This window comes from Ctenopharyngodon idella, chromosome 14 (genome assembly GCF_019924925.1).
Source record: "Ctenopharyngodon idella isolate HZGC_01 chromosome 14, HZGC01, whole genome shotgun sequence".
Classification (NCBI taxonomy): domain Eukaryota; kingdom Metazoa; phylum Chordata; class Actinopteri; order Cypriniformes; family Xenocyprididae; genus Ctenopharyngodon; species Ctenopharyngodon idella.
The window spans coordinates 27,897,607-28,041,785 of NC_067233.1; the positions used below are offsets into that span (position 1 = coordinate 27,897,607).

The 144,179-nt window shown below is 37.8% G+C and overlaps 6 protein-coding genes and 1 long non-coding RNA gene across 15 annotated transcripts; 3 read left to right on the plus strand and 4 right to left on the minus strand.

Moving 5' to 3' along the window:
- Positions 1–1,958: 1,958 nt before the first annotated feature.
- Positions 1,959–5,384, minus strand: LOC127494065 (uncharacterized). Its single transcript, XM_051859647.1, has 3 exons — positions 3,551–5,384; positions 3,248–3,440; positions 1,959–3,119 (listed from the first exon to the last, which is right to left on the minus strand). The coding sequence occupies exons 1-3, from the start codon at positions 5,179–5,181 to the stop codon at positions 2,865–2,867; spliced, it is 2,079 nt and encodes a 692-aa protein (XP_051715607.1). The 5' UTR covers positions 5,182–5,384; the 3' UTR covers positions 1,959–2,864.
- Positions 5,385–17,662: 12,278 nt separating this feature from the next.
- Positions 17,663–28,067, minus strand: maea (macrophage erythroblast attacher, E3 ubiquitin ligase). 3 transcript variants are annotated; one of them, XM_051859661.1, is made up of 9 exons: positions 27,903–28,067; positions 24,189–24,371; positions 23,895–24,098; positions 23,696–23,818; positions 23,401–23,477; positions 23,191–23,299; positions 22,909–23,042; positions 21,513–21,708; positions 17,663–19,275 (listed from the first exon to the last, which is right to left on the minus strand). In XM_051859661.1, the coding sequence occupies exons 1-9, from the start codon at positions 27,969–27,971 to the stop codon at positions 19,180–19,182; spliced, it is 1,191 nt and encodes a 396-aa protein (XP_051715621.1). In that variant the 5' UTR covers positions 27,972–28,067; the 3' UTR covers positions 17,663–19,179. The 3 variants fall into 3 exon arrangements, with proteins under 3 accessions (XP_051715621.1, XP_051715620.1, XP_051715623.1); XM_051859660.1 differs by having other exon boundaries at positions 22,909–23,090; XM_051859663.1 differs by lacking the exon at positions 27,903–28,067 and adding an exon at positions 27,297–27,487 and having other exon boundaries at positions 22,909–23,090.
- A 3,248-nt stretch (positions 28,068–31,315) lies between these two features.
- On the plus strand, positions 31,316–60,982 carry LOC127494069 (C-terminal binding protein 1). 3 transcript variants are annotated; one of them, XM_051859659.1, is made up of 10 exons: positions 41,088–41,464; positions 45,264–45,418; positions 51,597–51,741; positions 51,850–52,056; positions 54,483–54,697; positions 54,785–54,915; positions 56,532–56,659; positions 56,824–56,938; positions 58,786–58,847; positions 59,759–60,982. In XM_051859659.1, exons 1-10 carry the CDS (start codon positions 41,425–41,427, stop codon positions 59,773–59,775), a joined length of 1,215 nt encoding a protein of 404 aa, XP_051715619.1. In that variant the 5' UTR covers positions 41,088–41,424; the 3' UTR covers positions 59,776–60,982. The 3 variants fall into 3 exon arrangements, with proteins under 3 accessions (XP_051715618.1, XP_051715619.1, XP_051715617.1); XM_051859658.1 differs by lacking the exons at positions 41,088–41,464; positions 58,786–58,847 and adding an exon at positions 31,316–31,409; XM_051859657.1 differs by lacking the exon at positions 58,786–58,847.
- A 2,754-nt stretch (positions 60,983–63,736) lies between these two features.
- ppp2r2cb (protein phosphatase 2, regulatory subunit B, gamma b) lies at positions 63,737–81,175 on the minus strand. 4 transcript variants are annotated; one of them, XM_051859655.1, is made up of 12 exons: positions 80,849–81,175; positions 79,937–79,982; positions 76,863–77,205; positions 76,302–76,400; positions 73,768–73,865; positions 71,945–72,086; positions 71,743–71,855; positions 71,492–71,669; positions 68,296–68,460; positions 67,665–67,834; positions 64,941–65,032; positions 63,737–64,828 (listed from the first exon to the last, which is right to left on the minus strand). In XM_051859655.1, exons 4-12 carry the CDS (start codon positions 76,357–76,359, stop codon positions 64,501–64,503), a joined length of 1,344 nt encoding a protein of 447 aa, XP_051715615.1. In that variant the 5' UTR covers positions 76,360–76,400; positions 76,863–77,205; positions 79,937–79,982; positions 80,849–81,175; the 3' UTR covers positions 63,737–64,500. The 4 variants fall into 4 exon arrangements, with proteins under 4 accessions (XP_051715615.1, XP_051715614.1, XP_051715616.1 ...); XM_051859654.1 differs by lacking the exon at positions 79,937–79,982; XM_051859656.1 differs by having other exon boundaries at positions 79,937–81,175.
- On the plus strand, positions 78,721–85,897 carry LOC127494079 (uncharacterized). Of its 2 annotated transcripts, none has more exons than XR_007924801.1 (8): positions 78,721–79,471; positions 82,500–82,595; positions 82,916–82,999; positions 83,078–83,134; positions 83,245–83,325; positions 83,560–83,658; positions 83,751–84,050; positions 85,632–85,897. It is a non-coding gene; the product is annotated as an uncharacterized LOC127494079 (long non-coding RNA). The 2 variants fall into 2 exon arrangements; XR_007924800.1 differs by having other exon boundaries at positions 78,723–79,475.
- Positions 85,898–86,570: 673 nt separating this feature from the next.
- On the minus strand, positions 86,571–89,593 carry si:ch211-175m2.5 (uncharacterized protein LOC568697 homolog). The gene is made up of 5 exons (XM_051859665.1): positions 89,282–89,593; positions 88,901–89,056; positions 88,634–88,733; positions 88,099–88,229; positions 86,571–87,925 (listed from the first exon to the last, which is right to left on the minus strand). Exons 1-5 carry the CDS (start codon positions 89,333–89,335, stop codon positions 87,632–87,634), a joined length of 735 nt encoding a protein of 244 aa, XP_051715625.1. The 5' UTR covers positions 89,336–89,593; the 3' UTR covers positions 86,571–87,631.
- Positions 89,594–89,799: 206 nt separating this feature from the next.
- Positions 89,800–92,333, plus strand: smim19 (small integral membrane protein 19). The gene is made up of 3 exons (XM_051859673.1): positions 89,800–90,046; positions 90,246–90,370; positions 91,667–92,333. The coding sequence occupies exons 1-3, from the start codon at positions 89,916–89,918 to the stop codon at positions 91,723–91,725; spliced, it is 315 nt and encodes a 104-aa protein (XP_051715633.1). The 5' UTR covers positions 89,800–89,915; the 3' UTR covers positions 91,726–92,333.
- Positions 92,334–144,179: the final 51,846 nt, after the last annotated feature.

A 144,179-nucleotide genomic window follows, 5' to 3' on the forward strand; every position in this document is an offset into this window, starting at 1 on the left:
ATATTTTTGAAATGTTAACGAAAAGAGGCAGGGTTGTTTATGTCGTTTTGTTATAAATACTATGCAGTGAAGATAATCAATGAACGCGTTGCCTGAACCACATTTGTGAGGCTATTAATGTTTTTTTTTGTTGTTGTTGTTGTTTAAATAAAACGAAAATAGGTAGAGTGGTGTTTTATTACACATTTCGTTTTATTGTTGCCTAAAATACAATAAAATATATTTGTCCTCATTTTAAATTCAATTATGCTGTTCGCAGTGTTTCATTGGGACCAGTCAGGGGGCCTATATGTGAAATCAGAAAATTCTATCTGAAATAAATGCTGGCTTCTGCCTTTAAATTGTGGAAAAATCATCATCAGTATTACCATAGTGTAACCACTAGATGGCTGTATAGTCCCCAACTCATGCTATAAACTGACGGATCTTGAGAGGAACGCTGTCAATGTAGTCAGTGGATAATAAACTGGGCTAAGAGAACGCATTTGAGATTGACATTAAGAAGAAGAAAAAAGAAAAACACCACTTTTAAGGCAGTCAGAGTTTGTTCATGTTGCGTGTGCTGCTTCAGTCAGTTATGGCGTTTTCATTTTTTTTAGCCTCACAAACTCACAATGGAGTCCAACTAACATGCTTTGGTGTAGGCTAACACTTTTTTTCTTCGTATAAATTAATTTACCAATAATTGACCAATAAACTTGCTTTGTTCGTTTTTATTGGTTCGACAACATTAGCCACAAGATAATTAATTTACCAATAATTGACCAATAAACTTGCTTTGTTCGTTTTTATTGGTTCGACAACATTAGCCACAAGATAATTAATTTACCAATAATTGACCAATAAACTTGCTTTGTTCGTTTTTATTGGTTCGACAACATTAGCCACAAGATGCAAGTTCTGCGAATTGCCAACTAAAAGTTTTTTTTATGCATACGTTAAAACACATCAACAAAGGGCAAATTTTCAGCAGCGGTGGTGCCATTACATCACTCAGTGTGTTCTTTTTTAACTTAAGCAAAAGAGGTGATTCAAGAAGACATTAAAATAATTCTCCCAGAATTGGCCTTTGTTTTGTGGTGGGTGTTGAGCATAGAATGTATTAAAAAAAAAAAAAAAAAACCTTTCCCTAGAAGAGGTGACAGATCTACAGGACTTCTTTTTCCAAAATGTGAAAACTAATGATGGAATTTAAACAAAGAGGTAAGACAAAATGTTAAAACCTAAACTACATTTTTTTGCTCATTATTTTCACAATCATATTGTTTCAATTATAAAAAATTCAAGTATGATTTTTTTGTATATATTTTTAAAGTATATTTACCATAAAAGTTATTATGAAAGTGCCAAAAATCTTTAGAAACAATGTAAGTTTATTTAGAGTGTAAAATGTCCGCTTTTCACTTTATATAAAACCAATAAAACAAATTTTAAGGAGAACGGAGATTACTCCATCTCATGAGTTATCGCTGAGTAAACCTTTTCAAAGCAAAATAGGATTGGATCACCCTGATCCAGATATACACTTTTTCAGATTACCAAATCTGGATTACCAGTGCTCCACATGTGAAAAAAAAATATGAAATTTGAGAAAAATTATATGGATATTGTAATGCTTTTGAGCAAACGTTTTCCCCCAATCATCACTTGAGATATTCAAATTTTCCTCCATCTTCCATTTGTTTTTAACATATAATGTGTTATCAGGTACAGCTTGGAGAAATCCATCATGTAACCTTGAAATAATCTTATTACATCATCAACAACAACAACAACAACACGTTTTCATTGACCAAAGGGCTCAATCTTTCATCTCAGAGCTGTACAAATTTAACCAAGATCAATTCCTGTACCTAATACCAGCAAATTAAAGATTTTCTGATATTTACTCTGAAAGCAAAGAATTTGCGAGCAAATTTGTGTGGTGTTTTATTAGTTTTATTTCACATCTGATTTTTGTAAATTAATTTTATATATATATATATATATATATATTTTATAAAAATGGAATACGGGTAAGGGATAGGGATCGGTTGGTGGTATGGGTAGGTTTAAGAGTGGGTTAAGAGGTAAGCAGTGTTGCCAAGCCCACGGTGGACTTGCTCTACCCCACCCCCACCCCCCCTCAGGTTAAAGGTGCTGATAGCATGTGTGTAGTAGCACCTGGGGGTAAGGACAGACGAGGCGAGAGAAAAGGAGACGGAAGCATGAGGAGGTACAGAGGGGAGAGAGGAAAACATTCTTGGTCCAGTTCCCGGACACACTGGCTCTCGGTCCTCAACCAGCCGAGAGGCTCTCGCTTGCAGTGCCATGCGATGGAGGACGGCCCGACACTCCTCCACCTCCATGGGGCCGACAATGGCTCCTCCGCTATGGTGGCCCGGCAGCAAGCTCCCCGTTCCATCGGTCTGCCTGCTCCTCCCCATCATGGCGGACGGCAGTGGGCCTGGCGGACACCAGCGGGCAGCCACTGACGGTCACCCCTCCTTCGTGCTGCTCGACCTCCTCAGCACTGCATTCCCTCTCGGCAGTGAGGACTCTCCGACAGCGTGTCCCTCCTTCCTCCCGGGTTTCGCCACTAATGTAGCAAGGTTAGTAGATTAGGGAAGAAGGAGGCGGGAACTGGTCCTCTCTCGTCCTTCACTGTCGTCGTTCCCCCTTTTATGCTTCCGAGCTCCTCCGTAAGATACGAGACCGGTGCGGCGCGCAGGTGATGCTCATTAGCAATCATGCCACCGGCCTCGTCTTACGGCCCTCAGCCTCGTCCTCCTTCCCACACTGCTCTTGGGTTCTTTTACACATGAGATGTTCCAGATGCGAGTAACTGGCCATTATCCTTCACATACACAGGTTCATGTTGGCCATCAATAACGGACGTGACTGATCTTCAAGAAACTGCCTGATATATTCCTGGTCGCATCTGTGCTGTGAAGCACTCTCAGGTTGTTTCGAGGAAGACGAGCTGGACTGGCTTTGCTGGGAGCAGTTTGCGGCCGCTGAGGAGGAGATGGGCATAGATGTGTGCTAAACCTCACAGGTGTCACAGTCAGCAGAGACACTGGTACGTGCCTCTGGACACATGATATGCCTGTCAGATGTAGGCCATGGATCGAATTCATCTGTTGGTAGGATAAAAATAGAAAATGATTCAATTATTGACATGTTTTTCCTTCATAAATATTTTTTACATCATTACCAAAAAACTAGTCTAAACTTATATTATTAGATTTTATCTAATCTTACTGACCTGCTGGTATAAATGGGCTGTCCGTGCGATGCACCATCTGCGTGTCTCGTCCGTGGAAGCTTGCTTGGCGTCCCAGACTTTTCTCACACTCTTTTGGAAATGGTCGAATTTACAGAGCTGAGAATGAACTTTTTTGAATGCCAGTCCATCCTTTAAATTTTTGGTCAGCTTGAAATTTTCATCGAGCGTCTTCCTGAATAACAGAAAACATTCAGAAATGCATGAGTTTTTTTTGTTTTGGCACATTGTAAAGATGATTTATCAAAACACAAAATTGTCATCATTGCTAGTCTTTTTTCTTACCTTAATTGCTTCAACTGGACGTGTTTGATGTATCTCCGTAAAAGACATCCAAGTCGCAGATCAACACTTTGAAGTGTTTGATTGATGTTTCCTCTGCACAGGTTGTACATTTCAGAGGAGATGTTGTTGTTTTGAAAAGCTCGATCCAGATGTTTGAGGTTGCTTTCTTGAGCTTCGATGTCAATTACGAACGTTTGACCTTTCATCCTTTCATGAAGCAGTTTGTCATCATCCTCTTCACTGTTACCTAAGACTCCTGAAACATATTTGTTAGTCTCTGGCTTGTCAGGTTTCTGAAGTGATGGCTTTACTTCAGTCTGAATTTGGGGCCGTTTCATGATTGAGGAAGGATGGCTGTGGACAGGAGACGGACTCTGGAGATCTTTCACTGGCACCACATCAACTTTTGTCTCCTCTACAGACTGCAGAAGGTCTTTCTGAGCCATCTCTTCAAATGATGTCCCTCTTATCAACAATGACCCTACATAAACTTTTGTCTCCTCTACAGACTGCGGGATCTGAGGGAGATCAAAAGATTTGACAGGGGAAGGACGATGGAGGTTACGAGTAGATGGACTCTGGAGGTCTTTCTGAGCCATCCCTTCAAATGATGTCCCTGTTCTCAACATTGACCCTACATAAACTTTTGTATCCTCTACAGACTGCGGGATCTGTGGGAGATCAAAAGATTTGACAGGGGAAGGACGATGGAGGTTACGAGTAGATGGACTCTGGAGGTCTTTCTGAGCCATCCCTTCAAATGATGTCCCTGTTCTCAACATTGACCCTACATAAACTTTTGTATCCTCTACAGACTGCGGGATCTGTGGGAGATCAAAAGATTTGACAGGGGAAGGACGATGGAGGTTATGAGTAGATGGACTCTGGAGGTCTTTCTGAGCCATCCCTTCAAATGATGTCCCTGTTCTCAACATTGACCCTACATAAACTTTTGTCTCCTCTACAGACTGCGAGATCTGAGGGAGATCAAAAGATTTGACAGGGGAAGGATGATGGATGCTAAGAGGAGCCGGGCTCTGCGGTTCTTCTTGAGCCATCTTGTTAAATGATGTGACATTTCTTGTTTCTTCCTTTGACTCCATGCTAACTTTTGTCTTCTCTACAGATCGTGTAATGTTGGAGAGAGCAAAAGATCTGACAGGGGCCGGAGGAAACATGTCATCAGCAGATGGACTCTGGAGGTCTTTTGGAGTCTTCTGTAATGCTGTTACTGGTCTTTCCAGCGGCAACACTTTATTTTTTGCCCCCTGCACAGGCTTCCTGACCTGAGTAAACGGCTTGCTTGCAGCATCAGTCTTTGGCCTCTCAGGATTGGCAAGCAATTTTGGCATCTGCTGCTGTACTATAGAGCCATATTCCTGCAAAGATGAACCGTAGATGTCTCTGTCCACTTCTTCAGCCACCTTTCTCTGTTTCTGTGGACTCGCCTTGAGAGCCTTTACCTCTTTGCAGTGATCTTGAAAAGCCTTGTTGAGGTTTCCAATGGTCGCTGTTGCTATTGTTAAGGCCCTGCTCGTGGCTGGACTGCAGGTGTTTGATTTGGCGATGTTATTCAACACACTGATCAGGTTTGATGAATACTCTGATACAGCGTTTGAATTCGCCTTCATTTCTGGTACTGTGGGACAGGACTTCAGAGACTGGATGCTTTGAACCACTTTGGGATCCAGATCATCTTTCCTTTTATCTAAAAAACAAACACATTTTACACTGTAAGCTACCCTGATACAAAATTTTAGATTATCCTAAATCACATTGCAAATAAAGTGATTCAAATATGCTTTTTAATGGATGATGGTGTGTACATTAACTTACCTTGTGCCTTCATGTTCGCACGCTGTTTAGCAGCGACACCTCGCATTTTCTCAAAGTTGTCCTGCAAGCGGCTCACATTGTGCTTCATTTCAGCCTGGAACTCGTCAAAAGTCTTCTGCAAGTTCTCCAGCTGCTCCATGCTGACCATAGAGTTTTGCACTTTCTCTATTTCCCATTCTAGCGATTTCTCTGTAAGGAGTTAAACATATGAATCGTTAACGTATGTTCAATAAAATTAAATGAAAAATCACATCAGTATATGGGTCAGGGCGGCATGATTAATTGAAATGGCTTAGTGCGATTAACAAATCTCAAAGGCTGCTATTTAATTAAATAAATATATGCGCTGCATGTTTCAGAATAAAGCGCAGCACTGTTTTTCTAGTTCTTTTATACGTGAGCAGCTCTTTTTATACATTTATACATATTATATACATTTTATTATTATTATTTTATAACCATATTGATATAATCACAACATTTTGACCAAATTGTGCAGCCCTACAAACAAGCATAGAAAACATGGATTATTTTTTCCATTGCATTTTAAATTGCAATTGCAATTTTGTGAGAAAAATCACATTAGGCTCTATATGGGTGCGTCCCATTTAATCAGAATGCCCTACATTTAAATGATTAAATACCACTAAATGGTTATAACGTGTCTGTATAATTTTTACTCTTTTATTAATCTTAAGTGCTGGTTTTCAGAGGCTTTTCAGTGTGACTTTCGAACTAGTGGGCTACTTGAGACGCACCTTATGCTGTTTCTTAACATTAAGTAAAAAAATTCATAAATTAATCCATAAATACAGACTACTAACGTATATTGGTGAATCGCTCCAGCAGTGATTTACACTCCTCCTGGCGCTCTCGGGCTCTGTTCTCAAGGTCCGAGATTTTGTTGAGCAGCAGTTCGCGCTTCAAAAACCATTTTAATTTAGAGGTGAAATCTTCCTCAAATGATTCCGGAGAAGGACTGTCTACGCTACAGGTGATTTCCTCCATTTTGGATGATGATGATAATGATGATGATGATGATGATGATGATGAAGAAGATGTGTTCTTGTCAAAAGACATCTCTGATCGTTTATGAGAACTATTCGGATTCAACAAAGTACTAAGACTTTTCTGCAAAAGTTCTGAGAGTGTTTACAGATCTCTCGTGAGCTGTTTGGTTGTGTCAAACTTAATTTCTGGTCTTTTATGAGAACTATGATTCAACCGAATTGTCGTACCCGTTCAGACAGAAATTCACTCACTGTTCACTGATATTTTCTCGCAGTTAACTCTTGCCTTGAACGCACTTAGTCCTAGCAAACGATAATGAAATTTTCCTCGAAAGCTCTGGTCTTATATAGCGTCCACCGTGACGTCATAATCGAACGTTCCATAGCCTACTGTCAGCGTCTCATTAATATTAAATAGCGCCGAGGCAGAGTTGCCATAGCAACCGGGGAAGAGTACACATTCCTCAACCAGTCTGCGTTTTATATCTAACTTTTCCGTTACAATGCAAACTTCATGAGCATGTAAATATTCCTTGCTTAATTAAAATAGTGAGCGGATTATCTTTAGAGTAGCGAGCATCATCGGCGGACGGACAACGTGCCACCTCTCAACATACTGCAAATGTCAAAGCGCTCATTTTTAAATCTGAGTAAAGTTAGTAGGCCTAACTTACCTCAAAGTAAACCCCGACAGGCTGATCATCAGGGTATAAATTGTATAACCCTGAATGGCTCTGTTTTGAGATATCAACCGACTGTATACATTATCCCGATTATTGCACGGCTATATAACTAGACAAAATATTTTATTAACGTTAGCTCATTAAACACAACGCTTCCGCGAAGGAAAACAGTTCCTAGCAAACAGCTTTAAGATAGACGAACAAGTTAAAACAAGACTGAGATTTAATGGATATCGTAGTCATATCACTATATTACACTTTCACCACATAGGCTACATGACGGGACATGAAATAGTGATTTAAAAATCTTACCTGTTTATTATCTTATAATCCATTACAGAGTACAAAGCAATCATTATAGCAACAAGATGAGCTCTTCAACAATATTACCAAAGGCCTACTTTTAATTCTGATGTCCGGTTATATTTTACTGTCGATAACTGAGGCGCAAGATGGCGCCAAATGCGTTTGTTTGAATGAGAGAAGCAATCGACGGCCAGAGATCGTATTATTATAGGGAGATAGGAGGGTCTGTATCTCTTACCATTGGAGAAAGCGTAACGGCTAACTTAATCACGTGCAGCACCTCTCAGCCTATCGTGTAATGGCAGTGACATCAGTCGCAACATTCCCTCAGTGGCGCAAAAATGGGGTACGCAGTATATGCAGTGCATAGGGGCGCCACTGTGCCAAAACGTCTTTGAAAATCTTTTTGAATAAAACGTTTAAAATAAATTTAAAAATGATGGTTGTTGAAAAATAATGTTTGTTTAGCATTTTAAATTCAAGTGATATCAACTGCTCACCATTTCGACAAGAGCCGTTGCTCTGTTACGGAAAGTCACATGTCCAAAATGGACAGAGGAGGGAAGCGTTTCTGGGGCGCAGAACAGAAAACGCAAAAAAGAAAATGACAATGAAAAACAGTGTCTTAAAATGAGGACATCGATGTCCATGTGGATAACAAGAAATTGGTAAGCGTAACCTATATCACTGTAAGTCTTTGGTGTCATACACCGGTCGGTCTGCGTGTAGCGCCGCTTCAAGTCTTTTATGAATGGTCCGCTGAATCACTTTTGTTACATTCAAAACGCAGATTCAGAAATGAAACACTGCTGTGTGTTGCGTGGAGACGAACAGTTCTGCTTTGTCTTTATAGTTTCATTTGCAAAATTGAACAAACCAGACAATATTTTGTCTAAAATAACACAATATAAACTTATTTTAAACTTACGTATAAAATAAGTATTGCATGTTGCACTCATTTTATTTGGGACAAAAACAGCACTCGTGTAATATTGAAATCCGTTACTTTTGTGATACTGCTTAACTCATATGATAAATATGCGACAAAAACTCAATAAGGGGCATTTTTGCTCCAGTATCTTGAGTTTTATGGCCATTCTAACTGCATTCTGTAAGCTCTATCCATCGCATAGTGAGTTGTTGCCCTGCATTACAGGTGCTGGTCATATAATTAGAATATCATCAAAAAGTTGATTTATTTCACTAATTCCATTCAAAAAGTGAAACTTGTATATTATATTCATTCATTACACACAGACTGATATATTTCAAATGTTTATTTCTTTTAATTTTGATGATTATAACTGACAACTAAGGAAAATCCCAAATTCAGTATCTCAGAAAATTAGAATATTGTGAAAAGGTTCAATATTGAAGACACCTGGTGCCACACTCTAATCAGCTAATTAACTCAAAACACCTGCAAAGGCCTTTAAATGGTCTCTCAGTCTAGTTCTGTAGGCTACACAATCATGGGGAAGACTGCTGACTTGACAGTTGTCCAAAAGACGACCATTGACACCTTGCACAAGGAGGGCAAGACACAAAAGGTCATTGCAAAAGAGGCTGGCTGTTCACAGAGCTCTGCGTCCAAGCACATTAATAGAGAGGCGAAGGGAAGGAAAAGATGTGGTAGAAAAAAGTGTACAAGCAATAGGGATAACCGCACCCTGGAGAGGATTGTGAAACAAAACCTATTCAAAAATGTGGGGGAGATTCACAAAGAGTGGACTGCAGCTGGAGTCAGTGCTTCAAGAACCACTACGCACAGACGTATGCAAGACATAGGTTTCAGCTGTCGCATTCCTTGTGTCAAGCCACTCTTGAACAACAGACAGCGTCAGAAGCGTCTCGCCTGGGCTAAAGACAAAAAGGACTGGACTGCTGCTGAGTGGTCCAAAGTTATGTTCTCTGATGAAAGTAAATTTTGCATTTCCTTTGGAAATCAGGGTCCCAGAGTCCGGAGGAAGAGAGGAGAGGCACACAATCCACGTTGCTTGAGGTCCAGTGTAAAGTTTCCACAGTCAGTGATGGTTTGGGGTGCCATGTCATCTGCTGGTGTTGGTCCACTGTGTTTTCTGAGGTCCAAGGTCAACGCAGCCGTATACCAGGAAGTTTTAGAGCACTTAATGCTTCCTGCTGCTGACCAACTTTATGGAGATGCAGATTTCATTTTCCAACAGGACTTGGCTCTTGCACACAGTGCCAAAGCTACCAGTACCTGGTTTAAGGACCATGGTATCCCTGTTCTTAATTGGCCAGCAAACTCGCCTGACCTTAATCCCATAGAAAATCTATGGGGTATTGTGAAGAGGAAGATGCTATATGCCAGACCCAACAATGCAGAAGAGCTGAAGGCCACTATCAGAGCAACCTGGGCTCTTATAACACCTGAGCAGTGCCACAGACTGATCGACTCCATGCCACGCCGCATTGCTGCAGTAATTCAGGCAAAAGGAGCCCCAACTAAGTATTGAGTGCTGTACATGCTCATACTTTTCATGTTCATACTTTTCAGTTGGCCAAGATTTCTAAAAATCCTTTCTTTGTATTGGTCTTAAGTAATATTCTAATTTTCTGAGATACTGAATTTGGGATTTTCCTTAGTTGTCAGTTATAATCATCAAAATTAAAAGAAATAAACATTTGAAATATATCTATCTGTGTGTAATGAATGAATATAATATACAAGTTTCACTTTTTGAATGGAATTAGTGAAATAAATCAACTTTTTGATGATATTCTAATTATATGACCAGCACCTGTATATTCCTCATCAGATGACCTACATAGGTTTGGGGCGGGGCAAGTGCATTAAAAAATTTAAAGTTTTTTTTATTTTTTATTTTTTTATCGTAATTAATCTAATTAACGTGTTAAATCAACAGTAAAATGCAGGAAGTTTTCTGTGTGTGAGGGTTAGGGGATATAGAGTAGCAAGAAAATTGAAAAATGTGAGAAAATGTGAATCCTTTGGATTTTCTGGATTAATTGATCATATCAATTGCTCCATGTCATATTCATTAAAGTCACACGTAGACAAAACACAATGTAGGCTGGGGGGGGGGATCTTGCATACCCCTCAGCAAATGTGCAGTTGCGCCCCTGCATTCCCTAGTCTGCCTTCTCTCAAAAAAATACATTTTTATCAAGCCAAAATCTACATATAGTTCCCAACGAAAGTATTGTTTAGTGTAAAACATGCTGAAGATTAGCAAACAGGCTGTAGATTAATTAAATTATTAGCTATTTCCCCACAAAAGCTGTTTAATCAGCATAGTGAAGCCTCTCATCCATTGACATCCATTCAAAAACAGCCTCTGGTCTCATTCCCTGCGTACCGCCGGGGGCGGGGCGTTAGCATTAGCCGTTATGCTTTTTTGGCTAAAGGTTGCAGGCTTGCCTTCCAGTGGCTTTGTCGACGGCCTCAAATACCCGGATGCGCGGTTGTTACACAGCGTTGATATTGACGACGGTCATTATCGGGGTCATGACTGCCCAAACAGAATCAAGAGAGCTCTGTAATAAGTGTTAGATAATAATTGTGTTTTATTAGTACATAGTTAGCAGCTGGAAGCAGTTAAGAAAATTAAAAGTTAAAGTCACTATCAAAATGGACAATTCTTGGCTTGTTTGTTTGTTTGTTTTGTGGAATATTGTTCCATTGATTATAAATGGTTTATCTGTGCACATTAGGGTTGCCAACTTCAGCAAAAGAAAATAAGGGACAGTTATTTATAGGAAAGTAAGGGACACTGAAAATTTTTGTACCACATAGACATGTAATTTCAATGTCTGCAGTTAAGTATCTTTTTTTCCAGAATTAAATGCTAAAATGGCACTTTAAAATTAGAGCGAAATGTTGCAATATTTTTCATATCACAGAGAGAATTAGTATGGGCTGATCATGGTGCTTGAGACTTTATTGCTTATTATGTGTTTCTGTGAGGTTCAAGGTTAAGAATACTTTAAAAGTTAAATGTAAAATGTTTTTTCTCTATTTAACAACATTAACTTACAATTGCGAAAAGACATAATTGAATTGAAAATGGAGAAATATAAAAAATATTAATGTAATGTTATCTATAGAAACAGCATATATATGTTTACCCAAAAATGAAAATTCTGTCATTAATTACTCACTCTCATGTCGTTCTACACCCATAAGACCTTCGTTCATCTTCGGAACACAAATTATGATATTTTTGATGAAATCCGAGAGGTATTTGACTCGTCCATAGACAGCAATTACAACTGTCAAGGTCCAGAAAGGTACTAAAGACATTGTTAAAAAAGTCGACGTGACTGCAGTGGTTCAACCTTAATGTTATGAAGTGACAAGAATACTTTTTGTGCGCAATAACAAAAAAAAAATAAATAACGACTTTATTCAACAATCCCCCAGTTTCACAAACAAGGCTTAAGCTAGTCCTAGACTAAAATGCATGTTTGAGCCGTTTTAACTGAAAGCAACTTGCACTGACATATGTTAAAATGTTTGTTTCAAGATGCACACCAGTAATGTATTTTTCTAGTGTACGTTTATAAAAGCTACTTAAATATTGTAATTCAACTAAAGACCTAATCCTGGTTTAGGCTAAGCCCTGTCTGTGAAACCGGGCCTATATCTTCTCTTCTGTGTCATTCTCGTACGCTGTTTACGTTCAGCCCTTCCAGGTTCTACATCAGAACGGCGGCTCAGTATTGGCCGACGCTGTTCATGTGAGCAGCACGACGCATGTGTTTAATGCTGACGCTGGAGCCGGCCAATAATGAGTCTGCGTTCTGACGTAGAACCTGGAAGTGCTGAACATTACGCTGAATGGATCCAAAAATTATAGTATAATCCCAGCAATGCTATGTTGCTGCTTTGAAGATGTCTAATGAATTTTAGTGATTGAATACTGCTGTGATTAACCTGTCTCCATGTTTTAACACAATTATTCTCACTGGTTCTGATGGGTATTGAATGCACCTCCCCTAAGCTGCAGAAAATACCTGATACCTGAAAAAAATACCTGAATCTGTTGAAGAAAACTGTCAAAGATTTTGTAATGGGAAAGAGCAGTAAACAGTGTGCATGAGTCGATTCTCAATGATGGGTAAGATACTTTTTTGGCCAAGTGGAGGGCAACCTAAGACAGGGGGTCACCGCCACATCACCACCCAAGCAGGGAGGTGATATGTGAGATGAGTATAAGAGTTGAGCGGATGCTTGTTTGGCCAAAAGCATTGTTGATGGGGGAATTTACAGAAGTAAGAAGTTAAAGAAGTTACAGCAATCTGCCTCAAAAATGTGAGCTCCTCTATACCCGATCACCAGCAACCTCATTACTTGGTTGACTTGATTTCATTGTGACACAATGAAACAACTTAATGCAACTATGCCAGGGGAGGAAAAGATTATTTATAAGAGCTAATGGAAATGTGCTTTCAAGAACCATCTAAGACCATGAAGTGATTGTATATAAAAAAAGACTATAAAAAAACTTCATAATTTATACCAGGAACATGACATTGGTTGCCTATCAGGCAAGAACTGTATAAAGGTTTTGGATTCAGTATTACTCTGTATCCATGAGGCTGTGCTGATATTGGACTAATTTATCTCTATCATAGTTTTCACTCATGCAGGTCCTCAGACATGGCATAGGATCATTTCAAGACACGGTGGTGGCTAAAGACGAAGACTGCTTTTGCTGATTAAAGAAAAGGTCTGTTTTAGTCATTTAACTGGTTAAGGTTAAAGTCATTTCAGGTAAAAACTAGGTAAAACCCACAGAAAAATGTTTAAATCTTTTTGATTTGACATTTTTGATCTGTTTCATATTCATGTGTCTAGTATGCATGTTTGTGATGGTGACTATACACAATCCCCCGGTTTCACAGACAAGGCTTAAGCTAATCCTAGACTAAAATGCATGTTAGAGCTGTTTTAACTGAAAGCAGCTTGCACTGACAGATCTTAAAATATGTCAGTGCAATTGTTTTGTCTCAAGATGCACATCAGTAATGCTACTTAAATATCCTAATTGAACTAAGGCCTAATCCTGGCTTAGGCTAAGCCCTGTCTGTGAAACCTGGCCTCTATGTTTTGGATTTGTTGTTTTGGGGTACTATGCTGTCCCCGTCCCCGTGTGTATATTGTGTCACTAACCCATGGAGTGTTTCATCATTACAGATGGATTCAAAAACTACAAACCATACAGAAGCTGATAATTCAGAGTGAATCTGACATAAAGAGGATAGAGAACATGGGAAGAGCTTTTGGTTATCCAGCTCTGTCTGCTATTGGTAATCATGACAACTTTTGTCATTTATGATGTTGATTTGAATTACTCTCTGTATTAGTAGCCTTTGTTTAAGTGTATTTATGTAAATTGGAATTGTGAAATTGAAGATTGCTGTCCAACATGATTCGAAACAAAAGATTCGTAAAGCTTCGAAGCTTCATGAAGCAGTGTTTTGAAATCACCCATCACTAGATATTGTTGAATAAAGTCGCTATTTTGTTATTTTTGGCGCACAAAAAGTATTCTCATCGCTTTATAATATTAAGGTTGAACCACTGTACTCACATGAACTGTTTTAAATATGTTTTTAGTAGCTTTCTGGGCATTGAAAAGGGAGTGTTATTGCTGTCTATGGAGGCCTCACTGAGCCATCGGATTTTATCAAAAAGATCTTAATTTGTGTTCCGAAGAGGAACGAAGGTCTTACGGGTGTGGAACGACATGAGGGTGAGTAATAAATGGCATAATTTTCATTTTTGGGTGAACTAACACTTTAAGTGATTAAATGTAACTGTAACAAAGTTCAAGTTCAGGGAAGATAGAGGCGGACGTTAAACGTAATTTTAATCTTAAAAGAAACAAACAACAAAATGAAAGGAGCAGCAGCGGCCGAATGCGGCATATAAGCATTCAACTTTGACACATGTCTGACACAATAAAGTCACTCCCCCAGCTCTCTCTTGCTCCAAATTAAAGGTCACTACATAGTAACAGATTTTTAAAGACTACATGTGAGCTTACATATTCAAACTTCTGTATAGGCCTAACTTCACAACTTTCACTTGCACTGATATGGCAAGATATTTTCTTCCTGCTGTGTAAATGCATTTATATTTTTCTTATTCTACAATCTCTTAATCTTCGGCAGAAGAGAGAATTGAATCGCACTGACTCTCTCGCAAGAAGTGAATCGCAGTTTTGCATGTCTCAAGGTATGTGATTGTCTTTTCGCCACTGATGTCACACTTTTATGTGCATGCATGCCATGAACTCAGGATCAAAGCCTGAGAAAGTTGATGATCTGTGCCATGGTACCAACAAAGCCTGATTGGTTTGTTTTTGTCAACTCAAATCTAATCCTGTGACCCTGAGTTTGTTCAGCTACCATCATGGTACAGGTGCCCCAGGTTCAGCAGGTTCAGAACACTCTTAGAATTTGTGATTAACTCTGAAGCTTGGAGACAGGGATAGCTGCAGGTCGGAGTAATAGGCGTACCGAAAAGTGAATCGCTACAACAGAAACTAACCCCTAACTCTACCCCACACCCTGACAGACAGCTCTCACGACCAATGACAAAGACCTTTCTCCATGCCCCTACCTTTTGTCACGCCAATACTCCAACCTGCAGATACCCACACTTGGAAGTGTGCACCTGAAAGTGTGTCATGTGCTGCAAACAGCCAATCACACGGAACACAGAGAGCATCAGCAGAGATGTGGTGCTTCTCATTTCTTATTTTTGCATCCTCGTTTCCTTTCCTTGCTTCCTTTCCTCCCATCTTAGCTCCACCCTTTAGGATGTGAGGGAAGGATACACCTGTGTATTCTCGTTCATGACTCCTCAGGAAGCTTCCTTGCTGCGTGACTCATTCCTCGCCTCCCCGTGGTGCAATTAGAGAATTGAGATGCCCTTCAGGATGGCTGAGTTCGATCGGTTTCCTGGTCACAGGCTGGAGGATGGAGGAAACGAGGAGACATCAATTTGAGTATTGAGAAGCACCCATGGTCTGCTTATTGATAGATTCAGGAGTCCATGGCTCTTCCTTTGGAGAAAGCATAAAGTCCGGAACACACCAAGCCGACGCTAACAATATAGTGGCGACGAAAGTAGACTGCGGGGTTGGCTCATGTCAGCAGCGTCTGGGTCCAAAGTTGTCCTGACAAACCAAACTGATGCTCGACACCCGACGGCCAAGTAGCACTTCCGTTCTGCACCTGTGTAAGAAGAAATGCCTTTCCGTACCAGCAGGTGGCAGTGGCTGAACAGCCAATCAGAATGGCCCGACTGGCTCCGACGCCGATTCAACATGTCGAATCGGCCAAAAAAAAGCAGATGAGGACCAACTTCAGCTGACGGTGAGGAACACACTGAGAAAACTTAGTCGGCCGATGAACAAAAACTGCTTGACGGCCGACCGTCGGCTTGGTGTGTTCCGGGCTTAACAGTGTAACTAAGCGTAACCAATCACATTACAGCCTTGACGTCATTGCATTTTGTTCAGATTGTAAACGAATGTTTAAGAGCAAACATAGCTGATGGGCTGTCGATTCATTACATGATAAGCATCCTTTGACATCCATAAAAAAAACAAAAAAAAACAGCCTCGTCTCCTTCCCCACATACAGCAGCGTTAATAGGCGTTATACTTTTTTTCGGCTAAGGTCACAGGCTTGCCTTCAAGTGGCTTTGACATCAGTTATCACGCTTCACTGCCATTCACAAATCCTTCCCTTGGCCTCATGGGATAATAAAGTGTCCATTGTATTCACACTTCAGAATCTCGCCGGAAGTAGTAGGTCATCCGGGTACTTTTTTTCTAGTCCTGTGAATTTGGACATATTTCTTTTCGACTTGACATACTTCGTCGCCTCACAGCTGCTGTTAGAAGCTCAAACAGCCTTAGAAACAGTCCAATCACATGACGAAAGTGACAGACAGCAAAAAAAAAAAAGTTGCATTTTCCATACTTTTCCAGACTCAAATTTCCAAACCTCTCTAGATTTTTAGACCATATTTAACATAAATGGTTCATACATCATTATTTTCAGCTTTATATTTGGAATATAGTAATCATCTGTAAATATTTTTATTTTCTCAGTGTTTTTTTTCATTGATTTTCTCGAAGTGACAGCATACAGATTCCCTAAAATAAAAAAATAAAATAAAAAATATAGACTTTTTCATGCCCTTGAGAAACTATACACATGCGCACTGGAATTTTTTGCATGCTTACACTATTTCTAGTTTTATATACACTAGGCCTAACCTATTTGTGTGTCACTGCCATCTTACTATGAAGAAAACTAGAGTGTGGATGCAAAATTTGGCTTTCCTCAGGGTAGTACCTCTAATATCAAGGCCTAATGTCCAATTTAGCGCATCCTCTGTGGCGGCGGAGAAACCATGACACGAAATGGGCTGATGGCACAATACGGCTGTGTGGATTGTCCTGTTTGCCAAGTTCAAGGGTCTATAAAAAAAGACTGGTACTGTAAAAAAGTGTTTAAAATTTGGCTTTCGTTAGGGCAGTACGTCATATTTCAAGGCCTTAGGTCTGCTTTAACTCATAATCTGTGGCAGCCAAGAAACCACACCGTGAAATGGGCTGATGGCACAATAAGTGGCTCAGTGTGCATTGTCCTATATGCTTAGTTTAATGGTTTCTCGTGCTCACAGGAAAGTCTATTTATTTTTTATTTCTGCAAAGGTCCTTTTAGAGGCTCTGTAATACGGTGCTAAGAATATCGTGAGAAGAAAACAAAAACGCTTATAACCTGCATTTTTGCATAGTGAAAAAGTACACCTTGAATTCATTCAGTCATGTTTGACAATAACTAAACAGCTGCCATGAAAACAAATTTGATAAATGATAAGTTTATTTTCATTAATTAATTTTCTATTATAGAAAATAGGGGCAATAGTTTGGAAATGCAAATATTCTTCCATACTCTGTTTGCTTTTTTCCATACTTTTCCAGACCTGGAATTTACTCGAATCAAATTCCATACTTTTCCAAACTGTGTAGGAACATTTTTTCCCCCACGTAGTTTCTTTAAAAAAAGATCAGACTAGTTATACAACATATCTGCTTACAATTTAGAAGCTAAAAAGTATATTTTACTCTATATATTTTTATATTACCTATTTCTCATATGTGACAAGTAATAGCTGTGCTACTCTTTGACTTTATTGTGAACTTAAAGGAAATCTTTGTTTTCCCCATTGGGAGTTCAACCTTGTTTTTAGGTAGACAATGACAATATATAATCAAATCAATCTTTATTGGCAATTCGACACGAACAACCCATCTATCCTACCAAAATACACATGCATGCGCAGTTTCTAAGCAAGTCTTTCCACAATTACAGTTAAACACACGGAGAATCATTTCCAACAGGAAGGGATGTTGGTGCACATTAAAGTGAAACTAAAATACCAGAGGGCCTTTCATTGACGGCCCCCTGCTCATCCCTCCATTGGTTACCTGCTGTTGATCCTGTGAAACCTGAGACTTTCTTGGGTTGTGTGCATGAAGAACATTATCAAAACCTTCTTTTACCAATAACCTGCTTTGGAAATTGTGCTCAAGACGACTGTACACACACTATACTTACAATGAATTTGAAATTCTACTGTAAGACAAATGTAAAACTAGCCTACATACTTGAAAAGATCCATATTAATAAGTTTTGCAGCAGAAGAAACCTCACACAAGACATTTACATCACAAAATGAGGGTATCAAGGCTGGATAGACTGTAAATATTGATGATGGGGAAAAAAAAAAAAAAAAAAAAAAAATTCAGTCCATGTAATAAACTGTGCAAGATTTGAATCTACCCTGAGATCCAAAACACCAAAAACTGCTTTACTATTTTACAATTGAAGTTTTAGTCACAAAACAGCACTAAATGCAGCATGAAGTTAACAACATATGATATTGTTTTGTATAAACACAACATACCATTAGTTATTAAATAAAATAAAAAAAATCCTCCAAATGTAGGCATATCCATCAGAATTCAATCTTGCATACTTGTCCTGAAAGGACTTTGGTCAAACAGAAAGTTTTATTTGATGAATGAGGATGATATAAGAGGTTCATAAGTCTATATAGTATGTACTGTTAAAGTATAAACTAATGTGATTCTTTAACAAAAGCCTGACACAAAAGAACACTGTCATGTCTTTGTAGTCTGTACATCAGAGCAGAGCAGTATTGCTATAAATGCTACAGCGTTTTTAACATGAACGCTGACATCCTCATAAACTGAGGACGTCAGTCAAAATATCATATTAACAAATGCATGTTGTCACAGATTTCACAGGTGCAAAAGCAAGGCATCGGAGACTGTTCTCTACAACTACCTACTCACAATCTATCTAAAAATAATGACCTAAATAGGTGCCCTTGTTCAAAAACCAACAATGAATAATTCATTTTGTTAACACACTACAAGGCAGATGTTCCTTTGTGATAAATTGACATGGAGTCGTGTTGGTTTGTTTTACACTACTGAAAAGAAAACAGTTGAACGGCAAACTATCAACCCTTTTAAAAACACCAACAAAAAAAACTCCCTCGTCAAAATAGTCCGTTTCACGGAGAACTACTGTTCAGTTCAGTGAAGGTCTTGTAGGCCGGTTGAGGGCAAGGGCATATTGTCAATGAATTTCACTTGCATGGAACAAGAGCTGAAGGATTGACCCCCTTGGACAAATGAGATTCACCCAGCCTATGATGGCGCCGCAAAGTTCCAGAAGTTTTGTGGAGCTCGCATCACATAATATAAACCTTCTCGGCCTGGGAAAAGTTGAAAACCTCTTTGGTCCTGGGGCATACCACCTTGTCATCTTGACGAATGGACAAGAGAGACTGAAAACCAGAGGCAAGGAAATGTTAATCGCTATTAATACAGAAATATACAGCATTGCTAACGGCATAGAATTGGGCTGCACAATCTAATTGCGATTTTTCTAAAAAACAAAAACAGGTGCTTGTTTGTATGGCTGCAAAATTGGCATATATATATGGCTATTTTTATTACTACAAAAAAAACTAAAATGTAAACATAATAAATGTATAATATTAATATTTAAGTATAAAATACAAAATTATATAAATAATTTAATTTTACATTACAACTGTAAAATTACAATACTAATATTTATGGTTGTCTTTATTTCTTCATTTTGAAACGTTAAACCAACAAAATTTTATTTGACGGAAAACCGCAGAAAGGCCTTTAAGCTTCTCTTCTGCTGTTGAGTGCTTCTCATTTCAAGTATGAGAAGATGACTGACACAGTGGCCCTCATTTATCAAACGATCGTACGCCAGAAAACTGTGGCTACGATAAAATCTCTCGTCAGGTCTCAGCTCGCGTACGCACGTTTTTGAGTCAGCGGGAACTTGCGTGTGCAGCATAGTAGATCTGGTGGAGAACCGTTATGAGAACATTTAGATTATTTTCCTGACTGACAATCACTCACTAACCGATCATTAACCAATAAACGACACGATTAAAAGGTCAAATTAAAATTAAATTAGAATAGATGTGTGTCTTAAAACACCACAAATGTTTTTTTTTTCTTTCCAGGGATTTCGCTTTGGATGCGCAAATGGCAATTATCAACAGAACATTAGGATTCACACATCATACACCTGCAACGCAGAGAAAAACAGAATAATATAGCCTACAAGGAATAAAAAAAAATAGGACTACACGAAATAAATTTCACTGAAATAATTAACAAAACAAAAGAGAAAAACTGTGCATCAAGTAGGGCTAGTACAGGCTACGCTTATTTGACGTGTTGTATTCGTTTTCTTTATTTTATTAAAATATTTATCTTTATTTTATTAAATCCAATTGATCGCGCGGGCGCCTCACTCACACACGCAGGCGCTACTTATCAGTTCTAGCATTGCTAACTTTACATTTCAGACATTTATCGGCAAACTAAATGCAGAGAAAGTTAACATTGCTCAGTTTAAACGGTCCGTTATCCATCTGTACCAGTTGGTGCGCGCAACGCCCATCCAAACACATGTGAAGGATGATGTTTTACATGGATATTGAAACGAGTGAAATAGAAAGCCTTGCTTACATAATGAACAGTAGTTCAGCAACCAATAAATGTTGTATCGCGAATATGGAAACGTTTGGATTCTTCCCGAATGAGAGAGGTAGGCTAGGCTATGTGAGCCCAATTCAGTTTTGCTTTAAATAAATTCATTTCTGCTTTATAATGAATGACACTATAGCCTAATTTGTGTTTCAATATATAGCTACTTATTTTTCATTCTTGTTCTGTTCTGAATAAAATAAATTTAAAGGATTTTCTGTGGAGTGAGGTACTAAAATAACCAAGTTTATATATATTAATAATGTTTGTAAGTATTTAGTTTTATTTACTGGTATTTTTATTTAAATTAATTTTATTGTTTGAAATTATGAGGTTGAGGGGTGATTTTAGAATAAGATAAATTTCTTTTTCATGCGATTACTTCCTCTTCATGGCCGGGTTACGTTTCTCTGTGTCGTAAACTATAGGGCGAGGCTTCTAAAATTTGGGGCGTGATATTTAAATGACGATTGTTTTCAGCCGCCACATTTATCAACACCCGTTCATTCGTCTCACGGAATTGGCCGCATACGAAAGTTTAATGAATCACACGTGAGCGTTGTCGTAAGCTGATTTTTTCGTTCGGATGTACGCTGGTTTCTACGCTCGTTTGATAAATGAGGGCCATTGTGTTCCCAAATGAATAAATGCTTTAAGCAACCCAAACTCAGCAGCAGATGCAGAGATGAATTTTGTGTGGAGCAGCATTTACTGTGAACCAATCCACCCTGAGAAACTACAAACACAGGCGGAAAAGGAGCTGCCCACATGTAAAAACACAGTGCCGTGCTTCACTCTGAAACCCACAGCGCAGATATTTATTTAATGAAATCGCTGCCTTCGAAATTTGATAATCGCATATCGCGATGTCGTTTTTATTTGGATTCATCGTGCAGCCCTGGCAAAGAACATTTATAGCATATATACTCTGAATAGGAAAATGACACTGCTGCCCACAGTACACAAAACTAGCTTCAAAACTCACATTGTATCCATAAACATAGCCATTAGGCAGCATCATGGGTGGGTTGTTCTCATTCATGACCTCGCCAGAGATTTTGCACACCAGCCTTGAGTTTGCACAGTGGGCCATGGGAAGAGGTTGAGCCAATTTGTTCAGCGACTTACTGCAGACGGGGCAGTCTGGGTTTTTGGAAGTGCCATCCTCTTTATAACACTGCCTGTAAACTTGGAATTAAGGTCAACAACTATTCAGTTAGACTAATAAACCAACAGAGTTTTCTTTCTTTAAAGGACCATTTACAGTCTCTTAAAACAATGACCCTTCTACTGTCGTCTAGCAAAAGTACCATGTTAAAATTAGGGCTGCCCTCGACTAAAGATTTTTCTGGTACACTAGTAGTCGTTCCATATAAATCATAATAAAGAGCCATTAATGCCTACATAGCCTAATCAGTGTTCAAGCGCACGCATAAAGCTTGCCACAGAGAACTGGCAGAAGTGAATGTGAATGTGTCGGGGGAAAAACAGCAAGGAGACTGATTTAACATTTTAGTAATTAATTGATAAACTAGTGTTTTCTGTTTTTCGGTTGCAGTGATGAAGTTGGCGGTGCTGACTCATCTCCGCAGTAGTGTACGCGCCTATATGCCTGTTTCATGCGGATTACCAACCAAAGAATTTTTGTTTTCCGTTTGAATTGGTTCATTTAAAAGTAGACATTTCGCTTTCTATATATATATATTTTTTCATGTCTGTGAGGAAAGTTTACATGGAGTTTCGGTTCTTTTTTCTTGTTTTTTTTTGGTGCGCTCAAGAGACGGCAGAAAGCGCACCATTTGCTTTCATTATTTTACAAAAGCACAGCGTTTTGTTGTTACTGTGAGTGCACATATATTAAAGTAGACTCTTCACAGATTCAAAAGATGTATTACCCTTATCTGTATGACCAAAAATGACGGAGTATTTTAAGTGCAAGTGATCGCGCTGGCACCTCCATGTTAGCTGTCAAACAGTAAGCATGCTACTATTCAGCTTTCACACTCCGCACAAACACTGAATAGCCCACATTTTTCTAGGTTAACGTTAAAGTGAGCGGCCATGTAAAGTTGCTACTACTTACACGTGTCAGATGATAAGCCACATTTGAGGTCGATGAATGATAGGCGAGTGTTTGGATGTCCTGCCCGATGTACTGTAATTACCACATAGACCAGCTGTTAACTATCAGTCCCTCACAGACTTCGCCACTTCCTGTAGATTCCACCCAGCGACTAAGCGACTGATAAAATGGTTAGTCGACTATTAGGGGGCAGCCCTAGTTAAAATCACCCATTACTCAGAATCAGCTGAATAAATGATCTGCTGGACATGCAACCTGAAAACCTTAAGGATGACGAATGTTACTGCAGAGAGGATACGGGGTTTTGATGGCAGACAGCCCTGCCTGCAGGGTAATTGTAAACACAGAGTTGTTCCCCAGCTGGTGTAATCTGTAGTTGTCATATCTGAATTGCTGGATCAGCATTTTCCAGCGAGCTGGATCCAAAAGATCCTGGGAGGAAAGACAAAAAAATGTTGCGGACCACTGATCTTGTACCTGCTGTGGTGGCATATTCAAAAACAATAAACGATCAATATCAAAACTATTCCTTTGAGTGGAAGATATGTTTCAGATAATATAAAGCAGAAATGTAATTTACCTTATACGGTGAGATGTGCGTGTCTGAGGGAAACGCCAGCATGCCCATCACTTGCCGTACCTCATCCAACTGCCCTCCTTCTGCTTGGCTGAAGTGTTTGCGTGCATGTCTAAAAGAGATTCATTTTTATTTAATAATACCAAATATGACTTACGATCTATATTCACATTTAACAATAAATACAGTAATTCAGATAAACGTATCTCGTACCTTACTGCGTCCATTCGTTTGTTTTGTCGAATGAGTTCAATAAATTCCTGGATCCTTAAACTGAACTCCAAACAGCTCTGGGAACAGGGACATATTTCAATAAAACTGAATCAACTTTACCTTTCAAATTGCATCGTCTTCAGGCTACGTGACAAAACATCTCTGAAATGAAAACAGACTGCAAGGAATATAACCACAAACATTCTGTGGTTTCATAATGACGGTTAAAACGAGAGTAAATGTTTGAATACAGCAACTGGGAGAAAAACAAACCCAGCTGAACCCAGCATCTTACTTTCATTTTCCGTAAGCGAGACTTGTTATCGTGGCACCAAGCCAGACAGGTAGCCGTTTCCTGACGTTCAAGAGATTCTTCAACCTCTTTTGCAGTAAGAAACATTTCTATGTTGACCAAATCCTACAAAGACAAAACATAGTCATATGAGAACCAGCGCAAGCTTCTTACCCGCTGCACAGGAAAAGTGGAGACGCACCTCAATCCCACTTTGTCTGGCTAGCTTGACTGCGGTGTTGTAATAGCCACATCGTAGTAAATGTTCCACCATCATGCGGTCCATGCGCTTCTTCTTCCAAACGTTGGCACTGGCCGGCTGGTCACTGCTATGTTCCTTCAGGTGCTCTATGCGTCGCTTACATAACTTAGCACTCTCATCTTCTGCTTGGATAGACTCAGCTGCCTATCAGATAAAAAAAACCCTTTCACTCTTTAGTGTGAATAGAACAAATGTAGTAAAATTGAATTAATTCAACATGATGGCTCAGCATACCTTTCTCTTGAGGGCGCTGAGCTTCTCAACCACCCCATCCAGGAGAGAGACTACGGTATCCACCACTGGAAAGCTACTGAGTGTTTTCTCCAGCTCTGCCACCACCATCGTCACGTGACTGGTCTCCCGGTCTATATTCTTTTGAGCTGCTCGGAAGCGCTTGTTCAAGGTTTCATAAGGAACCTGTTGAGGTAAACAACAGAATTTCATTACTTGGCACAATTTCAGCTAGCTAGTAGCTAAACACAACAAAAATGTGTGTTGCTTACTGCTTAGTAATATTCTTCACGACAAGAGTTCATAAAGCACCTCATCCATCATTACATTCTCTCTCACTAAAGGTTTAGTTCACCCAAAAATGAAAATTCTGTTATGAAAGTGCATTGATCAATGTTTAGCCTATATCTTGAAAAAAAAAAAGCCTACATTAGATCAAGCGATCATGTCACTTCAAAAGACTTTGATTAAATCACTTGATTCAACTGGATTACTTTGACCACATCTCTTTTTGTGCTTTTTAATGCATGAAAGTTTTGGTTGAATGGACAAAAAGGATGACAGAATATTAAAAATAACTTAATTTGTATCCTGAAGACAAAAGTGTTACGGGTTTGGAACAACATAAGGGTAAGCAAATGACTGAATTTTCATTTCTAGGTATACTATCCCTTTAAAATGACCTTATTATGCTATTTTGAAGAAGGTCTCCTTTGAAGAAGGTCTCTCAATAGGTTTACATGCATCCAAGGTCAAAAAACACTTAAATTTCCTCATGATATAAATTGTAGCATCACCTCTTTTCTCACAGTGTCTGAAACAGTTTGATAAAGGATTTGGTCTCTCTAAACCCCTCCTTTCGGAGAGCCTACTCTGCTATGATTGGTCAGATGGCCCAGTCTGTTGTGATTGATCAACCACTTACAGCACGTGACAGAAACAAAACAGCCATTACATATATGAATTTCAGCTCCGAAGGCTTCCTCAGCACTTGATACACAGTAATATGAACTGTAACAATGGCGTCGTAGGTTTGTTACAAACCTAGGTAGGTTTGAGCAGGAAGTAATGCCCTGTCCAAAGACCCACACTTGCGAGCGCATGGACGCGACAGGAAGTAAGTGCACAAGACTGTCCCATGTCTTAAAAATGCCCAAATGCAGTCCCCTTAATGCACACTAAAACAAAACTATCTTGAATAACGCTTCGGAGCAGTATTCAGGGCTAAGCGTAACCCATCATGCATTATGTTCGGGAACTCACATGCCCCGAAATCGCGAGATGTCAAGGAAAACATTCGACTGCAAGTTAATTTAATTATATATTACATATAATTTGGTAGTAAAATATAAAGTGTTGCACATTTTATTGATGCAAAGATGAGTAGGCTATGTGTATTTGTACATCATTTGCAACTGCTTTTTATCACAATTTTAAAATTGTGTCTTCTGTTAGTTACATAGCGACCACTGAACAGACATTTAGAAGTGTATTTTAAAATGCAAAGTATTGAAAATAATAATTTTTAAAAAAGCTGTAAACGCTTGCATTTTTTGCAGGACTATAAGTGTGTCCCATCAGGTAATAAGTTCTATACACACTTGCATCCTTCATGCCTACTTGAACACGAGCCAAATACAGGAAATACGTCATGTAAGTAGACAAGTGGTCAAGTGCAAATACTGCATGTGTGGGTATTTGGACAGGGCATAAGACTGGAATTACTGATGACTTATTTCAGGCAGCTCAGAATCAGTTCTTTCTTTTAGGAGACAATAACTTAATTTATCGTGTACTAGGGATGTTCATTTAGTTTTCCCCCCTAACTGACTAAACTTGTTAACCAACAAGATTATGTTAAATTAGAATTAAGGTTGGGGCGATGTCTACCAAATTGGCACTAGACGATGTCTACAGGGAAACATTGCGATGGACGACATTTCCAGATGTCTGTGTTCTTTTAGTTGTCCATTTAAAAGAAAGGTCATAAAGATGGACATGATCATCAGGCCAGGATGAACGGCTCTACCACAGCTGTGGAAGAGGCAGAGATGCATAAACCTTCAATCTTATCTCTCAGGATCCGCCAGTTTATTTTGATCAGGCCATCTGTCACCTTACAACCAGGGCAGATAAGTAGTATCAACATTTGCAATGCTCTATTCACGTACAGATGTTTTAGAGTAGATAAACTCCCCTACATCAGTCAATGCTATTACTAAAGCTATAACCTTTGTTGGATTACAAAGTCCAACCTAATTTTGGCAGTGAGAAGTGAAAGGTCCTCAATGCTGCCCAGAATTCATGCAAACTACTGAAAAAAAAAGCAGTGATGCATAAATAAGCAAACAACTAAACTAAAAACAATCAAATATTTAATTCCAATTAACAATTTTAAGATATTAATTTATTTCATTATCAAACAATAGAAGACAAACTACTGTTCATTCATGCCTATAACTTAAACTCATAATTAAAACCTTACATTACAACTGTCAAAAAGAGAAATGTATCTATTTAGAGAGCTACACTGTTACACAATTTGCTTGTATGAATATGTTCATTTTAATGATTTGACAAACACTCTAAAATATTACAAGACTCAATGCCTAACAAAACGAGCTGGTTCATACATTTTCTTAATAATCCCTCAACCAATGTGTCTTAAGATTTTGCACAAAAAATACTGACTAGTTTACATGGTTAGATCATGATGCAATGATTAAGAAGGTACTGGAAATCATTCCCAATGCTGCAAGACAAGCTCAGATGCAACATGCCCTTGACACAGCAGTGAAGACCATATATTATTGACATTCAGTGTGCGAGTACATAAACAGGCGTCATTTTACAGGAGATCAATGAACTAAATCACGTTACAAAGCATTCAACTCATCAAACAATCAAAGGAATCGGGTAACGCAAGGATTCAGACAAATCGACGCTATCAACCGGGGAAAATCTGTGACGCAGAGAACAAAGGTGCTGTATACCAACCATTAAATAATAAGCCCCTCACCAAGAATCTACACCTGAGCTATAAACCTGCTAAGAGCTTAACATAACATGATGTAATATGATCCTAATATGGTGCATATATCGCTTGCATACCGAGCTCTGGTCACCATTGGCATGTCTATTTATCCTCCAGCATTTATCTAGAGACGAATATCATGCTGTCTGGATCACATTTTCAGACGACAGCGTTCAAATCGAAATCAAATGTATACGAGACTGATCAGTACTCGATTATAAAGTAGCTATACAACCGATACGATTCGTATCACTATCCACCTCGCTAATGATTCTCGTCAATCTGCCTTAAACTGCATTGCTCGCTGGTTACACTAGTGGACAAACCTGTGATGGGATAAAACAGCGCCTAATAAAACAAGACTGTCGGAACGCAAGAGTGACAAGGACCACACTGACATTATTCGACTAATTGCTCTCTTTTATAGCTTTGTCGGCTTATAACTGTACAGCTGGTGTCAATGCTCGACAGTTTGCGATCACTTCGGTAAGATGTGTTTGTGTGGGACTTGTTTTGCTAAGTTATCTAGCCCTAGAGCTAACCAGTTAACTGTCTAAATGCAGTCACATACTTTCCATCTGATCGATCATTTCCGTTTGATGATCTGTTATGAAGGTCATATAGCACATACGGAATCTGTTCAGTTGCACGTTTAGAGTATTGAAAGGAAAGGCTTGACAGACCTTTAAAGTTGGGTATTCTTGAACCTTTAGGGCCATAGAGAGTTGAGCTGCTGTCTCCTGCACCGCCATCTTGCTTTGGGGAAACTGTGGAGCGTTTGTTCGTCTTCTTCTCTGCGTTGGTTTTCACTGCGGCAATGAAGCTAAACTGGACATTACTGCCTCCTAGTGTGGCGGTGCATAGATGTATTCTGAAAGGGTTACTTCACCCAAAAATTAAAATTCTGTCATCATTTCCTCACATTCATGTCGTTCTAAACCCATAAGGCTTTTGTTCATTTTTGGAACACAAATGAAGATATCTGAGGGATTTCTGTCCCTGCAAGTCTATTCACCCAAAACTTGTAGCGATCGTAAAAAATAAATCCAAATCGAGCTCTTTATTCCAAAGTCTTCGGAAGAGACACAATAGCTTTATATGATTTAATTTAGGCTTTTATGTAAGCAATAAGGTACGAAAGGCTGTGCTGTATTGTGAATAAAGAGGGGTTCAGCTGTGACTTATTCACGATACAGCACTAGCCACTAGCCTCGAGTACCTTATTGCTTTTATAAAACGGTTACCACACAATACAAATATTAAAGCCAAAAATATGTATTAGTGCAAGTTTCATGAAATAAACCTTCACTAAAAGCCTTAAAAAAATAGTCCCTGACCATGAACAGCAATAGAAGTTACATTATAACACCATTAGATGGCGGCAAAGACTGTCTTTATGAGTGTGTCAGTCAGTTGCGAAGACTTTAACATTGAAAAGACTGAATTGTTGTGAACACAGAACAAGATGCAACTGACAAATGCTTTGACTAGCGCTGTCAGTCACGGGAAAACCCCTTAACTGTTAAAAGGACAAGATAATATATCGGACATTTAAACAGATTTTTTATTATGAACATGGGACTGACCTGAAGGAAAATGTTAAATCTGAATGCAGGTAATAAACTCGCTCAATCGATCTCTTTCTCACAATACTCTTCTAGTTCTACGTAATACAGTGAGCTTCAATGAACAATATCAACTGAGAACAAACAGTTGCTAAGAGTGGTTGCTAAGGGTGTTGTGTAGTGATACACAGAACCGTTGGGTGAAGCGGTCATAGCCGTGTTTTATCATGAATAAAACACAGCTATTGACCAATCAGAATCAAGGACAGGAACTAACCATTTTATTATCACATATAAACATTGACCAATGTACATACATAGAGCATAGCCTATCAAATATGGTAAACAGAAGCTCAAACATGCTCAGACATGAGATTGATGACAGAACATCCACCCAAAGTATCATCCACCCAAAAAATGAGAATGATCTACTCTGTGAGTGCATATGCAGGATAGTAACCCAAAAGTTGACCCTTCAAAAACCACACAAAGCAATCATGAAGGTAACATAACCCCAGTGGATGAATCAATGTCTTCTGAAGCGAGCAGTACGGTTCAGTTCAGTACAGTACAGTACGTTTCGGGACGGTAAACCCTGATCTGGCTTGCGTTTCCACCGCCAACAGTACCTTTACTTGATAGGCGTGGTGTATGCCGGAAAGTAGCGATCGATGTCATTCTCGCATGAAGAAGAAAGTGACAGTAAACAACAATGGAGGACATACAGCAGCTTTGTTTGAGCAAAGGCTGAAGGGTGCAAGGAAAAACAGCCGAAAAATACACAGTGTATTGCAACGGTATTGTGTTGTCATTCCCTTTGTAGCACGCGCAAGTGACGATTCTCTGTCAACCAATCAACGTTCTGCAGTGAGTGTAGCTCCACCCTTTTGGTACCGGTGCTATTGTTACTATTGTGCTTGGTACCCCAATGGAAGGGTCCCAAAAAAGTGGTACGGTACGGTTCGGAATTAGGGTACCATTCACAACTTCTGACAATGGAAATGGCATACCGTACTGTACTGTACTGCTCGATGGAAACGAGCCAATAGCCTACTAATATTTCAAACTTATCTAACTATAAACCATCGCTTCCAAACATCTGTAATATGCACGTTCATGAGTTCATGCTTGGTGTAAATGTCAGTACGTTCTGAAGCTCACGTGAGAAGTGCCACTTATTGCACAGGCTTCTTATTCTGTATATATGGTCTGATTCTTTATACAGTGTATTTAGGTGTAATTGAAGACTTCACCAGAGTAGAGATTGTCATAATGAAACTGTTGCTATTTCAGATTTCAGGTGAATGCCATATATTTGGTTTATAGCACCACCAAACTGCAGAATTACATTGGAGTTTAGATCTTTTTAATATTCAACTAAAAAAATATTTGAATGTTGAAAATATTGGTGTGAGAACAAACATATCAAGCTGAAACACCTCACTGATAAAGTCACCATAAAATCAAAATTGACTAGTATTTAATATTTATTATAAATTATTATCTGTGCACATCATTATTAATACTATTTAATTCATGTACACTTGTAATCTTCAATTTAAATAACTTCCCCTACTTCTTGCAGTGACATCTCTTCTCTGATGAGGTGTTTACTGGTGCGAGGGCGAGACAACCTGTCACTCACATCAGATCAACCAATAGCAAACCACAACCATCCAATCATTTCCCCATGGACAAAATCAAGCCCCGCCCTACATTTGTTCTTGTTTGAGAAGTCACTTCACAATAGGAACACAATAGGAAAGAAAAGACTATTGAAACTTCCATTTCCTGATGACTTAAAGCACAAAATGGAGGACAAAATGTGTCACGTAAAAAAATATACTTTTCTGACACAGAAATATAAGTATAAAAAACTATAAAACTCACCAGCAGTGTGTGTGACCTTACTGACCTCATTGTAAGTGAGTTGTCCAGACATTTAAGATAAAGCATAGCTTTTAATTTTGCAGTTTTTTTCCCAGTTTATTTTTTTAAATAGCTGACAATATTGACACAATGTATGCACATATGTGAATCTTATAAAACATTTAAAAATGGAAGTTTAATATTTATTTTTATTATATATTAAGTATTGAGTTATGGTCTGAGGACAGCTGGGTTTAAGGGATACATCTAAGTGATAATGTAATATATATAATCTATAAATTAAATGATCACTTAAGTGGTGGAGCCCTTCCTACTTTTTTTTTCAAAATAGAAATATTGCCATCTTATAAACTAATGGTAGGTAAAGTTGTGGGTCGTGTTTTGCTTATTATATCAGTAGGCTAATCATTTTTTTCAGTTCGATCCACTATTTTATAAAAAAAAATAAAGTTTTTCACCCCTCGCTTACCCTTTACCTCCTCCACCCTCACACTTTCACCCCACATCGCGCTCACATTTCTCTTTCCTGCACGAGCATGCGAGTAAACCCTCCCCCACCCCTCTGTGTCCGCGGGAGCAATGAATCTTGATATGATTGGCTCTCGTCCAAGCGCAGCCTGCCCTGATTGGCTGCCTCACCGATCACAGGGCCCTGATTGGTCACATTTCGTTGCATGTTTTACCCGAATCCCGGGCACATTCAGGGACTTTAGCCTTCAAAGCGGGTGATGCAAGGTTTGTGATTGTTTTGCTTTTCTCTTTGAGCTGGGTGTGTGCTTGTCAGAAGAGGCCAAACCGCGCTGATAGAGCCCTGTTTTCATTTGCGCTTTTTATTTCTGTCAGGCAGATAAAGGCGGCTGTGGACTGGCTTTGGAGGGGCTGGCTTTCTTAGCTAACACTTGTATTTAAGGGCACTTAGTTGTCAACACTGTGGCAGAGTTCGGGTTACTTTGAGTAAGTGTGTTCACAGTCACTTGATATTTTAAATGAATCGTTATTCCTTTAAATAGCGGCAACAAGTGACATACTGAAGCTGGAATTAGGACATGATAAATAAAAACCCAACAATATCTATAAACGTTTAAAGGTTTTATAAGAAATTTAGTGTACAAAATGCAGGTATCCAGTCATACATTAAATACGTGAACTGAATGAATACATGATCCTGCAATTGAATCTCTTTTTTAACTTAAAGGATTGAAGATTATCTCTGTAGGTTAATATATAAAAATCGAATTGGGCTGTGAATGTGCTTGACATTTACATCCTTAATGTCTAAACTGCAGCTCATTCATTTTCATTACCTATTAGTAATAATTAGTTCCTCCTTATTTATTTTCATAAATTCATTAATATGTTTTTCATGAATATTGTTTGGTTCAGACAAAAATGCCTCAATATTCAAAGGCTTTGTGTAGTTAACAAGTAATGAACCTTTATGTAAAAATCAAGATTTTAAGTCAAAATGATATGTATGTATAATTTCGGCACTGTAATGTTTTTCAAAACTTTTAATCATTCTATTTTTTACCACACTGTGGTGTGAAAAATGATGACAAATATTCCATATAGTCTCAATTAATGTGAGATCATAAAAACGGCATGAATAATAATTACAAAAATCTTTTTACAGTAGATGTAGAGGAAATTTAGCTTGTTACACCACATGTCAACTTCCTCAAACTATTTAATGTCACCTACCCTTCAGTAAGTGCCAGTAGCCTTATTCTATTGCTAGTCAGTTTTAAGTGATTGATTTATTGTCATATATTTATGTATAATTTTTATTTACTAAGTGGTTATGATGTGTGCAGTCTCTTTGGTCATATTTTTAGTGTCTGTTTTGTCTGTAGTTGCAGAGCAGAGCAGAACATTGAGTGCTTTCATAGGATCCTGTAGAATTTTGTCTGTTGTTGAGAACATGGTTGACTGAAATCACAGCACGAGCTGCGCCAAGACTCCAAGACAGAGAATAATCTTGATTGAATCACTGCCTATTCTCTGGCATTCACCATGTAGATATTCCATAGATACAATCTGTTAATGGACTTTGATCTAATGATGGACTGATAGGTCTCAGCGGGTGTTTTAATGAAATTTTCTTGCTTCTGCACTCCCCGATTGCAGCCAAGTTTAATGTGATGCGTTCAGTCACACTGAATTTATTTAGGGAAATGTTATCCATGCACCCTCTTCCCTTCAAGATAGGCGATGTGAGGGAGTTTACCCATTCGCCACGCTGCAGTGTGTGTGTGTGTGTTGGCAGGGAGGCGGCAGCAGCAGTGTGTGTCTGAAGCAGTGTAATCTTTCTCAGGGGCATCTTTCTTATGCTCTCTGCCTCTCCCCACTTCTATTTTTCCCTCTTTTATTGTCTTTTTCAATAGGTTTTTGAGGTTTTCACCGGTGCCAGTTGCGATATTCCTCATTCATCATAGATTGTGTCCACTGACAGGCTCTTTTCCCAGCTGTCCTCTTACCGTGGCCCAGAATTGATTTGACTGTGGTGGATGTGCGGTTTGGTGTTGAGATGGTTTTCACCTTGTTATGTCCTTGCGCTGTTTTACAAGGAGAAAATATGCCCAGTTGGTTTTAGAGAAAATATATACCTACTAGGATTTTGCAGTGGCAAAACTGACCAGCTATTTATTAAGAAGATTTTGACATTCCTAAATCACAAGCTGCGATAGTCTTTTTTCCCTATTGTGATGCATATCAGGCCCTGTTGACACCTGGTATTAAGATGTGTTTTGGTCGATTGGATCACAAATGGACGACGCTAAATACAGGTGTAAATGGGGTCTAAAGCGTTTTGAGCTTGTCCACTTTCGACCACTTCAAGAGGTAGTTGAAAACGCATCCGACCGGATTGCCTTTGTAGTGTAGACGCTAGGGATGTGACGAGATCTTGATATTAAAATGTGACGAGATTTCTGTCTCAGTGGAACACCATGACGGAGCGTGAGGGTGAAATTAGCATAGAATATGCCACTGCTATGTTTACATTACATTAACGGTAGTCACCGTGGCACCTCTTCCACTGTCGTTTTGCTTTTTTTATAAAAATAAAAACCATTTAATTCATTTGGATAATGGTCGCTTCAATTATAAACTATTGTAATGTAAACATCTGCTCTGCTCATCCAGCAGGAATCAAAGCTCACTGATCACGTGACAAGAGTATGACGAGATGACTGACAAGACCATGGAGGAGGATTAATTGCGCAACAGAGCTTAAGCGTCTGATAAATGTCTTATCTTGTAGAAAATGCGCTCAGCGCTGCCGCTCCCTATACACAGAGTACACGCAATCACGAATTCAAAAGCAAAAGTAAAACGCGAGCTGTCGGATGCATGCAAATTAGGCTACATACAATAGCTTGTATCCCAATTTCAAACCTGTCATAGGCTAGTTGTAGTTGTAACCACCTCTTAGCTCTGGTCTCTGTTTTGGTCTCTGTTTGCACTTTGAGTATTGAGAGAGTACTTTGATTATGGTTGCACTTATTGTTTGCACTTAATAAGACTAAGAAAAAACTGTTTTTTTGTTTTTTGTTTCTATGTTCAAATTATGGAAAGGAGTTCACACACAGCCTCAATCAGAAGTTCTGGAAGCTCATAATTCATGTACAGGAATGTCTGAAGAGACTCATGTACAATCATACAGGAGAGAAGCCAGTCAATTGAGTTTGTGGCAAAACCTTTTACAATGCTTAAGTATTGTTGTCTTTTACTGCATATGATATTTCATACTCAGAAAGTAGAACTGAAATGTCATTCATTACAAGATGATTAGTTAAAACATTTCAAAATGCACCTGCAGACTATTTTTCCAGTCATGAATTTTGTCATTGAGGATTTCTTAAAAAATACTGTGCAAAAATCTCATCTTGTCTCGTTCTCGTGAACCCAATCTCATGTCTCGTCTTGTCTCATGAGCTAAGTATCTCGTCACACCCCTAGTAGACGCTGTGGTCGAATGCATTTGAACAGCCACCAAAGACCATCTATTCTCCGCTTAATGATCTAGCGCGTAAACATTATGGGAAGCGTGCTAGCCAGATGGGATTTAAACTTTGTCGGCTGAAGACCCAAGTTTGATTTGAAGACAAAAACGTACCAAGCACAATGTTCTCTCAGAGTAAAACGTCTTCTTGAACAAGAACTGGGGCCCGTTCTTTGTACATTGCTAACTCAGTTAGCTGGATTTGATTGATGACGATTTGGCATTATCTTGGATTGTTTGGTTCTTCGACACTCATCCTGGGCTTGCTGTCATAGCAACAGGTCCGTAAGCTTAAATCTGCTGAGGAGCAGGCTTATTTCATGTAAACAGGATTAGATTGCATCTTTTTAAGCGGAGGTGATGCTCAAAGTTTGTCCCAGCCACTGCTACTTTATGTAAAAAAAAAAAAAACAGTGCACATTTCATTTATCTATTATAACATTTATGTCGTTCTTCTGTCATTTTATTCACTTGGCTGTTTCCCTATAAATGTCTAGAAATTCGCCAAGTTTTTCGTCAGGTGTCTTTTTTAAATATATGATGTCATTACTTTGCCGTCTTGACCCCAGCCAATCGCTGCATTGCTGATCGTGGTTTCGAGAACGCGCAGTAATCTTAGACAACTAAATCCAGATATTTTAATCCAATCCACAAATTCGTTTGAAGAACCAAATTAGCTTGAGATCAGTTATCACAATTAGAAGATCTAGCATCTGTCAGATCATCTCAGATGTATTTAGCGAGGTACGAAGAAGATAGCATTTTCTGTCGTCTGGTGTCTGGAATGTTATGTTAAGTAATAAAATTAGTTACTTAAGTTTAATGGTCAGATGAAAGCGAGTTAAACCTGACTTTTCGTGAACAAATCATGGATTTTCCATAAATTTTCCTACTGGATCAATGCATGAGCAGCCGTTTTATGGCACAGGCATGATTAGCCAGCTTATTCAATGTGGCCAAAGTGTTCGGATTGCATATGTGACGCATACTTTGTGCTTCACTTGCCAAAACCAACCGTCCCCTGAGGTCCTGACCAGCACTAATGAATTCACAAAGAATGGGGCTCTTCTGCTTGAGTGCCAATCTGTCTGACTTCTCCACTGGAGCGCACACACGCAAGATACAGTATGTCTGTGTTCCCAGACTGTCTTGTTATTCACATACTGTAACAGAGGCCTAGCAGATAGCAGAAATACAGTGCAGTACATGCCACACAACACACAGTGCATACATAGACTTCAGGCTCTATAGATGGAGTGTGAGTTAAACTGATACATTTTTGCGAAAACGCAGCGATTCTTTAAATATGTGAGAATAGGATAGTATGTTTTAACAGTTCATGTTAAAGGGTTAGTTCACCCAAAAATGAAAATTATGTCATTTATTACTCTCTCATGTCGTTCTACACCCGTAAGACCTTCGCTCATCTTCGGAACACAAATTAAGTGGTTCAGAGCGCCAAAGTCACGTGATTTCAGCAGTTTGGTAGTTTGATATGCGATCTGAATCACTGATTCGAAACAAAAGATTCGTAAAGCTTCGAAGCAGTGTTTTGAAATCGGCCATCACTAGATATTGCTGAAAAGTTGTTATTTTGTTTTTTTTTTGGTGCACAAAAAGTATTCTCGTCGCTTTATAATATTAAGGTTGAACCACTGTAGTCACATGAACTGTATAAAATATTTTTTCAGTACCTTTCTGGGCATCTGAAAGTGTTAATTCAATTGTCTTGCTGGCAATAGAGGCCTCACTGAGCCATCAGATTTCATCAAAAAACCTTAATTTGTGTTTTTTGAAGATGAACGAAGGTCTTACGGGGGTAGAATGACATGAGGGTGAGTAATAAATGACATTATTTTCATTTTTGGGTGAACTAACCCTTTAAGGAAAACCTTCATGTGAATCAGTTAAGAAACTGAACAAATATTTAAGGTTGATTCTGTGATAGATTATCACAGGAAATAATTTTGACTTATTCAGCTTGTAATAATCAAATATTTTGTGCAGTAATGCACTTGCAGTGGAAGTCTTTGGGGTAAGATATTAGTCTAGGATAACGTTCAAAGCCACCATAGGGCTGGATCATGTGGTCAGGTGGTATATACTTTGAGAGATTCAGCTGTACCATACAACTATGTGTAGTGTAATGAATAAACTCCCACACTGAGCAGAAAACTATAATTAACTCTGCGTAAGCAAGCGACAGCTTCCAGTGTAGGCAGCTTTGTTGTTTTTAACATGAGAGGTGTACTTTTGAGGAGTTTTGCCACACATTTCCAGAGTAATAATGATGTAATGGTTGTTTACGATTGCCGAGCAGAAGCGTAACTTGTTGCATTAATTCAGAATTCCACTTTTAAGTTGTCACACCATTATGGGTGTACAATATTTAAAACAGCCTCCAATGCAGCTCATTTAGTCATATTTATAATGTACTTCTGTTTTGTGGTAGACTAAAGTGCTTCATAATGTAAAGCTGTTTTTGCCAGGATTATCATTCATTAATAGTTATGAATAACAGTATCTAAAGTGAATATTCTTAACATAGTTATAACTACATAGTTATGTACTATGTAGAATGTTTTGGGATCGAATTTCAGGAAATAACTTCCCTTACAGTGATGCAGTCATTGCTCCCACCACTACAAAAGACTTGAGCATTATGTGTTACTTTTAAAAAATGAGACTAATGTGGTAAAATTGCTTTCTGACCTTGTCTGTTATATCAAATCTTTCATCTCATGTCATGATGACCATGAAAAGATAATAAATTAACACTAACTTTTGCATGATACCAGAAGGATACCAGAAAGGAAGTGGCCTCCACTTAAAGGAGAAGCAACTTAATTAACATTAACTTTTTTTGTGTGTGTACAGAACTACTGTTCGAAAGGTTTTTTTTAATGTTTACAAAATATGTCTCTTATGCTCACCAAGACTGCTTTTATTTGATCAAAAATACAGGAAAAACAGCAATATTGTGAAATATTATTATGGTTTAAAATAACTGTTTTCTATTTGAATATATTTTAAAATGTAATTTATTCCTGTGATGCAAAGAATTTTCAGCATCATTACTCCAGTCTTCAGTGTCACATGATCCTTCAGAAATCATTCTAATATGCTCATTAGCTGCTCAAGAAACATTTCTTATTATTATCAATGTTGAAAACAGTTGTGCTGCTTCATATTTTTTGCGGAAACCATGATAATTTTTTAGGATTCTTTGATGAATAAAGTTAAAAAACAACATTTATTTGGAATAGAAATTTTGTAACATTTTAAATGTCTTTACTGTCACTTATGATCTATATGTGTTAAAAACAACAACTTTTGAACGGTAGTGTAAGTGCTTTAACAAAAATTCCCACCACATCACCACACCACAAGCACCTCCAGAATATCTAGACTTCCACTGTAAGTGCAGTACTACTGTAAATGTTTTTTTGTTTTTGTTTATCGTTGCAAACTAAGGTATGTGGCAATCAGCAGCATGCAAATGGTGTTTATAGAGCTTAAGCTGTATTGAAGCTGTAACATCCTTTGACAAATTGTGGTTGAGCACATTTGCATAGTACTGGATCATGGGTTATGTGGCCTGTGTTAACTGATCATAGCTTCGATGAGGATTGTGAGTTTATCGAAATGAATCAGCTGACAAATGATGCATGTTGCAGCTGGAGGAGATGCTTAACAGATTCTGTTATACCACCAAAAGCAAATGACTCATTAAGTAAACGGTTAGAATGACTTTAAAAAATGTGATAAAAGTGGTGATAAGGCTATTAAAAACAACACTTTCAAACAGATTTTTTTTTTCCACACATTTCTAGGTGTCTCAAGACACCTACGTTTTGTCTAGAGTGGTGCAGGTATGATGTCAGAACCCAGAAGACTAATTTGCCGCAGGTTCCTTTGAGATTTTCCTATGGGGTTTTAGAGTTATTTCAGTTATGTTCACTTTTGAAAACTTATGTTTTTAATATGTAACTAGATAAGGCAGTTTGGGGTGTGAGTGTGTGTAGTGTACATTGTAGAACAAAACGTCAAAGTATTGTCAAATTATGTTGACCACAGGCTTTATTTTAAAAAAGGGTTACCTATGGGATTTTATAAAACCCATTATAAAACCCAAAAGGAAAATCTTGAAGTAGGGCTGGACGGTATGACATATATATATCGTTACCACCTTATAAAATGTCTAGCGTTAGAAATTTTGCCGTGTATATCGCGGTATGTAAACATATATGCGTATCACAGCACTATTGACACTTCAGAGTGATAAAACGCATGAATGAGAATATAAAGAGCGTGACGTCCTTGATGCTAAAAAGAGTTATAAGTGCAATATATCCTGTAAAGAAACATGGTGTGGTGCTCGTGCTGACTGGCACACTGCCAAAGTGTGCGCACGGAAAGCTGCCTCTCTCAGAATGCGATCGTGAATTTTGGACGTGCTCGATGTTAAAAAGTGTTATTAAGCACAATAAGCAGTGAAAATGAACTCAATGCGGTGCTTGCGCTGTCTGACACAGATTAAAGGATTAGTTCACTTTCAAATGAAAATTAGCCCAAGATTTACTCATCCTCAAGCCATCCTAGGTGTATATGACTTTCTTCTTTCTGATAAACGCTCTCAGAGATATTTTAATAAATATCCTGACGCATCCGAGCTTTATTATGGCAGTGAACGGGACCCACGAGTATGAGCTAAAGAAAGTGCTTCCATCCACATCCATCCATTATAAACGTGTACTCCACACGGCTCCGGGAGATTAATAAAGACCTTCTGAAGCAAAGCAATGCGTTTGTGTAAAAAAAAAAAAAAAAAAAAAAAAAATCCATATTTAACAAGTTATGAAGTAAAATATCTAGCTTCCTCCAGGTCTGGCGGAAGCTAGATATTTTACTTCATAACTTGTTAAATATGGATATTTTATAATATCACTGCCATTATAAAGATCGGATGTGTCAGGATATTTATTAAAATATCTCAGAGAGTGTTAATCAGAAAGAAGAAAGTCATATACACCTAGGATGGCTTGCGGGTGAGTAAAGCTCGGGCTAATTTTCATTTGAAAGTGAACTAATCCTTTAAGTGTGTGCACAGAAAGCTGCGTCTCTCAGCATGCAATCACGAATTTAGCTGTTTTTCGCGTCTTATTGTGCATGAATGGTCGAATACACACGCAGTTATGTCAGAATGCCCATCGTGTGGAGTATTCATGTTATGGGTGTAAACCGGATGTGTGTCCGTGCGTTTGGTCTTTGGCCTAATAAACCTGCTGCTCAGTGTCATAAATGTGAATCAGATAGAAGAGAAAATAACTTACTGCTCTTGACTGAATAACTTTGTTTAGCTTTAATAAGAATAAATTTCTATTTAATTCATACAGTGAAGAATATTTTATTTTTACATTTGATTATTAAATTTCTGTACCAATTCTAACTGCGTTAAATAAACCTATTGTACCTGAAAAACTTCATTTGTTTAATTCATTTTGTTTTTTTTATATTGTATTTGTCCTGTTCTTTTTTTCTTATTTTTATTTAAAAAAAGAGACAAAAATAACTATATCGTGATGTATATAAAAAAAATTCATATCGTGAAATAAGAATTTGGTCGTATCACTCACCCCTAAACCAGGGGCAAATTATTGTTCCATTTTCTGACATCATACAATGTAAAAAAAAAAAAAAAAATTGTTGGCTTAACTTAAAAAAAAGTAAGTTAGCTGGTTGCCTTGAAAAAAAGTGAGTTCATTGAAATAAAAAAATTGAGTTTATACAATGAAGGCGATTGGTTTAATCAACAGAAATTCAAAATATTATGTTATCTGAACCACATTAATTAAGTTGATTTGACAAAAGAAAAAATGTTTTAATTAATAACAAATCATGAAAATAATTTTTTACAGTGTACACGCACCACTATTCTGCCACTTTTTTTAACACGAGAGCATGTCCTGTGTGAGTGGCTAAACCTGACCCTGTTCGTACTTACTTATTTTTGGAGACGTCTCAGAGCTGCCCTTCAGGACTGTAGGATTCAGTAATTGGTTTTCTGAGAGCTAAATAACCCAGAACCATCACTGTCAGAGGCGTTTAATTAACTCTCACTCAGTATAAGTATTCATCTATAGTTAGAAGTGACCAAACAAATCCCTATTTTTATGTTACATATGAATTTTAGAATTTTTATTTGTTTTTTTTTTGTTTTTTTACATTCTAAAATACATTCATAAACAATAATTATTATAAACAATATATTTTTAATAAAAGAAAATACACAGCCAATTTTCTTCCCTTGATGTTGTTTTTCTTTCGCAATTTTCCATTCATCTTTTTTTCTTTTGCCCCCTCTCAGGAAACAAAAGATCAATTTTGTGAGAGAACAGGCTCCACCCCATTCCTCTTCAGTCTTTCTTGTAGCCACCTCACACACTCGTTCCTCTCTCTCTCTCGCTCTCCCACTCCCATAAATGCAGTGACACTTGCATTCTGTGTGTGCATGCGTGTTTGTCCGAGTGAGAGAGTCGAAATAGAAAGTGAGGGAGTGGGGGGGAGAGAGGGAGTTGGAGAGAAAGAGAAAGACAAGGAGGGGTGGGAGCGCGTGCGCGCGTGTGTTTAAGCTAGCTACTCACAGAAAAGAAGGAATAAGAAAATTGAAGTAGCCGCCATATGCTGAGGATTTTGGTGAATGCCTTGCTGAGGAGACACGCTCATTTTTCAGGCGGATCCTAAGAGATGGGAAGCTCACATTTGCTGAACAAAGGCTTGCCTATAGGTAAGCATTTACCTTTCCTTCTGCATGGAGCCACACGTGAAAGTGTTGTACGGATATCTGTGCCAATATTTGAGCGTTCGTTCGGCTGTCGTACAGTATTCTGGCTTCCCCTCCCCCTCTTCCTTTCCTCCTCCCCTCCTCTCTGCTCCGCTTTTCCCTCTTTCCTATTATCTTTCATCTCAGCCATTCATCCACGTACAATTGGTTGCTTTCTGCTTTCTGTTTCCCGTGCGAAGACAATATTCATCCGAGAGCCAGGGCTATGGACCTTTGATGGCTCGCTTTATTAACTGCATTAATCTTTCCGAGCTCGAAAGATAAAAAAAACACACACTATCCCCTCTGGAAAATTTGAGGGGTTGGCAAGGACATGACTCTCTCTCCTATGGCCCTCCCGCACATTGTGCAGTGGAAATGTGGCTTCCAGTTCCGGCCTTGACTTACTTCCTAATTTTGCTCTCTTCGAAGGAAATTCTCATTCTAGAAGTGGCCAAAAACAGTAATACTTAGCCTTAGGAAGAATAGGTTTTTTTTAGGATTTCATGGAAATAGTTATGCTGTTCTTTTGCGTACAGCTATTGGGCAACTATTTAATCTTAAAATAAACAATTCTGTCATATTTGATTGGGCAATATTCCTTATCTTTTTTTTTTTTGGTCATATTTTTAGGTTGATTGATTAATTAAGAATGTTGGCTAATGAAAGTTAAATACAAATAAAATTATTACACTTAATTTTCAAGTGACTCCCTTTCCACCTTTTTGAAAATTTCCAAGTGCTCATTTCCAGGAAGTCTTGGATGAGAACAATACATTGGCTTTCCACAAATTACAAAAAAACAAGATTCACCCCAGCTCACTCTGTGACAAGCAAAACTGCCATTAAAAACAGGTTTTGTTCTTTTCACACGGTGAACGAGAGGTTGGGATTTGAAATTGGCTTTCATTTTCACCACAAGACAACAAAGGGGGGATGTCAGCTTGAATTATCGCCCGTGGGCAGTTGAGGTCTTTAGACGCCATGTGCGACTGACCCTGTTGGTTCTTGTTGCTATGAACTAGCTAATTCAAACAGATCTAGCTCACCCTCGGGGCAGGGCAATATGAACAGAGCGCCGAGGGATTTTGACAGAACGGTGTGGTGCGAGAAACTACCATGTGTTTTTTTTCCAACGCAACATTCTTGATTTACCTAGCTGTGATTTTACATGCAAAGACGGAGAGAGTCAAAGATTGTTCTTATGAGCAAAATATTTCATGCTTTTCTTGATTGTAGCATTTGAGCTGTGGGCTTTTATGTGTGCTTGGAAGCATCTATTGCACGTTGTTGGCAGTTTGTCCTAATCAGAAAAAGGAGATAACAGAGGCTGTGTTACAAGATAACCGAAACCTGCTGAGATAGTTTAAATGTCTCTAACACATAATTTACGGTTGTAAAAGTTCACCTTCATTACAAATGGAGAAAACAGCTGGTTCTGTGTGGGAACGGATGCGTGAACGCGAGGAATCTTTTCACAGAGGTAAAAGAGGTCTTGTTTGTGAATAAACGTGTGTATTGTGTGTGTGTGTGTGTGTGTGTGTGTGTGTTTAAGAGTGTGAAAGACTATCTTGAGAGCAGGAGTGGGTGGGGCTGATAAAGGTGGGTGTGTCTGTGTCTTTTGGGCATGATTACACCATGTCTGCACTTGCCAGGCTATACATGGTAAAATTGGGAGAGGTCACAGGTGTGCATATTGTACTTTTGTCACTATATCATTAACAAATAACTAAATATCTTGCATTTGAAATATTTAAACGTTAGCTTCTTAAATACACTACTGTTCAAAAGATTAGGGTCATTAAGATTTTTGAAAGAGACCGGGGTTGAGACTAATTTCAGACTAAAATGTTAGAGCTGTTTTAACTGAAAGCAACTTGTACTGACATATCTTAAAATATGTCAGCGTCATTGTTTTGTCTCAAGATTCACACCAGTAATGTGTTTTTCTAAGGCGCGTTTATAAAAGCTACTTAAATGTCCTATTGAACTAAGGCCTAATCCTGGCTTAATCTAAGCCCTGTCTGTGAAACCAAACTTTTTTTTTTAAAGACTTTTATTCAGCAAGGACACATTAAATCAATCGAAAGTGACAGAAAGGACATTAATAATATTACAAATAATTATTATTTCAAATAAATGCTGTTTCCACAACTGTTTTCAACATTGATAACAATAAGAAATGTCTCTTGAGCATCAAATCAGCATATTAGAATGATTTCTGAAGGATCATGTGACACTAAAGACTGGAGTAATGATGCTGAAAATTCAGCTTTGCATCACATGAATAAATGACATTTTAAAATATATTACAACAGAAAATAGTTTATTTTAATTTGTAATAATATTTCACAATATTACTGTATTTTTGATGACAAATGGAGCCTTGGTGAGCATAAGAGAGACCAACCACAACATTTTGAATGGTGTTATGCGTATATAAATTGATTATCCATTGACTGTTGTTCTGTTGGTAGATATTTTTTCGCTGACAGAAGGCAGAATGCTAACTTCTGCTACTTAGCCAAGCAGCAGACTTATCGCCAATGTCAATACAGCGCAACAGTGACTGCCCACCTTTTCAGCAGCCTTGGTTCTGGAAGTGTTTTTCCCATTTATTTTCTCCATAGGGATTTGACCCAACCAACCAGCTCTGAGATGAATCAACATTACAAACATTTACTTAAAGCAAAAATATGCGAAAATCAGATACAAAGACAAGAGTGTGTACTTTTTTATGAGTGAATGAACTGCATTCCCATAAAGCATTGAGAATGCTGTAATTGAACAAAAAAACAAAGGTTTAGTATAAAATGATTGATTTAATTGTCATTGATAATATACAATTTAATATATTTGAAATTTATTCCAAAATATTCAAATACATACCCATATATAAGTGTATGAGAGTGCAGGAAAACCGACTTGATTGAGTCATTTGCAGTGCTTCATGGGAGTGGGCACCCGACCGCTGATAAGCACTTTTGGAGTGGCTTTTATATTTGGCTCAAAATCTATCAGCATGGCCAGCATATATTGGGTTATCACAGTAAAATGATAATTTAGGACTGAAAATGTTGGTGGTCTTAGATGAGTAAATGTGGGGAGCATGAAACAGCACAGTTTGAGGTACTGGGATAAGATTATTATTACACATCATCATCTGCATTACATTAGCTGCAGTTACTTTAAGATCATTCATTGTTTTCCTCAAAGCTGATTTCACATGAGCACTTGTGTATTTCATCATGATGTCATCAGTCAGTCCTCTTATAAAGAGTTTGATATCAAGTGTCTGGTTGATTATATATGTATCACAGTCTAGTTAATTCTGTTATCATGTAACCATTTTATTGGGAAAAATGTCACTGACTGCCAGTAATGTATAGTTATATGTAAGAAAGGTCTTGTTCTTTTCATTAGTTCTTTTGATGTGTCTTTTACGAGTGGATATAAAACCTCTACAATCTCTCTGTATTACTGTAATGACAACTGCAAAACATGAAAATCATTTTTAATATTGAGCAATAAAGGCAGGAATCAACCGACTGCTCATACACAGTGTTGTGTTTTTCTGTTTATGAGCCACTTTATTTTTAGAATCTGAAACTTGGCATTCAATATTTGTGTTAATCCTTGAGCCAATTCATTTAGAAAGATTGATACTAGAACAGTAAATTCCCTTTGCCTATGCGGACAATATTAAACACACCTGAACACAAGCTCAAGACATGTAACATATGTGATTTATTTCTCTCTACAGGCATCAGGCCTCCCATAATGAATGGGCCCATGCACCCTCGTCCTCTGGTGGCACTGCTGGATGGGCGGGACTGTACGGTGGAGATGCCCATCCTGAAGGACGTGGCCACCGTGGCCTTCTGTGATGCCCAGTCCACCCAGGAGATCCACGAGAAGGTAACTATACAAGTAGCACTTAATGTCACTTACTTTGGTATGGTAGCACTTTGTTCATTTTTGCTCTCGGATTAATTAATACAAAGTTTTGTCATGAAACTCTAGATGGCGCAGGCTGCTCAGGTGCTTGACTTAATCTGCTTGTAATCATATCGTTCTCTATAGCGCACAGCTGATTGGTTCCTGCTGTATCAGTAGTCAATGAGCTTGCTGCTTAACTTTCAAATACTTGGTCAGCGCCTACATAGCAGTTTGCAGCACGCTTTCAGAAACCCTCCATCTTCCCCAGCTCCACCTGTATAGATCTGCTACGGGTAATTCATGTACGCTATCTGAACTTGTTCTGCTGCAGCAGCAATAACTAACAACAGCAGCAGATTAGCAGATCTACTCTGCCAAGACTAAATATATTAACATTGTCATATCCATTACCATGCCAAACACTCATGACAGAACTTATTGTTGTATTATTCTTGTTTTAAATTGATTTGGATAAGATTTAGTGATGCTAGTGATACCGATTTTTTTGTCATTATGATCGGCTGATACCGATCCAGATCCTGATCCTGATCTTTCAAACTTTATGTTCAAGCTTTAATAATTAAGCTCTCTGTTGAATGTCAGTGTTTTTTTTTTTTTGTGTTTTTTTAGATAAGTAATACCACATATGTTATTTACAGTAATCCTATAGATTGTGGTTTTAACTGAGAATGAAAATAAATAAGCACAACAAATATTAATTTTACAGAGAACATATTTTAATAGGCCTTTAAAAACAATATATATTCATATTAGGATACTATGGCTTATTAAAAAGCCTACAAGGCTTAATATCAAATTGAACATAATTACAACCCATAAGGTGTAATTAAACATTGTACAATATGTGACTGAGTCAAAAACATATAGAAACACTGCAACTCCTAAATGAACAAAATGAGTAGTCTGAAACAGAAATGATCAGGAATAATATTCAGCAAGTATTTGTGTCATTCCTTCCTACATCCTAATTAAATAGGTAAGGCAGGATTCTTTTTATAAAGTCAAGCTTTTCTGCATTTTGGGGAGATTGTCTATTCCTCTTTTAATCCAAAACATATGCAGCTGTACTGAATAGTCGCTCACCATCAACACTCGAGCACTAAACTTCAAGCACTAGAAATAGAAATACAAAATAAATTGTATAAAGTAATCAAATGTACAAAAATGGTGTACAAAAAAAATCTTCACAAAAGTGATTTAGTTAAGGGCAATGAGAGACTTGTTTGATTAACATGAATGGCAAGGACGGCGGCAGCTTTATTACTGCGCGTGAGCGGTTTCAAATCACTTTTTCTTAAATTGCAAGGCTTAAAGGGTTAGTTCACCCAAAAATGAAAATTCTGTCAATAATTACTCACAGCCATCGGATTTTATTAAAAATATCGCAGTTTGTGTTCTGAAGATGAACGAATGTCTTACGGGTTTAGAACGACATGAGGATAAGTAATTAAAGACAGAATTAACCCTATAATTTGTGGCCACAATATTTTTGTCCGCATCTCATGTGCAAAGTGCTGTACAAAACAACGCAACAAGCTTCACAATGTAACTTTCTCCACTTCTGAAATAATGGGCAGAGAAAAATAACATAAACTAATAATATCACAGCCAATCAAATCCAAATGCATAAAACAAATTCCTGGCCATTAATTCCCACTATTTCTCTGAGGAATATTTCACGTCACAGAAGTAAAACGCATTGTGAATGCTGTTCATGTGGATTTATTACATCTGTGTGGAGTGGTATTTTTTCATCACTGGTTCATACAGATTAATATATCATATATGTTTGAGTATGGTTCTGCAATTCATCATAGATCCCACTGGCTCGACATGATGGAGCCTCTTTGGCTTTGTTACATGGAAAAAGCACTTCATCTCACAGGCTAAAAAAGTAGATTGCACAATGGGGTAATATTTATGAGGCTGTGAGCGTTTTTGCCAGAAATAAGTAGAATGATTCATTAGATGAATTCACTGGGTAACGTGATGAAATCTCACAGCCATCCTACCAGCTGTACTTATTTATTTATTTCATTCTCAATCTCTCTTGCTCACAGTCATTGATCAATCATTTTCTTTAACATTTGTTATAACTAGATCTATGTTATGACGTTTCATTGTGAAAGAACACGTTGCTCTTTGTCAATCATTATGAATAGTGAGCTTTATCTGACTCCAGTGTCATGTGTCTGAAAGAAATATGCACCATAAATTAAATTTGGTAGTATTTTAAAATAAGGTTCAATCATGAACTAATGATGAACAACCATTTTTACAGCATTTATTTATCTAGGGAATGTTAATTTCTACTTACACTAACTGTTTAAAAGTTTGTGGTCAGTACGTTTTTTTTTGTTTGTTTGTTTTTAAGTTAATACTTTTATTCTGCAAGGATGCATTAAATTGAACCAAATTGACAGTGAATAAATTTTTAATGTTACAAAAGATTTCTATTTTAGATATATTCTGTTTTTTTTTACTTTCAATTCATCAAAGAATCCTGAAAAACAAGTATCATGTTTCCACAATATGAAGCAGTGCAACAGTTTTTCAACTGATAATAATCAGAAAAGTTTTTTTGAGCACCAAATCAGCATATTAGAATGATTTCTGAAGGATCATGTGACACTGAAGAGTCAGTTTGCATCACAGGAATAAATTACATTTTAAAATATACTAAAATAGAAAGAGTTCATTTGAATTGTACAAATATTTCACAATATTACTGTTTTTACTAAATTTTTATCAAATAATTGCAGCCTTGGTGAACATAAGAGACTTTTTCCAAAATATTAAAAAATCGTACCTACCCCAAACTAGTGTACACTAGTGCATTATTGTAAATATTGCATATTTATATTGTACATTGTTAATTTGTGTCATAAGACATAAATTAATTTTAAAATATACAATTTGAAATGTTAGATCATGTAGAAATCAACATTAACCTAGATTAATAAATGCTGAAAAATATCAAATACTACTGGCTGGAACAAGAGCAAATGCACCATTTGATAATGTGTTTGTACACAGAAGAAAACCTGATTTGCCGCTGTCAGTATTATTAAGTGACGGTTTTCCCTTCCACACTACCCATGAACCTAAATTAAACTCATTTGCTCCATTCGTTCATCTGACTACACACGAAAGACCAGCCATAAATCATTCCCTCTCAACACAATTCGCTTAATTCCATGTCATATAAATATTTACTCCCTCTGAATGCGTTTATGCTCATTCAGACATTTAATGTAGCCAGGGCCCGCATATTTTTTCTGCTGAACTGCCGATTGCTTTTGGCATGTTTTGTGTGGTTCTGGGTGGCTGCCAGGTTGATTCTCAAAGAACACTCCCCAGGCCGGCACAGACAGATGGCACTCCCTTTCTGCCCCTTCCCACAAACCTACAGAGAGCCTCCTTATTTAACTTATTTAATCGGACACTACTGAATGGACAGAAACTGTACAGTCTCCTTACATGGACAAACAAGCTTCTGATAAGATGGAAAATCAATTGTCTGTCTGGGAGAGAAAGTATTAGCCGTTGATAAAGTGACATGAAAATTGTCTACTAAAACTAAAAAAAAAAATGGCTGTAAAAATCTCATTCTGTTGTAGCTCATAAAAAACACTGATTGCTTATTGCGGTGATTTTTCTTGAAGGGTGTCAAACCAAATGATGTTTTTCATCATCTACCAGAGTTATGATGTGGTAAATCTGCTTATGTTGTGTGTTACTCCAGAACTTGATGGTTTATTAGATTATGTCAAGTGTTTTCAAGTAAACTGATTAATCATCACGAACCCTTTGTTAGTGAAGTTGCACAGTGAAGCTCTTGTTTTTGGTCATCAGCAGAAAACGAAAAGTGTGGCATCTTGTTGAGTCATATTAACAGTGAAACGTTGCAGGCGTATAGTGAATATCATAATACTGTCCTTTAAAGAGTCTACCTCAGGTTTTTCTAATCTGATTCACAATGTAAAAACATGATTACTGAAGCGCAAATTAGCTCATGACAATGAAACATAACCACATTCTCATTAAGATTTTAAAAAACATTACTATCATTATTATAACCTCATAACCACGTTTAATGCATCTAAAGTATTTTTACATCTTGGTAGAATTTTTGCAATGGTACACACCTGATTTTATGATTTTATATTGATTAAAATAAGCATGAATTAAATTCAGCACAATGAATACCACTAATAATAAATACTACAATTCAAATAATATATTGTTGTTTCTGAAGTGTTCAAATAAAAATGCCTCAAATATAATATAATATAATATAATATAATTTTTCTTTAAATTTTTTGGGTTGAATATAACTTGTTGAATATAACATGTTTGTTTTTATGTGCGATCAGATCTTTAAATGGCAGTTGAATAATCTTCATGTGTGAGTGTGATTCTGTAGGACTGGGATTAAAGCCATATCAATGCAGCCAGTTTTTAAACCAGTTCTTTTGAATTTTTTTGTAATGACCTCAATTTATCTGGTTTAATGTCTACCCATATGAAGGTGTAGAACCTGGAGTTTGAAATTAATCTCATTTCATAGCTTAATCTTCTTGGCCAGGGTGAAATTGGCTCAAGCCTGCAATGCTGTGCATGTTAATAAAGAGTATTAATATGCACAGCGTTGCAGACTGGAGCCAATTTAATTCAAGTTTCAAATAACTTGCATTGTGAGCATTTGAAAATATTAAAGTATTGTTCTTGATAAATACAAAATAGCGCAGGGGTCGGCAATCTATGGCACGGAAGGGTAATTGCCGGCATGTGAGCAAAAGCGAGAGGGGTGCATGTATTTCATTCAGATGAAGTACCTCACACCTGCATACAGATCTGCATTTCGAGGTAATCATTCCTCATAGTAACACAGCTTGTTTTATTAAGTTATGAGCTATATACTATTAAAGTGTCAAAATCAAACTGTGCAAGTCAATGAAAGCATACAGCTCTGACAAACCATTAGTGTGACTGCTGTGCATCAGGAGCTACTGAAAGCATGACACAGATCAAGACAGCAGATGTATCACACAAGTTAAATGGATAGTTTTAATTTTGTCATCATTTACTCACCCTTATGTTGTTCCAAACCTGTATGAGTTTCTTTCTTCTGTTAAACACAAAATAAGATATTTTGAAGAATGTTGGTAATCAAACAGTTGACGGTAGCAATTGACTTCCATAGTAGGAAAAAAATACTATGAAAGTCAATGGCTACCGTCAACCTTGCACACCCTGTTCACATAGACATCACACGTCATCAGCGCATTTCATGCTAAACAGAGTTTATGTAGACAGACGTCAGTCACGGAGCACCACAAACAAACAGCAGCCATCTTTTACAGTTCCTACCGAATCAAAACAACAAGCTTAAGCTGCGTTCATGCAATAACTACCGTAATTAAGAGATGGCAACCCGTGACGTTCTAACCGGAGCTGTTTACGTCCTCAGACTCGGAATTATGCGTTTCCATGTCAACCGTATCAATACCGAAATGAATCTGCAGCAGTCAGGTACAAGCTCTCAAGCGTTCATTATTATTATTATATTGTTTTGTTATTTTTACCTCCTTCTCTTGTGACGCTTTGCCGAGAGCAGCTGTGTATGCGTTCAGTGTTTTGGAGGAGTTGTGGCTTTAGATGGAGATTTGCAGGGAGGTTGGGATCGTATGCTTTTAATGCTAGCAGGCTAACGTTAGCATTTCCTAGATCACCTGCTGCACCTTTAAATGTCCTAATTGAACTAAGGCCTACGCCTGGCTTAACCTAAGCCCTGTTAGTGAAACTGCACTATTTCTGTGTTACTAATCAAATAAGTTTTTGATTGATCAAGTAATGTTTGATATTCAACTGTAAAATGTGTTAATCTTTCCGTGAAGCCATTATGAATGTTCAAAATACTGTTATATGTATTTATACACTGTGGGGGAGTCACTTAATGTCATGACAAAAAGGTTGCCAACCCCTGTAATTGTGGGTAAGGATTATTATTCACTGTATTTTCTCTTATTTTGGAAAAATCATTTCTACATTTTTTCCCCTCAGATTCAGAGCTGTTGTACATGTGTGTATCTGTTTTGCATAGACTGACTGTATTTTCTGTATATTCTCTCAGGTGTTAAATGAAGCAGTGGGTGCTCTCATGTACCACACCATCACCCTGATGAGGGAGGACCTGGAAAAGTTCAAAGCACTTCGTATAATTGTACGCATTGGGAGCGGCTTTGATAATATCGACATAAAGTCTGCTGGAGACTTAGGTAATGGTTAAGAAGATTTTCCATTACATTGCACACGATGCATAACAATGTATGTGTGTGTGTGTTTGCTGTATGAAGAGTCTGACCGTAACCCTTCCATATCTGCAGGTATAGCAGTCTGCAACATGCCAGCAGCTTCAGTAGAGGAGACATCAGACTCCACCATGTGTCACATCCTGAACCTGTACCGACGCACCACCTGGCTGCACCAGGCTCTCCGGGAGGGCACGCGGGTCCAAAGTGTGGAACAAATCCGAGAGGTCGCGTCTGGGGCGGCCCGGATCAGAGGAGAGACGCTGGGGATCATTGGCCTAGGTGTGTTGTCTCGCATAGCCAGACCATGAAGTCTGATCCACTTTGCTGTGTATTCTGGCCAAGAAACGCCCACTGAAACAGGAAGAGATCTTCTGAAGGAGATGTGTTTTGTTTTTTATGTGCAGTGTAGGGGTGGGTAAATCTGAATAGACTGGTGCAGACAAAGAAAATTCATAATTCTGATGAAGGCGCCACCAGTGGCTATAAAGATAACAGAGGAAACGAACGGTAATGTGTGTAGACTGTGATCTGCATTTCTCTCCATCCAGAAGTAATAAGCATTGATTATTTCATAGACCAAAGAACTAAACTGAAAGATACAGTTCATTTGTGCTCATTTTGGGGCTCAACAAGGATTTTCTGCTACAAAAGAATGATGAGAATGTATTTTTAGCAATATATAATTTTTCATTAAATGTTTATTTTAGAAAATGTTACACACAGACACACTCTGGGTCCTATTTTAACAATCTAAGCACATGGTCTGAAGTGCATGGCGCAGGTGCACATAGGGCATGTCCGAATCCACTTTTGCTAGTTTAACGGCGGAAAAAATGGTAGGCGCGCCTGGCGCATGGTCTAAAAGGGTTGTACCTATTCTCTTAATGAGTCATGGGTGTGTTTTGGGCGTAACGTACAATAAACCAATCAGAGTCTCATCTCCCATTCCCTTTAAAAGCCAGTTGCACTTGCAGCATGGCATATTCGCTATTTACATGGAAGAATCTGCAAGCGGAAAGAGAGGAATCCTTTTATTTTTAATATTTAAAAATGTTTGTGTGCTGCTGCGCGTCCCTGTGTGTGTAATAAGCAGAGTGTACACGCGTTGTGCACCCACATATTACTAACGTGCCCTTTAAATAACAAAAAAATAAAAAATAAAAAATACTGTGCCATTGACTTTAGACCAGGTTTTTGTTGGTCAATGGCGCAGTCGTTTTCAGTTGCCTCAAAATAGCAACGCGCCAACAATGCGCCTGAGCACACCTCGTTTTCAGACCAGCACGCCCATGGGCGAACAGATGGGTGCGAGTACATTTGCTATTTAAACAATGTGGGCGCTGGACGTCAAAATGATAACAGCATCAGGCTGAAACCTGCAAAAAACACTTGCATCGCGCCTGGCATTGCATTGCACCGGGTGTATGATAGGGCCCTCTGTGTTCCAAATTATTATGCAAGTGACGTATCAGTAGGATTTTAGTACAATAAACATTCCGATTTTAGTTTTTCAAAGAAAGTGTTTGTTTTATTTCTTGTATCTTTTTAGATACGGGTTTAAGTAGTTTACCAGGTCTTAGGTAAATGGAAAACCTACTTAAAGAGATTTTTCCACATTATTAAGCAAGTCACGATTCTCATGCGATATGGGGACGAAGAAAGATCTTTCTGAAGATGAAAAGCATGAAATGGTGATCTTTTCTTTCACAATCTCTTTAAGTATGTTTTCAATTTACCTAAGAAGACCTGGCAAACTACTTAACCAACCTGTTTGAGATGGATATCAGTTATTTGAAAAGATACGAGAAATAAAACAAACACTTTCTTTGAAAAAATAAAATCTAAATGTGTATTGTACTAAAATCCTACTGATATGTGACTTGCATAATATATATATATATATATATATATATATATACATACATAATATCATTACTTTTTTTTCCCTAAATAATATGTTCAGGACCCATTAAATTGATCAAAGATTACAGTATTTATAATGTTACAAAAGATTCTATTTCAAATAAATGCTGTTCTTTTGAACTTTGTATTTATCAAAGAATCCTGAAAAAAAATTATGAAGGTTAAAAAAAATAATAAGCAGTAAAATATTAAAATTGTCAACACTGATAATAATAATAAATGTTTCTTAGCAGCAAATCAGTATATTAGAATGATTTCTGAAGGATCATGTAACACTGAAGACTGGAGTAATGATGCTGAAAAATTCAGCTTTGCATCACAGGAATAAAATTCAATTCCAATAGAAAACAGTTATTTTAAATTGTAATAATATTTCACATATATAATATTTTACAATATTTTACTGTACATTACTTCACAGTATTGCTGTGTAGTTATTTATGTATTTTATTTATTTTATTTTATCTTTTTTCAAAGAAGGTGGAAATAATACAGCTATAATATAACTACATTAATGAAATCAACTAAACACACTTGAATCAATTAAACACTCTTTTGCTGGAAATTAAGATGAAAGGAAATTAACATTCAACTACTTTACTTTAGCTCATAATATCAGCCTGGTACCTTTTAAACTATTTTTTTTTTTTCATACTGTGGACTGTAGGAAAGCAACACAACTACACACCATTTTAATGGAGCCTGTTTTGTCAGGCATTATAAAGTAATAAAAAAAACTGAAGGCTCTTCATTCATGGCTGAAGTGATATGTTTGTTCTCAGGTCGTGTTGGACAGGCGGTGGCGCTGAGGGCCAAAGCATTCGGTTTCAACGTGATCTTCTACGACCCGTACCTGTCTGACGGGATGGAGCGAGCCCTGGGGCTACAGAGAGTCAACACCCTACAGGACCTGCTCTTCCACAGCGACTGTGTCACCTTACACTGCAGTCTCAATGAGCACAACCATCATCTCATCAACGACTTCACCATCAAACAGGTGTCACCCACAGCTATTCACAAACACGAGAGCATACGTGCACTGTTGCCACATTTGTGTATGATAACTGTTCTGTGTTGACCGTAGATGCGTCAAGGCGCCTTCCTAGTGAACACTGCACGTGGTGGTCTGGTGGATGAGAAAGCTCTGGCCCAGGCTCTGAAAGAGGGCAGAATACGGGGAGCTGCCCTGGACGTCCACGAAACAGAGCCCTTCAGGTGAACAAAAACATTTGATGTTGAAGTATTATGTTGTTTTGACCTTTGGTTCGATTGCTTGCTTCAAACCCCATTCCTATTGCACCCCTGGACTCTGCAGGTCTTTTTTGCATTATGATATTTAGCTCCAAATCACACAGATACATGCATCTGTTTGCTACAAAGGCATTACATGAAATGTAAAGAATGCGAGCTGCTTCCCGAAGGCAGTCTCTGAGGAGACAAGTAGCAATGAGAAATGCTGGAATTTATACGTCATTAATAGTGGTTTACTTTTACATTAACATTTACGCATTTAAGAAACACTTTTATCCAAAGTGACTTACAAAATAGGAGCAAAAGTAATTTTACAATATTAGACAACTAGAATTTGGAACACTTTTGTAAATGAGGTCAAATTGCTTTCATACCGATTGTGAAATCTAGTGTTATTTTAGTATTATTTATATACTATTATAAAATGGTTAGTTCCTGTCCTTGATTCTGATTGGTCAATAGCTGTGTTTTATTCACGATAAAACACGGCTATGACCGCTTCACCCAACGGTTCTGTGTATCACTACACAACACCCTTATTAACCACTCTTAGCAACGTAAACTGTATGTTCTCAATTGATATTGTTCATGAAGCTTACTGTATTATGTAGAAGAGTATTGTGAGAAAGAGATTGAGTGAGCAAGTTTATTACCTGCATTCAGATTTAACATTTTCCTTCAGGTCAGTCCTATGTTCATAATAAAAAAATCTGTTTAAATGTCCGATGTATTATTCTGTCCTTTTAACAGTTAAGGGGTTTTCCCATGACTGACAGCGCTAGTCAAAGCATTTGTCAGTTGCGTCTTGTTCCGTGTTCACAACAATTCAGTCTTTTCAATGTTAAAGTATTAAAAAACAGAAAGAATTTTTTTTTTTTTTTTAAAAATAGGCTAACGTAGCAAGTATTTATTGACCTCCCCTTACACTTGAGCAATAGCAGGAACCTGGCTCTATTAAACCTAAATGGAATGGAAAAGGACTGGAAGGCCAAGAAAACTTTCAAAATCTGATGAGAAGTTTCTCAGAGTTTCATTTTTGAGAAAATGGGTCCATTGAGAAAAAAAGTCCATGAGGTCACACTAAATACCGATTTTTGCATAAAGAAACAATTTTGTTCAGATTTTTTTTTTCTGTTTGTATCGTAATAAAGAGACTGAAAAATAAATATGGATGGTCATTAAAACATTGCTTAAACAAAAAAGCTGGTGGTGTGTTTAAATATTTAGGTTTATTTCAATTAACAAAAGTGTTTCAGTTAATGGTAATAACCCTGAATCAAACCTCAGGCCTCTGTTTTCAAGCAGAATTTTAAAATTACAGTTTCCAGGTCTAGAAAAGTCATTGTAATGTAAAATCTAAAAAGGCATGAAAATTAAGTTTAGTTCTCAGCTCTGAAATATTTCATTGGCTAAATTTTGCTCTTTGTGAGTGCAACCTAAATAAAATGATTCTTTTCCCCTTATCCAGTAATCACAAAGAGCTGGAAAATTCATTTGTCACCATGTAAAATGTCCTTCTGACTGAAGTCATTTTCACTCAATGGGTGCGTCAAACTCATTCAGCTGCATGTGTGTGTCAGTTTCAGCCAAGGTCCTCTTAAAGACGCCCCCAACCTGATCTGCACCCCTCACGCAGCCTGGTACAGCGAGCAGGCCTCTATTGAGATGCGGGAGGAGGCGGCGCGGGAGATCCGGCGAGCTATTACCGGTACATTGACACATGACGCTATCAAATTATTTGAGAGCTCTGGGTGTTTGATCTCTTTCATCAGTCCAGTGAAAACAGCTTTTTTAATTGCAGCACTGCAGGCTTGATGTGCTGTGATCAATGACTCAGGGCTTCCCTGTAATGGAGCTGTTTTCCTCCTCCAGGTCGCATTCCAGACAGCCTGAAGAACTGCGTGAACAAAGAGTTCCTCACACAGACCACGCACTGGGCTGGCATGGACCCTTCTGTTGTTCATCCAGAACTCAATGGGACCTATAGGTACAACAAACTATTGAGAAATTCATTCCTCTTAACTGAATATAGCTTATAGATGGTACTGTTATTTGGTTATTCTACCAGGATTTACAGTAAACCAATAATCCACAACTGGCAATGCAAGATTGTTTTTACTGTGGTTAAAATCAACATAATGCCAAAATAGACCGTTTTGGACTTCTTAATACATGTCTTATTGCACATAAATGCATGTTATTAGAAAAGTCTTCACAATCTGTCATAACTTGTAACCGCCTCTGAAACGTCTATGCCAAGTGTGTGGGGAACATAATTAGTGGTCGACTGATGTGGGTTCATTTCCCGTTATGTTCTAGAGAACAAAGAGAACAATAGCCAGTATTAATTATGATATATAGATAATACAATTTAATGACAGAAAATGAGTTGAGACACAGAATTGCTTATATAAAATGCACATATTTTACACAAAAAAAAAAGAAAAGAAAAAAGAAAGAAAAGAAATTGTTAAATGTAACAACTGGCAAAGTTATTACATTTTGAAACTGATGGACAGGGTACGTAAAGGGTTCCCACACTTTTTTTTGCGGTGAATTTCTGTGACCTTTCCAGTCATTTGTGATTACTGGATTAGGATTGTTGAAATAATTTTGATTAAGACTGATTTGCTAATAAATCATACCAATATGTGAATCTGTATGACTGATTTATTGAAAAGAGCCGATTCAAACGTATGATTTGCTCATGAATCAAACATCACTAGAGTATAACTAGAATGTATATTCGCTACTGAAATTTTCATTACGTTTACCTGGCTTTTAAGAAAAACTATTTTATCCTTGGAAAACACAGTTTCAGTTTTACCATGCCATTATAAAATAACCGTAACACATATAGCCTGGAGTTGCTTAATGCCTTTATAGAGCAACAAAAAAGCAAAACTATGACAAATTTTCAATAAAAAAAAGCATTATTAAAGTAAATAATCCAATCTTACTGTAATATAGTAATGTACAGAGCCCCTAAAGGGACCTTTGCAAAAATAAAAAATAAACTGACTTTTGTGGGGCTCCGTAGTAATGTTAAATAATGTAGTTCCTTAGCTTAACCGTAGGTTGTTTGTGGTTGGCGTTCAAGTTGCTGCATGTGCAGATTATTTCACGGTTTTGAAAGAAGTCTCTTATGCTCACCAAAGCTGTTTTTATTTGATCAAAAATACAGTAAAAACATTACTATTGCGAAATATTATTACAATTTAAAAGGACTGTTTTCTATTTTAATATATTTTAAAATGTAATTTATTACTGTGATGGTAAAGCTGAATTTATTTTAGGATTCTTTGATGAATAGAAAATTCAAAGCATTTTTTTTTTTAACAGAAATCTTTTGTAACATTATAACTGTCTTTACTGTGACTTTTGATAAGTTTAAAGGTGCAATAGGTGATTCTCTACATAAACATTTTTTGTTATACTGGTTGAAAGTCTCCTCATATCCTGATTGCAATCATTATATTTTTTTTTTATAAATATATATCATCTGTGGAAGGTGTAGGACAATAAAATGTAAATCCAATCATTATATTTGGTCCGAATGAAGTAATACAATGTCCTACCTGCCTGTCAGCGTATGTTTTTACATACCCTCGCGCACCCTGTTCACGCTGACATCACACGTCATCAGCACGTTTCATGCTACACAGAGTTTATGTAGACAGACGTCAGTCACGGAGCACCGCAAACAAACAGCAGCCATCTTTTACAGTTCCTACCAAATCAAAACAACGAGCTTATGCTGCGTTCACGCCATAACTACCGTAATTAAGAGATGGCAACCCGTGACGTTCTAACCGGAGCTGTTTATGTCCTCAGACTTGGAATTATGCGTTTCCATATCAACAGTATCAATACCGAAATGAATCTGCAGCAGTCAGGTATAAGCTCTCTAAGTTGTTTACATTCATTATTATTGTAATGTTATGTGATTTCAGACATGAGGTTTAACGCCGTCTCTTGTGATGCTTTATGGCGCTTTTCCACTGTGTGGAACAACTTGGCTCGGATCCGCTCCTCACCTACCAACGAGTCTGCACCTCTTCTACTGACCACGATACAGCCATTTCTTTTTTCAAGTTGTGTGTGACGGTCGTTTAAAGCAAAAAAAGTCGTGCGAACAAATGATACTTTGGTGGCTATTACTGACTATTTAAATCTAGCCAGTTTGGTGTCTCGTGTTTTAAATCCAGTGACGTTGCTAGTGTCGATTCTCTCTGACCAATCAGTTCTGATCTGCAGTGTTTACATGTCACATTTAGTATCGGTACGGCACGCTTGGAACCTCAGTCGAGGTGGTACTATTTAAGCGAGCCGTACTGTTCCGTACCGAGCCATCCCATGCAGTGGAAAAGCGCTATTAGTGTAGCTGTGTGTGTGTGTGCGTTCAGTGTTTTGGGGGAGGCGTGGCTTTGACCGGAGATTTGGAGGTAGGGTGGGATCGTATGTTTTCAATGCTAGCAGGCTAATGTTAGCATTTCCCAGATCACCTACTGCACCTTTAATGCATCCATGCTGAATAAAACTATTAATTTCTTTTTTATAAAAAGATCTTACTGACCCTAAACGTTTTAACGGGAGCGTAGCATATGATGTATCACTAAATGCATGTACCTTTACACTTGGCTCATCCAATCAGATTGTAGAGTTGGAAGTAACAGTCCATTTTTTTAAATCAACCATTATGCACTAACATAGTAGTTTCTTGGAGACATGGAGGGCTTCATTGCAGGGACAGTTGCTCTATTGATGGTGTTGCTAACAACTGCTGTTTAATACTCCACTTCCGCAGGTACCCTCCAGGCGTAGTGAGCCTCGCTTCAGGGGGTCTACCTCCGCCAGTGGAGGGCATCATGCCAAGTACCGTGCCCATAACCCACAGCCTGCCTACCGTAGCCCACCCTCCACACGCCCCATCACCCGGCCAAACCGGCAAACCCGAACCCGATAGAGAGCAGCACCCCAACGAACAGTTGTAGCCCCCCTCTTCAAAGGTTCTCTGTACCACTATAGAACTCTCCTGGTCCTTCTTTACCCCAAAGAAGAGGAGCGGAAACAAGCTCCCGGGCTCAGAACCAGCCACTAAAAACAACCACGACTCCAAAGTAGCCAACTCTTTGACTGAAGCTGGTGGACTGCGCTCTTTGAAGTATCTAGTGGGAAAAAAACAACAACAAAAAAGAGAATACCGTGTGGATTTCAAACAAAGTTAACTTCTCCCTGATGCAAAATCCTGCTGTTTTAGATTGTAGTCTGTCCAAGTGCAGTGGGCGATCTTTTATCTGTTATTTTGTCTGTCTAATGGGTTTCATTGTTAAAACAACAGTAGCTATTACATGAATGTAACCTGTTTGTGTACAGTTTTTAGGACATGATTAATGGTTTGTAGACGAGAAAAAAACTGAAACCGCATTAAAGGAGGCATGTCACCACCTGATAAAAGATACGATAAAAAGCATATTAGTTTTGCTCGTTTTATTTTAAAAGCCCCGAAAGAGGCGGGATTTGCACACCCTCTCAGGAAAATTTATTTCCCCCCCTTCCCCTTCCTTCCTTTTAAATTAAACCACATAGTGCATTGTTTTTGTACCCATTTGTCTTTTTGTAGTCAAAATTCAGTACAGTACTTTAAAAGAACTACACTCAGTATGTTTTTATTTTTGGAGCATGTATTACCTTATGTGTTAAAGGTTAAAAAAGAAAACAGAAAAATGTTCAGATTTTGAACAAAAAGAAAAAAACAAAACAAATTTGTCTTGTGCAAAGCTGGCGTAATGCTTGCCTGTTTGTGTGTGACTTGATTGTACCGTGTTTTTCGAGGATGCCGGGATAGTTGCAGCTCTCCATCGCCTACATAGTTTCCTTCCTGGTAAAGTGGTAGGCTAGCAATATACATACTATATATACTATGAGATATTAATATTTTTTGTTAAACAGAATCCAAAAAGAAATGTTTGTGACTGTATGCATTTGTATGAATTATTTTAAATGAAATAAAAGTCCGAGTTAAACGACACATCAACATTTCTGTGAGTTTATCGCACTTCATGGCAGGACAACAGAAATAGTCGAGGTTCAGTTCAGGTTTCCTTTGTATTTGAACCCATTTCAGGATTTAAACACAATCACTGTGAACGCCCTCTTGTGGACATTGATTCTGTCGTACAAATAATGCAGATCTAAAGATACCAACCAGGCATCATGCTGAAAATAGTTCATACAGGGGAATTGGGTTCTTACCTCAAAGCTGTGATTTAGCTTACTCTGAAGTATTAAAGGGTTCGTTCACCCAATTTTTTCTTTCATCTACTCACTCTCATGTCGTCTCAAAGAGAAGTTTTAAAGAATGTTCACCTGGGGTTACCAAGCTCCAGAAAGGTTTTATTGAACTAAAAATGTTTGTTACCATTTGTTTTAGTGTAGTGTGAGGAACAGACCAAACTTTAAAGGGGTCATGACATGAAAAATCAAATTTGCCTTGATATTTTGACATATAATAGGCCTTTGTACCATTAAAACATCCTGCAAGTTTCAGAGTTTAAAATGTCCTAATTATAAACAAAGCATTTATAGATGTGAGCTTTGCACCAAAAGGAAACAGAACCCAATATAATTACTCACTGATGCTGTCTACACTGGATACAGTGTACAGATGCCATTTCGTATGTAAACTATTTCATAATGCTTTGTCTATAAATGACGGTTTTATATGGACAATGTATTCAAAACACTTACTCACGTGCATTAGCGAGTGGTCGTTGATACTGTTTTCATATGCAGTGATGTTAGCCAATCATAACAGTGTCCGTTTACTGACAAGCCTTAAATAAGCCGCCCCTAAAAATGGACCATTTCAGACAGAGGGTCAGAATGAAGGTTGAAAATATTTTTTCCACATATGTATTTGTATGTGTGTGTGCAAAAAACTATTATTAACATTATAAGTGAACCTCAAGGAACATATTAAAATAATTTAAAAAATCCATGTCAAGGATTCCCATCCCTTTAAAGTCGGCATACATTTTTCAAAATGCATGTTTTTGATCTTTTTGTGAACAATTCATCAATTTCATTAATTTTCAGTAATTCATAATTCCATTTTCTGGTGAAACGACAGACTTTTCTCTGATGACATATGCAGAATCTTTTCAATCATTTAGTCACTTAAACCCCACCCCTTTCTTACAATCAACCACAAACTCGCATTCAGATCTGCCTCCATTCAATAAACATCCGATGCATTGAACCAAAGTGTAAGCCGATTTTCAACTCGCTTTGTATTGTCACAATGCCAAAGTATATATTAATGAACAATGCTTACTGTTTATCTGTGTTAACTGGACTGAGAAATGTATTTGTCAGCAAAAGTCTGACTGACAGCTCCAGGGCTGAATTTCATGCAAAACTAGAGATTGTACTTCTGCATTTTTGTATCCCTGCCCACATACAGTTAGATCGACTACAACGTGTTGGATCCTTCACTGGAAACAGAAAATAACTCACTCTCGATAAACGTTTACTCTTTGAATTCTTGCACCCGGGAACAATACAAGTCTAAATGTTTGCTAACTAGTATTTCCTACTCAAGCCAGGCAGTATTTGACTCTGGTCAAGCCTATTCAAAAAGAGCAGTCTGGGAGGCACGCCCTGATCTTGCTGAGTTAGACGCGTTCCTGGGTCAACATATTTTGTTGACCCTGGAACAACACTCCTGTACGAAAATTTTATCCTAAAATATCCCTACCTTTAAACCTAACCCTACCCATAAGTTATCCCTAAAATCAAAAGGAAATAATAGGTGAATAACACTGGCGTAGAAGTACGTAACCCTGGTTGTACTTGACAAACTGTAAATTTGTCCCTCAAATCTGATTGGAATTTTGTTCCAGGATCAACAAAGATGATGATCCAGGAACATGATTCACTTGGTAAAATCAGGTTCTGCGACTGGGAGTGGCCTTGGACAGCAACACACCCAGTGCATTATTGGTGTTGAAGTTTTCCTATATTTTTTCACCTTTTTAGCAGCCAAGTTTTTTGAAAGCCCATTTTGCCAGCTATGAACTACCCCTTTAAGTTGTTTAAGTTGGCTAAAAATGGTCCCCTCCACTGTACCGTTAAAAAACACTTGCACATATTCCAGCTTACTATGTTTGACGTCAATAACGGCAAACTATATTGGTCCTTGTGTAGCCCCCCTGGTTTGCACCTGCCTGCTCCAAGCGGGACGCAAACCCGGGGCCCGTCCGCATGGGAGTCGGACGCTCTAACAAGGAGGCTAAAGGCTGCAACCCCTAGCATCAGTCGCTAGAGCATCTCTTGAGATCAGGGGAGTGAGGTTTACACACACAACTCTTACTAGCCTACATCTGTTACACTCACCCCCCTAAACCTCACTCCCATCCGGGTCACGGCACCAATGTAGCCCCTCCAATTCGCACCTGCCCGCTCCATGCGGGACACGAACCTCGGCCCATCCGCATGGGAGTTGGACGCTCTAACAAGGAGGCTAAAGGCTGCAACCTCTAGCGTCAGTCGCTAGAGCATCTCTTGAGATCAGGGGAGTGAGGTTTACACACACAACTCTTACTAGCCTATGTCTGTTACACTTGCATGTCTCGTAACTGTGCCGATTTTGAAAACGCAGAATTGCAATGACGTTTGAGAGATACTGAACAGTTACTGTATGTTTTTACATATTGTGTGGAAAAGAGCAGCATGAACATCCCACTGCGCACAGAATGAAAAAACAAACAGATTTGGAATGACATGAGGGTGAGAATTTCTTCATTTTTGGCTGAGCTATTTCTTCAACACATGAAATAAAATTGTCAAACCAGTGCGCTAGCTTGCAAATGCCTGTAAGTATGTGGTCAAAAGCGTCGAATTGGGAATGTTCTTTACACACTGAGGTGGGGGTGGTGATGACTCAGCATTGAAACTGATCCCTGCACATGCTGTTTTCCTTCCAGCAATGTCTCTCAGCAGACCTCCATAATTCCTGCATCCTGTCCTCTGCTTGTTCTGGATTTCGTTTTGGTGGGTTTTGCCATTGAACATAAGAAGAGGCCTTAGAGAGTCCCTGAGCAGTTTGTCAAACCAAAGAAAACTGAAGAAAACCCAAGCCTGAGAAGAAAGAACAGACACATACAAGCACTGCAGAGCGCTATAAAGCATCATAAAGGCTCTGATTCATTTACAGTCATCATTGTTAAATAAGCCCTGTTCATGAGCAAACAGCTTTGTAAACATGCATGTGCGATCTGTATGTTTCAGGGTAGCTGAACATTATCTAACCCGAGTGTTCATACTGCATGCCATGCTATAGCACTGAATCTGAAAGATACATTCTCATTCAGGACCACAGTTATAGTTTCTATCATTCAATTGTTGGGGTTATATATGTTCTTAATAGTTTTTGAGATTGTTCTGATGCTGGCGACACTGAATGCAGATGGGAAATGTGATAATAAAGGGCAATTGAATGGATCAAATCTAGCACGTGTTTTGTGCCACAGGAGCGTGTAACGTATGTCATTTGGGAGGTGCACTTTGTATTTCCGGTGTGTTGTGATGTCCGTTGGCCATCTGTCTGTCCTGAAAAATGTAGAGGTTGTTGCTGGCAGCGATGGCAATGATGTTTTCTTTGGGATGCCAAGCGGTATGGAGTATTTTTTTCCTGAAGTCCAGACTATCCACGCTGACGTCCGTGTCTTTCCGTTTCTTCCCCACGCACACGCGCCGCGGCTGCAGGACGGCGCGTCGCTTACACATCTCCCGACTGGCCTCCAGAGTCACGTCACGCCGGCTTGCCCGGTCAAACATTCGGAAGTAGTTGTTGTAAGCCCCTGTCATTATCACGCTGTAGAGGAAGAGAGGGATTGAGAGAGAACAGATGCACAGCAGCTGGATCCGCTTGAGTTATATTGTAAAGGTCAAAGGTGATGTTGTAAGGGTTATAGTTAGGGCCTCACCTGTCCGTTCCATTCCAAGCACATTCAAACTTGTCAAAAATACAATCGCTTTCATACAAAGAGCACAATTTATTTCGCAAGTAGTCGTGGACCTAAAAACACAAGCAAAAATTAGAAAGAACCAGAAAATTCTGTACAAAAAAAGTTAAGGGCTACAGTTAGTCATGTTTATTGCCTGATAAATGCAGTGAAGCGTCATGATATATAACCATATAACAGTAACATTGTTTTATAGGTTGAAAAACAATCTGTAATTAAGGAAAACCATTTTGGTTTTGGCTTTTCTTCAATAGAAAATTAAAAGCATTTTTAAAGGTCTAACCATTGAGGTACCTCTAGATGGCACAGGTGCATCAGCCTGCGCCATCTAGAGTTTCATGATAGAACTTGGGCTGTGTATGAAATTGGGCACTATTTGAGGGAACAGCCATTTGCAGTGGTGTGCAAAACCATAGTGGACGATATGGGCTGCTTCTCAAACTGAAGGCTGAATATCTCGGCTGCCACGTCATCAAACGTCACTGAAGGCCATCTCAATTTGAAGGATCCTTGAAAGGCAGCCTTTGTTTTGCGTCCTTCGTTCAGCTGAATTTGAAAGATGCATGGGATGTATCCTTCGCTACCTTCAATCACCCACAATCCTTTGTACACATTCCAATTCACGAAAATAAACTGATGGAAAATGAGTTGGTATTGAGCTTGTCTGAATTTATTATGAAGAAAAATAATGTTTTCGGACATGAAAGCATAGATGTTATCTTTGTTTTGGTGAAAATTACGCACAACACTAAACTGCCAATAATGTCAGCCACTGGGAGACTGCAGACAGCTGTGATTCATTGTATTACACGGTGTATCAAAGCTTTTACGAATCTTTTGTTTCGAATCAGTTGTTCGGAGCGTGTATCAAACTGCCAAAGTCACGTAAACAAGGCTTCATTATGTGATAAGTGTTTCGAAATTTCAATGGTTCACCACTGGGGGGCGTGACTTTGGTAGTTCGATACCCGCTCCAAACCACTGATTCGAAACAAAAAACGAAACATTCTTGAAGCAGTGTTTTGAAATCACAAACATTTTTGGTTTTTTTTGGCGCACAAAAAGTCTTTAGTAGCTTTCTGGGCACTGAAAGTGTTAATTGTCTTGCTTGGCAACGCAGGCCTCACTGAGCCATCGGATTTTATGAAAATATCTTAATTTGTGTTCCGAAGATGAACAAAGGTCTTACGGGTGTGGAACGACATGAGGGTGAGTAATTAATGACAGAATTTTCATTTTTGGGTGAACTAACCTTTTAATGCTGAGGAGGACTCGAGCCTACAAGCTTCTGAAGGACTGAACTAGGAAGGATGCAGCCTTCCGTTTGAGAAGCACCCATAGAGTGCACTCATTCAATCCCACAATGCACCGCAATAATGAATGTACAACTGATGTATGCTCAACAGTTAGAGAATACCCATAATGCACTGTGAGAGTTGCGCACAGAATTAATTCCAGTGTCTGACCAGAAGATGGCTCCTGCAGCTGAATCATCCATCCATTTTCCAAACCGCTGGTCCAATGTGGGAACAGCGCAATATCATAAAGGTATAAATCCCTTTTTAAATGATTATTAAAATTGTTTCATTAAGGTTTATACATAACAGTATATTAAGGTTTCCCTGAGTGAGTTCAAGATAAATCTTTTCATCTTAGTACTGGAGCTGCCAGTTTGCTAAGATTCAAATAATTATTAAACAGCAAGCACAAACTATGCAAAAGCGGCAGCCCTTCCAGCGCACTCAGTTTTCGAATTCACTCACTCGTTTTCAGTCACTACTTCAAGTGAACTATATTAGTGGAGTAATGTAGGCAATAGTGAGTGAGGGTATAGGTAGTGATTTCAAACACAGCCTTGGTATTTATATTAGTCCTTCATGGTAAATTTACTTAATTTGACATTATTACTGTTTCATTCTGCTTTCTAAAGACAAATATGTATATAGTTGTGTATAGGTCAGTGTTATTTTAAGATTATTTATATACTATTACAGTATTTATTATTTTGAATTAGATTTAATTTTTATATTTTCAGTGTTCTTTTAAATCGTTTTGTGCTTTGTTCATTTTTATTAGTTTTTTCCCCCAATTCAGTTTTATTGCAGTCAGTTGCCAAAGCAACATTTATAATTTTAATTTTTAAAAGCTTTTTAAGTTTTTCATCTAATATTTATATTTTCTTTTATTTCAGCTTTATTTCAGCTTTATTTCATTTAAAGAAAACAGTCTTTAATAGTTTCAGTTTTAGTTAACAAAAACAACAGTTAAATATTTTAATAATTACTTTTAATTATATATACATATTTAATAATAATATACTCTTAATAGAGGGTAGACAACAGATAAACTTAACAAAAAAAAAAAATTCCAGATATTTTAATTTATCTTGGCTTTAGTGCAATAACTAGGTTATATAAAAGTCAGTTTAATGTTGCAAACAACATTCTCTCTTTATAATATCACACTTACTATTTTTACAGGAAGGAGACTCAAAATTGAAAACCACTGTTACCATGTTACTACCATTTTACATATCCAAAAACACTATTGCTATGGTATTTTTTTATTTTTGTGTAAGTGAGGCCAAAACATTAGCTTCATATGCACCGAGAGGCTCGGATCCCTTCTAGCTAAAACACTGTGTGAGTTTGTGTATATGTTTGAGTGAGTGAGTAGGTGTGAAACCTGGTATGTTTCCACAGGTTTATTTTCCATGTTGAGGTCCCAGACTTTAGCGGTGAGGTAATCTCTAGTGAGCAGGTAGCGGCCGCTGTGACTGAACTTCACATCTGACACTGAGGAAACAATCTCTGAGAAGAACGATCGGCGGGCTGGATCCACTGCCTCTTCAAACACTAGTTCAAACACAAATGGAGTGAGCACATAGTGTTATGATAGAGTATTATGACATTATTACTCTAACCATTAAGTGTAAACACGTATCACCTTACATTAAGTATGGACAATGGCAAACTGAGTTTCAGATCTGAAAGTGTAAGTGCTTCAGGTAAATCTTGAGTTCAATTTGATTTCATCTAAAAATCCACACATTTAATAGGCTTGTATTGTGGGTGACTTAGTGGATATGTTCCCAGATCAACATCCTTGTAAGTCTTAGAACAACATTACTACCAACCAGTAAGATTTTAGTGTTGGGTTTAAGGCTTAGGACTGAAGGAATTTCCTCTGATTTCAAGGGTAGTTACAGGTTATGGTTGACAGGAGTGTTGTTTCAAGACCAACAAAATATGTACATCCAGGAAAATGTTTTACCTAGGCAATATCATCTTGCATTATATGCATATGGGTGGCTTACATTTGACATGCTGGTCGCAGAGCGCGCGAGCTCTCATGTCACAGAGGCGTGTGGTTCCTGTGCTGCTGCTGAAGGCCAGCAGGTGGCAGTGGTGAGGGTGAAATTCTGCCACTGTGATCACCTCACTGAGGTCCTCCATGTTTTCCGGCTTCAAATCAACAATATCTGACAGAAATTCACTGAGGAAACCTTACAAACTGAGGTTTTATATCATCACTAATTCATAACAACATTTCTAACAGACCTTAAAGCCACCATGAAATCAGAATGGACATACGCAGTATTCATTATAAATGATTTAATAAATTTTTTTTTTAATTCATCATAATCATAATCTTTAATCAAAATAACTTCCCTCCTCTTGCAGTGACATCTCTGATGACATGTCTACTGGTGCGAGGGCAGGACAAGCTCTCAGTAGTTAAATAATGAGTCTCATTCACTAATGATTGCGTGGATTATTTTGTATTTGTACGAAACAGGAGAACTTCTCACAAAAAATCTCTGCCTAATGCACAACACGTGTGTACACTACACACATGAATTTGTTCTTAACCTAATTCTTATTTTAGTGAATATGGAGTATTCTAAACGAGCGGTCGAGGTTAGTCATTTGCATAAACATGGCCAAACCATGGCCAAATTACGTCACTCTCGTCAGACATGCCGCTGTTTAAAGACGCGCTCTCGCCTGATCCTCAAGCAATGCCAAGCGTGCCATTCTCTCCAGTTCTCACAATAAACACCTTTCATACAGACCCAGATTACAGACCTCTCATGAGCCAGCGGTACATATGCATATATCTGCGTTATTCAGAGAAACTTTGCAGCTGAACATAATCACTGTATAAGATGAAATGTAGTTAAGATTAAAACTTTATTATATAATTTTATATGTGGATTATATAATACAATTAAAGGTGCAATATGTAAAATTTTCTGCCCGCTAGAGGTCGCTAGAGGCTTATTGATGACGCCAAGTTTGAGCGCGGAATCTTGGGACATGTGGTCTTCACCTCACAGCCGGTAGAAAATAATCGGGATAAGACTCGGGCAGAAATCATGTTCATGGATGCGAATATTAATGTTACTGTAGTATGAAGCAGAGCAGGACCGAGTGTTGTGGGAGCTGAACGAGGCCGCTGGAGCGATTGCGCAACACACGCCTGATGCCTCACGAGCAGCAGAACTTTTATTATGCCGCAGTCGCCGGCGCCGCTTCCTCTTTTCTGGTGTGGTGCCGAATTCTTACCCCTGCCAAATTATTATTACCCCCCTAGTATTGGTAGGTTTAGGATTAGGTGTGGGGTTAGGATTAGGCAATCAGATAGCGACTTCAACGAGGGGGGTAATAATTTGGCAGGGAGTCGAAATTTGGCACAACACCGGTCATGAGTATGAGGTAACACAGCTCTGTTTATTATATTGGATACATTTGAGTGTGTTGAAAATGATGTTATAACGTTACTCTGTGCGTTCGCTCGGCGGCTGCTGTGAGACACTTGTTGCACACTGCAGTAAGCTAGATCGATTTTAGAATATCATATTAAATGCTGGATGGCTTGTGTTGATAAATGGCATGCAATTAATTTTAAAACGTATTGTATGAAGGAAAAAAATGCTGTATTACTGTTACTAAAAATAAGCTGCATCTGATTATGCTATGTTAGCTATTTGACAAAATAGTGTTTTTCTCTGAGGCATGGTAAAAGCATGGTACTCGCAAAAACTCAAGAAAATTAGATTTAAACAAAAAGACTAAACGTGTTGAGCTATTTAACAATAATTAGTTTTCTGTCTATAAATATATCAAAACAGTTGTTCCCTTGTCTATTAAAACATGTAATATATTAAAGCGTCTTTGGTGTTTCCATGGTTTCTACAAAATAAAACCGGAAACTGAGGGTAACGCGGGTATGACGCAATTGACAGGCGACTCCTCACACGTCCTGGAGCCGTGGTTAAAACTGCAGTTTTCTCAAGATTTACAAATAGTTGGAAACATTTGGGATATTGTAAGTACTCAAGTGAACAAAATATGTAACACTGGCCTAGTGGTTTTTGGATATTTTACTGCAAAATTCTTACATATTGCACCTTTAATGTAACATACTTTAATATAATTATAGTCTTGGTAGGATGAAATTTCATATTTATATATTTTATATATAAATTTTATACTTCTTAACACGATTATAAGGCCATACAGATTGTGCTTTTTTTGCATACGAGTTGTACATTTGGATTGGTTTTAAGTATGAAATTTTTGGTGAATCGTTATTTGTTCTTATCGTAGGTCCTAAGCACATTTTACACACAAATTTGTGCGTACGCATGCTTAGTGAATGAGACTCAATGACTTTTTTCTCCAATGATCCAATAGCAGCTTTTAAATGTGTGAGTTCAAATGCAGTAAATTTCAGTTTATCCTTGACTCTAACTTCTTTTGCCTTACGCAACTAATGGTAAGAATAAATTTCCACTGAAATACGATACTACTTAATTGTGAATAACATAATAGGTATTTTTAAATATGTAAATATCATTTAGAAACTGTATTTGAAAATAATAAGGATCAATAAATAAATACTTACAAAGAAAAAAAACACAAATTACATTACAGTGGACCGATGCACACAGGTTTGCGCTATTTAGATCGGATTTGTGTTGAAGAGCTGCTAACAAAGTCACTTATTCAAATAATGTTTTCTCTCTAAAAATGTAAAAGAGTCTAAATGTCAGCATTATCATATATGCCTAAAGGACTGAAGTCTGTCAGGTAAAACATGAGTTTAGTGATGTAATTCAGTCAATCTGTTTTATTCCAACTGTTACTCCTGGTTGGAGGCTTCTGTAAATATTTAGCTTATACATAGTTACATAACAACTAAGTTTAATGGTGCAATGCAAAAAATATTTAGTAGTTCTTAAGTTATAACTTACTGCATTTTACGTCATAACTAGGCTACGTTGTAAATTACACACAGCTGATGCAGCTGGCTCCTGCTGAAAAGATTGATCACCATGTTTTTTGGGTGCCCAGCAACATGCTAAAAGCCACTCAAAGCACTTTAGCAGCTGCATATATCAACGCCCTAACCACTCAGAACACACTAAATCTAGTATAGCTTAAATGTCACAACCTAATATCTCTATCTCTGTGCAGTTCTCTCTTACAGTAAGATGATGAGGATACTGAAGCTGCGGTCCGTGATGCTGAGATGCCACAGGTTGATTCTCAGGTCATCAGCAGACAGGTACGTCTCACAGTCGCTGTTAACACTGATGGAGTTGATGTGATATGCATGTGCATTAGCAAAAACACGGCGTGGGGACGCCTCCACCAGCAGGTCCATCGGCCGCAGGACAGGCACCTACACCAGCAGAAACTCACATCAGGCAATGAGAAGAAACAGAAAAGAACCTAGAAGGAGAAACAGCACACACCTGTAGAGTGGTGATTGTTGAAAGGTCCTTCATCCTGCCTTCCTCATCTCTGAGATTATAGCCTTCTGCTCGCTTGTCTCTCTCACTCACCTTCCACAGCTTTATGGTCTTATCTGACAAGAAACACAAAAGGTATGTTAATGATTCATCACTGTGTTTTGGCATTGTGTGATATAAAGTTAGAAAGCGTTTTAGCGGTTACCATTGGTGGTGAGAAGGAAGTGGGCGGGGTTATGTGGAGGCAGCCAGCGAATCTTATTAATTTTCTCCTCAATCTCCAAACTTTTCAGGTAATCAAACTCAGGCTCATGACTCTGAAATGTACTATAGACATTATATTCGCCCTAAAAGAGAGAGGTAGCGGGACAAGATAACAAACCGTTATTAGCATGAATGAATTATGAATTAATTGTTTTGCTTTTAAATTTTTTTAATTACTTCCTGTGTTAAAGGGATAGTTCACCCAAAAATGAAAATTTTGTCATCATTTACTCACCCTCAAGTTGTTCCTGTATAAATTTCTTTGTTCTGCTGAACACAAAGGAAGATATTTGAAAGAATGTTTGTAACCAAGCAGATCTCGCCCCCTATTGACTACCATAGTAGGGGAAAAAAATACTATGGTAGTCAATCTGCTTGGTTACAAACATTCTTCCAAATATCTTCCTTTGTGTTCAGCAGCTCAAAGAAATTTATACAGGTTTATACTCAACTGAGGGCGAGTAAATGATGGCAGAATTTTTGGGTGAACTATCCCTAACTAAGCCCGGAACACACCAAGCCGACGATGACGAACTAGTGGCGACGAAAGCAGACTGCAGGGGTTGGCTCACGTCGGCAGCATCTGAGCAAAACCGACGCTCGACACCCGATGGCCAAGTAGCACGTCCCTTTTGCGCCTGCGTAAGAAGAAATGCCTTTCCGTACCAGCAGGTGGCAGTAGCTGAACAGCCAATCAGAATGATCAGATGGCCCGACTGACCTATGAGCTCCGACGCCGATTCAACATGTCGAATCGGCCGGAAAAAAAGCAGACGAGGACCAACTTCAGCCGACGGTACGGAACACACTGAGAAAACTTAGTCGGCCGACGAACAAAAACTGCCCGACAGCCGACTGTCGACTTGGTGTGTTCCGGGCTTAAGATAACTTAAGTAGACTAAACATTATAATAAAAGGTTAAACTAGATCAATATTATAATATTCAAAATATTATTTATTATAATAAATATAATTTACATATAAAAATGTAATTTGATTATAATAAAAGTCCCCATGAAATCTAAATCAAAGCTTTGTGGTTTTGTCTGTTAGCTTTTAGGTCATCTGTATGCGAAAAGTTGACTAAATAAATGTAAACAAGATATGCAGTATATTTAAAATAACATTTATTGGGCCTCATTCTTAAAACATGAGGGGAATGCATTTTGGCCTAAATCATTCATAAAAGCATTCTTACGTAAGCTCTCAAATCTGCCAATTTACGTAAGAATGATTTTATGAGTGATTAATAGAATAATTGGCTTAATAGAATAATTGGCATGTAGATGCAAAATTACTTATAGTTGAATGTCTGTTGGGGAGCATCAAAATAAAGTGTTATCAGATATTAAGCAGACAGTCTACTAATACTTGTAATACCTACTAATACTACTAATACCTACCTACTAATAATGACTGACATATAGTTGCAAAGTTACTTATAGTTGAATGTCTAAAGTGGACTATCGAAATAAAGTGTTACCAAAAAATACCAGTTATTTTGCTCTGAGGGGTGTAAAGAAAGTTTTGTCCAATTAAAATTGCACTCTAGAATGAGAATGTCTCCTCCCACTACATTATAAATACCACCTGCCTTCAACTCACAATAGCAAGAAAGTCATAGTGTGACTGTGATATAAACTAAAGCCTACTGACTTTAAGATACAGCTTGCGATTCAAAATGTCCCATCCGAACATCCTGTTTCAATAGGAAGTTAGTCAAAAGTGGAAACATAAAAGTGTGTTTATCATAGATATCTCTACCTGTGGTTCTCTCTGAAAGATGACAACCCTCCCACCCTTATCACCCGTGGCCAAGAACTCTCCAGTCTGGTTGAACTCCACCGTAGAGATGACATCCGCTGAAACACAGACATGATTGAAGAAGAAATAGATTGTAGGTGAATCAAAATACATTTTTACAAAAATACACAGGCCTCTATATATTGTAATGTGCTGTCAATAAAATTGCAGATCCGCTTAGTCAAATATCAGAAGTTAAAGATCAGATGTGCCTGATTCAAATATTGCTTTGCCAAAGAAAACTAATGTAATATTTGTATTTGAATATGGATTTTAATGCACATTCACTTAGTGAACACCAATACAAAGGTCAAAAATTGTCTCTGTCTAGTTAAAGTACTCATCAAAAGTTTGGACACTTTTTTATTATGACCAATTTCCACATTTTAAAAAATTGGGAAAATCATCACAGCTATGAAATAACACAAATGGAAATATGGAAATGATGTAGCAACCAAAATGTTAAAACAATACTTTACAATAAGGTTCATTAGTTAACTACATTAGTGAACTGCACTTCTACAGCTTTTATTAATCTTTGTTAATGTTAATTTCAACATTCACTAATACATTATTAAAATCAACAGCTCTATTTGTTAACATTAGTTAATGCACTGTGAACTAACATGAACAAACAATGAACTGATGTATTTTATAACATTAACAAGATTAACAAATACAGTAACAAATGTATTGCTTATGGTTAGTTCATGTTAGTTAATACATTAACTAATGTTAACAAATTAACCTTATTGTAAAGTGTTACCATAAAAATGATCTTATTTGAGCTTCTTTGTGTAGATTCCAGCTCTGCACACCATTATTGTAAAAAATGTTACTTGAAATAAACATTAACTGAAATAAAAAAAATAAAAAAATAAAACGTACAATTATTTTATTTCAGATAGTTGCCAAGGAAACATTTCTCATTTTCATTTAGTTTAACTTGATGTACTAAAATAACTAAACCTAAAACTAAAATAAAAGTTAATAAAAACTATAAAGACATGTTTTAATAATAACTAATAAAAATGACAAAAACACAACAAAATTATTAAACTTTAACTAAAATTAAAATGAAAACAGAAAATATAAAAATAAAAATGAATTTAAACTATTACATAGTTTAAATATCATGAAAATATCACACATATCATGAAAATCTGACTTTTTCCATGTTTAAGTACTATAATTGGATCCCCGGTGCATCTACCAACCCAGAAACCTGTAAAAAAGCACAACCCAGTAACTTTGTTTTGGCAAGCTTTTCTCTGCAAGCATATGGAAAAACAAGCCGCTCAGATTTCGCTCCCCTTGTGACGCAGGAAGGGGATCTTATTATAATATTACTGCCCCTTAATCTGCACGTTTCCACCCACGGTGCCGCCTTTTTGTTTTCGCAAGCGCAAACGGTGTACCAGTTCTAAGGCCATGGCAAAAGTTCGAGCAAAGCATGCTAACTGTTCTGTCGTTGGCTGCACAGACAAGCACAGATAGCCTGCGTTAGCTTGGATAGCCTGCAAGTTTGACCCTTGCAAGCTGGATTGCTAAAAAAGGAGCATTTCTGTCCGAGTGACATTTTGGAAAAAATATTAGACCATTCACAGCATTTGATAGCAATCATAAACGTTAGCCTGGTGTGTATGGCTCTGTTTGGCAAACAGGTATGCTATGTATAGTGGGCGTCCATACGGGTTTTGCACAAAAGTTTAACATGATGGCACATGCTAGTCGATGAGTTGAATCACCTCCACAGCAACTACATAAATTTATCCACTAACCATTCAGAAACGTCCAGATGCATTCTAAATGTTGTAACTTCTTCCTGAGTCTCTCCATCAGTGCCCGACTCCGGTTTTGAACAATGTATGGCTGAACATTGTTACTGAAAATCATCATTTTGGCTGCATGAGATTCTCCAGCTTTGTTGTTGTTGAGCAACCGAAGTACGAGCTGTTAAAGCTCCGCCCTCTTTTGGAAAGCGGGCAGGGAGCAGCAGCTCATGTGCATTTAAAGGGACACACAAAAACGCCATGTTTTTGCTAACACCCAAATATTGGCAAATTTGACAAGCTACAGTATAATAAATGATCTGTGGGGTATTTTGAGCGGAAACTTCACTGATACATTCTGAGGACACCAGAATGCTTACATTACATCTTCTCAAAAGGGGCATAATAGGTCCCCTTTAAAACTATAATAGTATGTCAACGATACTAACACTTGTGCACACTCGTTCTCTCAAAAACTTCACAAGGTGCATCCTGGGAGGCTTTTAAACAGTATTGAAGTAGTTCCCACTTGTTGACTGCTTCATATAAAGACATTTATCTTTGTAACTAATTCAAGTATTTCAGCAAAGCCTTTACGAGAAACATAATTTTGGTCCAAAATTTTGACTGAGAGATCCATGAGAGTTTGTAGTGCATGATGTTGTGTGTGTGTGTGTGTGTGTGTGTGTGTGTGTGTGTGTGTGTGTGTGTGTGTGTGTGTACCCTCAGTGTACTCTGGCTCCAAGGCTGCGAGGTCTGAACAGAGAACCGGGCTCAGCATTCTGGGACGGAACCAAGGGCGGGGCTGCAGCTCTACCAATCCTGCAAAGAGGCGGAGTTTCACAATGAGCATTAAAATGTGAGTGGAAGGCTTAGAACATGCTACCGGTGTTTTAATGTCTGCCAGAGAGACTCTCTCCTCTGATGAAATGATTCTAGAGGCTGATATTCAAACACGCAGGTCACATGCATGGAGCAGAGATAAACCAAGATCTACACAATGGTTTTGATGTGCAGAAATAGGCCTAGATTTGAGATTAGTTGATGTAATCTTGTTCTACATCAATATAAACAACAGACTATCAGAGAAAAAAAAATTCCAGATCCACCACACATATACATAAACATCTCCATCTGGTCTAAAAGCATTAAATGGCCTCAGTTTAGAGTGTTTAAAGAGGATCACATGGCTCACTTTTGCTTGTAAACATTCAGACAGCAAAACAAGATTGAAAATTCAAATGAAAAACAAGACGTTCATAGAAAAACACTAATTTCTCTTACCTTCTGTCACATCGCTGTGCTAGCAGTCGCGTTCAGATACTGATATATTCATTCAGTTCCATTGCCGAGTTGGTGTGTGCAAAAGGTGTCTGTGAAGGTGTGTGTGTGTTTGATGAATGAGCAGCACAACATCCATTTTTCATCCATCAGCATCAAGGTCTGCTGCAAAGCGTCATGGGGTATATGAGGGGTAAGTCCATGCAAAGAGACTGATGACACTCTACAGAATATGAAGTCCACAAAAAAACGTTGAAGAAAAACCACAGCAAGAATCTCTTGGCTCAGTTGGGATGCATCTTCACCTAGAGGACCCTTCTGGTTAATTCATTCCTGTTGGGTTTTCCTGAAATTAGAGGTAAACACATGACAGCTGGACTTGTGCGTAGGCATACTGATGTTTGTGCAAAAGAATGAGGGAGGGGTAAACATTCTGCCTATTCTGCTGCATAGACTCCTCCTCCAAAGCATATCACAGACAGGGAGACACAAAGATGGTGAGTGGCATGCACTTGTCCAATCAGGCCACTGGTCAGAGAGCTGTGGCCAATGGGAGAGCAGCTTAGCATCACAGTGAGCAGCAACCCCCCACTACAGCATCATACTGATACAGCTACAAGAGCGGTTGCCTGGTAACCGCATCTGTCTGTGAGAGCAGAGCACGAGTCTGGGAGGAAACATGAGGCATTGCAATGGTTACATAAAGATGTGAGAAACCTTACATGATACACTGTCAGGGAAAAAAGTGCAAAAATTGTACCTTTAAAGGGTTAGTTCACCCAAAAATGAAAATTCTGTCATTAATTACTTACCCTCATGTCGTTCCACACCCGTTAAGACCTTCGTTCATCTTCGGAACACAAATTAAGATATTTTTGATGAAATCCGATGGCTCAGTGAGGCCTCCATTGCCAGCAAGACAACTAACACTTTCAGTGCCCAGAAAGCTACTAAAAACATATTTAAAACAGTTCATGTGACTACAGTGGTTCAACCTTAATATTATAAAGCGACTAGAATACTTTTTGTGTGCCAAAAAAACAAAATAATGACATTTCAACAATATCTAGTGATGGCCGATTTCAAAACACTGCTTCATGAAGCTTCAAAGTTTTACGAATCTTTTGTTCCGAATGCAAGATATGTAAGCATGCAAGATATGCTGCATGAATAGACATGTATAAATCCCATAGCAGATCTAGGCAGGTGGAACTGGGGAAGGTGGAGGTTTCAGAGTAAATCTAAAAGACTATCATAGAGCAAACACTGAACCAGAGCATTTAAATCTTGAGTAAGCAATCTCATTGGCTGCAGGATCAGCAGAGGCCAATCAGTTTATGCCATGCGTAATAATGTGACTGCTTGCAGATTGCATGTAAATGACCTATCAGCCTGCACCACCTAGAGTTTCATGACTGAACTAGATATGTATAACTATGAACTTTTATGGGTAAAGGTACAAAGTTGTCCTTTGTACAGCCTCAGTGACAAGCTGTTGTACCCCTAAAAGTTCCATTTTTTTGCACTTTTTTTTCTGACAGTTCACCCAAAAATGAAAATTCGAGAGTACTTTTTGTGCAAAAACAAAAATAATGACTTTATTCAACAATATCTTCTCTTCTGTGTCATTTTCATATATTGTTTACATTCAGCGCTTCTAGGTTCTACGTCAGAAAGTTGACTTATTATTGACCGACTCGAACACGAATGCGTCGTGCTGCTCACGTGTACAGCGTCTGCCAATACTGAGCCTGCCCTGGAAGGGCTGAATGTAAACAACATATGAGAATGACACAGAAAAGAAGATATTGTTGAATAAAGTCATTATTTTTGTTTTGTTTTTGTGCACAAAAATTATTCTTGTTACTTCATAACATTAAGGTTGAACCACTGCAGTCACGTCTAGTGTTTTACCAATGTCTTTAGTACCTTTCTGGACCTTGAAAGTGGTGGTTATATTGCTGTCTATGGACGAGTCATATACCTTTCGGATTTTATCAAAAATATCTTAATTTGTTTTCTGAAGATAAACGAAGGTCTTACAGGTGTGGAACAACATTAGGGTGAGTAATTAATGACATAATTTTCATTTTTGGGTGAACTAATTCTTTAAGCATTTCTTAACCTGTCCATGATTAATAGTGAAGACTGCTTCATGTGAGTTCTGTCTTTGTTGCAGTTCTGAGACTTCAGGCCAGAAAAAGTGTGGTGTTAATAAGAGTGTGAAGTTCAGGGTGTGAGAAGATATAAGTAGACTGAGCTAATTCACTTCCTGACCTGCACAAATAGCATATATATTTTGTTAACATACTGCTTTTACAGATTTTGATCATTTGCTACATCCTGTAATGCCTTATAATGACTATAGATGAAATGGTGTGGTGTACTGATGGCATACTGACATATTGCAATTGTTGTGAGGGGAAAAAAGCATACAGAAAAACAAGTTGAATATATTTGTTGTGCTGGTCTATATTTTCAGTTTCAGACATGTTTGCTGCATGAGTTTCACTTATGCCTGGAGGGAGGAGTCTCTTTTCACGCACATATAAGCCTTCTGGATGAAAGTGAAAATGAAAATAGGATAATCAAAGACAAGAGCAACACCAACAGTAGGTAAATCATGCAGTCTCTCAATATTACGATTAATTTGCTAATAAATGTTTCCATTACATACTGTTTAGAGGCTACAGAATGATATTTGAACGCCATTATCCTAAAAGATTAGTTAAGATCATGTTGGATTGGCAGTGGAAGATGTGAGGTACAACACTGTTTAGCTTATAACTTTTTATAGCGTTACTGAATCATTCACTCAAGTGATTAGTTTAATAATACTTATTTTTCCCAAGAATGAAACACCACTACTGCTTAGAGCAGAATGGTCGATTCTGTGCATTCAGCTTTGATTGGAACCGTTTTCGAAGCAAGATAACGGCAAAGTAGCCTGATGTAGTTAGCTGTAGCAAATAGTTTAGGGACTCAACAGATACATTTAGGCTACACAAAATATAGCTACAAAACAAAATTTCCTATTTAATATAACTGTGAAATACTGATAGTTAGATGAAACATACCTTAAATTCCATGTAGAGACTGTGAGACAGTGGATCTTTTTGTAATCTGTTAATTTACAAGAACAAAGCGTCGAACGAACCGATTTACTATAAGACTTTCCAAAGTTAAGAATGAGAATGAGGTCTGTTTAGGACGAACCGACCCACTACAATGAATCAGACATGCTGACAGTCCGTTTAGGATGAACCGATTCGATATAGAATGAAGAGCTGAGAAGTTTTTTTTCTTTTCTTTTACCGCTCGGTAGTAAACTAATACAAATGTGACATTAAAACTATCGTACTATACATCGCTAATCGTTGGAAAAAATAGTTTGTTACTGAAAGTCTTTGGTTTAATTTCCCTGTCATCCATTTTTTTTTGCAGAAAATAATCACTCAAAAAGTGAGTCCTAAATCCTAAAAGGGGGTTGAATGTTGGTATGCTGCCTGTTATTATTTTTTTAATTAAAAAAATAATCTGTTTTATGTGTAGTGTTATTGGATAATTTATTTCTTCTTTATCTATCTATCTATTTATTTATCTATCTATCTATACTTAATAACTTTATGAAATTTATGTAAAATCATTCATCAAATTCTAACATAACAGTGATTCTAAAAATAAAGAGATTGTTAAAAATTGAAACCGCCAGTAGGCGGCAGCGATTCGCTGTTTTAATGAGTGAGCTATTTAAATCGTTCATTCAGCCAATTCGTTCAAAAGTCAGATTAATTTAGGAAGAAAACAAACACCGATGTGAATAATTTTGTCATTGATAATTACAGACTATAGAAAAATGAACTAACAAAACAGACGGCTGTTTTGGTAACTTGTTACAGTTACACTGATAGTTATGGCTAAAATTGCAATGGATTAGCTAGCTAAAATATATGTGTAGTGTACTTAGCTATTACACAATATTCTCATACCTCCTTCTCAGTACATGCTTTATTCTTTTCAACGTCCCTCTTTGACCAGCGGTTTAATATAGTCGGCTAGGCAGCGGTTCTCTTCATTTTTGGTGCTACCCGTGCTCTCTCATTCAAACAGTAGAACACCACTCGCGTTGTTTTGGTCAAAGTGCGACGCATTGGTTGGGCGTTACCAATCAATGGAGGGGGAGTATTTTTTTTTTTTTTTTTTTTTGTCTAATTTATTATGACAAACTCATATTTGATTAGGAACAAAATTATTGTTACAAAATAAATTAATTCTACGTATTTTCCATTTGATCTACTGTGATTTTCATTTTGAAATATTGGGGGGGGGGGGGGGGGGTTATAACTGATGGATTTGAATATTGGGGGGGGGGGGTTACCTCCCCCCCATCCCCCCCCACAAACTACGCCCCTGGTTGAATGGTAAAATGGCGCCGTAGAGATGCAAAAATAAAGATGTGCAAACAGAATATACAGTGACATCAACATTAGTTTTAATAAGCAATAAGTTTAGTACAGTATCACACCGGTGAAACTGTTATGAGTCATGCATCTAGCAGTTAGAACGTAACGATAACATACACTTTCAAGCAAAATAATCATATTCATTCAAGCATTTAACATTTAGGCCTATAATACTTTTCAGTAACGCACACAATAGCCTACTGCACAAATTATAGCCATCACAAAGTAAGGTCTTCGCTCTGTCAAACGCGTAATAAGGTGGATATTCAGTTCTATACTGCCACCTGTTGGCGCAGTTGTGTAATTTAGAGAACAAAACAGCTTGTCGGGATTAAAAGAAAATTAAGTCTTGATAACGAGAAAACAACTTGATCAGGAGATCAGGAGAAAACAACTTATGTCGAGATCACGAGAAAATTAGGTGATCACGAGAAAACAAGAAAGAAAGAAAAAATCCATTTCCTCAGGGCTTCCGTACTAAATCAGCGACGGTGCCATACACGGCATTGAATAGCCATTGTGACTCTCGAGAGCCAAGCAGATTTGTTACAGGTGCGAAATAATGTACAGTACACTTTATAAACTATATGTTTAAAGCTATTTTGCCAGACCATTAGTATATATATTCTGGTAGTGTTGTTTGGGTGGGCCAGCACCAACCTAGACTTGTGGCATTGCCCTGGTTTAACTATGGGTACTTTTGGCCCTGTGGACTGTATAAAAAAAAAAAAAAACTGCTTCAAAACACACTTTTCAAGTTCTAATGTGAAATAAGTTCAAATCTGGTTTAATAAAAATTAACCCCTGCCTGGCTGGTATATACTGTAGTAGCATCCAAAGTTAAACACAGTTATTCAATATACAACCTAATCAACTCATTGTTTATTGAGCTGTTGTATAAAAGCAAATTCATCTGTGCTGATATTCAGACCAGCACTCTTTGATCATGTGAATCTGGTTAGGTATAGGCTGTCATTGTGATTGACAGAATAACACCTCAACATTCTTTAACTCCATAGTAACTCTTCCACATTGTTGGTAAGCAACTCTTCAGGTAAATCTTGATTCCTAGCTTTAAGAATGAAAGCATGAGCAGTGAAACTTGAATTCCCGGCACTAAACTTTGGTTGATAAGAAAGAGAAGACGTGTAAAGATACTCTCTCTGTACATTTAAAGATGCCAAAACCCGCTGATGTGATGATAACCATGGCAATATACCAGCAGCAGTATGAAGTCTCCAAGTTCCTGAGGATCAAGCCAATGGCTTTGGGGGTAAAACACACTTGTCACATTCTGTGTGCGTTTTTGTTCCTGTTAATCTTAGTTTGTATGTTCTTATTTTCCTGTATTTAGTTCCAGTTTCCTTTGTTTGCCTGGTTCCCGTTGCTAGTTTGTTTTCATGGTTACTTATCATCATTTTAAGTCCTTCTTTACCTTTGTATTTAATGCCCTCAGTTCTCTGTTCTCTGCTTTTTTGCCTTCTCCTGTGTTAATCTTTGTTATTTTAGTTATCCAAATCTACTCTCCTTGCCTCACCTGTGTTTAGTGTGTATGAATTAACAGCCATTACATCTTGTGTTTTTGTATCACAGATATTGGAAATCTCGATAGCCTTAATAGGACTTGGTTTGACAATCTGGAGTAATAAACATTTTCTTCTCTGGTCACCAGTTATTGTAAGTCAATCATTTCAATATCAGTACAACATCATGCAATGAACAAATACTGAATTCTCTTCCATTTCTATTCTGCAGTTCATTATAATTGGAGCTATAACAGTATTGGCTGCACACACACGTAAACCGCGTCTGGTTAGTGTCAACTTTACTGCCTTGAGAAGAAGCAATACTTTTAAGGGTAAAAAAAGACTTTTCATAATTTGGCATAAGGGGAATTTTATGTTTTTTTGTGTGTGTTGTAGGTAAAATTCTCACAAATACTCAGCTATGTCAGTTTTGCAGTAGTTGCTATCTCCCTCCGCTCTCACCTTTTTTTCACTCGGGTAAGTGGTTACATACAGTATGTGTGTGTGTGTGTCTAGATTAAAATTATTTACTCCAAATTCTTGTTTTTCCAAACTTAGATGAAAGTGCTTATATATTGTGACGCTGGTAGTCTACAACAGTGTTACATAGCAGTAATCTAATCCACCCTTTGTACTGTTTAGATATAGCAACCGGTTTTTGATTCATGTTCATATTTTAGTTTATAATCACTGTCTTTATCATTCACTTAGGGTGTGCCCTGCTTTGTCCTAATATCATGTGATATTCTGATCTTCATCTTCTCTGTTGCTATTGCCTCAACCTCCTGTTCCTGTTGTTGCGAACCAAAGGTAAACATCATGAAGAGCTTAAAACATTCATCTTGAGAAACCGAATCAGATGAAATAGATGGATAATAAACTTGATGTTGCTTCTCTTTTAGTTAAGACCTGTCACGGTCAGTTATATGAACACAGATTTGCCTGTCAACCATATTGTGCTAATGGGCCAGCCGGACTCTTCTGCAATGGCACAGCCCGTTAGTTCAGTCCTGTACGTGCTGCCAGCAGCAGATGGCCAAGTCCCATCTGCACTTCTGCCAAATTGCGGTCCCTTTCTCAATGCATCTCCACCAAACTACAGTCCAGTACCAGCTACACCTCCACCAACCTACGACCAAATCTCAGCTGCACTGCTACCAAACGACGGCCCAGTCCCAAGTGCACCTCCACCAGCATATGAGGTAATTATGAGCATTTTTGAGTAAAGGCCCGTTCACACCAAGAAAAAAAACTGACCGTGTCCACACCAACGCACAATATCGTTCTGTTTATTCCAAGCACGCGCTTCAGTTTTGTCATCTTCTGCTGTCATCTCGAGATCTTTAAAGCAGGATGGATTCTGATTGGCTGTCAATGTTTTTATCATTCATCAGCTGGGGAAAAAATTGTTCTGAAAGTGATTCCAATGATATTGTTTCTCTGTGCCATTATCGTTACAGTTGTGGTGTGGACTCGGCTATTCTGTTATATTTAGAACATTTACAACATTTTTAGAACGATAAATTTATCATTATTATTATAGATATAGTCCTTGGTTTGAATGGGCCTTAAAGGGTTAGTTCAGCCAAAAATGAAAATTCTGTCATTAATTACTCACCCTCATGTCTTTGTACACCCGTAAGTCCTTTGTTCATCTTCAGAACACAAATTATGATATTTTTGATGAAATCCTAGGTTTTTTTTTTATCCCCCATAGAAAGCAACGAAATTACCATATTCAAGGTCCAGAAAAGTAGTAAAGACATTGTTAAAATAGTCTGTGTGACTACAGTGGTTCAACCTCACGCATGTGTCGTGCTGCTCACACGTACAGCGTCGGCCAATTCTGAGTCAGTGTTCTGATGTAGAACTTAAACAGCAGTGTCTACAACGTAAACAGCATAGGGAAGAGATGAAATTGTTGAATACAGTTGTTATTTTTTTTTGTTTTTGCACACAGAAAGTATTCTCTTCACATCATAACATTAAGGTTGAACCGCTGTAGTCACGTTGACTATTTTAACAATCATGGATAAAATCATACCATATATATTGTATTGTTATATATTGTGTTGACAACTTATCAATTAAATATTTACCATCTTATATTCTGCATAATTGGGTGTTTTTAAATAAACACTGACAAAAACTATACAAGTTTTAGGGCTGGACGATATGACGATATATATAACATTGATAAAAGTGATCACTCCGATTTAGACCTACCTATATTGTAGTTATATAAATCGTTCACAGGCCGATTTGCTTTATGTATTTCCCCGGCGTCGAAATCAGGCACATATAAATGTCAGGAAAAACGATTCATGGCTGCATGTCAAAATCCATGGATTAGGTTTCTTTGACATGTCATAAGGAACACTTTCGAGCCCAACCTTTAGTGTAATTGTTTGTTTTACTCGCGTTTTCGCACTTTCCCCTATTAAATCCAGTCATGCAGCAGGTTCTTTTGCCACTCAGTCCAGCTGAGGGGAGCGCGTTCCGGCGGGAAAGTGACGTCTATACATACCCTCTATTGGGGTTAACTCTCTCGGATTTCATCAAAAATATCTTAATTTGTGTTTCGAAGATGAACTTACGTAATTAATGACAGAAATTTCATTTTTGGGTGAACTAACCCTTTAATGAATGAAATCAGAAAATAAATTTATAATGATTTTTATAAATAATTTATAAATAATCTCCACCTTTAATCATATTTGCTTGCTAATCTATTGTAATTGCTGTACTGGACAGATCTGATACAGTGTGTTCTGCTATTACAGGCCAGATGATGATCTAGATCTCAGACACAAATGGAGATATTTGATGATTACACTATTTATGGCATTGAATTATGGTGAATGGAAAACCAAAAATGATGTTTATAAATTTGTAGATCATTTATAAATAATTGTAATATTACAATTCTATAAATAATATGAAAACCAAAACTGTGAATGCATGTTTTAAATGCATCGTGTCATACAAAAATTATCAGTAATAAATCTGTACACATTTTAACACTGTAATAAAAACATACTTTTCATAACTGTTATTTGTTATTATTACTAGTAACGTTTTGCCCCATTAAAGGTGGAGTTGATTTTGCGGTCTTGGTTTTGAGACCTCTCGGGACCACATAAACGTGGCCTTGGCTGGGTTTTTTTTTAGCTTATGCTCTCAGACAAGACTGCAGTGTATTTCTAGTGTAGTAAATTATTTATTTAAACATTAAACAGTAGCATATTCTCATGACTCCTGTGAAGGATTTTTTTTAAGTAATCATAACTAACATTTCTTTTCCTTGCAGGATTAACATTTATATGCTTTTGAAAACTAAATGTCCACAACACTTGGACCAAAGCCAATGTGTGTCAGAATCATATATGAATATAACAAATGGGGAAATGAAACTAAATATATACTATGTATCTCATGACTTTGAATAACAAAGTAAATAAATCAAGAAATTCAGATTTGCTTTTACCTAGTAACAGAAGGGTTTGCTGAATTATACACATGAAGAACCAGTCTACTGTAGAAAAATAATGTAATGAATCATGTCACCTTTGCCATGCTCCTATTCTATAAAAACTGTTGTACTTTTTCCCTGGGGAGGAAAGACCCCGAGTGTGACTTTTGAATCAAGCCCAGTTTTTTTTTTTTTTTGTCTGTTTAGATAGATAATGTTACAAAAATCACAAAATCTCATGCCACTGAGATGAAGAGATCAATGTTTTTTTAATGAGGGAAACATCAAATGGGTTAATGTGCCTTACATGACATGGATGAGAAACATGCATGAGTCTTGTGTTTTCATTTTTGTTCATTAAGATTTTTTTTCCTCAAAATGTTTAATTTGATTGAGTAAAATAACAAAAGAAAATGTTAGTTTATGTGCGGTTTTCTTTTTTAAAATGTTAACAAACTCTTAGTTGACACCAGCATTTACAGACTGAGTTAACATTTAAAAGCCTATCAAACAGTGTTCAGTGTGTACTTTAGAGAAAAGAAAAATATTTGAGTTTGTATCACTCAAACAAATGGTTTGAAGAGAACACTTAAGGTATAAATGGATTATTTATTAACCTTTAGAATTGTGATCTCTTCAGAACAGATTAACAGTATTCACATTTTATATTCAAATTTGTTTGACCAGTCTTGCCACATAAAAAAGTGATGCTTCCAGGATGAACATTTCAGAAAACCCATTGACAGCCACAGAAGAAAATTGTAATGTTCAGTCTCTCCTTTTAATAAATAATTAACCAAAGCCTAACAAACTTAAATAAACAAGGACTTCTTTATTGTATAGAAGCTTGTTTCTACCACGGAAAATAAAATATAAACTTTTATAAACCTTTTTTTTTAATCACGCAATCCAGACTTTTTTCTTCAAAACTGTGAGTTTATATCAATTGTGAGACAAAGTCTGAACTGCGAGATATAAACTCGCAATTCTGACTTTTTATCTCACAATTGCAAGTTTATATCGCACAATTCATACTTTTTTCCTCAGAATTGTGAGATATAAATTGGCATTTACCTTTTTATTTTCTATTTCTGTGGCGGAAACAAGCTTCCATATTATGAGGACTAACAGAGAAACAAATGTAACCAATAAAATTCTAAATCTAAATGTGCATACATCAGTGAAAGTGTCAAAGAATCCACTTAGGGTGAGATTTTGCAAAACATATGTTTTCTTTCCTGATTTCAACAATCAGCTTAATGATTAGTTGACAGTTTTGTAAGATTTGATGATCCAAAGTCTGATTTGAGTCTATTCGCCCTTGACCTGTCCATCAGAGTCTTTTGCTTTGTCTCTTGGCACTCTACCCATGTTGTAAAACTCTGTGTTAGGTCTCATGTCAGTCAGATGGGCCATGCGGTTGGACAGGGCAAAGAAGGCAGCAATGGCAGAAATGTCCCAAATATCCTCTCGGTCAAAACCGTGAGCTTCCAAGGTGCTGAAATGTTCTTCAGTAATTGTTTCACTCCTGCAGACTGTCAGAGCAAAGTCCAGCATGGCTTTCTCACGGGCGGTCAGATCGGCAACCCTGTAATTAACTGCAACCTGTGGGTTAAGACAAAAATACAGTGCCAGTAAAATCAATTATAAGCCTACTAATTCACACGTACGCCACTCAGTTTTCTACATCATTTCATATTATTTATAGGATTCTTGGAAATTGGAGACTGCGAGGGTTGGAGAATTTTCCAATTTTTTTTAATTAAAATGTTAAGTACCTGATCAGCCAGCATGGGTTTTTTGGAATAGATTCGGTGCAATGCACTGTGGGATACCACACAATACAAGCAGTGATTGTGAGCACTGGTTGCAACAACGATCAGTTCCCGATCCGCTTTCGACAGACCACCTGTTTCAAAAGTAAAATAAAGCATGTATCACATATTAATGTATAAGGTGCATATTGTATGGGCTTTTTTTTTTTGGCCTCCACTAGTTCATTTTAAATAGTTTTTTGATGTGACATTATTATTATTAACATGCAATTATTCCATATGGTTTCCAGTTATATAATTATAAAGGAGTACCAAAATATTGTTTAAAATAGTTTTAGATGGATGATACATGTTAACAGGATATGTCAGAATTATTTACCTAAATCTAAACCTAATCAATCAAGTACACATTTGATCTTAATCTTGCACCAGTTGAAACCAAATTTTAAAAATTATAATATGAATATATATGCTGTATAAATGTGAATTAATTAAAAAATGTTACTAGCTACCATGCAGCATGAATAAAAGGTCATACCACTTTCCTTGTTCATGAGGGCATTATAATAAGAGAAGAAAGCCCGAAATTCAGCAGGACGATGGGCAAGAACCTTGAAGACATTGGGCAAAAACCCTCCCTGTAGATAAACATCATCTATTAGCTGTGACTCAAGAAATACAAATTTCATCATATTTTGTATTTCATGTAATGCCATATTGGTTTGAAATGACATTAGGGTGAGTAAATGATGAGACTTTTCGTTTTAGAATGAACTATCCCTTTAACGTGAATGTGATGCCAAACCTTCTGTTCAACCTCCTCCATCAGTTCCACAATATCAAATGGCAGGTTCTTCTTGTTTGGCACTGGATAGCGACTGATGCCCTCTGAACTGCTGCTGTGTCGTGTGTGAGGAGCTGCTGTTTTCACACAAACTCTGCTTGCTGTGGAAAGTGAGTACTGCAAAGGACAGAGCTTGGTTAATATTGTTACATCCATTGTACAATTCATACAAATTTAAGAAGTCATTTTCCAAGTTCAGCAATTACAGAGTGATAAATGTGTTTATGATTACAAGCAATTACAGAAAGACGTACAGGTATGTTTTGCGTGCAATTACTTACGTTTTAAAACAATATTTTGTTACATGACAGTTCAGAAAACTAATTCATTTTAAAACCTTACCATTATCCCAAAATTAGAGCGGTGAACAAGCTTAAAAATGCCTCGCAACGACATTGTTAAACTTTATCCTGCAGTGGTGCTCTCTGTTTATGTTGGGGACGAACAGCATCATATGCTCTAAACGGCAGCCAATCAGCGAGTCTTGTTCTGACACGCCTCATGGCTGTTCGACCAATTAAGGCATTCTATGGAATTCCATTTTACTTCCTGTTTATGTGCTGAAGGAAATGAAGCAAAGCATAATAAGAGAAATTGCGGATTCTCAGTAAAACAGTGTCAAAGTAAAAGTGTATTTGTGTACTTGTGAAGAGCAAAATAGTTATCATTATTATTATTATTAATCAGTTATGTAAATGAATTCTCCGCCACTACTAACTACTAATTCTCCAACTACCATTGAAGTCACAATGACATATTCTCTGATCATTTATAAATATGATCACCAGTGTTTGATTAGCTAGTGATAAAAGTCGAATTCCCGTCGAACAGTTGCACAGGGACTTTTATTTTGAACTTTGCTCTGTTCTCAGTGCGTATCCGGAAATGAATGTTTATTGTTGGAGTCGCTGTTTTCTGATAAGATATAATCCATTTTACATCAGATATATTTTCGCATTTTAATAAACGCGTGATTATGGGTGGGTACGGGGTGATGGCAGATGAGGAATCTCTGGATTATTCAGTACATGAAGCCTGGAATGAGGCCACCAATGTTTACCTGCTGGTTATTTTGGTCAGTTTCGCCCTGCTTATGTACGCCAGAAAGTAAGTCTCCATTTAATTTCACATTCATTAATCACACGATCGTGCAATTATATTGACCTGTAAACATGATTACAATGACATGTAAAAGCCGTCTCAGTGGTCTCAATGAAATCTGTTACACAAAACGACTGTGATTATACGTAAAATAAGAATATATTTTTTCTTTTCTTTTTTTCTTTCTATTTTTTTTTTTTTTTAGAAATAAGAGGAAGATTATGCGCATATTTACGCTGCCACCAACAGTCGGCACCTCACCAGAGCCCAACTTCTACGACAGTCTACAGAAAGTCCGGCTGAGACAACAACTGGAAATGTATTCACTGGGTGGGTTGGGCTCATTTTCTGTATAATTATGCATCGTCATGTCCTTTTGAAAAGTTGCCATGGCAACTATAGTTTCTGGCAAAATGCAGTTACTGTAGATATTGTTAAAATGTGTGTATACATACAGTATGTTGATATTATGCATTATATACCACGTCTAAAAAAAATCTAGCTCACTCTTGCTGTTCAGCTAATGCTGCATTCATTTCTTTTCATACCCAACTGTGTTGTCACTACATTTTTCATTTGTTTATCATGTACATGTGTTTTTTTCATTATCATTATTTGTCTTACATTTTAACTGCACACATGTACATTTAAAGGTGCAATGTGTAAATTTTAGGAGGATTTATTGACAGAAATGCAATATAATATGCATAACTATGTTTTCAGTGGTGTATAAATACCTTACATAATGAACCGTTATGTTTTTATTACTTTAGAATGAGCCATTTCTATCTAGATACACCACAGGTCCCCTTACATGTTAAGTCGCCATTTTGCGCCAGCATGTTTCTACAGTAGCCCTAAATGGACAAACTTCTCTACAGAGTGTGTTTGCTTGACTGGCTACTCTCTTCTGTCTCAGACGACAACATTTTTGTCCTGTGTTGGCTACCGTAGCTTCTCTATATTGCAGTTCACAACCTCACCGCTAGATGCCGCTAAGATTTACACAACGCACCTTTAAATTTTAATGTAACAACACTAACACTTGTTTTCCCATTATCATTACTTGTATTACATTTTAACTGCACATATGTACATTTAAATTTCTTTCTAACAACAACAAAAACACCTCATTACATTAATATTCAGTATCATCTCTGATCTCCAACTCCACCATGTTTTAAAAACAATTTAAAAGGTTCTCAATCACCATCAAAAATCTTATATTTATTCCTAAAAAGTTATCTTTACCATTGACATATTTGTTATAATTTCTATCAGTCAATGTACATGTGTTTTAATGGAAAGCTAAACATTTCAATAAAATTCTGTGATTGATTGTTGGATGTTCTGATGTAGAAATATGATCGTGCTGCTAAAATTATCTACATGCTGCATAACGTTTTGTTGTTGTTGTTGTAATTGTGAAAATTACATAAGAACTATGCTAGAAAATGTCGATATGGAAAAAAAATCCTTAACTAATCAAATTTTTAATAGCTTAGTCTTCAGCATCCCATGTAAGGATGACCTCAGTCTTGAAGAGAATATCATGATTATCATAGTAGTTTTGTAAGGTTATAATCGGGATTTTTTTCAAATCCCTGTTGTATGTTCTTTCCCCAGCTCGTAAATATGACCAGCAGCAGCCGCAGTCTGATAGTGTGCAGCTGTCAATGGAGTAATGTCACCAGAGGAGGCGCTCTTCACCCGCCAATGTGAAGAAAGGCAGAACGGGCCACAGAGAGAAGTGGATTGCTGAGAAATAAACGTGCTTTGTCATTTGGGGGGTATTGTTGAATGTTATTTTTTTTATTTGAAGAGCCTTTCTTTTTCCCACATCCTTCATACCTCTCAAACATTCAGAAGAAGTGACGATTAGTTTAAGAACTTGTGATTTTCTTACAGGGGCATTGGTGGACTATCACACAGACTGCCCTCTGGTGTTGGAAGTGAAATTGCTTGTATAATATTTCAACGTTTCACATGTTTGACAAACATCATCTCTGTGCCGTAATGTTGATCACTGTTTGTGATCTGCACCCAAACATTAAGATCAACATTTAACTCACCTCAAAATTATTGTTACAAAATACTATTTAAAGTTGATAAAGTAAAGATGTTGAAAATACTGTACACTGATTTTGTTGTGCATGCTAGGTACATTTTCCCTAGTACTGTAGGTCTTATATTGCCCTCTAGTGCTAGTTAACATGCATGTCAGTTGTTTTTGGGCTGATCTGCCAGGCTGTTTAAAGAATAATATTCCAAAAATAAAGATTTTAACATTAAACAGATGTTACAGAGTCTTAATCTCGAAAGTGACTGCAATTAATTCCTGGTAAGACAAGCATCACAATTACTATTGCTCATACTTGGGGTTAGTAAGGTAAACAAACCCTCAGTACTAAGTATTATTTGTTTTTTATGCTATGGTCATAAATTATACATCAAATTGTGCAAATTATTGAGAAAAATGTGATTTTCTTGTTTATTGGTATCTATGGTTCCAAGAAGAAAACATCCCTGGAACCTTTCCATTGCATCGTATGTAGCCCCGCCCACCCCGTGCGCTCGTTATGTACTGTCTTCCAGTTTGCATTTCCACAGCGTGATGGTAAGATCTTACGGATTTATGAATGAACCACTCATTTTTAAATCTTACCGGTCTACTGACATTTGTTATGACACCCGCTTCAAACATTACAATGGTCATGATACAATAAGTAAATCCACTTCAAATTACTCTTTGACAGTAATGTCATAGAAATATACAGAGCTACCAATAAGCTGCGCGCTTGTTTCTCTGGCGCATAAGGTCTATAGCGGAAAAAGGATGAAAATATCCTAAAAACCACTAGAACAATGTTATATAGTTTGTTGACGTGTGTACTTGCTTTATCAAACGTTTCTAATAATGTTTAAATACGGGGAAATCAGCCATTTTAAGCAAGACACGGACCGTGTCACTGACGTCATATCCATGCTACCATCAATTTCCAGTTTTACTTTCATAGAAACCATGGAAACAACAAAGACACTTTAATACATTGTGTAAATTAGGCAGATGAGCAACTGTTTGGAAACATTTATCAACAAACTGATCATTGTTATACAGCTCAACACGGTTAGTCTTATTGTTTGAATTGTTTTCTTGATTTACCATGAGTACCATGTTTTACCACACCTCAGAGACAACACTATTTTGTCAAGTGGCCAACATAGCATAATCAGAGAGAGCTTTCTCCATTATACATTTTAAAATTAATTGCATGTCATTTAACAACATTCATTTAGTCATTCATCTTTTATTAATATAATATTTAGGGCCCGGGCACCAATGGTGTGAGGACCTTATTGTAATTTCTCGGTCTATTCTTCTTCTCCGAAATGAATCACATTTTTAAGGGCCTAAACATGCTCGAAATCTCATGAAACTGCTTCAGAAGTGGTAAAAATTTACATCTGATATGGGTTTCAGAATTAGGTGTGGCAAAATGGCTCGATAGCGCCACCTACAAAATTTCAATTAAGCGTCCTTTGCGCTGTGTTTCACATACAAGTATGAAATTCAGTAGACACATGTAACAGCCCAATATCTATAAAAAAGTCCCAGGGTCCAAAATCTGAAAATGCAACAGGAAGTGAGATCTTTTGAATTTTCTATGCAAAATTTTTGCAGTTTTTGCCATTTCCAGACGTTGTACTTTAACAAACTCCTCCTAGAGCTTTAATCCGATCAATGTCATATTTGGTCAGTCTAATCTAAAGGCCTTTGCGATGTAAATTGCGAAGATCTTGAGTTTTCGCTGAAGGGTGTGTCCGTGGTGGCCTGACAAAATTCGTTGTTTCGCCATGAAACAGGAAGTTGTTGTTACTTGAGCATGCAATGTCGGATCTGCCCCAAACTTCACGTTTGATAAGAGTCATGTCCTGAAGACAGGAAATGGCATGCTTTATACTGTAACTCACTCCCTGAAACACATTTAAATATGCCACGAAGTGCCAAACATGCTAGAAACACGTTAAATCATGTAACACTTAGCTAAGTGCTAATGTAAGCGATTAACGCCACAAAACAGGAAGTTGCTGTAACTCAGGCATACAATGTCCAATCTGCCCCAAACTTCACATGTTTGAGAAGAGTCCTGCCCTGAATACATCTACATGTCATATTCAGTTATAGTAATAGCGCCACCCACTGGCAACAGGAAGTGATGTGTGTAACACTGTAATGCACTACTAACATACTAAAATATACAATTGAATACTAAACATGCTACAGACATTCTAAAACATGCTAGCAGCACTTAGCTGAGTGTTAAAGCATGCTATTATCTTCATGAAACAGGAAGTTGTTGTAACTCAAGCATACAATGTCCAATCTGAAGACATCAAAATTTAGTTATAGTCATATCGCCACCAGCTGGTAGCAGGAAGTGTGGCAAATACAAATGACTGACATAGTCCTGCTATATTTATATACTTAAATGCATATTGCCCACCATGCTCCATTTTCCTAAAGCCACCGGGTGGCGGTGGCACGGGTGCGAGGGCCCTTTCATCGCTGCTTGCAGCTTTAATCTAATATTGATCTCGCTTACTGCAAAATGAGTGTCTCACCCAGCCACTGAGCAAAGACGCAAAGAGTCACGTTAACACAACTTTCAACACACTCAAATATTTGGTATGATTGTTTTAACCTTGTAAAATAGCGCTGCGTTACCGCACATACGCAACGAAAAGAGCGGAAGCAGCCGACTGCAGCATAATAAAAGCTCCGCTCTTCTTGAGAGCAGTGTGAATCGCAGGTGTCTCTCATTAGCATTCGCTCCCACCGGCCACGGCTCTCAGCGCGTCCTGCTTCATACCACCGCGATGATAATAAAACTTAAATACATTTGCTCATCCATGAGAATGATTTCTGCCAGAGTCCGTCAGATTGCTTTCCATCAGCGGAGGTGAGGACAACACTCCTGTGATTCCACGCTCATTCACGGTGTCATCAAGCTAAGCCATTGTTTTGAATAAGTGACCTCTAGTGGCAAAACTTACATATCATGCCTTTAAGAGCAGAATAGACCCAGAACACCATAGCAACCATATATAAAATGCTGTGACAAACACCCAAGCATCATGTTGGCAACTCTTGTATGGATAAGTACCACTCACATTTTCTTCACAAAGTGTTAAAATATAGTTGTTTTTTTTTCTTGTTTCAAAAAACACTGAGTGAACAAAGTGCAATAAATGAGTCCAAGTGATACAGAAGTGAGAAATGAAAAACATGGAGTGAGAAATAAAAGTTAAAAGGTGTGAGAGAGAATCACAATCTTGGACAGTCTTGCTTTTGTTTTTGCTGCTTTGTTCTAATCGCTTATTTTGTCTTTCATGCCACTCTTCTATCATTCTCTAGCCTCTGATCCACTGTGGTATCATTTCCCCAGATGAATCACAGAAAGCTAAAGAAATGATGCCTCGCCTCGCCTTAGTCATCTGCCTCCCCCTCCCTCCGCTTCCTCTTGTGCTTTCCCTCAGGTCTCTATGGAAATAAGATGAACAAACTCTTTTTTTTAAAATCATTTTTCAACCTCCAATAATTCTAATTTTATTCTATACCTGCATTTCCCTTTTATCCTAAACCCTGAGAGTCTCATAGCAAACCGTATGCTGTAACAAAAAAGAGAATTTTTGAGGAATCTTCATGCAGTTTTTTTCCATATCTGTCAAGCTCCAAAAAGAATCATAACAGCAGTCCATATGATTCATGTGCTATATTCCTAGTATTCTGAAATCTGTGAGAAACAGAATGAAAATCTGAAAGCCTTTCCCAAAAAGCTCTCAAATCAAATACTGTGTAAAATCACAAAACATGCAAGAACCATTGTTGTTTACTGGTGTCATCGACATTAAAAGACACCATTTTGATTTGAATAATAGCTATATGGACTATTTTATGGTGCTTTTTAAAATCTTGACAGACTGTGGGAAAATTCTTCAAATTCCTCTTTTTGTGTTCTCTATGGAGTTGGAACAACATGAGGGTGAGTAAATAATGGCAGAATTTTCATTTTTGGGTGAACTGTTGCTTTAACACTCAAATAGCACATTATCCTTCCTTCTGTCTCTCTCTTTCCTTTTTTTTCCCCGGTCACACCCCTTCCATTGTTTAACGAACACACAGAGAACTGAATTCCAGGTATTAACGCATGACATGCATCAACACAAATCTTACACATTCGTTCTGCTTCCATTTGCAAGCTCAAACCAGAAAAAATAATCAATAAACCAGAGGAAAAATAAGCCAGAAGGGTTGAGGAGCAACGTCCATGGCCGCTGGATTTCAACACGTTCATCAGCGTATGGTTGATGTTTACTGTCTGGGAGTCGTCCCCTGCCCTGTCTCGATCCACTGTGCTGTTCTGAGACCTGTGGCTGCTTGAAGCCCAGACAGATGTAAACATGGCCTGACCGCACGCACTGGCCCCAGGCCAGCAGCTGGCAAAAACAGCCAGGAATGTCAGTGCTACGGCCTGACTCCCTCTCTCTGGGTTTTTACACCCAGTTACACTGGCCCACTGCCACAAGGCCCACAAACCGGTCAGTGTTAAACAGAATCACTTTATTTAAGGCATGACACAAGGAGGTTGTGATCTGCTTATACAACATGCTTATGAGTAGTACGAATGTTTATAAATGCTGTGAGTCAGCAACATTTGAGTTGAAATAACAGTTTATGAAACCGCAGTCAATTCATTATGCAGCTTTCTCTTTAGGGTAACTTCCAGACCTGTTACTTGGTACAGACGTTGAGATTATTATTTAATGTGGCTGTCCCATCTGCTTTTTTAAAAAGTTCGAAAAGCTATGGACAGCCTCCAAACTTGGAGGTCATACATTATGTCATATCTAAATTTATATTGCACAATTTAATCAGATACCTTATAAGTACTACATTTTAAACGTAATTGTGAGCTTGCTTTTATACAACAGTTCAATAAACAAAAAGTTCATATCGAAAGTTCATATTAAACACAGTATTGCCAGATTCTTTTTATAGTTTTGCTCAGGCAATGAAAATAGTTCCAAGTGTGCACAGCATAACGTTCCTGAATGAATCAATAGTTTTGAATAAATTGATTGGGTGAATGATTCAATGACTTACTAATAAATACTGTCAGCTGTTGCGTTTATGAATTAATCAGCATTTTTCATTAAAGGGGTCCTTGATTATGATTTCTCTTTTTTTTTTAGTGTGTAATGTTGCTGTTTGAGCATAAACAACATCTGCAAAGTTACGACGCTCAAAGTTCAATGCAAAGGGAGATATTTTCTTTTACAAAAATTGATTTTTAAAGAACTACAATAAACGGCTGGTAGGGACTACAATGAGCTTCTTCCTGGGTTGGTGACATCACAAACCCCAAAATTTACATAAACCCTATCCCCAGGAACATGCAACAAAGGGGGTGCATGTTAGGCTGCTTTAGAGAAGAGGAAGAGTTGTTGCTATGCTGTCATTTTACGCCAGACTGCTTCACAAACGAGGGTCAATTCATAGCTGGATTTGCACAAAAGATTAACATGACGGCACATGCTAGTCGATGAGTTGAATCAACTCCACAGCAACTACATAAATTTATCCACTAACCATTCAGAAACGTCCAGATGCATTCTAGAAGTTGTAACTTCTTCCTAAATCTCTCCATCACTGTCCGACTCCGGTTTGAACAATGTAAGGCTGAATGCCGTTACTGACAGTCGTCATTTTGGCTGCGTGAGATTCTCCAGCTTTGTTGTTGTTGAGTATCTGAAGTGTGAGCTGTTAAAGCTCCACCCTCTTTTGGAAAGGGGGCCGGGAACAGCAGCTCATTTGCATTTAAAGGGACACATACAAAAATGGCATGTTTTTGCTTGTACCCAAATAGGGGCAAATTTGATAAGCTTTAATAAATGATCTGTGGGTATTTTGGGCTGAAACTTCAAAGACAGATCCTGGGAACACCAGAGACTTACATTACATCTTGTAAAAGGGGCATTATAGGTCTCCTTTAAACAGAGTTAATAAAGACAAGTAATTTGTTGCCAGTCACTGGTGTGAAATATGTGCTGCCCGGTCACATTTACCATTGTTCTATTAAGTTTTGTAGGTGAAATCCAGTCATTTCAACAAAAATTTCATGTGGATTGGGAATTAAGAAATTGACGTGAGGGTAAAAAATTTCCCCACACAGATTTCACAACACATTCAAGTTTGTCACGCAAATTTGCAGCGTTTGAAAATGACTTCTGTGTGAGCTGTGCTTCATACATCATTACACTATTGACAGTGCTGGGTAGCAACTGATTACATAATAATTTGGTAACACTTTATTTCTATCGTCCACTTTAGACATTTTACTAACTATAAACATTGCAACATGTCAACTACCAGTCATTAGAGTATTAGTTGACTGTCGGCTTAATATCTGCTAACACAGTGTTTCCCAACACTGGGCTGCATTCAAAATCAAATACTTCTCTACTTTATAGTAGGTGAAAAACAGTGACAAAAGAAGTTCACAGATCAGAATTCATAGTACTCATAAAGAGTAGGAAACAAGTACTCGGAAGACCTACTACTTCTGGTGAGATTCTGAAGTGTGATGGACACTTTACTATCCTATGAGGCCACGGGAGAGGATTTGTGAATGGCAGTGAAGTGACACAACTGACACTGGTGGGTCATGTGATGATGACAACATGGTGAATGTAGTACGTCCAGATTACATTCATGCTACACACATTCATACTATATAGAACATACTTTCTTAGTGGTCAAGAAGTAATTACTTATTCGAAATAAGTACCAACTCAAGAGAGTATGAGATTTCGGACGCAGCCCAGCAGTCACATGTTCGAACTCTTCCTAATCAACTGCACCAAATTCAAGTCATCAGCTCATTACTAGAGACTCCAAGACTTGAAATGAACAGATCAGAGAAAGGAGACATCCAAAATGTGGACTGTACTAACACTTTATTTTGATAATCTCCTGACAGACATTCCACTGACTAGAGTAACTTTGCAAGTACATGTCAATTTATTCTACAAACCCTAACAGTCTACTAATACTCTAATCAGAGTTAGTTGACATGCAGTTGCAAATTAATGAGAGTTAGTTGACATGTAGTTGCAAAGTTATTTATAGTCAGTAGAATGTCTAAAGTGGACTATCAAAATAAGTGTAACTTTCAGTTATTCAATTATTTTATTCATTTATTCATAATTTATTGTCTACAATTAAAGGGGTGGTTCATTGCGATTTCACTTTTTAAACTTTAGTTAGTGTGTGATGTTGCTGTTAGAGCATAAACAACATCTGCAAAGTTAGGACGCTTCAAGTTCAATGCAAAGGGAGATATTTTCTTTTAAAGAATTTTCTGTTTAGGGACTACCTTAAAATTTACATAAACCCTGCCCTCGAGAACACGCAACAAAGGGGTGAGGCCATGTTATTGCAATACAGTACATAACACAAATGCAATAGCATGTCATAAAAGCAAGATGACAACATGACAAATTATAACCGTAATTAAACTAAATCTTACCTGTTCTAACTTCATGCAGCATTATATTCTCTGGCTCTGTAGGCATCTTACAACAGTTCCCACACAAGCAATTTATAGATTATCATGACAGAATATGTAATCAATGACTTTAAGTTAGTTAACTCCACATCAGCTACATAAATTCATCAACTAACCATTCAGAAACGTCCTGTTGTATTCTACATGTTGTCACTTCTTCTTGAGTCTCTCCATCATTGTCCGACTCCGGTTTGAACATAAAAGGCTGAACAGTTTCTGACATTTTCAGTGAGTCTGAGGTAATCGGAGCTGCTAACGCAAGCTCTTGAAACTCCGCCCTCTTTGTAGGAGCAGCAGCTCATTTGCGTTTAAAGTGACACACACAAAAACGGAGCGTTTTTGCTCACCCTCAAAAAGTGACAAATTTAATATGCTATAAAAAATGATTTGTGGGTATTTTGAGCTAAAACTTCACATACACACTCTGGGGACATCAGAGACTTATTTTACATCTTGTAAAAGTGGCATTATATGACCCCTTTAAAGCAGAAAATGGAGAGGCCACTCAGCATTTGACATCCGGATTTAAAGAAATCATTTCACTTTTAAGAAGATAAATGGCAGTATAAAAAATGTGCCATATAAACCCTACTACATTGATTTGGTGGTATGCTTATTTTCTCAACATTGCATATATTATATGAAATTATATATTATCACTCAGTGCTTTAATCCTATATTACTATGTCTTTGGAAAGTGTTTGTATCTCAAACGCATTAAAATACACAAATTTATGTCATTTCACTAATGTGAACACACCTTAATGCACAAATTCACAGCATGTCTAAAACAAATTTGCTATTATTGCACAAACCTTCACATAACATCAACTGGCATTAAATGATGGTGGTATATGCAAGTTTTGGTTAGAAAGGCTGCATTACCAACCTGATCTCATGTGAAAATGTAACTAATTTACGAGTTTCGATTTTGTACGTAAAACAATTTTTAGATAATAAAGCATAAAGGGCCACATTAACCCTCAGTTGGGTGTAAACAAGTCATATGAACACACGTGACTTACACAGCGGCTAAATAGCTTTTTGGCTATTAGTGAATATTTATCAATATGGTGCTGAAAATCAACCAATTTTACTTCCGTAATGTGGTATATTTCTGTCTGAAATGGGACATTCTTCAAGAAAAAAAAATGTAGGGCAGGACATGATTAATAATTAAATGATTGGACTATGAAAAGTGCTCTCTATTTGACAGGTGGTTGGAGGGAAGCTGTAGAAAAATACAAGGGCTTGCATGGTGGCGTCAGCTGGTAATGAAAGGCGTTTCAGATTTATTTTTATTTGACTTTTTTTCTACAGAATAACATGAGAATAAATTGTGCACAATAACAAAAGGAACATTTATTAAGGAAGTAAATTATTTAGATTTTATGTTGACTTTAAAGATGCATTGCTTTAAATATTTCAGATGCCCTCACAGAAAGTTGAGACTCATTAGGACACCTCTGTGTTTGAATTTTACGCAGGGACAAATATGGGTCACAGTGAAATACCCAACACTGCATTGAAACCTGTGCTTCTCTCTCCCTCCCCGTTTCATTTCTCCACATTGCTTTCTTCTTTCAAAGGCATCTGCGTCGCACAGAAGCGCAAGTCTGTGTGTGTTTCCATGCTGCGTGTCTCTGGATCCAAGCGCAGATGAGACATGACAAGCTCCTTCATCCTCCCCTCCGCTCTAGCGTTGTGGGGCCAAGCGCTTTGCCTTTCTCATCTTATTCCACCATTCTCTTCTCTTTTTTTACACTTTTTCTTTATGTCACAGGTGGAAACAAGACACGACTGGGAATGAAAGAGAACAGGCGCTAATTAGGGAAGGGGGACTGGGACAAAGAGACTGGAATAATAAGACGTTTAAAACAGGGAACTCTAATCTGTGAGGATTGGAAACGAGGCTGACTGGTGGTCGCTTTCTTTTCCTTCTCGCAGAGCAGGAGGATCAAAAGAGGAACACAGACCTTTTCAACTGTCTTGTTTCCATGTTTTTCTTTTTTTCAAACACAGAGACCCTTTAAACCAACAGAGTAGAACAAAACGTAATCTGTAGTCTTGTGCGTGTCCTTGTGGTATCCACTGCGTTTTATAAGGATTTCAGCATTAGGTTTGTCAGATAATGAAAGTGTATGAGGCCCATTTTGGAGCCCGTTTCTCTCCGGGGTCTTGCTTTGGGACAGTCAGTCTGATTTTTCTGAAAAGAAGTGATTGAGAAAGCGTATACAGCTCTCACCATCTCCCTGAGGTCAACTGCTCTTCACACCAAAGTTCCACAATGCCTCCTAAAGCTCAAAGCTATTAGTCATGTGTGTGGTTTCAGGTCTGTCTTAAGAAAAGCCCCTCAGGGGCTTCTGTGCCGGGGCAGACAGCTCCGGTCACTGGCAGAGAACAGCCCAGGTATGACCCAGGGTTCTGTCTGACCGCCAGCCTCCGTGGAGCCAAGACCTGAACAACAAACACAAGAGACCCAGGCTGAACCTCCTTTCTGGCCCCCACTCAGACTGTATCCACGGGGCCCGTCATCACACGTATGGACCTCCGTATGGATGCGAGCCATGGCCCGGCCGCAGGCTCCATTTCACCTCATGCTTTCTGCAATAAACAACAAGTGGAGAATTGAAATCCCACCGTTACTTATGGCAAGCCAAGAGGACAGCTCAGTCAATATTTGCCTCAGTTGTGAAATGGACACAAGAAGGACAAACTCAGGATGGAAAACGTATGGCTTTTCTAATGAAAATGACTGACATTTTTGTGACCTTAGAGATACTATGAAATATTTTACCACTTTGAAATAACTAAATATGTCTTTTTTTTCTGTGAACACCTTAAATGACTGACACCACTGTTGGACCTATGGCGTAGTGGTTATTGCTTGCAACATGTTGTTCATTTAGGTAACGTGAGTTCAAGTTTTGCTCACATTATTGACCAATCCATTTCCTGTTTTTTTTCTGTTTCTGTAAATGAATATGGCCAAAACGTGATTCAATTAAATTAATTAAACACTATTTAAAATATTATAACAAAATAGATCATTGTATATTTTAGTGTTTTCTATATTTTTGCCAATTAAAAAAATGAATATAATACAACAACAAAAATATATGCAGATTCAGCAGATTCTTAGAATTGGCTCCATCAGTGCTTCTCATGACTATTTTCCCTCTGTTTTTCCTTTCGTCCCATCTAACCATAGATTTCATGGTTTGAACTCTCTCTCTCCTTTACTTTCAGAAGTGTGGTGTCCACCGTATTGACACAGACAGACTGCCTCTTGTCTGTTTGTTGTTAGTGGTATCTATGCTTACTCTTCTAACCTCAAGTATTTCATTGGACAGTGCTACAAACCTCTCTCAGCTGCAGTCGTATCAGGAAGAGCGAGAGAGTTTTCTCTTTCTGTGGGCACTAGTGCAGTCGATGAGAGACGGGTGGTCGTGTGGTCATGTGGTGATCAGTCCCCGAAATCAAGCTTCTGGGAGTTCCAGAGGTGTACCAGGCCACGGAAACTACATCTGGTTTACATTTTTTAAGCTTGTCACTGGAAATTTTCCATCAGTGGCAAGTAGCTTTTTGTAAATTGGTTTTTGTGGTTCTGGTGATGGTTAGAGAGGGTAAAATCCATCTTACATACATATGATATACTTACTGCCAGTATTTCAGAGTTGTAGGTGAGGAAAAGGTCATAGCACTAGTGTACATCAAACTGTGTCACATATCAAAGTACAACCCGAATTTGAATAAAATGAAAACTAAAAGACTTTCAAATCACATGAGCCAATATTTTAGCGTTCAGTTCAAAAGCCAGCATCTCTGATAGTGTGGGGGTGCATAAGTGCATACGGTATGAGCAGCTTGCATGTTTTGGAAGGCACTATGAATGCTGAAAGGTATATAAAGGTTTTAGAGCAACATATGCTCCCCTCCAGATGACGTCTATTTCAGGGAAGGCCTTGTGTATTTCAGCAGGACAATGCAAAACCACATACTGCAGCTATTACAACAGCATGGCTTCGTTGTAGAAGAGGCCGGGTGCTGAATTGGCCTGCCTGCAGTCCAGATCTTTCACCTATAGAGAAAAATACGTCAAAGACGACCATGAACTCTTCAGCAGCTGGAAACCTATATCAGGCAAGAATGGGACCAAATTCCAACACCAAAACTCCAGAAACTCATAACCTTGATGCCCAGACGTCTTCAAACTGTTTTGAAAAGAAGAGGAGATGCTACATGGTAAACATGGCCCCATCCCAACTATTTTGAGACCTGTAGCAGGCATCAAATTTGAAATGAGCTCATTTTGTGCATAAAATTGTAAACATTTCTCAGTTTAAACATTTGTTATGTTATCTATGTTCTATTGTGAATAAAATATTGGCTCGTGTGATTTGAAAGTCTTTTAGTTTTCATTTTATTCAAATTTAAAAAACATCCCAACATTTCCGGAAATCGGGTTGTAGGTTCTCTGCATTATTACATATGAAAGCCACTTTACTACTAACATAGTTGTCCAGACTACTCAATATCCAGATGTATACCAATCCAAAAGTATGTGATTTGGGATTCAAACCAGCATCAACTGGTATGAGAAGCTGGACATGCTCTAGTGCAGTGTTTCTTAACCCCAGTCCTGGGGACTCACCTCCCATAACATTTTAGATGTTTCAATAATTAAAACACCTGATTCAACTCATTAGCCTCCTAGAGTGCCGAATAGGGAAACATCTAAAACATTCTGGAAGGTGGGTCCCCAAGACTGGAGTTGAGAAACACTGCTCTAGTGTGCCTCTTGAGAAGTTTACCTGCTCTTACAAGCTGGCCTCACCCCATAAACTTCACTCCCGACTGGTCCTACACTGGTACAATGCTCTGAAGCCTACCAGGTCAACCAGTAAGGGAGTTAAGCACCCTAATAAGGATGCAGCCTCTAACACCAGTCCCTAGTGTGTCTCTGATGCCAGGGGTGAGGTTTACCTGCACTGCTCCTACCAGCTGACACTCACCCCCATCCCTCGCTTTCATCCGGGTCACGGCACCAATGTAACTGGCTGTACTTGCAGGGGGAGTGAGGTTTACCACGTGTCCATTACAAGTGCATGTGCCTGAAATTGATTGCACTAATTGATGGGTCCACTAGGTGGCAATACTCACAGTTGGGTCAGAGCTTTTGAACCACTTTTGCACTTGCACTGCTCCAAGTGGGATTTGAACAAGTGTCAATCAGCATGGGAGGCAAACACGCTAGCAAGGATGCTAAACACCACAGGCTCTAGTGTCACTCGCTAATATGTCTCTTGTGACGGGGCAGTGAGAGTTACCTGGCCTCCATTACAAGTGCATGTACCTAAATTTGACTACACAGTTGGGTCACTGCTTTAAAGAACTAGTCAAAGAAGAAGATGTAAAATTTCAGTGTAGACAACAGAAGGAACTACAAAAATGGATGTGCAAAGAGGTCAGCAGGTACTTGCATTTGTACTACTTGAGTATACATTTGAATAGAGTAATGACTGGCTGTTCAAGAGAGGAAAAGGAAAACCCTTATATGGAGATGTGTTGGTAATTACAAACTGTGTGCACACTCTCATTTAGACTTTAACTTTAGAAGCAGAGTAATAACAAACTTATGTACATACACTGCTATTGTGAATTATGAATTTTGCCTTTTTTGTGCACATTAATAATAACATTTGTATGACATTTTTAGTGGATGAGACCCTTTATGTTTGAAGCCCCAAGCCAAGGCCACCTTTATGTGGTTTTTAGTGGTCTCAGTACCAAGACCACCAGATTTACTGGTGTGGTATGAGCGCTTTGACAACAAAAGACCCTTACTATATCTAATCCCATATGTGATAATATCTGCTGCCAATAGTTGCAGCATATGTCACTTGAATGGACCACATCTAAGGGGACCCCCTTCCACCACACCCCCTCATGACAATCAAATCCGGATATCCTGCCGTAATGTTTTACACTTCCCTCATTTGTGCTGCACATGTTGCAGTTTCGGATATTCAGGTTTCTTCCATTAAGAAGCCTTTACAAGCTCTAGTGGCTCATTAAAAATCAAATGTTGGTCCACTTCCTGTACAGTTCCACCTGTTTTCTGGAAATGGTGAATGAGAAAGAAGGAAAAAAGGATCTTTGAGGGTTTTTCACTCCACTGAATGTGTTGAGGGCAGGTTGGGGATCGAGTGGACAGACACAGGGCAGTCTTGGCACTTTTCAGTTTGGCCCATACTTTGATTTAGAGCCACTCTGACGGCCATGTTTCTTTGATGAAGCCTGTCGGTACGGTTTAGCTCCAGCCAACTCTTCTTGACAATTGATCCTGTCCTCAAGGCACGTCCCTGGTCCTCAACGTGCTTTCAGTCACACGGCTGTTTACGCTGTGAACTGACTTGGTCTCTTGGTGTGGGGGCAGGAATGAGGATGTGAACCGCAATCTTTAACGGGGCTGTGAGGGAAAAAGCAGAAGATGACCTGAGTCACTTGTTGAAGTTTTGACTTGGACCCACTGATTGCTGTTCTTGGACTTGTCTTTCCCAGTAAGCAGACATTCATTGCCAAGACATCAGTGAAAGAATGCATCATCTGGAAAGCATCATGTCCTATTTTAAGTGTCATATTTATCTACAAACATCTGATAAACAAACCTTCGCATTTGCACGGATGATTGCAAGTGGTCAGTGCTAAAAATAAGTGAAAACAGTGTCCTAAATGTTTTGTGTTCTGTTCACTCAAACCACTTTCAGAAGTAGTGAGAATCACATATGATCACATTGCATTTGTAGTTTAAATGTTGATATGTCCTGATGAGTTCCGAACAACAGCAAAGAATTATGCACGTATTATTCAAACAGTTACTGCAGGAAAAGTATTTTATACTTTAAAAGCTTTAAAAGAATAAATAAGTGAAAATGTGGAAAAGCCCACTGCATATACATTATATATTGTTCAAAAGTTTGGGGTCAGTACGATTTTTTTTTAATTAGCGTTCTGACGTAGAACTGCGTTCACTACGTCAACAGCGTAGGAGAATGACAGGGGAGAGAAGAAATTGTTGAATAAAGTTGTTATTTTCTCGTTGCTTCATAACATTAACCTTTTGAGCGGTACGGTCCTACATATGGGATTTTTATTTCTGTGAACCTGGGCGTATGGTCCCACATCTGGGATTTAAAACGTTCAGTGACGTCACATAACTGCCAGATTCAAACTGAGCTTTCGCGCTTTGGTTGCGAGACTGACGCGCTCAGCGCTTGTCATATATCACAGCTATGCAGTGTTTTCAGCCACATAATGTTTTATTTTTAAGGTTTCAGACATTTAAATACACATAAGTACCAGTAAAACAATACATTTAGAGTTTATAAAATACACACTGATGTCAGACATCAGTGGAAGCAGCAATAACAATCCATTCAAATATAATTTGCCCACATTTATTAATATCAGACACACATAATGGGCCTAAGTAACTATAAAGTTTCCTCTATTATTCTTCCAGTTTACCAGCCACTTACTTGCATATATTTCGGGAGAAACTGATGAATTCAGGTGCTGTAAATCCGACTGAGAGGACTCGGCGAACTGCGGGGCAAACTTAAAGGTGCTCTAAGCGATGTCACGCGTTTTTAGGCCAAAACATTTTTTGTCACATACAGCAAACATCTCCTCACTATCCGCTAGCTGCCTGTCCCCTGAACACACTGTAAAAAAACGCGGTCTCTGTAGTCGCCACAAGCTCCAAATACGGCAATAAAAACAAACTGGTGCAGCCTGGACCACAAAACATAATAAACACGCTCCAGCCAATAACCGACAAGAATGATTTTAAATGTGTGTTCATGACTGTTTCAGGAAGCACGGAGGGGAGGGGGAGGAGGAGGAGGAGGGAGGGTCTAGCTAGCCTCTGTTTTGTTTGACCAAGTTACTCCGCCCAGGATCGCTGAGAGCACCTTTAAGGGGCCGTTCACATATCGCGTCTAAAAACGCGTGGAAAGCGCGGCCACCCCGCTTTCTCCTTCTTTCCAAAGCGCTTGCGCTCCCGTGGCATCTGTCGTTACTATGCAACCATGAACTGCGCTCTCCACTATGACAAGGAAGTTTCATCAAAGGATTAATTGATTTCTAGCCCTTGCATTATCTTTACTACTACATATATTTATGGAGATGAGATATAAAAACCACCCTGTACAGGTATGATCAGCTGTTCGGCTGAGCTTTCGATGTTTTGTTACGGAAAGTCCGAAGCTGGGGTGCGTTTCCCGAACAATGATGTAACTCGCTGCTTCACTACCATAGTACAATGCATCATTGAACAAATCAACTATCTAGTCACGACTGTTTCCCGAAACCGTACTGTCGCAAATCTGTCGTTCAACCATGTTGGTGAATGACGTCACGCAGGTGGTGAGAAATAACTTCTTTAAATGAATCCGTTTGAGATTGAATTAATGCTAGATTTTTTGCTATAAATTACGGACATGGCATTAGAGGACTAATTCTCATTTTCCTCAGTTATTTTGCTTTATTTCCAGATTAAATAAAATGCTTGTTCTTACGTACTAGAGCACGTACGCACATGCACACTCTTCAAAAACGGTGCTTTAAATCTCTTGACAAACTAAAATATATAAATGACATTTGTATATATTCAAAATAAAAGATATACATTGTACTTAATGTCAACTTGCTTATTTTGCCCAAGATAAGAATTTATTAAGTCCACATGTCATAAAAACAAGAAACTATGCTTCTAACCACAGCTCGAGAGCTGTCGTTCCAGCCACACAAGTTTGCGATGCAGTTTGCGAATGTTCGTTTGAACGATGGTTTTGGGAAACACCAAATCGTTGAACTATATAAGTAACGACGGAACTTGCAATGTTAGTTGGCTGACGATGCTTTTGGGAAACGCACTCCTGATCGGTTGGTTCTTGTCACATGACCTGCATTGCGCTTGCGGCATTCTGAAAAGTTGAGAATTTTTCATCTTGATGCGCCTGGAAAACGCACTGCAAACGCAACATGTGAATGGCCCCTAAGATGGCAGCGCCCATCTCGCGTTATAGATCAAGATAAAGATCATTTATAAAGGTTTTTAAACAACAAAACACACTCATTTACACATATTTGAGAATCGGAATATCAGAAAGTTGATGACATGGTAAGCAAGTTTGTGAATATTTTAAATAAAAAAGGAAAAACAAAATAATAGCGATCCATCTGTCATACAGTGATATTGTGGTTGCGTTCAGCATATGTGACACGCACGACGCGTCGCCATGGAAACAATAAGGTTCTAAAATAACGGTCGCCTTAAAAAAACTCACTCTTGGGGGGTCAGTTAGAATATTTTAAACTCACGCTTGAAAGGGTTAAGGTTGAACCACTGTAGTCACATGGACTATTTTAGCAATGTCTTTACTACCTTTCTGGACCTCAAAAGATGCAATGATGTTGCTGTCTATGTGTGGTTCAGAAACCCTTGAATTTCATCAAAAATATCTTAATTAGTGTTCCGGAGATGAACAAAGGTCTTACGGGTTTGGAACGACATGAGGGTGAGTAATTAATGACAAAAATTTCATTTTTGGATGAACTAACCCCTTAAGTATTAATTTCCCAAAAAAAAAAAAAAATCTTGACTCAAAAAAAAAAAAACCATACAAACAAAAATACAAAAAGAAAACCTCAAATCAAGACTCAAACTGGAGTCATTTGAAGAGTCATGTCTGCGCAATATGTCGGAGCCCACAAGGCAGTTCACATACATTCTAAATGATGGAATGTCATTGAATGATCTGTCGTTCTAACATCTGACATTTGAAAATGACATCTTGCATATGTAAACATACGCATCAAATCTTGAATGTGTGCTATCATGGATCACACACAAAGCCATATCAATGTAGTTTTCTTTGACTGCACTGCCCTACATACAGAGCGATGGAATTCACCAAACATAGCTTTTGAAATAACTTTTGTTTCACTTTGGGGAGAAAAACTGAAGGAATCTGGTGAAAATTCCCCATGCGGTAAAAAACAGGGCCGTGCTGATGGCGCTCTATAAATATGAGTGTGAGGGGTGAGTGTGGTTAACCATAATTACCAGCCTCTTAAACTCTGGCTCAGCTAAACTATCTACCCGCTGCCCCGCACACACACGAACACACGCCATCGAGGATGTAAACTGTGTTTTTCACTCCATTTTCACAACACTTGTCTAGAACAATAAAAGACGTGTTAAAACATGTTACATAATGCCGTCTCTTTTGAAAACAACTTGTTTTTCGGTTGCACAAGTTTACAGGCAATAACCTTTTTTTGCAAATCAGATTTTTCAGACAGACAGACAGACTTAATAACATCAGATAGGCAAAGCCAAGATTTCCACAATTAGAACCATTGATTTTGGTTTTCTGCAAGCTGATTATCTCAGTATTTATAGTGCTCTGAGTGACTTCTTTGACTCTAGTGCTCATTTATTGCTTTTGGACAGCAGACATGTATGTTTTACAGTACATCTATCTATTTAAATGTTACATATAAACTTCTGCCCTACTTTGGCGATGAATTATGTGTGATTGTAAAGAGAAAGAGAGAGAGAGAGACAGAAGAAGACAAATAAACATGACCATTAACTCTCACTAGAATGTCAATCATAATACTGGCAATGCAGGATCCGTCTGGAAACATAGGCCTTATTTTGAAGGGAATTCATGGAATTCTTGGGAAATTTTTTGGCACAGTATATATTCTAATCATTTTGAATATGGTTTCTTAGAAGTGTCTGCATCATTATCTCATAAACAAAAACATATAATTTCCTATTAGTCACAGTTTCATAGTACTCTCAACGAAACTATATCTCTATTTTTGTCATTTTTTGAGGGTAAGTATCGTAAAAAAAAATAAAAAATAAAAATCTGTAAATGTATATTTTTGTGACTGTAAGCTCAAAAATCCTACTTAATAATATATAGTTGACCCATGATTCAACATACTTCAATGATTTTATTGTGTTCACCCAACAGCTTTTACAAAAATACGACAACATTTGAATATACATTTGAAGAACAAAATTCACAAAAATTCTAATTCAGTTCTGTTTTGAACATGCTGGAAAACCTCACTGCCAAAAACTTTGTGTAACTGAATGTTTGGCCAAAACTCGCAACTTTCTGTGTGACAACTTGCCCCACTTCCATGGGAAAAAAGTACACTTCAGCAAACTTTTAAAAAGAGTAACCGAAATAACCGAATTTCAAATAAAAATTTCCTGATAATTTACTTATCCCCATGTCATCCAAGATGTCCATGTCTTTCTTTCTTCAGTCGAAAAGAAATTAAGGTTTTTGATGAAAACATTCCAGGATTATTCTCCTTATATTGGACTTCAATAGAGTACCTCAGGGATGATGTGTTTTTGTAGGCCAACCCGGAAGTTAGCGGCGCACGGGTTCCCTCAATCGAAAGCCAATGCATTTTTCCCATAGACTTTTGGAAAATCGCAAAAAATAAGCTCTGTGTTTAACAAAGAGTTATGACACTTACACGTTTTGTCTATCAAGATAATCTTTACAAGTTAACACAACATTTCTACATTTTGAAGCCTAAAAAAAACGTCGTCAGATATAAAAAGCTAACAGTAGGCTATAAACGGACTACAGCACACCATGGTCACGGATCAACGTCACCACCACCAAGCTTCGTCAAACTTTATTTAGAAAACAACTTTATTTAAAAACATGCTCGCTGATTATGATCTGTGCTGTGTATGAATACTTATCCACTTTTTCATGAGAAATGCTGTCCAAATGTCCTGTTTGTCATGATGACGTCTAAAGTCCCGGCTAAAGGAAGTAGTCCCTTTTAGCAATTCGTTAGCAACCGCTGTTTTTAAGACACAATAAAGGTTTAAAAAATCACAAGCGGGTTATAACTGGTATAACTGGTTCAAAAAACCCATTGACTTCGGGGCGATGGAACCGGAAGTCCTAAAATGTTAACTCGCTTCCGGGTTTTGCCTACAAAAACACGTCGTCCCTGAGGTACTCTATTGGCACCAAACGGTTGAAGGTCAAAATTACAGTTTCAGTGCAGCTTCAAAGGGCTTTAAATGATACCAGACGAGGAATAAGGGTCTTATCTAGCGAAACGATCGGTCATTTTCTAAAAAAAAATAACAAATTATATACGTTTTAACCATAGACACTTGTCTTGAACTAGCTCTCTTCTTCTTCTTTTCTATTAGAATTCCGTCAGTTTAGATGCTGCTAAGTGTATTACTGCCCTCCACAGGTCAAAGTTTGAACTAATTGTTATGTACTTGCACTAGCATATTGTATATGACAGTTTAGTTCAAACTTTGACCAAACTTTGGGTAGTTGTTACATGCAACTAACCCTAAACCAAACCCTAATACATGTACATGTAGTTAATTAATATTACTCAGTACTTAAATGTATAATTACACTGTAACAAAGACACATTAAAAAAAAGTACTGTACTGTGCACTTAAGTGTGTTAAGAAACATAGTCATGAAAGTGTCTCTTTAAGTACACTTAAGTGGCCTTTTATTTCATTAATATCATAATATCTGTAAGTACAGTTCTTAAAAATATATATACTTTTTAAAGGTGTCCTTGTTACAATGTAATTATACATTTAAGTACTGAGTAATACTAATGAACTACATGTACATCCTATAGGGTTAAGGTTAGGATTAGGGTTTGGTTTACAGTTAGTTGCATGCAATTATGCATAATTTATAGTTATAGTGTAACTACATGTAACATGTGTAACTGTTATCAAATATAGATTTGAAGTACACTACAAGTGCACATTCAATATAATTAGCACACTTCTTTTCCACAATGTACTCTCCTCTAAAATATGTAACCAATTCATACTGTTCTGGCAAGTTTAAAGTGAAGTATTTCCAAGCTGCCTCTTCTACAAGGAAATAATACCACTTTACTACTAACCAGCTTAATTTAAATAATACATCTATATATATTCCAAAACTGCGATGCAGCCCTTGGACCGGGGTCTTTACAAGAGGCTCTTGTTATTTTACACATCCTGTCTCACTTCTCCCTGGAGTCCACTGGTTTAGGCTGGGCTTAGACTGTGGTCAGATAGACAGAGGCCAGACGTTTCTGTCTGTTTCTCTACACACTCCATTTCTGATGTTCTCAGAAGGCTACTGTTGCTGTGCCTGCATGGCTGCTTCACGGCTTATATAACACGCTCTCATTGACAGGTTTATAATAGCACACAACACGCTCGCTCTGTGCTGCTTTTTAAGCGCTGTTACCTGCTCTACTATTAGCTTGTGTTTTAAAATGTCCATTTCTGATGACGGAGCATTCATAACATTTGCTATCATGATAGTCTTTATTGTTTTATGTGGCACACCGCTTTTGAGCATGTACTTTGTACTGAGTGTGTGTAAATAGGCTCCATCGGGCACAGCAACACTTCTCAAAGTCCATGTCTCCAACTGTCCAACTGTGCAGTGATTTTCATATCAAAGTGCAAACCCATTGACTGCTCTGCTGTGTCACTGCCGTCCTTCTCAAAATCAGCTCTTCAGCAGTCATTTCTTTCCATCCTGACAAATGATTCACATAGTTTATGATGTTTTTTGACAAAATCAAGATTCTCTCTCAATAAGGATAGACGTCTGCTCAGGGTTTTTCTTTTAAATTGCAGCGAGATGTTTGACACTTGAAATTGCTTACATTTTTTCTGTTCTGTGCACATTTTTCTGTTAATCAAACATCATTTCAGGCAACATTTCACTCTGTTCTACGTAAATCTAGGTTATTATGGGACTAGTTTTATTCGTAAGTGCTACTTTCCTGTGCAAAACTCGCCATCATCATTGCTAGGTTGTTGTTAGGGTGTTGATATGTGGTTGTTTAAATATTTTGAATATTAATAGTGATTATTATTATTATTTATAATACTTTATATATTACTTCTACTTATTTCAGATGTATTAATTGAATTATTCCCATGAAATTGCTTTGCATTTTTCCTTTCCTTGGGTTGTGCCAAACTCAGCCGGACCTGATTTGGTCAGAGTTTAATGAAAAAGCAACAAAAGAAAATATAGTGTAAATTTAACATGTAACGTGACTTTGCTTGTTACTAGGGGTGTAACAGTACACAAAAATGACAGTTTGGTACAAACTCAGGTGGAGCCGGACCTGATTTTGTTCTGCCAAAGTTAGTACATGGTGTTTGAACAAAAATATGATTCGGCAGTGTATGTACACAACCACCCTATAATGGTAAAAATCAACCCACTCCTTTTTTTTTTTAAAAATCCCCATAAATTATAAGCAGTGCCTCAGAAAAAGCCATTTGCAGTTTCAAATGCGTAGGCCCCGCCCACGACTGCTGACGGACTCTGTCCTATTAGCATAGGCCCCGCCCTCAGTGAGTGGTACAGTCCGCCATGTTTATCTCCTCGCCAGAGCATTTTAACAGCAGCATTTGAGTAAGAAATATATTCAGTCAAGAGCAGTGAGTGATTTTCTGTTTTTCTTTTGTTGTTTGATTCATATTTGATTCATGCTTTCACTTTAATACACAGATCTAGTATACACATGCGATTTCTTTACTTGCTGTTTACCTTCACAATCATAACCTTTATGTGATACTGTTTTACCATACTGTTTATGTGAACTTTGTGTGTTTTCGACATAACCTTGTGTGTATTTGACAGTTTAAGCGCTATAAGACATGAAAGAGAACTTAGTTTAATACTCAGACGATGTGCCATTGGACATCCAGCTTTCTGTGCATGTGCTTTGGATGTGTGCGCTCAGAAAACCATATATCAGAAGTTTAGACTGATATGGCTTTAAAACACATGAAGATAATAAACTTTCATGATGATGAAAAACTGCAATGTCACGAGAGTGTGGCCGCAATAGAGATGATAATCAAAACTAAAAAGATGTTTTAGTTTTTGGCCGGGTATTATTCTGTGGCACTAGCTGTAAAGGCTCCGCCCTCTTCTGGAAAGCGGGGTGGGGAGCAACAGCTCATTTGCATTTAAAGATACATGCACGAAAACAGCACCTTCCACTCAAAAATGGGAATTTACAACATGGTATAATAAATTATCTGTGGGGTATTTTGAGCTGAAACATCACAGACACATATTGGGGACACTAGAGACATATTACATCTTGTAAAAAGGGGCATAATAGGTCCCTTTTAATGTTCAGGGGTTTGTTCAGATCACTAATTTTCAGTACGAACAACAGTGATTTCCTTTGCAAATGCCACTAATAATTGTTTTTTTTGTTTTTTTTGAAGACCAAATGAATCTTACAATCCAGCTCAGTTATATATACCAGTTCATGCTTGCACATTATTTTTCAAGCAGGACTGCAGCATCTCACTGAATGAAGAATTGAGGGTTCACCCTAACATTTACTGTAGGTGTCAGCAGAGCAGTGTGTTACCATGTGGTCTGTCTGGATGGTGCTGTGATGCTTTGAGCCAGATGCGGTCATGACAGCCGGGTCGTTTTCTGGGGCCATCATCAGCTGTCAGTCATTTGGACATCTGTGGATATACTGTGTATGTTTGTTCAGTGTAGAATATCAGGGCAGAGATGATATGTTGTGCAACTATTACGCAGAACTATCAGTCATATACCTGCTGAAAGCTTCATATGAGTTGCTGTGGAGACTTTTGTGCTTCTGTCTGTGATGATTCATTGTGTTTGTAGCAATACACAAACACCGCTCAACAAACACATACACAGAGCATCATCTTTGTTTAACCTTCAGCTGTGCCATTTTGAACCTGTACAAATGGGATAAAGGCAGAAAGGTTTTCTTGAATGTTTCAGCTTTTATAAAGAACTTGAAGTTCCTTTAAAGTGTTATTCTCAGTGTTGACTATTACACTCCTTGAATAAAGCTAAACTGTGAATTGGACAACCTAGACTTGAAAGTATACAGAACCTCTAAAACCAGCACACAAACTCCACTCCAGGAATGTTGGAAAACATTACTTCTAATAGTAAAGCACCTTACCCACTATGAAATGTAATTATGTTAATTTAATTATGTTAAATTGATATTTTTTATGGAAGGAGAATATTTTTGGTGCGCCAAAAAAACAAAAGAACGACTTATATAGTGAGTAAGTCGTTATTTTGTTTTTTTGGCGCACCAAAAATATTCTCGTTGCTTTATAATATTAATATTGAACCACTGTACTCACATGAACTGATTTAAATATGTTTTTAGTACATTAATGGATCTTGAGAAAGGAAATGTCATTGCTGGCTATGCAGGCCTCACTAAGCCATCGGATTTCAACAAAAATATCTTAATTTGTGTTCCGGAGATGAATGAAGGTCTTACGGGTGTGGAACGGCATGAGAGTGAATAATAAACGACAGAATTTTCATTTTTGGGTGAACTAACCCTTTAAGGTAGGCCTATAGTTACACCCCTACTTGTTACTTAAAGGGATAGTTCACCTAAAAATGAAAATTATCCCTTAACTTACTCACCCTCAATCCATCCTAGGTGTACATGACTTTCTTCTTTCAGCCAAACACAATCAGAGTTATATTTAAAAATCTCCTGGCTCTTCCAATCTTTATAATGGGAGTGAATGGTGCCATTTTTTAAGCCCAAAAAAGCTAACTCATCCTTCATAAAAGTAATACATACGGCTCCAGGGGGTCAATAAAGGCCTTCTGAAGCAAAGCGATACGTTTTTGTAAAAAAAAATACCCCAGCCCAAGCTCATTAGAAAAACGTACCTGTGTCAACATTTTTGCAAAATGCAAAATACGTTGCGTCCTGCACGTTTCGTGACAGTTTCAAAGTGAAATGCCCAGTAAGTGGCACTAAAAGCGTGTTTAGTTTTTTTCCAGAAACAGATGAACGTGAATATGGCAACATTTTATTATGTTGCAGTTTGTACGTATCATGCAGTTCTGAATTGAAATGTCCGGTGAGTGGCGCTAAAAGCTTAATGCTCCATCACGTTTAATAATGCAAACTCCAAAATATATTCGTTTACAAATCATGCACTATGGTAAAAAGTGTTTTGAGGTCATAACATTATTGTGCAATGAGCTGTGTGAAAACAAGTCTTTATTAATCCATAATCTGGCCCTGTAATCATAATTGTGTGTGAAAACGATTAAAAGTGCTTGCTGTTTTACTGCCTCTAGTGTTCATTTCTGTTAGGTACGTATTTTGCATTTGCAAAAATATTGACACAGGTATGTTTTCCCAATGAGCAAGTGCTGAAATATCCATAATTATAACTTTATAATTACTAGCGTCCGGTAACGTCCATCTGCGTGCTCACGAGAAAGTCGAGTTTCGGCGTAGGACGTAGGCGTAGCGTAAGCTTAAGGCAGGAACACACCAAGCTGACGCAGACGAACTAGTGGCGACAAAAGCAGACTGCGGGGTTGGCTCATGTCGGCAGCGTCTGGGTCGAAAGTTGGCCTGACACACCAAAACGATGCTCGACAGCATTTATTAATTAAGCAGAAATTAATTTAATTCATTACCAGTGTTTTGTTTTGCTCTATTCTCTGCACTTCTTCCGCGTTCGTCAGTACATCATGCGTCGAGTTAGAGGTCACTCTTCCGCTAGAATGAGACTCGTGTATACCATTACCGGAAGCTAGTGATTACAGTTTACAGTTATAATTATGGATATTTTTCTTACAAAAATGCATTGCTTTGCTTCAGAAGGCCTTTATTAATCCCCGTATGAATTACTTTTATGATGGGCTTCAAAAAAATGGCACCATTCACTCCCATTATAAAGCTTGGAAGAGCCAGGACATTTTTAAAAATAACTGTGATTGTGTTAGTCTGAAAGAAGATAGTCATATACACCTAGGATGGCATGAGGGTGAGTAAACTATCATTTTCATTTTTGGGTGAACTATCCCTTTAAAAATATATGTAGTAGCCTATGTGTTACTTGTAATGCATCCTACTTTTTTTTTTTTTCATCTAATGCTTTACAAGTAAATAGTTTACTTTTACCTCTAGTGTTGGAGTAAAGCATTACACAACATGCTTTATAAGTTTTAAAATATGTTACAGTTTGGCTAACATGTTACATGTAATGTCTTAACCCCCAACACTGCATGCTAGTTCAGTATGTTCAGAAAAAAGAAAGTTGAGATGATTTCAGCTGTGCCTGACCAGGATGTCTGTCACCGGCACTGCAGGAGCGCAGGTGTCCCCCTGCAGACCGTGAGTGCGTATTGAGAGGGGAGATGGAGAACAATGGGATCGTTGCGGCGGCCGTGCTGCTTCTCTGGGGCTTGCGCTGTGTTCGCTAATTGCGGCTCTGGATGTGTTCAGATCTCTTTGAAGTATGTCTGAAGAGGATGCATAAAAGACCAGCAATTACCGCACATCATGTAATTGCTGTGAGACAGGCAGCCGTATGAGAGAACTCACTGCTTTCTCTGAGAGAGCGAGCATGTGTGTGTGTGTGTATACACTTTCTTGAATTAATGGAGTAATACTTCACAATATCTGTGTAAGAAAACATCAAATCAAAGGGATTGGAAGCCGAGCAACAGAGCTGTTTGAGCTTGTTTGATGCGCAATTTGTAAATAGTTTCATAAAATGGCTGAACTAAAGCTTAATTTTGGTTACATAAAATTAATCTCGTGTACATTCAAAGTGTGTTTTAAGTTTTTAAGTTTCATAAACTTAATTGATGATATTGATCAGTATTAAAGTCACTGTGAAATCAAAATGGACTATTCGTTGTGGAATATTGCAGTGTAATTATAAATGAATTATCCGTGCACATCAGTATTGTTTTGTATGTGCCTTTGTAATCTTAATCAAACACGTTAAAGGATTAGTTCACTTTTAAATAAAAAATTACCCAAAGCTTTATTCACCCTCAAGCTATCCTAGGTGTATATGACTTTCTTCTTTCTGATGAACACAGTCGGAGAAATATTAATAAATATCCTGACGCATCCGAGCTTTATAGTGGCAGTGAACAGGGGTCACGAGTATGAGCTGAAGAAAGTGCTTCCATCCACATCCATCCATCATAAACATATTCCACACGGCTCCAGGGGGTTAATAAAGGCCTTCTGAAGCAAAGTGATACGTTTGTGTAAAACATATCCATATTTAACAAGTTACGAAGTAAAATATCTAGCTTCCGCCAGACCGCCTTCCGTATTGTACTTACAAAAAAAAACGGAACTGGCGTTGCGTCACTTAAGTTTGTTTCTGTAGGGAAGGCGTAGGATTTAGCGTAAGCATTTTGAACTGCAAGAGTTTTACACTTTCTTCGTAAGTAGATAGAAGGCAGTCTGGCGGAAGCTAGATATTTTACTTCATAACTTGTTAAATATGGATATCATCACTTTGCTTCAGAAGGCCTTTATTAACCCTCCGGAGCCGTGTGGAATATGTTTATGATGGATGGATGTGGATGGAGACACATTCTTCAGCTCATACTCGTTTGGTAACGCTTACTGCCATTATAAAGCTCGGATGCGTCAGGATATTTATTAATATTTCTCCGATTGTGTTCATCAGAAAGAAGAAAGTCATGGCTTGAGGGTGAGTAAATCATGCATTAATTTTCATTTGAAAGTGAACTAATCCTTTAACTCCTCCTCGCAATAACATCTTTTCTCTGTTGACGTGTGCACTAGTGCAATTGGTCGGGACAATAACAACAAAAGAAAAGACAATCGCAATTACTTTTTCATGTCTTTAAAGGAATAATTTACCTATAAATGAAAATATGATATAATTTACTCAATAAATAAATAAATAAATCAAACCACTGCTCTATATTATATTATACTGTCATTTAAAATCAGTGTTGGGGAAAGTTACTTTTAAAAGTAATGCGTTACAATATTGCGTTACTCCCTAAAAAGAAGTAATTGTGTTACTTAGTTCCTTTTTATGGAAAGTAACGTTATGTTACTTTCGTGTTACTTTTTCTCTTATCCAGACATCCAGATTTTGTTGTAAATCTAAAAGTAACGTGTTACTTGAAAAAAGTAATCTGATGAAGTATCTTGCGTTACTTGTAACGCATTACCCCCAACACTATTTGAAATAATGACAGCATATTTTTATGTTTGGGTGAACTGATGATGTGCATTAAAGAAATAATTCTTTTTGGTCTGGGTGTAACAACTAGATGTTCTGGATGTGCATTTAAGCAGATCTGGAAAGGTTCACACAACAAAGTGCACACTGGATTTATAATTTATGTGGCCACATCTGCTCTTTGCATGTATGTGGATTTGCATGTATGTGTTTTTTAGAGAGAGAGAGGGGGAAAAGGCAGAGGAGCGGTGTGGATGATTGCCAGACTCCTATGGAAGTGCTGGCATGGACAGCCGCGGTGTTTACCTGAAGGTCACACTGCATATCAGCAGTAGCCCAGAGCACATCCCATCACAAACAGACACTGAAAAATCACATATAGAGTCAAGACTACACTCAGTGAGAGTTAACCACCATAAAACTAATTTAACATATAAACATTTTAAACAAGATCAGTAAAAGTGAATGTTAATGCTTCTCTTTATTTTTTTAGTATATAGTAGTTGTGCACAGTCCTGTTCCTATACTACAGTTCAGCAGGAATCAAACACCCTAAACACACCCTAATCAAACACACTTGAACCAGCTAATTAAGATCTTTAGGAGCACTTGATAATTACAGACAAGTGTGCTGGTGCAGGGTTGGAAGTGAAGATCAGCGCTGCGTTTGAAATCGAATTCTTCCCTACTATATAGTATGCGAAAAAACAGTACTCCAAAAGAGTATGTCCAAATTCTTGTATTCGAAAAACAGTAGGCGAAAATGATTTTTTGATGCTGTTCACTTTATTTAAACAATTTATTTTGATTTAACACCATTGTATCAGGTTCTGTTTCAGATGTGACTGCTTCATGTTAAGCTGACTTGAAACGATTGCTCTTTGACTTAACTTGATGTTTTCATTTTGAAATAACATGTTTCAATCAAGTAACCCAATCAAACAGGACTTTCACTTCCCATCATGCTTTGCAAAGGGGCTGAATTGAGAGAGTAAATGTTGAAATATAGTGTTAATAAGCAAGATGAGAAAATGGAGAGACTTTGTTTAATGTTCTATTATGTTGAAATTTAAAAGTTTCTGTTATGTTAGTGTTTTGGGGGTTACCATTTTGGTAAAGTGCCTAAGTTGCTAACAAAAAAATCTAATTGCTTTAATAATGAAGCCACCATTATGATAGTTCTCTGGGTGAAACCAGTATTAAGCGAAGTTATATTTAGTTTTTGTAAATCACAAGACTGAACATAAAGCATTATTTGATTGTCAATTTGAATGAAAACTATTTATTAAATTAAACTAAAACCATTCGTTCAAGATAAATGAACACCATTGATTCTAGTTAGTTGTACATGGTTGATTCTATTTGGTTTTACTTGTTTCGGTCACATGAAACATCTGTCCATGATTGAATCATGTTCAGCCAAAGAGCTATTTTTTGAGTGACTACTTCCGGTGAGATTCTGAAGTGTGCATTTGATGGACACTTTACTATCCCATGAGGCCATGGCAGAGGATTTATGGATGGCAGTGAAGTGATGCAACTGACTCTGGTAGGTCACGTGACACAGTAACAACATGGCAGATGTAGTACATCCGAAATTCATTCATACAACCCATATTCATACTATATAGCGTGTATTTTTTTTAAAGGTCGCAAAGTAAATTCAAATGTAGTACCTTCTCAGACAGTATGCGATTTCGAACACAGCGTCTTCTGCTACACACTTAAAAGTATGTACTTTTTATTCACAAAAGGAGTACATACTTTTAGGGTGTAGTATAAGTAGGCAAATTGGGACGCAGCACAGGATCTTTATATAGTGATCAGGGGCCGTCAAGCTCCCAAAAGGATAAAAGCACAATAAATATGCCATGAAAGTGTTTCATATGATTTCAAGTCTTCTAATACAGCTTTGGTGCTAATAATAGCTTTGCTGAGCAAATTATGACTGAATGTTGATTTTGCTAATAATCATTTAAATTTGACCTCTGCTCTCAGTTGGTGTTTTACATTCTAATCTCTAGTGGGAGCTTGTTAAAATTAAATGTAAATGTGAATTTTAAATGTGAATGATTTGCAATTTTCAACATGTTTTTAACGTTTGAAATCTGAAATTAACAGCAGTTTTAAGGGACCTTATTGGTAGACTTAAAATGTAACAACAGAAAGTTGGTAGCTGCTTTCCTTGACGGCCTCGATGTGTTTAGCTACTCTGCAGATAATGCTTTGATATGAGCCGAATAAACAAAAACAACCTTGAGGCAAACTCCACATTTGCAGTTATGCCAGGTATGCAACCGTACCATGTCTGTCAGATTTTGAGAGTAGCAGGGAACTTTAAGGGAAGGCATACGACACGTAGCCTTAAATGATGCAATATATATATATATATATACCCCTACCCCTAAACCTACCCATCACAGAAAACATTCTGCATTTTTACAGTTTTAATAAAACATAGTTTAGTATAGTTTTTAAAGCTATTTTAAATATGAGGACTCATGAAATGTCCTCATATTTCATGTTTACATCGTGTGTAATACCCATGTCATTATACAAATTTGTGTCCTCATAAATCACAAAAACACGTACACACACACACATATACATATATGTATATATATATATATATATATATATATGTATATATATATAAATAGTGTGTCATTGAACCATACATATTCAGATTTCTGTTTTTCAGGACATGATTTGGAGTCATTGCAATTTGAATATCCTGTGTATTATGGTTCTGTAAATATATTTATATTATTTGCATATGCTGCAGGTGGTCAAATAGCAGTTTAAAGCATTCCCATAGGAAAGAAAAATCACAACGTGATCTCTTTAATATCTATATTGTTTTTCATTGACAGTATTGAGATTAAATGGAGAAAGATCACATGGGGAGTTCTGAAAGCTGAAATCTGCTAGTAGTTCTACACTTTTACTGTATGTCAGCAATTGCAATTTGTAGCTATTTTTAGGCAATTTAGAGGAAAATCTGAGACAAAGTTGAATCTTAAATTAATCTAATTATTTATTAATCTAATAATTATAAAATAATTATAAGAAATGATAACTATATATATATATATATAATTTTTTTTATTATTATTATTTTATTTTTTTGCTCTTGAGCTTTTCACACAAGGCCAAAGGAATCAGTTTCATCCTGTTTGTGATGTCAGTGTTAAATCTCAGAACGCCATTGGTCCAGAGCTCAGCAGGCCATGATGTCAGTAGCTCAGATGGGGGTTGTGGTAGTAATGGATTAGTACAGCCATTGGTGCAGGAAAGTGCATGTTAGGACATATGATGTAATTGTGTGTCTTAGGCCTACGTGAGGATAGTCCTATTTGGTTTGCTGTCAGAGGGAAATTGTGACATGTGGCATAAGGACATTATTTTAATGCATCATTTTAAAGTGTTTATAAATAAAAACTGGTATATATTGTACTGCATTTATGCAGACTTAAATAAAAATCTAAAAATACTGTAATGCAATACAAATACAATACTATAATCAGCTTAGCCTTATAAAACATACATTCCTAAGGCCTCTAAATTATCAAAATAATCAAAACTTTGCTGGAAAACCTGTTGCACACAATCTCTACTACATGCCTTTTGTCGTCAGATTTATTGTTTATTGATTTTTTGTTTTGTTTTGTTTTTCAAGTGAAAGGCCTTTTAGTGTAATTGTAAAAACATCATGATGGTCATGGTTCACGTGTCTATTAGTTGTGAAATCTTAACTGATTTTTATAAAGTAAATATAAGAATAACTTTTATATTGTTAGTAATATTTCAAGATGAACACTTGCTGGATTGAAGCGTTTTTGCATTACGGTATAAAGGAAATCTTAGGGGAGTCTTTTTTTATATGCTGGATTTTTTTTTAACTTTTACATTTCCTTAAACTTTTAAGACTGTTCTGGGTTCAGTTCTTAACATATAGTGTACATCAACATATGTCTGATAGTCTAAACCCCCACACCCTGTTCTCACATGGCGTTAAGATAACATGCATTTATACACCTACACACACACACACACACACACACACACACACACACACACACATGGCCGCCATTCCTTCACACAGCAGCAATCAGTAATCAGAAACCTCTGGCCTGCTTTCCACACACAGAAAGAAGGCAACTGCCAAAGAGAGAGAGAGTGAAAAAAAGATTTCACCCAGCCAGTTTACCAGGGCAGACAGCCAGTACCGAGAAAGAGAAAAAGAGAGTGAAAGGGAGGGAGTGAAAGGGCAGGAAACTCCATACATAGCCAACAGGAAGACGAGAGTTGGGGAAGGAAGTGCCTTGTATGGTCACAAAGGTTTCCTGGCTGGCCACGAGAGACCACATTTCTTTAGCTGGTTGGCTCCCTGAGCCTGGATCACATGACACGCAGCGGGAGAGGAGAGTTTTCAGGGCCTGGGCCACAGCGTGTGTTTATGTGTGTGTTCAGCGCTGAAGCCACTCCCTGCTCTCCTGCACTCCAGTCCTATCGCTCTGTTACGCAGCTCGCGGTGACTGGGCTAAGCTAATCCTTCCAGCTCAGACTGTGGTTATGTATGCTTTAAAAAAATAAAAACCTCAAACAACCACTCAGGCTTAGCGAGTAATCAAACATTCCTTGTCGTCTTCTTTATGTCATAAACGACAAAACAAAACTGTTCGAACTTGTTTTGTTAGATGAGGAAAGTTCAACAAAATAAAAAGAGCAAATCCCACAGCTATAGAGAACTGCTAGCTGTGTTTGAGTTGCATTTTGGCCAGCATTTCTGATTAAATACTCATTTGTCTTATCTTAGAATAATATTGCATGTGTTTAAAACATCTCATGAGATTCTGGCCAGATATGAGGATCAGCAAAAGATTCAGGCTGTTTTCAAACTTGGTTTGAACCTGATCTGAACCTGAAACACTTAAAGAGCATAATTAAGCATAATCTATCATTATGTGTATATTCCATTGCTAAAAATCTATTAAATTTCATCCTAAACTGTGGGATGACATTGATCATCATTATCATCACAAAGTGTTTCACTTTTCACTGTTATTTACCATAAAATATTGGATTTACCATAAAAACTTTGCTTGTGTGATAGGCACTTGTGTTTGTCTGCTTTGGATCCTTTTATCTGAGTGGCATTTTTTTCTCTCTCTTTTTAAACAAAACTTTTTTTTTTTCTGAAAACAAGACTTAATGGCCTGGTTTCACAGACATGGTTTAGATTAAGCCAAGATTAGGCCTTAGTTCAATAAGGACATTTAAGTAGCTTTTATAAACGTGCTTTAAAAAAACATTACTTGTGTGCATAAGACAAAACAATGGCACTGACATTTTAAGATATTTTTTTTTAGTTAAAACAACTCAAACATGCATTTTAGTCTGGGACTAGCTTAAGCCTTGTCTGTGAAACTGGGGGTAAGTGTCTGAAAAGTGAAAACAGTACAGTTCCCACTTAAAGCTGCAGTCTGTAACTTTTTTTGGTCAATAAATTATCCAAAATCAATTTTTGAGCAAATACATAACCAGCCAGTGTTCAAAACTATTTCATTACCTTAGCCCGATTCACAACAGTAAGCTTGTAATAATGTTTTCTAATTCGGGTGGTCCTGGTGAATTTCCGCTGGAAATTCAAGCATGCCGCCGTTTGTCTTTGCGTCATTACGTCACGTCTGTTTACATGAAGGAGTCCCAGCTAGTAGGCTATATGGCATGTGAGTATGCTGCTGGTAGCGGATCATTTATAGCCTTTTCTCACAGCAGCTGCAATAATTAAACTTATCATTTTGATGGCGGATCGTAATCCAGAAAGATCCAAATGACAATCATCAGTGACAACTGAAGATTCAACCGTAGTCAAAAGCAAAAGACTTCGGACTGCGGAGTGGCTACAGAAATTGAAATCTACAGGTAACGCTAATACACACTAAATACACGTAGTCACGCAATGCTGATGCTGGTAACATTAACAGTTTGAGAACAAAGTATAACAATAATAATTTGCACGGATTGACATGATCCGAGCTAAGTGATCATTAGATTTAATCACCATTGGCAGTGCGATTTATTATAATGCTTTTTTCCTCAGTTGGTCAGAACAAAAGTGGCAGACATGTTACTTACTTGTTCAGATAACATTTTCTTATTTTGGTTATACTTCAAGACTACAGTCTGAGATTCTGAAGTACATTATCCACATTGGTGCGGTGACTGACAGCAAACATTAGATTCATCCGTGCTGAGGAGCCGTGCCGATGCACAACCCATGTAAAGATGATAATTCTGCAAATAACTGCAATTGCAGGTTTCAAACAGAGATGGCGACAAAGAGGCAAAACTTACAGCTTTAAGTATATTTGTTTAAAGTAGGGTTATGTTTAATTAAAGTATATTTTCAGTAAGTAATCTTTTTAAAAGTATGCTAAAGTGTACTTTTTCACAGGGGTATATTTAGATATAAAAGGTAAATGAAAAATTAAAATGATCCCATAATTTGCTCACCCTCAAGCCATCCTAGGTGTATATGACTATCTTTTTTCAGAGTTGAAAAAAATAAAAAATATCATGGCTCTTCCAAGCTTTATAATGGGAATAAATGGCACCATTTTTTTGAAGGCAAAAAAAGCACATCCATCCATCATAAAAGTAATCCATACAGCTCCAGGGGGTTGATAAAGACCTTCTGAAGTGAAGTGATGAGAAAAAAAAAAAAAAAATCCATATTTATAACTTTATAAACTATAATAACTGCCTTCCGTTACTCAATTTATTCTGTCATTTGGCCAAAATTTCATGTTATTAAAGATGAAGTGCTATGCATAGACTATTAAGACTTTATACATATAGTGTTTCTTGAGTAAAGAAAAGCTGTACTTATTCAAAGAACCAGTTCTTTATTTACCCTTGCATTGCAAACAAGCAGAGACGGTCCACTTCATTTACGATAGAGGTGGGTTGAGTTATGAGGTTTGACTGACAGTTTGAGGATCCAGTGGAGTGAGGTTTAGTCACAAGCTCTTTTTAATGCTCTTGATTGGTTAAATGTTTGCACAACCCACAGACAGATGTGACCAATAGTAATGATTTATGAAAAGAATAAAAAAGACTTAATGAATAGCAAAAAATGATCATATCATTAAGAAATTTCTAAGCTATAAAACACTTTGGTAAACCACAGCCCTCTGACAGCTCAGACTGTGCAGGTTCTCATTCAGGATTTCCATGAGGCTGTTTTACCTTATCAGCTCATGTGCAGGACAGCATCTGACCTTTTAAACTGCACTGAGAACATAATAGTCGATTTTCTAGCCTTTGTGGCGGTTAACGCTTGAAAGAGACAATCTGAAAAAGAGGGAGAGAAGACATGAAACAGAATCACAGAGATTTGAGTATTTAAGCCACGCCGATGTATCGATAGCAAGTCCTAGGAGATGATTGACATGATGATGAGCGGAAATCGATTCACACTCATTCAATTATCATCAGCTGCTGCTGTCTGAAAGGATTCATTGTAATGGCATGCTTATTTTGGTGCATCACAAATCATTATTGATTGAGAAAATAAATGGTAATAATTATGATTTTGTTAGCAGAGATGCTTGTAGGAAATTCATGTTAGTGTTTGTGAAAGATACAAATCTGTTGTTGTATATATATCAGAGCAGCCGTTGGTTAATTTCAAAGAAAGTTTAGAAGCTCCATAATTCCTGGAATAATTTACAGAAAATATGTAGATAAACATAGCAGGTGCATGTTTTGCTGAATAATAAAAATATTGCTTTTTAACACTTACAGAGGCTCAGATGCATACTAGGACTTCAGTAGCTTTTTAATACAGACCCAGAGAAAAAAAGAGTTGTGTGTGCGTTATTCATAAATCTTCTCTGCATGTGACATGTATAAGTCCATACACCTGCTCTAGAAAGAGAAGATGATAGATTGATGGATGTGTGTGTGTGTGTGCGCGCGCACGTTTTTGTGATTTATGAGGACACAAATTTGTATAATGACATGGGTATTACACTGGTATTACGATGTAAACATGAAATATGAGGACATTTCGTGAGTCCTCATATTTAAAATAGCCTTAAAAACATACTAAACTATGTTTTATTAAAAAAGTGTAGCGGGATAGAATGTACAGTATAAAAACCATTATGCCAATGGAATGTCCTCGCTTTGATAGCAAAACAAACCTGTGTGTGTGTGTGTGTGTGTGTGTGTGTGTGTGTGTGTGTTTGTAGGGATGGGCTGGGCTGCAGACAAGAAGGTAATGAATCAGACATCCATATTCTGTAAATTCATAAGATACGTTCACACCCGCATTGTGTGAATTCATAGAACAAGTTCTCATAAAAACACAGGTGATGGACAATATAATGTAAACACAGAACAATATATTAATGGCACTAGAGAGCAGCAGGGCCACCTTTCACCTTCAGTCCCTCCAGGAATGCTGCCATACCTGAAAATTGCATCACTGCATATTGGACCAATCTGTAAGAAAAAAATATTCATCTTCTAGTTTTTCGCAGCAGTGCCACAACTATTTTGGGTTCCTCAAAGAACCTTTCAGTGCTTAAAAGAGCAATTTTTCTTAGTGTAAAAACATGTTAATAATCTAAGAACCATAATCTTACCGACCCCAAACTTTTGAACGGTAGTGTTACAAAAGCTTTGTATTTCAGATAAATGCTGTTCTTTTGAACTTTCTATTCATCAAAGAATCCTAAAATAATTGTACACAACTGTTTTCAACATTGATAATAGTAATAATAAATGTTTCTTGAGCAGCAAATCATCATATTAGAATGATTTCTGAAGGATCATGTGACACTGAAGACTGGAGTAATGATGCTGAAAATTCAGCTTTGCATCACAGGAATAAATTACATTTTAAAATGTATTCAAATAGAAAACAGTTATTTTAAATTGTCATAATATTTCACAATATTACTTAATAAATGCAGCCTTGGTGAGCACAGGAGACTTCTTTTAAAACATTAAAAATCTTACAGATCCCAAACTTTTGAATGGCAGTGTGTGTGTATAAATATATAAACCCAATTCCTATCAACCAATAAGGATAAGCAACATGTCCAACTTGGCAAAATTATGTTCACCATATAATGAAATAAGGTGAATGATATTTCATGAGGCCATATTACCTTCCTCTGGCTTCTGGTATTCATCACACATTAGGTTATATGTATTTGTATGTTGTTCTTGGATACAAGCAGTTTGTGAGTGGCACTTGTCCCATTAATTCCAGCTTTCTAAAGTTCAGAATGTACAGTTTTGGTCTCTGACATGCTGATTCAATGCTGCTGCAATTTTTGAGGCTGTATTGTTGCAGCTATCTGTGATGTGTCCATCTATCTCTGTCACTGAGCTGTGGCCTGTGCTGTCATTATTTTGAGACTGTTCGTCTTGACTCATTAGACATTTTTGCACCTGCAGTTTGGTCTCTTTGGAAATCTGTTAGCTGCTTAAAAAGAAAACGTATTGAAAACCTGAAGTAAGCTACTTATTGACAACACGATTTTTACATTTTCTGAAGAAAATGTGCTTGCTGAGCAAAAGTCACCAACACATTATAGTGTTGCCAGGTGATGGCTAGGGTGTTGCTATGTGGTTCATAAGGGGTGTTGCTATATAAATTCTGAGATGTTCTGAGGTGTTTTTAATTATGTTCCTATATGTGATTTGTAGGGTGTTCTTAGTGGTTGGTGGGGTATTTTAAAAATTGTTCGCTAGGGTGTTGCTATGTTTCTAAGGTGTTCTGGGTGTTAACACATTTCTATGTAGTTGCCAGAGTGTTTTTTATGGTTGCCAGGGTGTTGCTATGTTTCTAAGGTGTTCTGGGTGTTAACACATTTCTATGTAGTTGTCAGGGTGTTTTATGGTTGCCAGGGTGTTGCTATGTTTCTAAGGTGTTCTGGGTGTTAACACATTTCTATGTAGTTGCCAGAGTGTTTTTAAATGTTGCTAGGGTGTTGCTATGTTTCTAAGGTGTTCTTGGTTTTAACACATTTCTATGTAGTTTTCAGGGTGTTTTTATGGTTGCTAGAGTGTTGCTCTGTTTCTAAGGTGTTCTGGGTGTTAACACATTTTTAATTTGCTAGGGTGTTGCTAAGTAATGTCTAAGATGTTTTGAGCTGTATTTAGCACATTGCTATGTGGTTGTTGTGTATTTAATGGTTTCTAAGTGTTTCTGTGTGGTTACTAGGATGTTGATGTGGTTTTAGCAAGTTGCTATGAGGTTGTCAGGGTGTTCTTGGTTGTTGCTATAGCAATGATGGGCAACTTTGGTCCTGGATGGCCACTGTCCTGCAGAGTTTATCTCCAACTTTGATCAAACTCACCTGCTTGTAGCTTTCTAGTAATCCTGAAGACCTTGATCAGCTTGTGTGTTTGATTAGGGTTGGAGAAAAACTCTGCAGGATAAGTTGCCCATCCCTGTGCTAGAGTGTTTCTAGGCTGGTTGCTAGGGTGTTGCTATGTGGTTTCTAAGATGTTCTGAGTGGTTTTAGCATGCTCATATGTGGCTGCTAGGGTGTTGGTATGTGGTTACTTAAGTGTTCTGTCTGTTTAAGCATGTTGCTATGTAGTTGTTAGAGTGTTGGCGATTGTTAGGTGTTTCTAGGTGGCAGCTGGGGTGTTGCTATGGAGTTTCTATGATATTTGAGTGGCTTTATCACATTGCACGGTTTTATTTGTGATTAAGGGTACATTTACACTACAACAATATATTAAAAATGGAAAAGTGTTTCCTTTGCAGTTTTCTTGTACAGACTGCGATGTTGTCAATATGATCCCTGTTCACATGGATCTGCAAAAATGACTAAAAATGCTGTATTATGCTGCTAGGCCAGTAGGTGGCGATGTCACTTTGTAAAGAAACACTACGTGCCCATAGATTGAATATGCATGCGCACGACGTCACCATTTTCACAAATTTGCATTCTTTTTCTGTGCACACGGAGACGATAACAGTATTGTTTTAAAAAACTTGCACTTTGAAACCTGTTTTTAAAAGCTTGCATTTTCAGGTGCCAAAACGCTTGCTGTCATGTAAATTAACGGGCAAAATGCCTAAAAAGTTTGAGGTTTTTAGTTAAAAAATGGTGTTGTGTAAAGGCCCCTAAAGTTGACATTTATTTTTCTTATGATTGCTTAATAATTTTATCCATCCACCATGCACGTGTGACTTCCTGACTCACGCCTTGATGAACTCCAGCACATGCACACACAAACATGGCTTGGCTCAGTGTCAGACAGTAAATAATGGGCATCCCATAGGAGGTTACTTCACTCAGCAAGATTGTCAGGGTCATGGCAAGTGCCTTTACAGTGTGGGACACATGCGTGGCATTGCTAGCGTTCCTCTGGCTGGAGGAATGTGTGTTCCCTGCATTTATTTTGTTATAAGATTTCCCCAGTGGAAGTGCAGAAGCAGTTTAGCTGAAGAACATGACACTGTTGGATGTGCTTTTGGACCTGGCAGATGTCAGTGAGTAAGAAAAGTACAGCTGAAAGAAATCGGCTTGAAAGCTGTTGTTTTAAAATACTTCCTCCTATTCCAGTTCAATATGCATCAATATCGAGGTTGATTTCAAGTTCATTTCATGCTTTTAGTGTCAGAAACGGGTAACACATCAGCTACACTATAAGCAGCCAATATGTTAGCAGTATATATGTGGTTTGAATATTATATATGTTTTAAAAAATGTTATTTTGTCATGGTTGTGTGTATTAAGGGTACATTTACACAATGACGATGCACTAAAAACGGAAAAGTTTTTTCCATTTTTCACGTACTGATGACAACGTTGTCAAAACGACACATATCCCCAAAAACAATTAAAAGCCCTGTATTATTCCTGCCAGGCCAGTAGTTGGCAATGTCACTTTGTAAAGAAACAAAGCCTATAGACTGAACACGCATATGCATGGCATCATCGTTTTCACAAATTTGCGTTTTTGTTGTTTTGTTTACATGGAGACGATAACGGTTTTCAAAAGTTTGCATTTTCAGGCCCCCAAAATGATGTTGTCGTGTAAATAAACGGCCAAAACACATAAAAAGTTTTCTGTTTTTAGTTGAAAAACATGTTGTTTAAATGGCCTCTAAGACCCCCTTGAGCCTGACATAGTGACATTGGTTCAACCAATGGTGTAAGTTGAGCTAGGACTAACTGTTTGTCCAACCATGACAGACAGGTGGTGTTTGCGAAAAAAACCCCTCAGGAAACTGTCATTATTCTTGCAATTACATTTGGTGCAGCTAATGGCACAGAAATGACACAGTGCACTGAAAAAAGTGTGTGGGAATATATGTGTGTGTGTCTAAAAAATGCATTTATCACTTACCTCTTCAACCTCAACATACGCTGATAATTGCTTTCTGACATCCATTAATGTCAGTAAGCTTTTGATGAGCGCTTGAGAGGGAAGTTCTCCACTTCTCCATTAAAGTAAACAGAATTTCGATTTTCATGTGCAGAAGTGCTATGCCTGATCATAGAAAACTGCCTTCTGACAATATAAACCACATTTCAAGCTTCAGAGCTGATATTTTTAAATAGTGTGTGCTGTAATTCAGCATCTTTCACACTTGTGTAGATTCTTTCTCAGTGCCATGCAAACATCTGACCTTCTATAAACCAAACGCCTCTCAGCTACATAAAATTTGTCATTGCTATGGACTCTGTGACACATCACTGAGACTCTTTTGAAATCAGGCCTTTCAACAAATTCCAGAGGACGTTATGAACGAGCGATAAGTTACATCTGCTTTAAAGGCCAATATCAAGCAGAGGAGAATGGCTGGCGAACTGAAGCCGACGGGTAAAAGCGTAGCGCTCATTTCCATTCTTATTCGAGCTTTTACCCTGTTGAACCAGATGGAATAACAGCATGGATCGGAGGGTCATTATTCACAATGGAGTTCTATTAGGGCGCATCAGGGTCCACGGCTGAGCCGCAGCCGGCTGGTGTGAATAACACTTAACAGAGCCCGTATTTCCAGCATGGGGAGAGGGGAAAAAATACCTGCGAGGTACTCTTTTGTAATCCGACGCAATTATCTGAGGCTTCACGTACATTAGAGCCGGAGAATAGTGCAGGTTAGAAGTAGGGGAGGTTAGAGGGGGTTATTGTGTATTTATAGCGCTGCGGCTGCTTGACAGGCCGGGTCTGCAATCCAATCACGGCTTAACGCTGTAATGAGGATGGGTGTCGGAGCGGCAGGGTTTTTAGGGAAAGTGAGTGTATTTTTCTTCCCTTTTTTCCTCTAGTGATTTTGTGTTTAACCTGGAATAGCTACAGGTTAGGGTTGTGAATACCCATGAGTGTCGCTGTAATGGACAATAACATGTTAAAAGCACATGAGATGTATTACATTAGCACTTTATGTGGCTCAGTTTGTATGTGGACTGCCCTCAGTGTACACGTCAGAACCAGACAACATATAGTCTATAGCCTACATAATATCAAAATACATATAAAAATGTAAAAAAAATAATAATACTGACATTACTTCGGTGTGACAGATCTGCTGGAGAGGGGTTGAAACTGTGAGACAACAGTTCTTTTCCTTTTTGAGTAACTTAGGTTTCAGATCAATTTTGAACAGTTAGTGTGTATATTCTTCTCCAACAACAAATGGTTTCAAAATAACTATTTGCTTTTTTGCATGTTGCCAAGAAATGCACAGATTGATAGCTGGTCTGGAACAGAATATGCAAGTGGAGCGATAGAAATTTCCCATCCTGCTCAAGTGTTCTGTAATCATTCCACTCCAACTCCATTCCAGGTTTTTGTAAATTTTCCACTGCCCACTCACTTGTGAGAGAAACCCATTTTGAGCGATTGTGATATGAGAAAAAACACATGCTGAATTCTGACCCGCATACTAGTATACTACCCGTACAACTATTATCATATCTTTCTATGGCAGAAATAGTAATAGTAGTATGCGTTCGAATTCAGTGTGTGTGTTTTTCTTGCAACAAGAACCTTAATGTTATGAAGCGATAAGAATACTTTTTGTGCGCCAAAAAAACGAAAACAAAATAACGACTTTATTCAGCAATATCTAGTGATGGGCGACTTCAAAACACTGCTTCATGAAGCTTCGAAGCTTTACGAATCTTTTGTTTCAAATCAGTGGTTCGGAGCGTGTATCAAACTGCCAGTCACGCCCCCCAGTGGTGAACCATTGAAATTCCGAAACGCTTATGATGTAATGAAGCCTCGTTTACTGAAATCACTGAATTACTGAATTACTGAAACTTTGGCAGTTTGATACACGCTCCGAACCACTGATTCGAAACAAAAGATTCATAAAGCTTCGAAGCTTCATGAAGCAGTGTTTTGAAATTGCCCATCACTAGATATTGTTGAATAAAGTCGTTATTTAGTTTTTTTGGTGTACAAAAAGTATTCTCGTCCCTTCACAACATTAAGGTAGTCACATGAACTGTTTTAAATACGTCTTTAGTAGCTTTCTGGGCATTGAAAGTGTTAATTGTCTTGCTGGCAATGGAAGCCTCACTGAGCCATCGGATTTTATGAATATCTGAATTTGTGTTCCGAAGATGAACGAAGGATTTACGGGTGTGGAACGACATGAGGGTGAGTAATTAATGACAGAATTTTCATTTTTCGGTGAACTAACCCTTTAATGCCAGATAGAGTTTTAATACAGGCATCATAATAATTATTAATTATAATAATAGTAACCTAAATTAATAATAATAATTAATAATTGTCACAAGAATGTATTTTTAATTCATACAGCAGATAAAAACAAGTGAGATTTCAGTGATATTTTAACTAAATTAGCTAAATCTGAAATCTGGTCACCTTACAATAGACATTGAGGCAGTTCCTTAGGTTTTTTAACAGAACTAACTACTGCACTAAACCCAAAACTATTCCAGATTTCAGAGAGCTCTAACGGAATCAGTTCTGCAAAATGGCATGAATTTTGTTAAATAATCTAATATGGAAATTTGGATGTTGACAACAAAGCCAGTCTAACACTTTCCTCATTCTCACGCAAGAAGCCAAATCAATTCTGTACGATAAACGTACCATCTTTTACATTAACGTGATTTTAAAATGGTTGACATTAAAAAAAATCCATAAAAAATGTGAGAGCATGTAGCCAACATTCAATCCACAGAACATATCTTCACTGGTCAGTGTGTGCAGCTCAGCAATCTATTACACACAGGTTCTGCACAGCTTATATTAGTATGTAATTTGTATTGCTCTAATTTCTGGCTGGTAAGAGACTACACATTTTCACAGCAGGTAGCCCAGCTTCCCTGCCACATGCCCACGCACCCTGGTGACATCAGCCTCCATAGAGAAGAGAGATTGGTTCCACCTCATCACAAGGATCCTAAAAATACCACAGCTTCTTTCACTGTATCAAAGACAACCACAGAGGGGGCACAGGAAAGTGAAGGGTGCCAGGCATTTTGACTTGAACAAACACATACTCACATGATGGTCCTCGTCCTTTCTGTCTTTTGAATAGATAAACTACTCTTCAGCTCCATGTGCTTTTAGTTTGTACACCTTGCATTGTGTGGATCCGTGGCCTTGCAGCTATGTAAACACCGCGGCGGTATTCACTTCGTATTCCGGTTCTCTTGTAGCCGTGCCTATTACAAAGACTGTCACCAAGCAGTATTTGAATTCCCAGTCTCGCGTCCCTGCAAGGATGCCTGTGGCAACAGAGGCAAAGAAAACAACTATGCCATGACACAACAACAACAGCAACAAATTATAATCCCTAGATATTCATGCAGATACAAAATATTAGACTACTAATACAATCAAGAGAACGGAGCTATTTCTGCAGGAACCTACTGTACGTCCTGCTCTTTCTTCAGTGTTGTTTTCAGTAGCATAATGTGTGTGTGTATATATAACATAAACCATATAACATACAGTCTTTGTTTAATGTATGACATACACACACACGTTGGGTTTTCATGTTTTAAATGGACATGATGATTTTTATACAGTATAAACATTCCTTTACCCCTAAGATGAAGAATGGTAAAAGAAGTTCTAAGTCTAATTGTAGTAATGAAGTAATCAATTTAAACTATTTGCAAATAATATTTTATTTCAAAATGTGCATGCATTCACTTTTATTCGTATGTCTAATATGTTGAAAACGCAAACGTTCGTCACATTCATTTATGAATTACATGAATCATGATCGCATATTTTCGATTCAAAACGGCAAAATTTCATAAAAAGTTGAGTAGTTTGCATCACTACATAGTCTATTACTGACGGTCGCTGAACATTTCTATCGTAAAACAGTTGTCTAATACTTAACATCTATTACCCTCTTTCCACGAACTCTCGTTGCGTTGTGACAGTGACATTAAGACTCGCCTTCTTCGATTTGATTGGCCATCTCGATCATTTGGACATTGATGAACGCCGTTAGACCGCTGAGGTAGAGCAGCCTAAGACCCCCTGTGGTTAAAATCATGTTTTTAATGTTGTTTATATGTCTATATGTGGTGTTTTTAATATGCTTTAAGACAAACCATGTGCAAATTCATATGTCAACACCATTGCTGAGTACTTAGGCTACTCCTTAAAACTTAAGGAGGTCTCAAACCTGCAGTTTGAATCGCTGGTGTCTGTGATGTCACAAACTACCTTGTAACCAATCATGTCAACGTGCCAGCGGGCATTAGCATATCATTAACAGCAAACTAGCAGGGTCTTGAGAGAAGCCAGGTTTTCCCAGTATATTTTCTGTTGATATGAAAAATCGTGTAGATTTAGCAATATGGCGGGTGTATAGAGTACCTCAGAGGTGACCTGTTTTTGTATGCAAAACCCGGAAGCGAGTTAGTATTTTAGGACTTCTGGTTCCATCGCCCTAAAGTCTATGGGTTTTTTGAATGGGTTTTTGCTAAATCGCCTGAAATAAGGTCTGTGGTTAACAAAGCCTCTAAATATTTTCACGTTTTGATCTATGACATAAAACACACCATTTATAACCCGCTTATGATTTTTTAAACCTTTATTGTGTCTTAAAAACGGCGGTTGCTAACAAATTGCTAAAAGGGACTACTTCCTTTAGCCGGGACTTTAGACATCATCATGACAAACAGGACATTTGGACAGCATTTCTCATGAAAAATTGGATAAGTATTCATACACAGCGCAGATCATAATCAGCGAGCATGTTTTTAAATAAAGTTGTTTTTTAAATAAAGTTTGAGGAAGCTTGGTGGTGGTGACGTTGATCCGCGACCATGGTGTGCTGTAGTCCGTTTATAGCCTACTGTTAGCTTTTTATATCTGACGACTTTATTTAGGCTTCAAAATGTAGAAATGTTGTGTTAACTTGTAAAGATTATCTTGATGGACAAAACGTGTAAGTGTCATAACTATTTGTTAAACACAGAGCTTATTTTTTGCTATTTTCCAAAAGTCAATGGGAAAAATGCATAGGCTTTCGATCGAGGGAACCTGTGCGCCGCTAACTTCCTCTGAGGTACTCTATAATGTAGGCTATACGCGATGTTATAATGAACTAAATGCCTTTCTCCACTGACATTCTGAATTGCTTAAACCGTTTGAAAGGATACTGATTGTTAGAAGGCAGCTGTGTAACTCTGACATGGCGAATGGGAACATGGTTTGTGTAACATTAGCAACACATTATTAGCTGTTTGATAACATAGCCAAGCAAAAGGCTAATCACATTAATTACCGTTATGTGTCCGATGTTGTAAAGAGCGATACCATTGTGCAGCGTTTACCTCAGTAAGTTGACCGAGTGGAGGTGGTGCTAATTTGCATATTCATTGGTTGATATTAAATGAGGCAAGGGTGTAGAGTTACATTCAAGCTAGTTTAAGGCATGAAGAAATTTTTTGGTGATCAAAGATGAGTTTTAAGGGATAAAATTATTGACTACAGGGGGACTTTTCATTTATGAGCTTTACTCATTCTACACTAACATAACCTGCCCCCCCCAAACTCCACCTATTTTTGGATATTGCCATCTTTCTGGGGACATTTTGTCCCCATAATGCAGGGTTTACCAGGACCACACACACACACACACACACACACACACACACACACACACACACACACACACACACACACACAATATAAACCATATAACATAAAGTCTTTGTATAATGTATGATGATGCATTTAATGGCTGTTTTACATCACAGCTGATAGAGATGTGTTTCATTACATGGCAATGTATTTCTCATTTTGACATTAGCTTTCCTCATTTGGCATCCATTGATGAAGTGGTCATCATCCTTAGTGGCATGTGCCATTAGTCAGTGGCTTTAGCATGAATAAAGCCATTGTTCAGTTACATAACTGAATGTTTCATTCATATCACTTATTGCATTATTTATCACAGCTAAAGTTCACACACACATGATGGCGTTACCTAACAAGAGGCGTGATGGATTTGTGATGCCACGGCTCGCTCTGTTGTCATGGTTAAATGTGATCAGATCAGGCCATGAGAAACTTGTGTGTGACATTCCAACATTCATGTGTGTATGCATTTCTTTACACTTCCATTACAGCTGTAAGCATGACTGTGATGACTTTAGCTTTTGAATGGCATGATAAATCATTGAAATCAGTATCTAAATGAAATGCCTGAGTATTGGTCATCTAGTGAGGGTTATTTGGAGTGAAACACAGATGGACAGTTGGCCGTGGTGTGTATCTGTGTGCGTCAGGGCAGGTGTCAGCACCATGGCGAGAAGCTGCTCTCACTGTAATTGACAGGTGGTGTGTGTTACGGCTGAAGTGAAGTGACATCACTGGCATGAACGCAGCAAGTGTAAATGACACAGGACATGCGGAAAAGTGCCGGAACATTCTGCCCAGACCAGCAGGACAAAATATAGTCAAGGAATTCACGGCTTCAGCTCATATTTAAGAAGATTTTGTAATGACAATTCTGTTAGGTCGATATGCAAGCCTTTTTTTATGCTTCCTACTCTTTCACAGGATTCTGCAGGAAAGGGGCCGTGACACTACAAACAGCCTTTCACTCCCGGATCTTCCCCTGCGTCTCTAGCAGATGTGTGAGGCGTCCAGACTGATGCTCCTCCTGTGCAGCAGATTGAATGATGTCACTGCTGGCTACTGCAGTTTCCCAGAGCTTGCGATCACGATCACAGATGCGATTTCACATCTGCACAGCTCAGTTCTCTGTTAATTTGACATATAGTGGCCTTAGAGCGCATCACGTCCCATCTGATTTGCTTAATATGTGTAAACAATTAAAACATTTACATTTAAGTGTCTAGCATATGCTTTCCTACTAAAGCAGCTTGCAATAAATTGCACAAGTGCAAGTTGAGGCACATGTTTCATGAATGTTTGCTTGTAAGAAGAATGATCTGTTCTGACAATGAGCAGCAGAATGAATTATTGCAGAAGCTCATACAAGATCAGTATCCATGTAGTTTTTTAAATAGAATTTTTTTTCTCAAACTGCTTAATGTACAAACAACTTTTTGTCCATACCACCAAGCAGCATGTCTAGAAATGGGAGTCAGGGTGGGGCAGAGAGTAATAAACTTGAGTAATAATGTTCCTGCTGAAGTTGATGCCTGTTTCCCAAAACTACATTAGTGCCCCAAAACGTTGCCCTGTGTGGAGCACCTTTATATAACAGATGGATAGCTTTGCTTTTTAATACAAACCCTGCAGGAGGAAAATGACTTTTTGCTTTGTATTAGTCATGTCCAGTGTGGACAGCTCATAGTGAAACTGTTGTGAGTGTTTCAGGGAACAGCACATGGTCCATTGGCAGATAGGATGTGCATTATTGATGAGTCACAGAGCAGGTGTATACTTTTGGGTTTTGAAATTTGTGTGTTTCAGTGCTTTTGATGCAAACAGTGACCTATCTGATGATTGCAATCAAGTTTTTAAACAGGTGGTTTTTAAACAGGTCAGTTGGAAGATTTTAGGAGGTATGTTATTTGGGAAAGAATTATATCAGTGCTTAACAATGGACAATAAAAAAAGAAAGTCAGTGACAACCCCACTGATATATAACACAAGTATATATCTTAATGCTGCCTATTTATAAAAGTGATGCTGATAACGCACTAGAGCTGCACGATTATGGATTATGATTTTTTTGTTTCAAACAGTGATCACGATTCTCCCACGGTCATTCTGAACAGACAACTAAAAAAAATTATTAGAGGTTCTGACAAAATGTTAATTGCTGTATAGATTGTTAACACATAAAATGTTAACAGTCTATTTAAAATGTTTAATAAAAAAACCTTGGGTTTGGTGAATGATTCAATGACTCACTCATAAATGCTTCACTTGTTTCATTACTGGATGAATTAGCATTTTTGAGGGGCCGTTTACACAACACTGTTTTCAACTAAAAATGGAAAACTTTTTATGTGTTTTGGCCGTTCATTTACATGACAATGGCGTTTTGGTGGCCTGAAAACGCAAACTTTTGAAAACGAGTTTCAAAGTGCAAGTTTTTGAAAACGGTCTCCGTGTAAACAACAAATATGCGAATCTGTGAAAACGATGACGTCATGCACATGTGCATTACTTGTTCAGTCTATAGTGTTTCATCGCCATCAAATGGCCTGCCAGCAGAATACAGCATTTTTAGTCATTTTCACGGATTCGTATGAATGGGGGTCGTTTTGAAAATGGTGTCATCTGTACACGGAAAACTCAAAGGAAAAACTTCTCCGTTTTAAGCATATCGTTGTCGTGTAACCGTACCCTAAATGAATCTCTTGAATGAATGATTCAATGACAAGTACATTTTTTTAACAGCCACCTGGTGGCATAAACATGTAATCGATACAATCGTTATTTGAAGTGCCAAGTTACTTTCAAAAGGTGATTTAGGCCTATTCTATTTTGAACGCTTCTGATGTAGACATCAGTGTTTTTATCCGAATTATAAACTTTTATCCCAGTACTTCTGTGATAATATAAATATATTTGTGACAGAAATAACAATACTACGTGCGTGGTTGAAAAGACTGTTTCACCGTTTTATACATTATAACTGGTCTCTCTGGCTCAGCGGCAGCGCAAACGCTGATTTGAATGTACCGGTGTGTTTTTGTCAAAGGTTTAATAGACACAGCGAATCGTTATTTTGGAATGAGATTGCGTGGGTGTTTGAATCAAAATCACGATCTTTTAATGATTAATCGAGCAGCTCTATAATGCACGCATCACTTACATCCTTTATATTACATGAATCATACCTCAAACTGTGTGGTTTGAGTCTTGAAAGCAAGCAAATTTATATTTTTTACCTGGTCAGCAATTAAACTGGAAAAAGCTGACAGATTTACATTGAAGGAGGGACCCAACTCCTAGCAACCAACTAGCAATGCCCTGAAAATCACAGAGAACACCATAGAAATGGCATAGCAACCATCCAGAACACCCTATAGCAACTAGCAATGTACTTGCAACCACCCAGAGCCTCTTAGCAACCAAACACCCTAGTGATCCCGTATAACACCATAGCAACTGTTATGCAACATGCTTGCAACCACTCAGACAGTATGGAGTGCAGTAGCTGGGTTCCAGAAGTAAAAACTCCATTCATTTTCTCCATAGAGAAATTGATTTTTAATGATAACTTATAAACCTTTAAAGACAAGCCTTACTGTGAGCTACGAACTTAATGGATAGTATTTGCTTCTGTTGAAGCCGGAAGCCCACAGTATTTCAATTTAGTTTTAACAGTGGAATTTATGGTGAAAAACTACATTACCCATAATGCTTTGCAGAAAATTCCACCAATCAGAGGGTTGAAACTAGCAAAATGCGTCAAAAGAGCTCTTTAGCTCCACCCACTCCCATGAAGCACTGCGAATGTAATCCAGTCGACCTCTATACACTCTCATATTTTGAAATAAACTTAAAATATATTGTTTAAATATATATATATAAACTCAACATTTTTAAATGATTAGTTTTATATTTCTCCATTGTTTTTAATTAGATTATGCTGTTCACAATGAATCACGGGATTGTAGTTCTTTCCCTCACTAAAGCCGTACACAGTCTTGTACCTTTGTATTTTTGTCCGATTTTCAAATCATTTTCTGCTTCAAATCAAAGTTTGTAATGTTATGATTCATCTCGTACCTGGCTGAATTGGCTTATAGTGCTTCAAAGACTTTTTTGAAATCCCTATGGGAGAAATGAATGGAAAAAATACTTCCAGAACCAATGCGGCTGAAAAAGAGGGCGGGCACTAATCCACTCTATAGTAACCACTCAGCAACACTCTGCCAGTCACCCAGAACACCATTAACCATTCAGAACACTCTAGCAACTTTATAGCAACATGCTTACAACAACTCAGAAAACCTTAGCAATGGCATAGTAAACTCCCAGAACACCCAAGTAACCACCTAGCAACTACCCAGACACCCTAGCAACTGTAACTGTAACAGGACAGAACATCATGGCACTGCCACTGCCAAGCACCACTTACATATTCTACAGACAATGTAAAAATCTAGTTTAATCACCAGTTCTTAAACGCTGTACTCCCTGGAAATAATTTCCATAAAATACCTAAAATAATCAGAAAACCTAATCATTTTAATAACACTGCTGTTACACAGAGGCGTGAGAGACGATCTAAGGGGTGAAAGAGTATCCTCCTGCATTTCATCTATGAAGAGGTGAGCAGATTTGAGAGTTGAAGTGCAAAGCCCTGTGCCTCAACATCATCAATTCTCTCAATTCTCTCTTTCTCTCTCTCTCTCTTTCTCTCTGTCGCCAACACATTAAAGTCAAGCCCTAATCACTGTGGGGACTTAGCCAATGATGTGCTTATCAAACGGCATATTTCAAAAAGGGATCTTAAAAGGCCTGAGGGCAAAGATGCAATAAGAAAGCATTTGTAGTTGGATGAAAGGGAGAAAACGACAGAGAGAAAAAGAACGAGAGAGGGAAAGAGTTGCATACGGACCTTGCATCAGAAATGGATGGAGCTAATTAGCATATGCCATTTAACAGGGCGCAAGGATAGAGGGATAGACAATGAGAATGAGCGCTAGATCCTTTTCATTTTTTTTTTCTCATTTTTTCATTTTTTTCCCCTCCCCACACCCCCCCTAAAAAAGGTCCAAAAAGAATAAGAGAACAAACACTTATTTTAACAGGCAGAGGCCTTGAAGTGGAGGCTCATGGGAGAATTGGTGAGGTGGCTTTATTGTGAGTCGACGAGTGGGGAAAAGAGCGATGCATCATCTTGCTTCTTCTGTCTCCATGGCTGTCATTCTCGCTTTCTCCAAAACTGAGCGAGGCCTCCGTGTCAGCCAGTCGACTTTGATATAAGCAAAAGCAACTAAGTCGCTACGAAAGCCAGCAAAGGGAAAACATTATCAACACATCCAGCGCTCTTGAAAGAGCTCGTTTCTGCTCTAAAGTTGGGTGCGAGGGGCACATTGTCACAAAGTCGACTTTAAACTTGTTGTGGGACAGCGCTTTGAATTCCCGCTCCCCTACGGAGTCTTCATATGCTGCTAGCGCTTGACTAGCGTAGCTCTGTGTGATGCCTGTTGAATGTGAAACTCACACCGTTCTGAAATGACCATGGATGTGGGGATAGGGGTTTGTTATCACAGATGCTTCAGAGCAGATCGACATGTGAGTGCTCTGGCTTTGAGTTAGTCATAGTGAAGAAATAGATAGAGGTAAGCCTAGCAAAATAATACTGGAATGAAGCTGTGTAAAACATAGGTCTTTAATTTTAGCTAGCTTGGAAGCATAGTTTATGCAAAAGTAAACATGATTATGTATTCACGTCATTCCACGAGAAGAAATTTTTCACGTCAAGTTCAGTAATTACACAGGTGAGAACCAAATATATTTTGGCTTCAGTGATGTTGACGCACCATTTTTGAATCTAGAATTTTTGCATTTTTGAAACCAGCAAGATATCTTTGGTCAACCGGAAAGATTATGGTTGAACAGCATTTTTTTTTAGTCCACCAGCATTACAACAAGGGTGTGTTTCCTGTACAATGACGTAACTTGCCATAACTACCATAGTATGATGCATTGTTGGAGAAATTAACTAGATAGTCATGACTGTTTCTCAAAACCGTATCCATTGTTCAACAATATAGGGCTGTTGTATCATGCAGGTGGTGGAGTAGTAGCTTCTGTGAATTAATCAATTCAGGATCAGAATAAATGTCAGATTAAAATTCAGAGCAGTAATATTGTAAATTTTACTGCTTGTTAGCTTGTGGATTTTGCTCATGATATGTGGGTTAGT

Excerpts from the sequence above, each read along its gene's own strand:
- LOC127494065 (XM_051859647.1), bottom strand. The coding sequence starts at position 5,181 with ATGAAGGCGAATTCAAACGCTGTATCAGAGTATTCATCAAACCTGATC. Across the intron at positions 3,441-3,550 it reads GTCCAGTTGAAGCAATTAAG|GAAGACGCTCGATGAAAATT; the intron begins GTAAGAAAAAAG and ends TCTGTTATTCAG. Across the intron at positions 3,120-3,247 it reads CAGCCCATTTATACCAGCAG|ATGAATTCGATCCATGGCCT; the intron begins GTCAGTAAGATT and ends TCCTACCAACAG.
- maea (XM_051859660.1), bottom strand. The coding sequence starts at position 27,971 with ATGGCGGTGCAGGAGACAGCAGCTCAACTCTCTATGGCCCTAAAGGTT. Across the intron at positions 24,099-24,188 it reads TCAGCGCCCTCAAGAGAAAG|GCAGCTGAGTCTATCCAAGC; the intron begins GTATGCTGAGCC and ends TTTATCTGATAG. Across the intron at positions 23,300-23,400 it reads AAACGAATGGACGCAGTAAG|ACATGCACGCAAACACTTCA; the intron begins GTACGAGATACG and ends AATCTCTTTTAG.
- LOC127494069 (XM_051859657.1), top strand. The coding sequence starts at position 41,425 with ATGGGAAGCTCACATTTGCTGAACAAAGGCTTGCCTATAG. Across the intron at positions 45,419-51,596 it reads CCCAGGAGATCCACGAGAAG|GTGTTAAATGAAGCAGTGGG; the intron begins GTAACTATACAA and ends ATATTCTCTCAG. Across the intron at positions 54,698-54,784 it reads ACGACTTCACCATCAAACAG|ATGCGTCAAGGCGCCTTCCT; the intron begins GTGTCACCCACA and ends TGTTGACCGTAG.
- ppp2r2cb (XM_051859654.1), bottom strand. The coding sequence starts at position 76,359 with ATGCTGAGCCCGGTTCTCTGTTCAGACCTCGCAGCCTTGGAGCCAGAG. Across the intron at positions 65,033-67,664 it reads AACCTGTGGAAACATACCAG|GTCCACGACTACTTGCGAAA; the intron begins GTTTCACACCTA and ends TTGTGTTTTTAG. Across the intron at positions 64,829-64,940 it reads GCTTGGAATGGAACGGACAG|CGTGATAATGACAGGGGCTT; the intron begins GTGAGGCCCTAA and ends CTTCCTCTACAG.
- si:ch211-175m2.5 (XM_051859665.1), bottom strand. The coding sequence starts at position 89,335 with ATGTCGTTGCGAGGCATTTTTAAGCTTGTTCACCGCTCTAATTTTGGG. Across the intron at positions 88,734-88,900 it reads TGGAGGAGGTTGAACAGAAG|GGAGGGTTTTTGCCCAATGT; the intron begins GTTTGGCATCAC and ends GTTTATCTACAG. Across the intron at positions 87,926-88,098 it reads AACCCATGCTGGCTGATCAG|GTTGCAGTTAATTACAGGGT; the intron begins GTACTTAACATT and ends CTTAACCCACAG.
- smim19 (XM_051859673.1), top strand. The coding sequence starts at position 89,916 with ATGGGTGGGTACGGGGTGATGGCAGATGAGGAATCTCTGGATTATTCA. Across the intron at positions 90,047-90,245 it reads CTGCTTATGTACGCCAGAAA|AAATAAGAGGAAGATTATGC; the intron begins GTAAGTCTCCAT and ends TTTTTTTTTTAG. Across the intron at positions 90,371-91,666 it reads ACTGGAAATGTATTCACTGG|CTCGTAAATATGACCAGCAG; the intron begins GTGGGTTGGGCT and ends TTCTTTCCCCAG.